We start from the raw sequence: 137,206 nt of genomic DNA, 5'->3' as shown, positions 1-137,206 counted from the left end.
CTTCTTATTTTTATCAACAAAAACTAATATCTATATTAATACTTTTTTTTTTTTTTTACAAGTCATATACATTCACGGGCTTATAAACCCATGTCCTTTTTTATTCGAAATACATGCGATTTTTATTTTTATTTTTTTTGTATGTCAAGGTAGGCGTTACTCAGCAACATCGCTGTTCAAGTCAGACTGTTTTTAATGTCTCCAAAAGAGACGTGAGTCCACCGACCGGTTCTTAATCTAATGTATGGTACAATTTTTTTTTTTTTTTTTTTTTTTGTATTATTATTATTTCCTTATAATACTATACTTATATCTAGCTAAATCTTACATTATTTACATGCGTAATAATAGTTTTCTTAAAAATATATATTTTTTTAATATTGTCTATATTACTACCAACGAGGAGTACTCCCAAGCAAAGCAACCTATTCCAATTTTATTTTGACATCTCGAGAATACTCTCAACGACGGCGGTGTCTCTATTATGAATCGCCATCTTGAGACTATGCTCGAGGATGTCTTTTTCCGTAGCCTCCGCCGCCCTCCCGACGAAACGACAGATCGCGTCATCTCTGTAGTCGGTGTAGTAGACACAGGCCTTGGTGTGTCTAGTCACCGCGACTATCGCGTGCGAAACGCTGTCATGTATACCCCATATCTATATTAATACTAGCTGACCCGGCAAACGTTGTCTTGCCGCTAAACGCTATTTAAAAATAGGGGTTGATGGTAGAGGGTTGAAAATTTAGGGTTGTATGTATTTTTTAATGTTGTATCATAAAAAAATAGAAATTAAAAATTTTGTCTAAAAAATAAAAACAAAATTTAGGGGTGGACTACCCCTAACATTTAGGGGGATGAAAAATAGATGTTGGCCGATTATCATAGATACCAGATAAGCACAAAAAATTTCATCAAAATCGGTCAAGCCGTTTCGGAGGAGTATGGCAACGAAAACTGTGACACGAGAATTTTATATATTAGATTATACGAGTACAGCTAAATAGTTTCTTTGACTGTTTGTTTAAACGCACAAAGCTCAGAAACTACTGTTTCAAATTGATAACTTTTTATCGTGTTAAATAGCCCATTTACCGAAGAAAGCTATTGACTATTTTTTCCTCACATTAAGACGTGTGGAACCGCGGGGCACGACTAGGGTAAGATATTTCTTTTGAATTGAAACAAAAAAGTTGTAATTGCATTGACTAAAACTTTTTCTCAAAAACATGTTCTAATGTCTGTTTTATAACCTACCGATAAATCATATCAGTAACTTATATGCTAGATACACGTTTTTTGTCTGAATACCTATCGCTTATCCGCCAAACCGCCACTAAGCCCACTACGGGATGTTACAAGCTGACTCGTAACCGTGATCGAAATATATCGTGTGTGTAGTTTTTAGATATTTAAGACTTTCATTCTCAATACACTATTTATACACTATTCAAATACAGATAATTGATTGAGAGATTTGTCTTCAATATTATTTTAGTTATTTTAGTTGGCTTACAAAAAAGTCAAACAATTTAAAAGTTAATTAAATATCGAGTAAAATTTGAATCGTATAAAAATATTATTAGTACTAAATTAGACGAAAAACACATTAAAATTATACTTTTAAACTCAAGCATTTTAAGTATCAGACATATTCCCACTGAAATATAATAACTAATATAAGTAATCTAATAAAAAATCTTAAACAAACGGAAATCCATTAAAAACGTTAACATTTTTAGCTACCTCATCGTAGCTACCTCGTTATTTATTAATAGCGAGGGATGCGGGTATTGAACGTAATCCGTGCCCGCGGGACTCTACCTAAATAAGCCTAAGAACAATAACGCACTTAATATCATGAATTATTGACAAGTTAAACGTCTCAAGTTAAAATGGCTACGCTATTATGGACACCGGGTAACTCATATTACATAACTTTGTTTAAAACTAGTTGTTTCTCCCGGTTTCATTGGAATTTGTCTTCATTTTTAAAATTAGAATATGTGAGTATAGTTTATTTGAATCATTGATTTTGTTGATTTTAAGACATTTATTTATATTCTGCTGATTTCATGATATGGCGATTTAGTGTTATATGGTGCAATTTATTTTCTTTTTTTTTCTTTTGTTTATATGTATGTATGTTTGTGTTTTCATCGTCATCTTAATTTTTATCTTTAATTTACGTTCATGCTTACATACTTTATTAGTTTGTGATAGAATATATCATCATCATCATCATCACTTCAGCCTATCGCAGTCCACTACTGGACATAGGCCTTCACAGGTTTGATAGAATATATATTATATTTTTATTCTTTTTTTTATTTATTATTATCTATAAGTATTAGAATGTAGACATTTGTATGTAAGTTCATATACAATCTACACCACCTACCCAATTTAGATAATAAGTTTCCTTTTTATGATTGAGTTGTCTGGGTGAAATAGCTAATTAGCCATAAGTCCGCCCCATTCTACTTCACTGTCTTTAACTACCTTTATGCTTTGTTTGTAATATATTTGTGGTGTACAATAAAATATAAAATGAAAATGAAATAAATATATTTCGATCTGTGTTGAGTTGTTTTTAATAATTATTTCTAGCGATAAATTATACTTTATACTATATCACGGTAACACTATTAGGTACAGGGTAACTAATCGCATATATGTAGTATTTGGGTACAAGGTTTTAAATTAAATTACTGTTTCTAATTTTACTAATGCTTTGTACTTTGAAATGGTATGCTTTGTGTGTGTTTTAATTTGATATATCTCGATTATATCCAGCGTTCATTATACACAATTAAACTAACTATATTATAATATACGTGTGCCAATCCGCTGTGGAGCAGCGTTATGGATCCGATCCTTATCTTACACAGAGAAAGACGCCTATGCCCAGCAGTGGGATGTTACGGACTGAATCGTCGTGTGTCAAAATCTGACAATTACTAAAACTTACTGTCAATAAAAGCATAGTCTCTCTCTCTCCCTTTGGATTTGTATTTTTACACGAAAATTGGTCTCCTTTATTTTTTATTTGCATCAATTAATGTTTCTTATTAAACCAGACCCAACTTATCACATGAGTTCACGCTATTTTTGGCGTAAACTTTTGGAGGCCTATGTCCAGCAGTGGACTGTGATAGGCTGTAATGATGATGATGATGATGATGATGAACTTATCATATATTAATACGCTTAGGTTGCTATTCTTGATTTTTACCTTCCTATTTGGGAAAAACCTCGCAATCACTCCACATAAATTACATATCATTTTATAGATAATCACTTGCTCTATCGGCATCCACAACTACAAAAAATATTATTGCTTTTGTTTTTGTAAACTAATTAATTATTAAAATTAAGTATATGATGGCTTTAATTTAGAAACAACGTCAATATGATTGAGAGTAGGTAATTTTTTTACTTATTTTTAGTGCGAATAATTCGCTATTGCTGATTTTTGTATAAACCACACCACGCAGATGTTTTTCATTGTGTGATTGTGATTTTATTTTACAGTTTCTGTAGTATAGACCCAAAACTTTAAGGGGTCAGAGACTGAAATTATTCAACAACAAACAGGCACGTGTACACACACATAACCGTACATGCTTTACGCTTCAAACTCTACTAGAAAATATAAAATTTTATTTTAAGTCTCACAAGTACCTAAAGAAAGTTATCTCAGACAAAATGAAATAACTGCAGACATATAGCTGAAGAAGCTAAAAACCTAAGCCATTGAATGTAAAATTCTCAAGACGTTATTCAAATCTAAGAAAAAGAACCGCATTGAAAGATACAGAAAGGTCTAAAACTCTAAAGAATCCACAACCGCATTACAGAGACCATACAAATATATACAAAATACACACAAATACATACAAAATAAAATTGCAAAAGGTTTAAAAAACAAAAAATTACTTCGCCAATATAAAATTTACATTAAGGGAATAGTTGTAATTTAACCGTCGGTGGCTGATTCGAATTTTGATACGAATCGAAATAATATCGACGGTCGAGCCTTTCATCTGGCATGTCCGATTGCCACTTTTGGTATTTTAAACATGTTTGAACACGACCGTTTCGATTAAATTGTCGATACGAAATTTATCGTCGATTTAAAATGTTGATCGCCGTTCGCAGTTTAATGTTTACGTCTGAGATTCAGTTTAATTATCGCTTAAATTAATTATCATTAATTACTTTACAATACACACGTGATTATCTGATTATGTGATAACATTGTTTATAGCGTCTGTGCAGTCCTTACGGGTCTCCCCACCATGCCTCGGAGAGCACGTTAAGCTGTCGGTCACAATTGTTATCATATATAATAATAATAATAATAATATTAAGGAGTATTCGGTTGAGCTGGGTGGCGTTTGGCAGATTCCGTCGAATCTTCGCTTCGAAGATTCCGCAATGCTTGAAGACAAAAGTTTTCGAACAATGCGTCCTGCCTGTGTTAACATACGGAGCCGAGACATGGACACTGACGAAGGAACTGGTCCACAAGCTTAAAGTCGCTCAACGTGCAATGGAACGGGCTATGCTTGGGGTCTCTCTCAAAGAGAGGATTAGAAATGAGACTATCCGCGAGAGAACGAAAGTAACCGACATAGCCCACAGAATTAGCAAGTTGAAGTGGCAGTGGGCTGGTCATCTGTATCGCAGAACTGATGGCCGTTGGAGTAGACGGATCCTAGAGTGGAGACCGCGTCTTGGCAAACGCAGTGTGGGACGTCCTCCGGCCCGTTGGACCGACGATCTACGTAAGATTGCCGGTGTAGGCTGGATGAGGATTGCGGAAGACCGGGATGTCTGGAACAAACTTGGGGAGGCCTATGTCCAGCAGTGGACTGCGATAGGCTGAAGTGTGTATCGCGTTTGTCATTTTAAAACTACGGATATTTCGGCAACGTTGCAGAGCCAAAGGTCACGTGCGACCCGTTACCAAGTCAGTTGCATACACCCCAACGTTCGTACGTAGTAACAGTACTTACAGTATATAAAAACATATTCTTTCACAAATGGTTTTAAATGTCAGATATTTTTAATGTCACGCAATAACTGCTGGACTTACTGTAAAGAAACTTGGTACGTAGATAGATGGAGATCTGTAATTACTTCCTGAAAAACCTTCTCCCACATGGAAAAAGAGGCCTCTGCCCAGCTGTGGGCTATTACTAGCTGAATCGTAATCGTTTCAAATTTTGTCCAACAGTAAACTCTGAGCTACAGATTATAAATAAAGATATGTTTATATCAGTAATAAGATACCTTCAGACACCCAGCTGTAAATTCGTTGGAGTGTAATGTAACCGATACTTTATCCAAGCGATTTTCGAACGATTAAATATTTAAAAAAAAAAACTTTTTTAATTTTTAATTAGGGATGTTTGTGGCTTTTTGTGTCAGTGTCAAAATATTTGAAGAGCTATTATAGATAGAAATTGGTTATTTGATACTTTTGCACTTTTGAGACTGAGATCGATTGCAATCTGATTAGATCTGAAATCTTTTTTATATTTTTTATTTATTTATTAACCAGCTGTGCCTGTGACATCGTCCGCGTGGAATTTAACAAATACAAGTTTTTGTTCAGTTCGCAGAGTTATAATATAAAATAAACGAAATTCTAAACTAAAAGTAGCCCAAGTGACTTCTTATTACACCAGCTATCTGCCAGTGAAAGTCACATGAAAATCGGTTCAGCCATTTCAGAGATTAGCTGGAACAAACAGACAGACAGACAATGTATAATTGTTAATAATATAATGGTAATTGTAAAAAATGTTATTTTGGTACGTGAACCGTGTATACATCCATATACATTCAGTAAAAAGCGGTTACTTTAATATTACAAACAGACACTCCAATTTTATTTATTTGTATAGATAAGTTTGATTTTAAAACATTTTGCCTACTTTAAATAAATATGAAGTGTAATGTTTTATTTAAATATACTATTATATTATAAGTGCTTTTATATACTACACAATAAAAATAATTACACTTATTTTAGATTAAGTAGCCAAATAAAACTATATTTATACTTAACATAGTAACAACTATTTCAAAAATTTAATATCTATCAAAAAATATGTTTATTGAAGATAGATTTAATTGGTAAAAAAAATAGTTATAATAATAATAATAGTAATATCTTTAACACACACACAGTCGTCGTTCCTAAGACATATATACATTTTTTTAACAAATAATACATAATTATATCAATAAATACATATTTTCCGTCCTGAGTATGAATGTAGGTACTTATAAAAAAATCAGAAAATACCCGAAATACAGCAAATTCCGCTAACGGGCTAGTCAAATAAGAAATCTATAACTTGGTCAAAATCGCACATAAAACCCCCGGAGAAAAAAAACCCGTTCACGAATTCAGCCAAGTGAAATTGCGGGGTACAGCTAGTCTTACAAAAAATAAGTATAGGCGATTATTTATATTATTTTTTACTGCTGACAGAGCTTCATCTATGAATCATGAAAATATACATTTATACAACGTGTCTCAATTTCAATCTTATTCGGAGCATTTTATTAAAACCACAGATATTTTCTAATATTCGTTATTTTGTTACACTTTGGTGTAACGTGCGGTCGTGACAGTTCGATTAGCAAAGGGCGAGAGCGTCCTAAAGTTATGGCTTTGATGCTATCGGGAAGTGGCCAACTGTCATGGCGTAATCTTGCTCGGTTTTAGGGTTATATGTATATTAATTAGCTTGTCTTTATGTCCGTCACAGCTATTATATATATACCGCTATTATAGGTTCTTGACCAGTTTATAGTGACCCTGTTTTTTTGTTGGGGGGTTATGGGTCCGATTCCCGCCCGAGTATGGGTGTAATATTTGTATATATTTATATATGTTTCAACTTACTCTCAAATACGCATAAGCTACTTGATGCATTTTTTTACACAAACTAATAAATGACAATGTCGATAATTCAGAAACCCTGAGCGCACTAAAAGTCTCCTCTCGCATACCACGGGTATCTCATAGCACTATTTACTTAATTAAAACTCAGAGATCAAACCAAAAAATATAAAAAATAAAAAAAAACCTCAGTTATTATTCCTTAATACCTACACTGAGTAGGCCCTACACAAGATTTACAGTCAGTCATCAGACATATTTGCCGATAACCACGCTAAATTATAAGAAAAACTGCAAAATTCGATTGATTCCTTGATTAAAGCTGTTAAGTACTTATATGAATTTCTACTAGTAATAATGATTTATATTTTTTATAAATTTGTTTTCGAGTCAGACGTCCTAGTCCGACTTACTAGTCCAAAGTGCATGCTGTAACTGCCTTAATTCTGTTTGTAGTCCTTATATTATTATAAATAAAATAAAATAAAAACATTCGTCTGTTACTTGATAGCATAAACATTAAATTGCTTACCGTAGGAACAGACAACCGTGTGTGTATTACAGATAACGCAAAAATTAAAAAAAGAATAATGTTTATTTAAACACGTGACATAACAGTAGTCGAAATCCATTATCAAAACAGGCGAAGCGTTAATAAAACTATAATAATAGCGCTAACGGTGTAAGCGTCAATCGCGCATCTTAACATCGTAAAGGGTTAAATTTGAATTTATTATAGTTTACGATTTCACAGGAAACTGTTAAAAGTACATTTAGTTATTAACCGCGTTGTTACAATGAAGTGAAGTTTCATTGCCTGTTATCATTTGTTCCGATCTATATAGCTCTGATGTTAATATTATTTACTAATTAACTGCAATTTTAATTTTTATTGCTTGCCGTGTGTTCTTTTTAAAACCCGTAATAACACTTATTTTTACATGCGTAAAAATTAATATTATTTTATAGTGGATTCGTGGATTTAGTGTGGAGTTAGTGTAACTAATGTGGCAGTATTGGGTAGTATCCGGTGGCCCAACACTATGCAAGCCTGTCATTTGTGTACCAATTTCGACTAACAAACTATGATATAACCTGTTCTGTCATATATACATACTCCATTTCTAAATATTTTATGTTCATTTATCTCACTAAATAACATTAGGCTGTAAAATTGTTTGTCTTATACTAACCCATATATGTTTACATATATTTGTTTGTGTCTTGTTTTAGGTGGATCAACAGATTTTAAATTCTTCTCTTTCTTTGACATAAATTTGGAATCTCACAAAACCAGCACATTAAGTAGAGTCAATTTCAAAATAACAGAACAAATTCAGTTACTCGGATATTGGCAAATCCTAGAGGAAGTAAGAATTTAAAAGAAGAAGAACTATGATATAAAAAATTGTTTTCTAGATACACCTTGTATATATTCGATAATTTCTTCTAATAATGCTTTTGCAATTATCTACTTATTTATCTTCTTTATATTGTTCTTTAAACATACTATATTAATATGAATAACTGCTGAGTTTCTTGCCGATTCCTATCTGCAGAATCTACATTCCGAATCGGTGGTAGCTTTACTTCTACAAATATAATAATTTATTTTTAAAGTTTTAATTTGTAAAATGACGATTCAAAAGTGCTCTTGGAGCCTATTTGAATAAAGCTGTTTTTGATTTTGATTTTGATAAACAATTTTATATAAGTATACATAATTACAAATTATATTAAGGCTCTATTTATTTTAAATTAATATGTTATTATATATATAGGTATATAACAAAATACGCGACGCCGCGTTGGCGCAACGGTTATAGCCATGGATTGTACCTGTTGCGCTGGCGGTTGCGGGTTCGATCCTCACACATGACAAACATTTGTATTGACCATACAGGTGTTTGCCATGGTCTGGGTGTTGGTGCAGTCCTTGTGGGTCTCCCCACCGTGCCTCGGAGAGCACGTTAAGCCATCGGTCCCGGTTGTTATCGTGTACACCTGATAGCGATCGTTACTCATAGTAAGGAATATATCCGCCAACCCGCATTGGAGCTCTGTTCCTTCTTCTACATGGGGAAAGAGGCCTATGCCCAGCAGTGGGATGTTACAGGCTGAAGCGTATGTATATAAGTATACCAAAACATAAATCTATTTACATACAAAAATAAATATCTACAACATACACACACACGGTTGCCTATTCCTAAGAAAGCAACTAATGCTTGTGTTGTTGCTAACAGTCAACTGAATATTAACAAGAAATACATATTGATAATACACATTGATGACGCGTTGGTGCAACGGTTACAACACTGGCTTATGTTGTGCTGGTGGTCACGGGTTTCTATCCCCGCACATGCCATACATTTGTATTGTCCATACAGATGTTTGCCGTGGTCTCGGCGTTCGTGCTTGTGTATTGTATGTTTACGGACCCCCGACACGGGTGTGAGTCCTAGTGGGGGTTGATTGTGAGGCGTTTGTTTATTTATTATTTGTATATATAAAAATTATATTTATATTACACTCAGACTGATAGTTAAAATCGAATACACAGCCTCCAGAGCAGAAAGTATGGCACTGAAAAATGCGACAACGAGCTAATTATTAATTAGCTTAGTAATTGATACAAATTACTGTCAATATATGATAAAATACTACAAAATAATGTATTTATTTACTATGTCCTGTGGGCCTAGCCGGTGAGGTCGAGAGGGTGGCGCAGAGCTTAGGCAACTCTGCGTTTTCCTGAAGAGTTACCTAGGCGACACAGTGTCTGTCTGACACTGTCTAAATCGTCTGCAATAAACGGACTAAGGCCAATGATTATTATGAGAACACTACTAAAAATTTTACAAAAATGAATACAGGTTTTGCTGAGTGTTGTTTTATTTAATAATAGTTGCCACGCATGGCAAAGAACAGTTTTATCTGAGAAATCTTAATCTACTTAATCGAAGTTACTTTTATCAAACTATTAAAAATTATATAAATTTACTAACTGACCCCGCAAACGTTGTTTTGCCATATATGTTATTAACCACCCTTAACCTCCCCTTCTTTCACAACTTAGGGATATGTAAAATAGATTTTGGCCAAATCTCAGACCTACCCGATAAACACACAAAATTTCATAAAAATCGGTCTAGCCGTTTCAGATGAGTATTGTAACTAACATTGTGAAACGAGAATTTTATATATACTCGTAAGATTAACAAAAATCAAAACTCCTATTAACATATTTTTCAACGTATTACAAATAGAAAAACAATTATTTCAATTTTTTTCCAAACATCTATAATAAATCTATAATTAAAAATTATATTTAATTATTTATCGTTGTGTCCATTTGTTATAAGTATTCTTTTTAAATGACATAATTTTATAAGAAATGACTAATTTTTAAATCTTAACAATTGAAATGATTAATAATGAAAAATAATATATAACATTGAAGAAAAATACATGTGGGTAGAAATAATATAAATTAAAAGAACCAAAATAGGAAGAAAGAAATTATAAATTTAATGAACATATGTAAAGATGCAGTTCAATAGTCAAGTTCGGAGAATTTGATGCCTTGAAATTGTAAAAACCAAAAACTTAATAACTTAAAATTGTGCATATTGTTACCTATCAAATTCAAATGTTGTTAGTTTAAATTTTCAAAATTCATAGATTGTATAATGTATTTGGATTTAGAATCTTACATAATGAAAGAACTTTGACAAGGAGATGTCTATTGACTACTATATGTAAAGATGCCTGATGATGGTCCAATAAAGGATCGAAACGTCGCATGAATTTGCAATTGGTGGTTTGATTGGCACCCTATGTCCACTTTCCTGCTAATCGTCAAAGAATTTTATTTAATAACCAAAACTATAGATATGAACAATAATCGTAAATTAATATCTAGCTATAAAATAAAACGACATTCATTAACGGAAGTGTATTACGAATTAGTTAATTACACGTAAAAAAACATGTCACATAACAAATTATGTTAAATGAACGTTTGGAAGCCTAAGGGACGGAACTTAATGATTCATATTACAAAAATTACTATCATTTAAGGGAAATGTATAATTTTAATTGTTATATCTTTAAAAATTATCGAAAACATTAAGAATATTATTGGCTAGTTGGTTTAATTATTGAGTTTCTAGCCAATTTCTTTCAGGAGAATGTATATTCCGAATTAGTAGTAGTTTTCTATATAACTGCTAACGAAAAAAAGTGTATATTTATTTATTTATTTAATATTTGGGAAAGAAACAGCTATACATAATAAAAAATATTAACACAAATTAATTTTACAAAATCTAGAAAATTTTCCACCATATTATTATTTCATAAAAGCACTCCAAAGTAATAGATAAGCTATAATAAATTAATCGACATCAAAAACTCAAAAAAAAAGCAGCAAGTAAGATTCGAAAGTTTGTAGAGAAGCCCACTTGACTATTAAACTTAATATAAAGATAATTAGTTCCAATCAATTTATTATTGATCGACAAAAGCATAAATAAATCTTCTAAGAACACATTTTTATTTAATAAACGTTCGTGTAATAAAGCATCGCGATACCATTCGGAAACCAATAACTATAGCAAATCTCGATAACGCCAATGAAACTAAGCGAGTAGTCAGTATCAAGTATATTCTAAATTTCGTTAAATAAACTCGACCAAATACTAAGATGGTCCACTGAACCCGTTCTTTTTTTACTTGATTTGGGAGTAAGCTGGTGAATGCGTGACGAGATCGTTACGAAAAGTGTGATCGGGCGAGGCGAACGGAGCAAGAGAGAGAGGTGCGAGCACGCATTTTCTTTTTCTTTCTCTCATAGCCAGTTACGTTTCATATATCTAAGTCACAGTGTAGGTCTATTCTACTGAAGTTTTACTTCAGTCGTGTGGTCAAAAACACACTGTTTTTTTTTCTGTTAAGAACTTTAATAACTAACCGAACAGGCTAATTAAAAAAATTTAATAGTCCTTTTAAGATTAACAAAAATAAAACTCAAAATAAAATGATTTTTAGATATTTATATTATTTGTATAACAGATATTCGATATTAAAGATACCATGAAATCTATCCCCGCTAGATGAAATCCAAATTTATTTATTTTTTATACAACTAAGTCGGCAAACCAGCGTACGGCTCCCTTGATGGTACGCGATTACCGTAGCTTATAGATGCCTGCAACACCAGAAGCATCTCAAGCGTGTTGCCGACCCTACCCCCAATGCCCCACGAGCTCTGGTCACCTTACTCACCAACATGACCACAACACTGCTTGAAAACAGTATTATTTAGCTGTGATACAGAAGAGTATGTACTAGACCTAGACGTACCAGTCTTTATATATTCCAGCCTTAGGCAACTCTTCTTATATTTAAATGACATAATGCTCATTTTAACACATACAATACGTTATGTTATAAGACATTAAATTCCATGTTTAAAAATAAAAAAATTATGTTCCAATAACATCATAACTCAAAAAAAAACGTACATACCTCAACTGAAATCAGCCATCCCTTCTCATAACCACATAGAACAAAATCACAACACACCTACTAAAAGTTTAGTAATAAATCACAAACAGTTCATTAAATGCCCGAGTCTATCCGTAACGTAAAGTAAATTAAGTAACATGCACCGTCGCCAGTAACACGCTTGTGACTGCCAGCTACCCTCTTGTATTTGGGGCGGCACAATACTAGCTACACCCATTCGAATAACCAGCCATCCCCTATCTCCATCCCTCTCTGGTGGAGCATCCCTTCACGGTAAACCGACCCTTATAATAAGTACGTAAGGGTGTTAGGGGTGCAAAGTGAAATTGTCGAGAAGTAATCGATCGAAATGTAAGTACCGTTATACTCAATGTCTAACACAATTAAGGGTTGGTACTGATATTGTAGAACTTAAGGTATGCTGTATTGATGTCTCTGCGCGTTTTTAACGTATTTTTTTTAAATAATATTTTAAAATAAGAATTGCTTTAGAACCTTTTTCTGTATGCCTTAAACAGTTATTATATTAACTTATATCGTTTTCTGAATTGAAATAAACTTGTTGTAAATATCCTACGGCTGGGTAAAGACATGGTCATGTAAGAGAAATGTTGAATCTTATTCACCACACTCTCAGTGGCTTGACGGATAATTTTCTGTCTGTGAATAACGACGGCTATCAGTTGTTTTTGATGATAAATAGAACCGACACTTTTGCGTTCTTGCTCAAAATCGGGAACAGTCAGAGTGGAGAAGTACCTCGACCTTACAGAAGATCATAGCTAAATAAAACTGCTTTCAAGCGGTGATGTGCTCCTGTGGTGCGTAAGGTGACCAGAACTCCTGGGGAAGGTCGGGGGTAGAGTCGGCAACGCGCTTCCGATGCTTCTGGTATTGGTCTATAAGCTACGATAATCGCTTACCATCAGACAAGCCGTACGCTTGTTTGCTGACCTAGTTATATAAAAAAAAAAATTTAAAGAATTCGAAATTTAAAAGTATTTTTTTTATTGTTATTATACATTTGTTTTCTACGCACAATAATATTGTTAAAAAATATTAATGTGATATTATTTTTTTATTTCGAAAACGAATTATGTACACGTAACAGTAGATCTACATAGTCGTAATGCAATTATAATAAAGAGCTCGACGTAATTGCCTTTACATAATGCGTAACAAGTACTTCACTACAAAGTTTGTGATTACTTGACAATAACGAATAACCGCTTTGGTGTGGTGTAAACATCCGCGGTTTCTGGATTCAATTTCCACTCGCTTATTTTGTATTTTTCAAATATTAATTCCGGTTTGGATGTCTGCCACTGTGGGTCTCATTGTCGTGTTTCGGAAAGCACGTTAAGCTATCGGTCCGGCTGTTATTATATACATCTGATAGTGGTCGTTACTCATAATAGGAGCTCTGCTCCAGATGTATGTATATAACCGCTAAACCGCAGTGGAGCAGCGTGGTGGATTTAATTTTACTTTATTTATTTTATTAGGATAGCTTACGGCTTATTATAACTTAATTAATCCCTACTAATATTATAAATATGAATGTAAGTTTGTTTGTTACGCTTTCACGCGAAAACTACTTAACCTATCATCATGAATCTTTGTACATATATTCTTGGAGGTATTAAAAGTAACATAGGATACTTTTCGCTAAAAATAATTCAGTGCGAGCGAAGCCGCGGGTAAAGGCTAGTACAAAATAAAAATTAAAAAAACTAATAACAAGCTACCGCATACAGAATTAAGCCAATTCTTCTCCTACATGGAGAATGAGGCCGATGCCCAGCAGTGGGATGTTACTGGCTGAATTATCATCAAAATCAACGAATAAACATGTATAAACCGACCCTACCCCCAGTAGCTCTGGTCACCTTGCTCACCGCAGGAAAACAAAACAGATAAAAACTGTTTCAGCCACGACATGCGATTGAAATTTACTTTTGAAGAACAATTATCGAGATATTAAAAAATTAAAACGTTTTATTACATTAATCAATTAAAAAAGTATAAAATTGAAATCAAAACGTGAATTGACGCTCTCTATTGTAACACTTCCTATTAGCCTACTCAAATAGTCGCTCTGTAATCGAACTACAGATGGCCGTATAAGATTTAAAATAATTATTATAGTTTTTTGAAGTTACACTTCTTTTGGCGCGATAGGGAAAAATGGTGAGAGTAAATTTTTACGATGCGCGCGCACACCATCACAAAAAACCGACACCCTGAAGTTAGCTAGTCAACGAAGAAGTTAGCAACGTGAAGTTAGCTAGTCAATGAAGTATAATTTCTTACGTGCGTACATAAGTACACAGTTCCACTACAGCCATGGAACTTAAAAAGCCGACCGATGGCGGGATAACCATCTAACTGCTGGGTTTGAAATACACAGGCTGAAGACGGGCAGCGGCGTCTTCGGTGCGATAAAACCAGCCCTGCGGTCACCAACCCGCCTGCCCAGCGTGGTGACTATGGGCAAAACACATGAGTTCCCTCCATTTTTGGCGCGGACTTGTGGAGGCCTATGTCCGGCAGTGGACTATATTAGGCTGAAGTAAGTGAGTGAGTGAGTGAGTAAATAAGTACACACTCACTTTTTATTTATTTATTTTATAATAATTACCGATAGTTAAAATGAACTCCCCAATCTTCTGATTTTGTTTGACTTTAGATACGTTTCAAAATGTGAACACTATTCAATCTAGGCTTCAAAAGAACTCTTGAACCGTTATTTTACAAATTAAATTTACGTTTGTTTTTAATTAATTAATTATCATTAAAAGTAAAGCTACCACCGATTCGGAATGTAGATTCTGCAGAGAAGAATCGGCAAGAAGCTCCGCAGTTACTCTTTAAAAACCCCGTAATTTAATATAAAAATACATAAAAGAAGGGCTGGAACATACACGTAGTCCACCATATTGCTCTACAGAAAGTTGACTGCTTATTTCCTCAAAAGTCGAGATCACATCAGCTTAACATCCAAAAGCGAAGTGGAGTTCAGTGGGAATTTAAGGGAAAGTATCCATACCAGAAAAATATTTTGTTTTTTTTTTTTTGAATGTCCTATAACATACACACACAGCCATCTGTTCCTTAATATAAAATAAAATAAACAACTTAATGCTTGTGTTACAGATAACAGCCAACTGTTAAATCTATTTTTTTTTATATAAATATACATGGAAATAATACGTATATAAATACACTTATTACACCCAGGCTCAGACGGGAATCGAGCCTGCGACCCACGAAACCACAACCTGCACCAACGGGCTAGTCAAAGTGCTATTATAAATATCATCCCTGATCGGGAATAAAACCCGCAACTGTTTACGGTAATAAAACTACCGTCACCAGAAACAATTTAACATTTTTCTAAACATATTATTTCACTTTGTCTTTTTTATACAACTGGTACGGCAAATATGCACACTTATTATGATAAGCGATTACCGTAGCATTAAGACACCTGGAACACCAGAAGCATCGCAAGCGAGTTGCCGACTCTTACCCCAGTCAGTCAGCCAGCTCTGGTCACCTTACTCACCGCAGGAACACAACACCACTTGAAAGCAGTACTATTTAGCTGTGACCTAATCCAAAAAAAATCAACATCATCATCAGCTCCTAGGGGGATTGGGGATTGGGTCGGCAACGCGCTTGCGATGCTTCTGGTGTTGCAGGCGTCCATAAGCTACATTAATCGCTTACTATCAGGTGAGCCGTACGCTTGTGTGCCGAATTAGTGACATAAAAAAAAAACAAATATCTATTTATGCACAAAAAGGATATATTAAATGATGATTACAATCATATTGTACTGATTATATTTTGCTCCTCCTTACAATACAGGTGCGGCATCATGTTACCAGCCCACTCTCCCGCATTGAGTAGAAAAGAAAAGAAAGAAATCATTTTCTCCTGCAAAAAAGCTGACTTCAATTGACATCTAGTATCAAGTATACTTACTTACTATAGACATTAACTCAAAAACAGCTCATTGCACCACACTCAAATTTAAACCACCATAAGCAAGCTTTCGCAGTAACAGAAATGTATCATACAAAATCCATCAAATAAAACCTATATAAAAATAATGCAGTCTTATTGAGGACCTGTACCTTTTTATCGAAGTAGGTTAAAAAGAATCATCATCATCATCATTACAGCCTATACAGTCCACTGCTGGAAATAGGCCTCCACAAGTTTACGCCAAAAATAACGTGAACTCATGTGTTTTGCCCATAGTCACCACGCTGGGCAGGCGGGTTGGTGACCGCAGTACTGGCCTTGTCGCACCGAAGACGCTGCTGCCCGTCTTTGGCCTGTGTATTTCAAAGCCAGCAGTTGGATGGTTATCCCGCCATCGGTCGGCTTCTTAAGTTCTAAGGTGGTAGTGGAATTGTTTTATCCCTTAGTCGCCTCTTACGACACCCACGGGAAGAGAGGGGGTGGCTAAATTCTTTAGTGCCGTAGCCACACAGCACAAAGTTAAAAAGAAGTGAAGTAGAAAAGATATATACGGTTTAAACGGTGAGTTAGACTAAGTAACTAAAACCTTTTTTCGTCCTGCTTTATTTTTTTTTTAAATAAATGTCTACACAATACCCACAGTCGTCTGTTCCTAAAGTAAGCAACTTAATGCTTGTGTTATAGGTAACGGCCGACTGGTATAGCTACATATAGGTATATTATTATATTTCCTGATCTGATTTTATAATCTTTTTTAATCGCCAACGCGTCTGTGGTTGTAATGTTAAGGTTAAGATGGTTGAAATTATAAGGGTAACAATAGGTAACAGGCTATGACAGTTCGTTTATGGCATTTTACATGTAAAAAAATAAAAAGTTAGAGAATAACATCACATATATATACTAAATAAATGGAGAGCCGGTGTTTTTGTTCGGTTATACTGCGAAAACTACTGAACCGATCGGAATAATACTTATACCATAAAATACAGCGTGTTTTGGAGAAGGTTTGAGTATATGATATGTTGATGATTACTTATTCCTATAAAAAATATGGACGATGGAGTTCGCTAGTGACATATAAAAGCAAAATTATTCATTTATTAAGCGTACCTAACTTCATCCTTAATAATAATAAATTAAATTTATAAATTAGCTCAAACTTCACAAATAACGTTCGCACAAACAAACGGATATACGGAAATGTGTCTTCACGGGGCCCCTTAACCATTCACTAATACCCTTTAGCCCTTAGGCAAAATGAAATCTCACCCTCACTGAAAAGCAAGAACAAACGGGAATAATTACTAGCACGATATTCATTGCACGTTTATTATACAACTTCACAATGATTATTTAAGATAAGCAGCGATGGATATTATTGTAAAGGAATTTTTTGAATGGTTTAGCAATTAAGTATATTTTATGGTGTGGTAGCCCGAAGCTTTTCCGAGTGCCGGTGCGTACTCGCCCTAATGACTAATTTACTCCTATAATTGCCCTGGTAGGAATCTTTAGGGTCGTTTTATATCTTCATTGGTTAAGTAGGGACTTCCATAAAAGTTTGGTACTTTTTTGCAACCACGCATTATAGGTATGATTGTTAGCTTTTTAATTTTCTGAACCCTAAAATGTAATTGGCGTTTTCGAAGTTGTTTATTTTCGTTTGTCGTCTTTCGATGTATTTTATTTCCTTTTTTTGTATCAATAGGCTGGCAGCGAGGGTCCGTCTGATGAGCTGTTAAGGAAACCTGCAACATCAGGACTGCCACAAGCGCTTTCCGATCCTATATATAGGTTGAGAATTGAGATACTTTTCTAGTCAATCTGCTAATGTTTTTAAGCATTTCCTGCTGTGCCTTACCTCATAAATCCTTTAAATCGTTTTATATTTTGACTATATGTAACTCAAATATCTATATGTAGCCTGTTATTTTTTTTATTCTAAAAATTAGCAACTTCTGTCTAGAAAAAGGATTGTTTTAAATCTTCGAAAAATATAAAGTAGATTATTATTACATATCTAATTTAGAATAGACCGCCATCTTCCAGCAAAAAGGGTAACTAAAATTATTTAAAAAGCGAAAATTCAAAAAGACTGGTAGTTTATTTCGTATAAAAATTTGAGTAAGTATCAATAATTAATTTGATATTTAATACAAATTAATATTATTTCCTTGCGTAAATAACAGCTACAAAATATTTCCAGCTCTATCTATCATTGGATAGTGATTACTTACAAAGGTATACTTAATGCTAGTTCTAGTAAAGTTCACTAGATGGCATTGATAAACCAAATTTTACTTGAACGTTTTATGTTTAAATCTATTTAAATAAAAATGCATGTTGCTAAACGCATAACTCGACAATGGCTCATCCAATCGAGCAAATTTATTTTTTTGTATGTTCCTTAAGGTCCACGGAAGGGTTTACTACTAAAAAAAATAAAAAAATATTTTACTATTAACAGAATGAAGTTTGTCCGGTCAGCTAGTTATTAATAGAATTTTAAATGGGTACATTTAAGAAAATAAACATTAAATTTATTCTGCTATAATATACAATATGATATAATATAAATTTAAAACTATAAAACAGACCACGTTACCGACGAGGCTAACTCCTTTTCCCCATTAAAATTTTTTTATTACAATTTAATATAATTATGTACTTATCTATCTATATTAATAAGTAGCTGTTCTCTATTGTGTGGTGATACTGATGAAGAAAGAGGCCTGTGCCCAGCTGTGGGATGTTACAGGCTGAATCGAAATCATAGAATGTTATTTTTTATTTAATTTTTTTATCACTTTTTTTACAAATTGTATGTATTTACTAGCGACCCGCCCCGGCTTCGCACGGGTGCAATGCCGATACTAAATATACTACAGAATGTCTTTATTTATAGTATGAAGCTGGCTTATAGCATGGTTATTAACATAATAACAACATTCAAATATACGTCGTTAGATTACACGTTGTTACAGAATGCGTTGAAGAAATAAAGGTTCACTGCTCGTTCCCCGTAGGTGATAGCGTGATAATTTGTAGCCTATATGTTGACCCGACTTCCAAATAATATTCGTGCCAAATTTGAAGTAAATCCATGCAGTACTTTTTGAGTTTATCCCGGACATACATACAGACAAACAGACAAAAATTCTTAAAACTATATTTTTGGCTTCGGTATCAATTGTAGATCACAACCCAAGTATTCTTTAAAAAAAATATTCAATGTAAAGTTTTGACTTTCCTACCATTTCATTATATGTATTTATTTATTTATTGTATAGGCAAGTTATGTATAGATAAGTTATACTATCAATATATAGTGAATCAGTTTTCTCGTAATAAAAGAGAATTTTATTTTTAAAAATACTTTATTTTCAACAACATTACGTATAAAACATTCTCCCTGAGTCCGTTTAATGACACTTACTAAAAGACAATGATTAATTTTCAAATTGAACTTTTTATACACTTCTCGTAAAGCAATTCCTACTTTATTTCAAGAACAATAAAATACAATTTTTAATATATGTTAGTATTTACATAATTCGTACTCAATTCCTGTTAGAATACAACAATCAATTTTTTTATAGAATTTGTAAAAAAAGTTTTTGTGCTAAAACTTTTTCTTTATCAATAATTTTTCCATATTTTTTTACAAATTCGACGTAAAACAGGCTATTTATCCTTAAAACTAAGTTTAATACCAAATAAATCTATACCAATCAGAAATATAATTCATCCTATACTGACCGCGGAAAACTAAAATGTTTTACATTGTAACTTCCCGCGTTTATATACAATTCTGTTGTCATGAGTTTTTTTTTTTTTTCGAAAATAAAAAATGTAATCAATTCCATCGATCGAAACATTAAATTTAAAAAAAGAAGTTTTTACAAGATTTTTTTTCTTAAGTAATGAGTATTTAAGGTGAGTTATACAATGTTTAATCTGTATACTTTTTTGATACATTTAACCCTTTAAAAAAATAACTAAAACCTTTACAGTTAAAAATTGCTTAATTTTTTCGAATGTTTACATGTATATATAAAGCCACCAAATCCTCGTGCGTTAAAAAAAATTACATTGTCAGAATAGAAAATACAAAACCTTACACTTAAGGGGAAAATCTATAAAACGATCATAAGACCTGTCGTAATGTATGGATCAGAATGTTGGTCAACAAAAGTGACGGATGAAAGAAGAGTGTACGCAGCCGAGATGAGAATGCTAAGATAGATGTGTGGAGAGACGAGGATAGATCGGATTAGAAATGAGTATATAAGGAGAAGTTTGAAAGTAGCACCCGTGACAGAGAAAATGAGGAATATAGGTTAGCGTAGTATGGGCACGTAATGAAGAGGGATGAACGCTATTTGGTAAAAGAATGGTAGGGATGAATGTCGAAGGACGAAGAGCGATCGGCAGACGAAAAAAGCGATGGATGGATTGTGTGAATGAGGATATGAGAAAGAAAAGGAGTAAGCGCTGAAGTGACGAATAATAGAGAAGAATGGAAGAGTAAAACGTGTTGTGCCGACCCCACATAAGTGGGATAAGGGCAGGAAGATGATGAGAATAGAAAATACAAAGATTTTCTGTAAACTAGATTTGAATGGAAGTTAGTGGTTATGCTTTAAATATATAATTTTTAAGATTTAAAAGATAATCCGTTTTAAATGTTGTGTTTCAGTTAAGTTAAGCTTAAAACTTAATAAAACATATTTATATTATTTAAATAAATATAATCACAACAAAGAAACACAATTTACTTAAATTGACTAGGTTTTGTTTAAGCAAATTAATTTTACAACAGATGATTTTTTTTCTGACTATTGGTATAGTTCATTTTGAAAAGACAGTTATTAAATCAAAAGAAGAATGTCATTTATACTTCTATCAATTTTTCTACATCTAATCAATGTTACAAGAATTTTTTTATTTTTCTCGATTTTTGTCATAATTTTTATATTTTTTTCCATTTTAAAGAATACTTAAAAACTGGGGGTAACCTAATAAACTTAATAATCTCTAATGAACAAAAAAAATGTATTAAGCTATTCGAATCTAAACAGTCTATTTCAGCAGTCTTAGCAGCGGTAGTTATGCTATCTGGAAACCATGGGTTAGGAGAAAACGCACTAATATTGTTTTGCCTACGTCAGTTTAATTTTTATTAAAATTTTATGAAACTTTGAGAGTAAAATAAGACATCTGAAACTTACGGGGAGTTATTATGTATATATATTTATATAAAATCTTTTTGTTATAAAATGCTATTTTGAATTGGATAATATATACAGAATAAAAAGCACAGTCTGACGTTAGTGATTAAATTTATTGTGTATAATATATATATCATTGCAAAAAATACTTTATATATAATATATATATGAAATTTATAAAAGCTGCCTACATTCACCCCCTGGTAAATTTTATAATTAAGAAAAATAGGAACGGAAAAATTTTGGCACTAAGCATAACTTGGAAGCGTTTTGTTCATTTATAGACTAAAGCTACCGTTGTATTTCTCTCGAAAGAGGATTTATTATAAATCTGTTTTTTACATAATTAAACAATTCTAGTTCTGATTTTCCACATAACTAATTAAATCTATGAGTTTTACACTTATATGTAATATTTACATAAAATTCGCTATACAGTAACATTAATTTTTTAAAAGCAATTAAAACCATTGTTATTTATCGTAGGTAACATAATAGTTTTAAAAATAAAAAAAGCTTAAACAAACTTATTAGCCTCAAATGATTTTTTTTTTTTTTTAGAAATGAACAAACTGATTTAAAAAAAAAAAGTATCATAATTTTGGCTTATATTTAAAATTGAACGAACAAAATTTTAAATTTCAAAGCCAATACAAAATACACAATACACAATACAAAAATTTTACAATATTTACATAAAGAGGTAGTGTTAAACTGTACAAAACTGTACTTTAATAATCTACTATTTACAAAACTAAATCGCTAAAGAAATACACGCTAAAACAATTTCACTAAAGAGGTACGAGCGAAGAAAGAAAACAAACTAAAATGTCTTTTTCATTGCACACTGAACGCGTCCGTCATTTTGACATTGACAGTGACAGCTGTCAGTTGACGCGTGATAATTGACATCCGAACGTCACGACGAGCACAAATAACGTATACGACACTACGTTTTTTATTAAAATATACCAAAGATTGAGTAAACGTCAAGCGGACATATCGTCGCTTTTCTTATCACCTTTCATTTTGTTCAATGTCTTTTTCATATCGAGAAGCATCTGATCAAACGACATATTATCGTTGTTTCGGTGTATGGGCAGCACTGCTTGACCGTGGAACGCACTTTCGGTGTATTTGGCCTCTAGGCCATCTGTGAAAAGAAAATATATTATGATTTGCTCTCAACTAACACAATATTCAAGCCAATATTTAATTTGTAAGAGAATTTATATTATTAAGTTGCATAATATGTAGTAATAATGAATATAGCAAAAAAAATAATAGCTCAGAGCTATTTTTAGTGACCCTACTTTCTTCTCTAGGGGTTGTAAGTTCGATTCCCTGAGTTTAGGTGTAATAAATATATATATATATTACTTTAAAAAAATACATTAATATAAATTGGGTGTTACCTACAATATAAGCATTAAAAGCTTATCTCAGGAACATACTGTGTATATGCTATATGAGTATGCTAAAGATATTTATTTTATTTTGTTATCATTAATTTGCAAGCATGTATTAATCTTATCTTATCAATTATTTAATTTGTATGATTCACTTCAAAGCTAGGTACATTAGGTCATTCAGATAAAATTTATGACTATAATGAAAGTCTTAAATATATGAGATAATTATTAGGAGCAAACTTTAAGTAGGCTATTGACTGTCTGTGGCCGTCTGTTAGATACACATATAGTATTTGAAATCTATCACACTATACAAGACCAAATTTGAACCAAATGGGTATCGAGAACAGAATAAAAGCGATACCCGCAATTTTATCGAAAACCTCAATGCAACCAAGCTTGTCTAACAATAAATGATATTAAAATGGAGCACAGCAGGAAATATCTTTCTGGAAAATTGGTTCAAACTGACTGGGGCTTATTTACCCCCACTATTAACTGGGAGTAAATAATACCTGCTTGCTACTATGCTTACAACCGATACTATGTTCCTGTGTAAGGTAAAGAGCTCCAGGGTGGTTCAGGGGTAGACTCAATGACTTGGAAAAAAGGTAATGCAAATGTCTTTAATCTACAGTATCCGCTTACCATCAGGAGGACTTTATTCTTGTTTGTGTCTCTTGTGTTATCAAAAAAAAATAATTTGAGCAATTGGCAAGAGGAACTTACCAAGATCTGCATAGCTCTGTCTACAAAATGCTCTACGGCCCCCGAAGCCCACATCATACTGCGGGAACGTTTTCCCTGCCTCCACAGCCGACCAAGCGTCCATAGGACGCTGGAACGTCAAGAAACCGTAGCGTGACCTAGAAATAAAAATAAAAAAAATTTAAAACACAGTCGACTATTCCTAAATAAATAAAGGACATTTTTAATTGCACATAAAAAAAATTATCCCTCAGCGATATATTATGTCCATCAATAAAAGTACATAATTGCCAAACATATCAGACACTTTTTTTGTGTTCGTGTTTGCATATTGATGACTAATTTATTTATTTTTTGAAGTAAAATCTTTTTACGCACGCTTGACTTAGGAGTAAGCTGTTGAATGCCTGATAAGAGCGTTACGAAAAGTGTGATCGCGACGAACGGATGTTGAGAGGGAGATATAAGTTAGTGAAGATAGAAAGTTTTACTTCAGTCAGATTTATTTAAGGTAATGTTAATTTTTAACTTACCCATCCTCTTTAGAATGCAAGCGAACTTCGGTAATAGGTCCAAACTTGACAAATTGGGACTTCAATCCTAATTTCGTTATATCTTTATCGAGCCTTCCTACAAATACTATACGTCTCTCCTCAACCGGCGTTGCGCTGTCCCTGTAAAAAATCATAACATATATATGAGTATAATAATAATAATAACTTTGTTTGATTTTACTGCTGTGATTATTGTAGTATAAACTAATAATATATATAGTAATAGTAACTCTATATACTTTTTAGAACAAGTATGATGAAAGAAAAAAATACTAAATTTACGAGTACAGTCATGTATTTCAGAAATATTTGTACAATCATTATAAAAATGAACTATTGAAGTTAAAAAAAAAAACTTTTAACAAAATTAAGTTTAATATATTTCATCAAAATTAAGGTAAAAATTAAATAATAATAATTTGTTTAATAATAAAATAATTTGTTTTCTCACCTATCTTCTGAACTATAGGAGCTTCGGTAGCTTTTAGCCCTGTAAACTTCTTCCTTTCTGTTAGGACTGCATGAGGCCTTTGATTTAGACGAAGCCGATAGTCCGCTCGAAGATGGCGAGCTATCAATAAATATGAAATAATTATCCATATTCTCTCAGAGATGTCATGCCATTACTGAAAACATTTTATTGAATATTTTATCCACATTAAATAATTTCCTACAAACCTGGACGACGATGATGAACCGGAAGATGATGACGAACAAGACGATGATTCTGAACTGGCAGATATAGTCGGCTTCCTCATCGGAGGCGTTAGGGATATCGGTGTAAGCTTTTCAATGTTATTCACGATATATTGGGGACTAGGTCGTTTTTTAGCGATCGGGCTGCGTGATTTAACTCGATCGGTGATTTTAGATGTTGACCGCGAATGATTTGATCTGTAATGTCTTCTAACAGATGGAGAACGCCTCGAAGAACGATAAGGTGACCTAGTCCTTGATCGTCTTTTCCTTCTATAAGGTGAGTCGGATCGTCTGTAACGTCTGTAATGACCACGTGATCGCGACCGATTACGACTAGGAGAGCGTTTTCTTCGATGATTTCGAGATTGTGATCTCGATCTTCTATATTTGACATCGTATCTAGTTGATCGTGATCGCGACCTTTTTTCGTGATACTGAGATACCTCTGTTGGATGTCTAGTTTCTGTTCTAGACTTCACATTAACTCCTTCGTCCAATTTAGTAGACATAACATTCTGTACGTTTTTGGGAACAATTGGACTGCAGTCACTTGACATGGACATGTCACTGTCGTTTCTTTTTCTCGGAGAGACGGAGAATTGTTTTCTGGTAACCGTGTGACCTATTTTGGGTAAATCTACAAATTCAGCAGTCGCCTCTGTCTGAATACAAGTCGTAACGTATTCAGGTTTTTGTCTGTTCTTTTCCAAGTGAAGTATAACTTTGTCTTCACCGTGTGGAGCAGCATTATCATATTCTCTTACTATCGTTGGCTTTGTGTATTTAAATTCCTTCTCCTCAACTGGTGAATTAGACTTTGACGATTTACGGTCGTTACTTGAATTAGTAACTGTTGGAGCTTTTTTCTTGACAAGATCTTGAATGCTGGCGAATAGTGAATTGCTAGAGATTTTCTTATCGACATGCTTTTCAACGCTCTTAAGAGTTGCTGTTATGTCCTTATACCTTTCTTTATCTATTTTAATATCAGACCGATTCCTATCGTCGATTGGACTTTTTTGATTTTTAACAGTTTCGAAAACGTTTTGTTTCAATACAGAATCCATTTTTTTGATTTTAAAGTTAATCGTCGATTTGTTTTCTCTTTGTGGAGACTCTAATTTACGTTTTCTACTAAGAGTCTGTTTTTCAGTGGGTTTTAATAAACCTTCATCTGTATTGGTGCCTATACTAACTAAAATAATTTCGTCATAGTCTTTTGGTTGCTCTCGAGGTGTCGGAACATCTACTGGCACAGGCATAACATTTGGAGTCATGCCCACAATTTTTAACATTTCTTCATCACTAATAAGGGGTTGAAGTACAAGGTTTTCAACTTTTTGTATCAAAACACTCTCTTGGCGTTTTGATGCTTTAGCTTTTTGTTTTTGAATATTCATTAATACTTTTCTAGATGCTTCTAGAATAGGATCAAAAATAGCTTTCGGAGCATCCGTTTCTAAGTTTTCTTTTGGTGGTGAAACATTATTAGGAGTAACATTATTAGATATTTTAATTTTTTTATCAAGATTTATATTGCACGGTGTTTCCGGGAATATTGACTCCGGACTTACTTGTGGCGATCCATCGTTTGAGGATATACCTTTGCTAATCCTTAGTTTATACTCTTTCAAATTTAACTTCTTCTTTTTAACCGGCTGTTCTACTTCATTAATAATTGGTACATCTATCAAAGTAACTTTACAACCCTCATCTTTTCTTGTTACTTTCGAGGTTACATCAATAGCCTTAGGGACTCGTACGTCTTCCTTATTATTAAACAGAGCGGTATAAAAGTGTTCCTGTTTCGAGTTCTCCTCGTGCTTTACATTTAATGTTTCCTTTATTTCACGGTTTTCATTTTTATTTTTTACTCTATCTAATGGTTCAGATTCAACACTTTTAACTATGTTGTTGACGTTTGACGATTCTTTTTTTAAAGTATTACTTCTGCCTTTAGATTCGATACTTTTGTCAGCATTCTTAACATATTTTGATATATTTTTCGAAGTATTACTTCGGTCAAATGGTTCATTACTTTTGACAGAATTCTTGACATGTCGGGATAATTTTTTCGACGCACTACTTCTATCTGATGATTGAAACATTTTATCAGTAATCTTAGCATCTGTAGATACTTTATTGGAAGTACTAATTCTGTCTAACGATTCACCACTTTTGACAATATTCTTGACATGCGTTGATTCTTTATGTGAAGTATTACTTCCGTGTAAGGGATCAACATGTTTGACGGTATCGTTGACGTATGTTGAGACTTTATTCGAAGTATTACTCCTATCTAATGTTTCAACGCTTTGGGCAATATTCGTGCCATTTATTGATTGTTTATTCAAAGTACTTCTATCTAATGGATCAACACTTCTGTTGATATTTGTCAATACTTTATCCGAAATTCTTCTTCTATCCAATGGTTGAATACTTGTTAAAACATTGCTGACATCAGTCGACACTTTATTCGAACTACTACTATAAGCCTTACTAGATTTAGATTTTTCGCATGAAATGTCTTTGTTTAAATCACTAACATCACAGTTTTGAATTATAACTTTTGATTTATTTTTTATAACTAACTTAATACTACCGCAATTTGACTTTTGACTACTTGAATTATCACTTGTTGCTTTTGAAGCATTTTCTACAATCACAGAATCGTTGTTCTTGGTAAGACCACTAACGTTCACAACACTATGCACACGTGAATGTTTCTTACGATTAACACGAGGTTTAAGACTTGTTTTTAAACGAGATTTTTTATTAGTTATAATGTCATTGTCATCTATTTTAGGTTTCTTTTTATCTTTACTGTCTGCTTCATCATCACTACTGAGATGGTAAACCACTTTTTTGTTTTTACACGACCTATGTCTAGAGTTTAATATTCTATTGTTGCTGGACAAAACTTCAGGTTTGAGGAGACTCCGGCCTCCCTTTAAATCGGTAAGGCTGCGACGGTTTCTTGGTGAACAATAATCATGATCAGAGTGAATGGGACTGGGGGACCTTTTGATCAGAGTGTTCACTTTTGGTGCCATCTGAAAGAAAGAAAAAACCGGTCCTATCGTTAGATATGGCCCTTTGTATTTTAAAGTTAAAAAATATATAGATTTTATGCTTACCAGAATTTTCTTCATTTTCGTTTTATTAAGTTGTACCCCAGCGTCCTGCAACCGCATACCACTTGTCAAACTACATTTAGCTTCAGATAACTTTTCACTGACAATTGGCTTTACGTCTGTAGTGCTTAGGTTTTCGGTCGCTTCAAATTGTTCTAGGAGTGAATCTAAAGTACTAGCTTCCAAAACGGGTACGGCGGTTTCAGGGCAGGACTCCACGTCAACAAAATCCTCTTTTTCTAGTTTTATCTCTGGCTCTATTTTAACTTGTGTCTTTTTTACGCAATATTCCAAAATCGGTAAAGGTGTAGACGTTAATTTTCTATCAGGTAATTGGAAAGCAGAAACAGGACCGATGGTGTCAATTATTGCATCAACGGGACAATCCATGTCCATATCTTGAAGACTAAAGTCATCTTCATTTTTAACAGGTTGATTAGATTCCTTTTTATCAGTAATGAGAAAACTATTAACATCGTCATCCGTCAAAGTGCGAGGCATGTCATCATTTTTCGTGTTCAACTTTTCTCTATCATTTTCTAAACTTAAATCTAACAAATCAAGATTTAAGTCCTCAAAAGTTAAACACCCCTTTGCATCCGGATCCAAGTTCAAATTATGGATAGGAGAATGGGGCAGGGAGACTGAATGAGACTTTTGTGCAGTTTTAAATTTATTATAAGGCGGCTCTTCTAAGATAAAGCGTTTCAAATCTTCAATATTTGGTAATACGTCCATATCTGATTCCGTTACTCTATCTTCTGCAATGTTATCAACAGTTTCAATTACCTCGTGGTTCTGCTGTTGTTCGGTTGTATCTGTGTTATCGGGAGCGAAGATTTCAAGCGGTAAGGTCTTGGGCACTTCATCTTTAAAATAATCTACGACACTTGGATGCTTCAGTTTCTTAGTATCTTTAATAAAGTATTCATCCACATCCTTGACCACGTGTTCGTTTTTAACCTTCAATATGTTATTGACATTGGGTTTTACGAAATACTCGTCAATATTCGTTACTACAGGCGTATCGAAATTAATTCCTAAACTGTCTTGTGGCACATTTCGTGTACTTGTTTTTTCACTGTTTTCAGATATATTATGTGTAGGAGCCAATTCTTCGTGTTCGGAAATTGGATCTTCTCCATATTCCGAGTCATAGCCGTCTTCATTTAGGCAATTGGCTTCATTGTCGTCTTCATCTTCATCAGACGAGGCCTCGAGATCTAAGAACGGATTTACTTCGTATACTTGTACAATCTCATAGTCATCCCCTTCGACTAGCGAACTATTTTGTATTTGCACAGCAATGGATGCTTCATAATCATTTATTACGTTTATGTCAGCATTTTCTTCCTCTGTACTCGTGTCGGGATTTGTTTGAGTCATATTTACCTGAAAAAATAATAAAAAATAACATTTATAGTACACAATTTATATTAAAGAAAACAGAAACCACTCAACATTAACTATTTAAGATATGATTCTAGTATATAGAAGGAGGCTGGTGAATTAGTATCAATATTTAAGGAGGATACTCGTTACATGATTTTCATTCTAATTATGTAAAAAATGGGTACTTAATTTTTGACCAGATTCCCATAAACTTCAATTTAAATAAATGAAGTGTAGGTCCGGTCCGGGAACTGAGGGCCGAAACTTTTGCCACGAACTCATAGGGGTTTTTGCTCATAGTGCCCACTGGACAGGCGGGTTGGTGACCGCAAGGCTGACTTTGTCGCACCGAAGACGCTACTGCCCGTCCTCGGTCTGTGTATTTAAAAAGTAGGGTGGCTATCCCACCATCGGTCGGCTTCGCCTAGTTCCATGGTGGTATTGGAAATTTGCTATCCCTTAGTCGCTCAGATGCATATATGTAAACGATTTCCAATTCCATGGCAACAAACCCGTGCCACCCGCACTGCAGCCCCCGGGAACACCCCACTTGTGGACTAGCCTTCACTTGTTTGCGTAAACAACACTCGTTATTGCGTTGAAGATTTTAATATTTTAATATGTGAATAATTTAATGTGTGAATTGTTTATTTTATTGAGCCCCCGGACTGAATATCTTATGTCGGTAAAGATGAATAATTAAAACCAAAGTTTATTACTACCAAAAAATAAAAATTATTAGTACCTTTGTAAGTGCAAATAAACATTTCTATAAATTGTTACTTTGAAAAATAAACATTAAAACAAACCAAACGTGTATTAATTTTTTCCTTTAGATTCTTAGGTAATAAAACAAGGAGGAGGGGTCGGCCTATTCTTATTTTTTTTTTCTTATAATAGGAGGCGGGGATTGTATAGAAGGGGGTCGAAAACTACCAAAATTCGTCTTAAGTAATAAATGAATGGTCCCTAAACAGTTCATATTAATTTTTGTCCAAAGTTCACATCATTTACCCAGTCAACAAATTTTTTGCTTAAACTAGTTAAATATCTTGATATTTTGCCTGTCCTAAGCCAGGATTAAAGTATCAAGGGTGATTGGGTCATGCTTGTTTATCAAAGGCAGCCTGCTACCCTCATAACACGTGGCGGCATTTGGACGTACCTATACACCTGTTTTATGTCGACTGCGCAGCTAGGGCGTCCAGACGACGCGTAATTAATTTGATATCATTACAGCCTATACAGTCCACTGCTGGACATAGGACTCCACAAGTTTACGCAAAAAATAACGTGAACTCATGTGTGTTGGCCATAGTCACCACGCTGAGCAGGCGGGTTGGTGACCGCAGTACTGGCTTTGTCGCACCGAAGACGCTGCTGCCCGTCTACGGCCTGTGTATTTCAAAGCCAGCAGTTGGATGGTTATCCCGTCACCGGTCGGCTTTTTAAGTTCCAAGGTGGTAGCGAAACCGTGTTATCCCTTAGTCGTCTCTTACGACACCCACGGGAAGAGAGGGGGTGGCTAAATTCTTTAGTGCCGTAGCCACACAGCACAATCGTCAATTATCAGGTCCTCAAATATTGACGGTAATTCACCAGTCACCCTGTATATATAAAAAAAATTCATATTAGTCATACACTTACATTTTTATTACGGGTCCAGGCATTACTGTCGTTATGGCTGTCCCAAAACGTCTCTTCATTGGCCCCCTTAAACTGACTAGTTTTTTGTTTCATTGCGTATTCTGGGCTACTTTGATTACAACTACTTTCTGGTGATGAAGATTCAGTGGTTGATTGCGGAGTCGTATGTCCGATACCACGAAACCGGGCTTGATGGTACATATTAAGCATATGCGACTCCATCTCTGTAAAAAAAAAAGAAAAAAATCCAATGTTAATTTTATAAATTAAAATAAATATTCATTAACCTAATATTATAGCGCTTTTTAATGTTAAGAAATCGCAACAATATTAAATACAGAGCAGCAATTATGAGGGTTTCTGAAAAAAAATATTGGTGCGGTTACTTTATTTTGGCTGGAAATTACTATTTTTGAAGTAGATAGATGCAGTTTAATATTTCACGTATAGAAAGAGCAAAATGTGCCATTAAAAAATTAATAATATAAATAACTAGCTGACCCCGAAAACATTGTTTTGTTATATATGTTATTCACCCCTTAATCCCCCCCCCCCCTTACAACAGCTGTATGAAAAATAGATAGAAAAGATGTTGGCCGATTCTCAGACCTACTCTATATGCACACAAATTTTCATAAAAATCAGTCCAGAGCCATTCAGAAACCATTTCAGAGGAGTATTGTAACTAACATTGTGACACGAGGTTTTTTATATATGATTTGATGTCACTCCTGAATAGTGTAGCTTTCTGTTTGTGAAAGAATTTTCGTGATCAGTATTTGCGAAGATTACCCCCTACACACAAACAAAGTTAGAAACTTAACCCCTTTATAATATTAGTAAAGATAAAGAAATGAGAAAATAATTATGAGAATGGGAACAAAATATTAAGACGATTTTTCAGTAGTTCTATGGGAATCGATTATATTTTATTTCTCTGTATAAAACATTAAACTCAAAGAAATGTTAAAAATATTAAAACTAGAAACTTTTTCAAAAATTTCATAAGTCCTGACCATTAATAATTATAAAATATATATCTGACACAAAACAGCTGATGGCTTGACATCTATTGACAATGTAATAAAATACAAAAACAAAAATAAAGCAGACCTCCAAATCAATAAATAGTAGCAACGGGACTAATTAATTAAAGGTACAATATTTATATATCATTTATTTACTTTAGGAATATTTTGAGCACATAATCTAAACTCATAATATAATTTATTATTTAATAGAATAACTTGAAATCTTTACTTATTTATTAAATTCTTAATAAATGGCATTGAAAGTGAGTCACTCGCTTTAACTCCAAGCAGATGAAAACACTCAGAAGGACATGATATGCCACATAGGAATGGCATGGGAAGCCACAATTTAAAAAAAACCTAAACTCGTATTAAATATTTTATGTGTTTATACAATGTGTTTCGTAACAGGTGTCCTACGAATATATAAATAGAAATTATATATTTAAATAATTAAAATTTTTGAAATAGGGTGTTAAAGCCTATAATCATTATAAGATACAACTGAAATTAGGCTAAATATTTGTCACTCATATGTAGGGGCCTCTTCATATGTAGAGGGATTAGGTTAACATGTAATCCGACATTATTAAATGTACATACATGCATTATGTCATACATAATTTGCTTATGTATTGTAAAATGAAATTGAATGAATGGGTAACTTCACTAATAATAATATTTTGATGGTTAATTTATAATTAGCTTTCCAATTGTTATTTAATTTAGTTTTCGTATATCATTTCCGGTGTTCTGTTTTCTCCTATTGAAATAAAGCCTATGTTGCAGAAACATTGTATTACACTAATTTGACTAGCCTGTTGGCACAGTTTGTAGTGGCCGTGCGACTACCACCTGTGACTGGGTGTTATATTTATATATATATGTATTATTTATAGGTTTATTATATATTTATCAAAAATATATATATATATTTAGCTACAAGAGTCAGCTGTTACCCGTAACACAAGCATTAAGTTGCATACTATAGGAACAGATAAGCATGTGTGTATGTTATAAGGAAAAAAGTTTGTGGTAAAAGAATTTTAAAAATCGGACCAGTAGTTTATCCTTAACAAACATACAAAAATACAAAAAAAAAACTGGAAACTAAACATATGAATAGTTTAGACACATTTTTATATATATATTATCTTATATATGTTTCTTAAATTATGAAGTACTTTAGAAAAGTTATTATGAATTTTACTAAAAAAAATTGATCTATAAATTTGATAGTGAAACCTCATTTTAAGACACATAAGTTGCAATATATGATCTTGTTCAGCTAATTTATGACATTGTTTAAATAAATGTAACATAATAAACTAACAAGAAAATGAACAACTAATGAATATTTAAAAGTGATACTTACTCTTTGTGTAAAACAAAGTCTTTATATATTTAGGTTCATAATACCAAAACAAATGAAACTTAATCTTATTTTAATTATTTACAAATATAGATAATTTATCCAATTGATAAGAATATTATTTCAAATAGTTTATTAATGTAGGTCAGAATTTAATTTGTGTTTCCTTGTTCATGTTTTTATAGATTTAGTTTAACCAAGACCTTTGTTACAATTTAAAGTAACCCTGCATTGTAATCTCAGAGGTTATTAGATTTGTTAGGTGTTAGCATGTTAGGTATATTTATTTATTTTTGTGTGCTAAGAAATTTATGATTGAATAAAAATGGCTTATCATTGTAGCATTAACTGTAGAACTCAAGCAAGGCATGAAGCACAAAATTTTAAATAAATAAAAACCACAATAGTTTGAAATTTCGAGTCACAGAAAGTTTAGTATATAGATATCTTTTAAAGGTGTTTTAACAATATGTATTTGCATAACTCCAATCCATTAATGGAACAAGGAAACTATCAAATATTCACACGAATCAATTTGAAACAGACATAAAAAATTATAAATTATTTAAAATGAACTAATGAGTCATTTATTATATTTACATTCAGTTCATTATAATAAATAAAATTAAAAAGTAAAATGAAAGTTTCAAAAATGAGTTCATTTTTCACACTCTTCTGACTCGGAAATAATGATAAATCAAAAATAATTTTGAATGAAAATTTCAAAATGAAATGTGAGTTTTGTGATGATATTTAACGTTTGTTCATATTTTATTTTCCTCGAAAATAATTTAATTTTCAATGTGTCGTGTGTCAAAGTTATAACAAAATAATAATTAAAAATATAGAATTTTATAGAGTATTTACAGAATAGTTGAATATAGAATTTTAATTTTTTATTTTAATTTAAAATTTCTGTACCCATATTAATGATTAAAAATTAAGGTTATTACCGAAATCTTAAGGTTAATTACATCAAAATAATATAAATACCTAATTGTTTACTTTTGAATCCATTTTACTGATAATTACAATGTAATAATATGAATTAAATGTGATTACATCACGTATTGGCAAGTGATTTTAGGTTTGAATCAAAACATGTGGTTAGTTAACCACATGTGGTTTATGACATAAATACGAAATTTAACTAAATTTATTTACATAATTTTGTTTATAGCCTTTACATTAGGAAAGATTAAATGTTTTAAAGGAATAATAATAGAAAATATTCAATTGGTATATATAAATAAATATAAAATAATATTAACATAGTACCCATATGTTATGGTATCTATTTTACGAAGCTCAATAGAAGTAATTGTATGCATGACAAATTAAATTTTAACTTTTCTTATGTATAGTTATAGTAAGGATCCTGGTGTAATGCAATCTTAGCAGATGACTCCTTAGGGATCGTTGCTTTAATGAATATTCACTTCATTTAAATAGAAAAGGTTATTAGTTAAATTGCATGGCCAATATCATTAGCACTGACAGATCATGTAGAATTTAATCATGTTTATTTTCTTATATGTATAAAAAAATATGTATCACCTGTTACATCCAAGAAGACATTTTTAGAGTAAACATGAAAAAAATGGTAAAAAAATAGTCCAGTTTAATAGCAATTATAACACTGTGACCTAATATTAGCTAATAATTAAGTAGTAAACATTTCTTTCGGTATTATCGCCAATAAACGCGCGTGAAATTGATCATTTCTCTGTTATCAGTGTAGAGCCGATAAGTGATAGTGTAAAGTAAGACGCGTTTAAAATTACACTGATCTGTCAAACTTAGTGGAAATCCTTCAGGTCATGTGACACAAACAAAATTCTTGCCAAAAAAAACGCAATCGATATGCCACAAACCGTTCAAGACATACACCCGCACTTCACACTGCCTAATAGTTATCTTAATACGACGAAAATCACGAAAAAAATACCGAGACATTTAGGTTAAGTCCGAAGAAATAGTAACTTATAATGCAACGATTTAATTCACGAAAAAATTGTATTGTTTCGAATTATTTTTTTTTCCAATTTAAAAGACGAAATTATGCATTTGCAACAATTATGTAAACCAAAATAAACATCATCGGAATGACATAAAACGCGCGCACTCGATCCTAACCTTGATAACGAAATAGGCTTTACAAGTTTCTAGTTCAAGGTCCTATGAAAAAACTGAAAAGTCACATGAAGGCGTTACACAAACAAATCTGAAATATCATTGCAACCCGCACTGAAATCTATTTTAAGACAAACAACAGACGAAAAAAGCACTAACCTTAACAACCTCAAGTGACGGCTTTATCCATGTATAAATATTTTGGTCCAACAACACTATATACACTATTCACAAGTTGTGTAGCACTAACTACTATATATTCATAACACTTTCAGGTACAAAACATTCCAATATATCAATAGTTTTTCGTAAAAAATTAACACTTCATGATACATCACATGCCACAAACTTCAGGCACGACAGCAAATTTTTATATACGATGTTGCCATAAAATCGCTTTAATTTATGTTTTGACAGTTCGAACAACACATGGCTGTGACAAAAGAAAAATAATTTTGTAAAAGTACAAAAACAAGAAGGGAAGTCTAATACGTTTAATAAGTTTTCTCTTTTCATGTGTATAGTGTATACTACTGAGTTTATAAAAAATATATAAAAAAATATGTATAAACATAGAAAAGATATTGAATTTAATAACGTTATTATAAAAGCAAATTAAAAACGAAAAAGTTTACGAATTAATAACTATGTAATTAATTATGAGATAAAGTATAAGAACTAATTGTTATATTTATAAAAAATTGAAAATAATGATCTATATATGCATACCGTCTAAAGAAGTGCATTGACCTAAATTTTTTGCGTTAACTTAAGATAGCAACAACGGTGAGTTGATGACGGTATGAGTATTTGGAGTTAATTACGGTATGTGTGAAAAGTAGGTTATTTAACCTGAAGAAAGCACATTGTATGTTATAGCTATCGTCGATAAAGCGTCTGATGTACATTCTTGCAAAATTTAAATATCTTACGCTGAAACTTTTAATTCAGTAGAAACGGTATTTACGCGTAAGTCTCATTGGTTTTCATGTTGAATTCCGAACTAAATGCATGTGCAATCAAAATATTTTTTCCCAAGAGTTGTAATTTTACTGGCGTTAATTTACTTTACTTTACTTAATATAATATATTATGATATTTTGAAAATAATTTTAATTTATTAATTCAAACAAGCTTTAAAAGGCCAGCTTAATAAACTATATTTTCGTTTTGGTTTGTGATAAAAAAAACATCTTAATCATATAATGTTACTAGTTACATAGATATTTCAAAATTAATTTAATGAATCATTAAATAACAAATGTGCTTTCAAATTCATGTAATTTTTTTAGAACGTTGAAATTCCCTATGGTAATCTGGAATTCTTAATTTAAGATAATATTCATAACACAGATTTTTTTGATGATAGCAATTTTAACGTTTTATGTTTTTGCTATAATATTTAGTAAGGACTCAACGACTGAGAATTGTTAAAAAACAAAAGTAATATTTTGTTCCTTAATAATTACAAAGTATAATACGACTTAGCACCCAAAAAATTTTGTTAAAATGTATGTCATATTCCTAAATGATCGCAACAAGTCAGAAGCTACCACTAATTCTGCCAGTTTTTATAATCCAGTCTTTAATTTATTGTTTTTTGTAACTTCACCTAGATGTCACGTCTATCAAGCCACGATCGTACAGTAACAATTTTAGATAGCGCAGAAGTTCTAGAAGTGATCCAAGATCATGCTTCCGTAACGCCATCATCAATGACCATCAACGCTTCTTCAACCGAACAAAGAACCGAAGGCGATGACGGAAACAGAATCATTATTTGTCCTTGTAAAGGTGGGTATTAATTTCTTGGGAAATCTTTCACCTTCTTTGCTGTTATAAAGATTTATTATATTGAAGATTTTTTACAATTTGTAGGTCGCATAATTATATTTTGCAATAAACTACTGCCTAGCTCGCACCAACTTTCAAGAATACTTATTAATATTTTTTTACAATTTTTAAGCTACAATAGACGCAGAACGCGAAAAGAAAAACACGGATGAAATAAATAAGTTACTAAAAGAGAAAGAAATCGAAATGGAGGAAATTTTTGAAGAAAGAATAAAACAAGAGATGGAACATTTGAAAGAGAGATTCGAATTTATATTGCAGTAAGAGTCATAATATAATAGACCAACTTGACTCAGTCTAGACAATAAAATCTTTTATGGAATCCGGAAATAATTACTGTACAAATGCACTCACCAACACAAACTCTATGATCAACACAAATGCCCCGACCAATACAAACGCCCTGCTTGATACAAACATTTGTAAAGTTATAAAAAAAAAATATTAGCTAAAGCGGCGACGGAATCCTCCTCCGTTAGAACGGTATAACGTTGTTATTGTTTTTTTTTTTTTTTTCTTTAAATTACTTTAAACTTTCTCTCCACCTAATGACAAATATCGAGAATTAATCTTTGTTTATAACAAAAGATCTACAATTAAGTACGATTTCTAAATAGTTTTTTCTTACGTTTTTATAAGGATTAAAAAATTTACGATAAGATCAACAATAGCGGGCTAATAATGGCTATTGCTAATAATATTATCAACAAAACTGATAGTTAATAAAACTTAACTTCAGTATGGCCGCATAGGACGTCTATTTACTATATTAAACGTAAATAGATAACTACATAGTTATGTGTATATCACGCAAAATTCGTCATTATATTGATAGATTAGATTTATCTCGAAGACGTCAAAATTCCGTCTAATATTATTCTTTTTCTTAAAAGTCATGAACAAATACGAACATCATACATGCTAAGAGAAGCCTACAGAGAGAGAAAGGAGAAGATATCAGCTCTTCAAACTCAGCTCGAGTGTAAGAACATGGCGGGTCTGATGTATGTACTGTGCACAGAGAGACACAAGAGCAAGCTCGAAGTGATGAGATTGACTGAAGGTATGCAAAGGCTATTATGATTAGGCTATCAATAAAAACTTGTACCAGATATTTTATTTAAGAAATAAGCTGTACCCGAGACTTCATTTAATAAAAAATTTAATATCATATCAAAAATCGACCGTTTCAGCGGGGATCGAACCTGCATCTCCGACTGACCGTGTCGGTGCTCTAGCCAATTAAGCTATGGAACGATTTACCTTAGATCAAAATTATTATGAAATATATATGATGATTTTTATATTCAGTTCTGAGCAACTTGGTTTCGGGTTCGACGTTTAGGTTCGATCACCGCTGGGACCGTCGATTTTTGATATGATATTAAAAATATTAAGGTGCAGGTAATACAAAAATAAATAGTACTTCGTTTAATATTACAAATATGGATTTTCATTCTTTAGCCTACCTAAACTGAATTTTAGAATAATATATACCTATAATATATGCCTATATTCTCTGATTTTTAAATCACATTTATGCTAATGTTCATGTTGATCTTTTGACCTGTTGGTAAACTAATCTATCCCACGGGATAAGTCCATTTACTGACAGAAAAAGGCATTGTGCTATTCTAGACACTACAATATCTGTCGTTATTTTTTTTTTATGATCCGTTAAGGCGCTAATTTTAGTAGTAAGATAAAATAGTGTCTGCATTTTTACCAGAATACACAAATTACATAAAAGCCCTACATAACATATTGACTGAGAGCCAGTCTCTAATCATGCGTCTCTCACGCGGATACAAGACAGCGGCGAGAGTTGATTACGAATGGAGACAGAAAATGAAGAAAGTCATTAAACATGTATGTACCCTTAAAACATTCAAAATTTACTTAATTTTATATTCTATTAGCATATATTAAACATATAAACCTTCCTCTGGAATCACTCTATTTACTAAAGAAAACCTCATCAAAATCCGTTGCACAGTTTTAAAGATCCAAGCATACAGACAGCGGGGAGCGACTTTGTTTTATACTATGTCATGATTCTACTTTGAGTACAATTGAGTTTACTTAAAAAGTATTTTCAAATGAAAGAAGGTTCTGCATAGCAGAGGAGAGTAGGAACTGTATTCCTCAATGTCTGGTCCAATAATAACGATTAGTATTAAATCTGGAATCGAAGACACACAAAATATAACACCCAAATGATTGTTAAGTATCTACATATTAAAATTAAAAATTTTGTTGAGTCTAAATTTATATGTACTAAGTCAGACATCAAAACAAAAAATCACTGGCAGCGGTGGGATTCGAACCCACGCCTCCGAAGAGACTGGTGCCTTAAACCAGCGCCTTAGACCGCTCGGCCACGCTACCTGTGACGTTGTTTTAAAAATAATGAAACAAGTTGTAGACCGTTCCGTAATCTATTTATAGTTAATCTATAATTATTACAATACCAACGCATAAATTCAGTATATTGTACCAAAATAACTAACAAAGACCCAGTGTTGTTGTATTATGTAGGTATATTATTTACTGCTTTGTATACATAACTAGCTGAACCGACAAACACTATCTTTTCTTGCGAACAAGTGGGTATACGCGTAAAATTGAAATGATATCGTTACCATATCTGAAATTTTCCAATTATTATCTGCATACAAAGCCGTTCTCGAGTTTTACGTTGCAAAACATTTAGTTATTTCTGATGTAATACTTCTATTGCCTCGTTAGGTAGTAAAAATGATATAATGGTGAGTTTAACTAATGAAATAAGGAGACCTAGTATAAATTTTAAAACAATTGTAAGTACGTGCCGTTTATATAGACAATCAGCGGCGTACGCGCTCTCATGCTAATTATTCGACAAAATTATATGTAATTAATATTTACCAATAACGAAGATCTCGTAAGAAGAAAATTGCCTTTGCTCATCTTCATATTCTATTAGGAAATTCAAATTATGAGCAAAGTAATCTACTGAAGCCAAAAGCGTCAGAACCGGATGTTATTTGTCAAGTGAACACGAAAGACGCGTAATGGCAAATTGTTTTTAAAATATGCGTAACATTTTATTACATTTTAATTTTATTTGAACTAAATTAACTATGATTAGTTAAAGACATATAAGGGCAGTTATGCTAGTCTACTACTACTATTTTTTATTTTCATTTTAAAGGCAAACGAAACCTACAGGATTTTATGTTGTTTTAAAAATATTGTTTCATATTACAAAAGCATAGGCTTAGGAGCCTAAATTAGTTAGTTTTGTTAGACAAATTTAATTACATATTTGAATTGCAAAAAAAGTTGGACACTTAAATATAAAGTGCGACTAATGTCAATTTGCCATGCAACTTTTTATCATATAAACATATCTCTGCGAACATTTTGAATGTAAATACAATGACATAAGATCGAGTATTGTTTGCAAAATACGTAAACAAAGTTGACAAAAAAAAATACTGACAATCAATTATAAACTCTATTGCAATTTCAGTTTCAATATTTCGTACACAATTTTATTGGAGGAACGCCAGAAGCACTACAATATCTATTCGACATACCAGCCCTGCTGAAAATCGAAGCACCTATAGAAGATGACCCTCATGAAGACCCATTTGAAGATGAGGAAATACCGACTAAAAAAGGTAGGTTTATTGATAGAGGTAGGTAACAAGGAGTAGAATAAACTAATAATTCTTCTGACTTTAATAATAATTTGAGTATTAGTTAACCGAATCCGGTTTTGTAAAGAACAAATTAATATAATTGTTATTGTTAAGGCAGGACTTCAATCTACTTTGCATGCCTCATCTTTCTACTTATAAATACTCCTCTAGTCCATTAATATAAGGTTGCAAATAATCGTCTACTGAAAGAGTCCTCCCTGGCGACTGCATTCCATTGCTTAATCATTGGCAAAATATCTTCGTCGTGGGGTACATTGTAGTATTATACCTAAGATATATATTAAAATTCTATTTACGACTTTTATTTACGATTTTTTCCAAAACAAAAGTTCTAATTAGATTTGATGTATATTTGGTTACGCTGTTTTTAAAAGAAGTTCCTTGTTGTTATGAGTTTTTTTTTACAAAATTAAAATTTCCTTTCCTTACTCAAGTAGCCATTATGATATAACAATTATTATAGTAAAACTAAAATTGCTACTAATTCCAACCGAAATAACTAAGGCAACATTTACGAATTTCAAAAATGGCTTATTGTTGCTGTCTATTGTTTGCTAAGTGCAACAGAGTACATATTATTGCTGTCGCAGCTTTGCACGCACGCTATGCTATGTACCGATGTAAGCACGTGCTTATTTTACATGTTTCATAAACCAATTTAGAGCTCATAATACAGTTTTTAATTTTATAAGTATTCAGACAGCATCAGACATTTTTAATTTGATTACGTTAATATTTAAAGCCCCAAATCTTTCTTATGATATAAGAAAACTACATACCTATACATACAATTCAAAATTACATTTTGACATAAGCAAATATATATATTAATACGTGAAGCAAAAATTTTATACGCCTTTTTACGAAAATTATGCGAACGGAGGAGTATAAAATTTCGCACATTAGTAGTTTATGTAGAGAAGGAGTGCATAATGCTAATATTTTTTTTTTAAATCATGCATAAAAATACATTTAAACAGTTTAAAAAAAAACATCACACACACAATCATGTTTTTGACACACACACGCATACCTATATACTGTTTTATTTATTATTATAGAATTATAGTCTTTGACAACAGAAACCTAATAATTTTCAAATTTATAATTGAAATTAAAAAAAAATTAAATTATATTTGAGTTTCGAACACTGGATGACCACTAGTATTTATAGTTGTGCGCTTTGCTAGAAATACCCCAACTGAAATTTTGTTATTTACTGACTAAGCTTTCCAAAGAATAGTAACGATATAAGTACCAAGAAAAGCTCGCATTTAAAGAATAATATTAAAAAAATTAACACGCTGGTATCGTTGCAAAATGTGTTATTATATCGAATCACGTTTATAAAAAAAAAAAATTAAAAAAAAAACTTACCAGCCCAACATTTCCGTAAAGTGGCGAAAACTAACTGAAAACGCTCAGCATTGAGTCCATCAGTCCGAACCAAAACGATCTATCTTAACACTAAAACTTAAAAAGACTAACACGATATCACTCATACAAATCAAAGTTTATATTTCACAAGACGCGTAAAATATGATGTTCCTCTACCACAGTTGACGATTGACTGATCGAAAGTGGACATAGCAAATGTTGGCTGTTACTGATAATTAAACGCCTTTTTTACCTGAGCTATCCCTTTTTCTTCTAAAGACCAATGGGCAACAATTTCACAATACGCATTTTGTGAATGTTGCCGATAAAAAGTACATCGAACAATGTACAGTGAAACAAAGCGTCATTTTATATCTCTCTTTTTTTTAAACATTTGGACCATTCGGGTTTTGAAATATTTAATAACCGTCTTACAAAAGATAGGCGACGAATTTATTACAAATTTAACGGAAATTAGCTTCAGTAATAATAAATAAATTGGAAAAGGACAATGGGATCAACTTAACTAGCGCATTGGGTTCCCTGTAATGTCAGATATAAATTTTTTATACATTAAATAAATAAGTAATAAAAAAATGGAAAATTCTGACAAATACAAAAGATAGGCGACGAATTTCAGTTTTTACAAATTTGACGGAAATTAGCTTCAGTATATACTAATAAGTAAATTGGAAAAGAACAATTGGAATCAACTTAACTAGCGCATTGGGTTCCCTGTAATGTTAGATATAAATTTTTATACATTAAATAAATAAGTAAGAAAAGAAATGGAAAATTTTGTCGTGAACTATCTGCGTTATTATTTGCCTTTTTAACATACCCGATATTGAAGTTTTATGCTAGCAAGAATGGCATGGCGTATCAATGTAGCAGATTTTCAGCAAAAAATTAATTATCTTTTTATAACCAAACGTAGTAAAGAAGGTATGATAATTATTATTAATAAACGCTTTACACTCAACGGCCCCCAGTAGGATTTTCTCCTGTGTTGGGGGTCCGGAAACACACACAATACACAGTTAATGATAAACAACTATATGGTCGATATAAATGTCTGTCGTGAGCGGAAATCGTACCCGTGACCGCCAGCGCAACAGCCAGTGATCTATTACCGCTGCGCCAACGCGTCGTCATGTTTGCAAATATAACAGTAATTGCCATTTTTGACTACCCCGTTGGCGCAGTTTGTAGTGCTTTCTGCTCTGGGGGTTATGGGTTCGATTCCCACACCGAGTCTGGGTGTTATATATATATATATATATATATATATATGTGTGCATCATTTATATATATGTTAATCGAAAAAAAAATTAGGTAACCAAGCTGTTACCTATAACACAAGCATTAAGTTGCTTACTTTAGGAACAGATGAGTATGTGTGTGTTGTATTTATTTATTTATTTTGTATTTGGCCGTATTTTATTTCAACTTTGGATGCAGAAGCCGATGCATAGTCAACTTTCGCTTTGTAATTGTCCGATCATTTATGATCTTTCGAATTTAGTAATTGTGCACAGCAGTGTCCCAGGTAACAATGACTCGCAATAAATTTTTTCCATAACAACACCAATCTTATCAGTTCTAAGTATTATGTTTTGAATACTATCTCAAAGCTATTGTTTTTTTTTTTTCCTTAACTAAAAAGACTTTAACTGACGAACCCGACACGTTAATTTGTACATAAGAACGGCAACAGCGCATACCTGCGAACCTGTAGTATAGTAACGTCGCGCGTGAGCGGTGCTCAAGATTAGGCTAATTTCTCATATGAAATCTATTATTTCATGCCTCAGTCTGTATTTTTCGGACTCATTGAATACAGCGCTAGGGATCGTACTAGACTTCGTTCCATAGGAACGCAATCACTAGCGCTCCACTCATTACAACTTAATGCCAAATACGTATTATAATAGACTATTGTATAGGTATAGTAGAATAGAAAGAATGTAATGTAAGGATAGTATGTAATAAAAATAACTATAGATTTAAGATTACCAATGTAATTTTAGTGCACCAGTGCTCTTTAGGACGAGCCGCTTGTGACTCTGAGTCAAGTTGAATTGAGTAAGATCTTAATTATTACGATCTTCAGTTACAGATAATATGACCAACTATTACTTAAAAGTGTTTAGATATTTTGAACGCTGAAACAGTGTTAAATGTATAATTTAACTGAGACCTTACAGAAGACCACAGTTAAATAATACTGTTTTCAAGCAGTATCGTGTTCCTGTTGGTGAGTAAGGTGACCAGAGCTCCTGGGGGGATTGAGGATTGGGTCGGTAACGCGCTTGCGATGCTTCTGGTGTTGCAGGCGTCTATAAGCTACGGTAATCGCTTACCATCAGGTGAGCCGTACGCTTGTTTGCCGACCTAATGACATAAAACAAAAAAAAAATTAAACCAATGACCATTACTACCTCTGTCCTTATGCAAACGAAGACTCTTTTCTTACAACACCCACAGCAAAAGCAAAGAGGCGCAGGTCTTAAGTTATCCTACCTATCCGACGGCTATTAACACATCAATTTAAAAGTTTACATTGTGCTTATTAAACATTTAATTACTTAACACTTGCTTGATTACCTTTACTAAGAATTGAGCGATAATTAGATGATGCGTCGTTAATCGAATCCGTACCGTTTACGTTCAAATATAAATACTGTAGTGAGATAAGACAATGATCATTAACCAACGTGTAAAGTCAGACCAGAGGCTGAGCAAGATAATGTCAGTTGCTTTGAAAGCACAGTGCTTGAAGATCTGAAGTAACATTTTGCACAGTAAAGAGATATAATAATATAGTTGTGTTTGTGTATGTATATGTTTATGTATATATGTATTTATGTATATATATGTTTATGTATGTATGTATGTATGTACGCATGTATGTGTTTATGTGTGTATGTATGTATTTAAATAAGTAAATATATTCAAACGCTTATGTCTCAATTTGTACACCTACACTGACACAATACCATCTCCTCTGCCCCTAGGTTGCCTGGAAGAGATCGCTTTTTAGCGATAAGGCCGCCCTTTGTGCCTCATGATACTCTGTTTAAGTCCATAATATGTATTATTTCTGTTTTGGTGTACAATAAAGTGTATTGTTATGTTATGTTGTGTTATAGTAAAGAGATATAAGATATACAGATTGTTTGTGGATTAAAAAGAGAAAAATATCAAACTCAAACGTTGATTAGATGAATACCAAGAATTTGTTTTCGATAAACGATACTATTGCTTTGATTTGAATTAATGAGTGAACATTAACAAATGGATCTGATGTTTGTAATTAATTTTACACATTACTTACATTATTAAGTTTACTCTATCAATAATTTCATACATCTCTATACTCGTGTTATAAACAAAAAAAAGGAGGAAATAAGATAATAATAATGTTTACATTAGTACGAGATGTATGCATGTAGCGCATAGCTTATGATTCTTAGAGATTCTTCAATTGACTGAAGATTATAATTAATAAATTTTAAGTAATTTTGATAATCAGGTGATAATCATGATTATAAGGACAATAATTAGTCTTTACTTATAATACTGTATAGACGTAAAGTTTGAGTACCTACCTAATTTGTAAGTTTGTAGGAGGCAATTTATTTTATTAATATTTTAAAGATTTATTTTAAATTTACTCCATCAAATTTCATTTAAGAAAATTACCTACTATGTTCTTATAGGCAATATTTTTAAAACTATATTTTGACAACGACTAATTTCTGCATCAATACTTTCCGAATAATATAAAAGTACCTGGGTGACCGAGCTTAGCTCGGTATTTTTAGTAAATCGTCTTTTTGAAAAATCATATTTAATTACGAATTACATATTTATTAAATATGAATAGTAAGTTTTTTACCGACAATATAAAAAAATCTAAAAGAAAAAATAATAAAAAAATAATAATTATAAAATATGAATAATATTTTTCGATTTTACCGGCATAATAATAATAAATAAGAACTGGCTATTTAAATGAAATATAACGAGTGCAATTAGAAAAAAAGCTTCAAAATGAGTTATAAACTTGGCGAAATTATTTATATACCTATTATGTCACAAAATAATTTTGTCATTTCATAATAAGTACCTGGGTAACCGAGCTTAACTCGGTATTTTTAATAAATCGTGTTTTTTGGAAATTATATTTAAATACGAATTACATATTTATAAAATAGGGGAGACTGGGTACGGTTGTGACAATTGAGGTTTGACCGCCAATAATTTTGTTAATTTACTAGTTAGTTGAGACAAAAATTACTTAAATCGTAGCTTGTATATATGTCCACATAAAAATACTGACATTTTGTCTCAAAGTACGTTGTATTAGTTATAGCATCAAATTTGAAAAAAAAAGAAAAGTGTCACAACCGACCACACCCCAAGGACGGTTGTGACAGTGGTTGGGGTCAGTAGTGACAGACATAAATATTCACAGAATTGGTTTATAATGGCTTTTATTCTTAGAAATGTTTAACATAACACAAAATACTTTTCTTCTATATAAAGTTTTACAGTTATAAATCAAATTAAATTAAGTCTACTCTTATAATTAATAAGGCACTGCAACATCTGATGTTATTATCACCATCTTCTTCAAAATCATAAAATCAGTCAAAATGTTAACTAAATTTAAATTACCGGTAACTATAAAACTATTAAACTATTTAACGGTATTATAATAACAGCCATCTCATTCTCATCCCAAGTAGCAGGTCGGTTTATGTTGTATTTATTTGTCAGTTCAAAGGCCAGTTTTCGTACCTCTTTTTTAATAAGGCCAAATAATATTTATTTACGCGCAACGTGTGATATATATTGATAATAGCTCTTCTTACTCCTTAGAAAATACTTTATTATGAGCTGCATATCCCATGCTGATGCTGTTTACATCGTGATTCGCACCGACTTCATCACGTTAACGAATGTATCGAAACAACGACATGCGATTAATATTATGCATTTCTGCAGCTCTCCGTATAGAATTCCCACGTTTTACTTCATCATAAGCATCCTACAAATATCAAACCGTGCTCTTTTGGTCTTTAGCAAGCGTTTTCTGGGCATCTAAAAGCAAAAACATAAAAAAATATATGTCACAACCGTACCCACTACATTTGTCACAACCGTACCCAACGCATACTTCTGAATACAATAAAACACCATAAGTAACCTAAATTATCTACGTAAAAACTAATCATTTGTAATTAACTACTAATATTCAATTGATAACAAAAAAATATTTGCTATAGTATATATGTATACCAATAAAAGTAAATAATAAAAGAATCTGAACAAAAAAACTTACTTTTGGCTGCTGAAAAGCAATGTGGCCTCCTGCTTTTTTTTACGTTGGGCACTAGCTAACGCAATACTGGGCAACATGTGTAGAGATGCATCGCGCTTCTTTTTTGTCTTACACTCTTCCCCGTATTCCGTATAGTTTCGCGGTTATAACGACTGTCACTACCGTACCCTGGCACAACCGTACCCAGTCTACCCTACTAGCTGACCCGGCGTACTTCGTATCGCCTAACAGTCGATTCTTTAATTTCATTTTTTTTTTTTTTTAGAATTGTTCTCTCCGTAAGAACCATCCTCGTACTTCAAGGAATATTTAAAAAAAAGAATTAGCGAAATCGGTCCAACCGTTCTCGGGTTTGCGCTTAGCAACACATTCAGCGATTCATTTTTATATTATAGATGAATAGTATTTTTTTACCGACAATAATAAAAAAATATAAAAAAATCAAAAAGAAAAAATAATAAAAAAAAATAATAATGATAAAATATGAATAATATTTTTCGATTTTAGCGGCATAATAATAATAAATAAGAACTGGCTATTTAAATGAAAAATAACGAGTGTAATTAGAAAAAATAGAATAAATAATTATTGATCTGGAAATTTGAGGGTTTGAACCGTGGTCTTTTCGGTCGATTGCGACCGGCCGATTTCCCACCCGAACTATTATTATTATTCTTTAACGAGACTTTAGAAAAAGCGTTATTTTCTGTAATAATAGTTATAAAGTATTACATAAGTAGAACTTAAAAATATAAGATTATAATAAAAATCAATATAAAAACGGTAATTTCTTAAATCGAAAACAGATGTATATTTTGTAGATAGGTATAGGGTTATTAGTAACATCGTTAAGCTTGATTTTAGATGATTAAATCTTGATTATAACGATCATTAGTTAATTTTAAAATGATAAATTAATGGTCAAATGTGTTTTTAAGATTTTGACGCTGCAATAGCTTTACACGTGTAAACCAATGCATATTAATTCCTCGGTTATCTCGACGTGATAAGTGCATAGTTTGATGCTGGTAAAGCACAGTAATGGTAGTAGTCGGTGTGCGAGGGTTAGAACGAAATATCTAAAGTAAGAACTACTTTGATGATAGAACATTAAGGAAACGAGTATCACACTTTCTGAATAGTCTGCCAAAAGATATCTTTCAGGATACTAATAAAAGTATATATATTCTTTATTACACTTGAAAGAAACATACAAAAATATTAGTAGGCAGTTGGCAAGGGCGAACTTATATCGTATAAGTGCGAAAACAGAGAGACAAAACAAAAGAACCAAAGACAAAAATAAGATATCTTTTTAATAATATATACACTGTTAATATAATATATACAATTTAAATAAGTACATACATACATACTGCATAAATACAAACAGCCATACATACATACACCCATTACATGAGGACTGACATCAGACGCATCGCATCATTAGATCGCATTAACTGTTGTGTGTAAATACGTAGATATTAATAGTAAGTGTTAGAATTGAGCCTATTATATAAGTTTTAATAAATTCAATTTCAAATTTTAATGTTGTAATTAATTCTTTGTTTACCTAGGTAAAAAAACGTATACCAACCTTAACTACTTTAAAACTATAATCTTAATTAAGTCCATCAAACGGCTGCCAGAATACAAAAGTTGTTTGAATTGAAGTTCTTAAAAAATATTTAATTAATGACGGTGCTTATTACGTGTTACCTTTACTTGGTGTTTTCCAAAATTAGAAGTAAGAGTCCAGCTCTGATGTGTACAATTTGTACATTACATTTAAATATTATAATAAGTGTACATGTTGAACGCTTTATAGCGCACAAAGGAAAACCAAAGGTACTCTAATGATATAAGCTAGAGATGAAACAGATAGCAATTTAGCCGGATATAAGATACCGGATATTCGGCCAACCTTGTATCTGGATAGCCGGGTATTCGGCCGCCGAATATCCGACAGAGAAGGAGATACAGAAGGAGAGGCGAAAAGACAGAGTTAGCTCAGACAGGGACAGATTCAACGTGAAGGAAGAGACGCGATTTCACGTGAGCTTGATTTTTATCTCCAGTCAATGAAAATTGATCGCAACTTCGACCCTTATCCTTAGTGGGTATCTAATGCTAAACAATACCCGAATTTATGAAAGTATGCCAAAGTCTAGCTTTCAGCGCCTTGCAGCAGTGTGTACAGCGTTAGACTTTATTTTGAAATGAAATCGCTTGCTAGCTGCTTAATGTACAAAAGTTAGTTTCATTCATCGTAATTTGCCCTTAGTATGAGTATTAGGTAATTTGTTTTCTAAATTGTACAATTATATTGTGATTACTTATTGTATTTCGTAAGGGATGAATAAAGTAATTAATCACAATACAATACAAATACCCTTTATTGTACACTATCAGAGAAAAAATTTTCACCGTAAAAGAAAATATAGACATGTACAAAAGGCGGTCTTATCGCTAAAAGAGCGATCTCTTCCAGACAACCTCTAGCATGAAAAGAATAATCACCTAAAATAAATATTTTTTAAATCCAGTATTCGGCACCGGAGTCGGCACCAGTACCGGATAGTTACCGGATATAAGTTTCATCTCTAATCTAAACGACTACCAGGTGCTGTACAATTGTACTAACAATAAAAACCGAAATGACAATTTGTACACGAGTGTGATTACAGAACGAATGTAACATCTATTCAACAAAAATGTAGAGTATCTTTTATTAAAAAGTATCAAAAGTCTCAAATTACGTCTCAAACTGGAAGCTAAGGGGCCGCCACTTCCTGAAATTGCACAAACTCAAAAATGTTGTATGAAAACTAAATCTTTTACGCGTATTTTTAAGTCTGAACAATATTTCAAACCACATCAGGTTGTGTGGATGTGAAGAAAGCGATAAATTATTTTGTTATCTGTGTCTGGTGTTTGTAGCTGGCGTCGTCAGTGGAGAGATTCACATCTACATGGACGGAATGAATTTTCTATGCAAATAAAATAAATGGTAAACTGCTAAATAAAATAATGGTAATAGTAGTTTTTCGTTTTTGAATCTGAAAAATATTTCAAAACTCATCAGGTTGTCTGAGTGTAAGATAGTTACAGTAGTTTGACGGATACAAGTTAGAAGCCATAACATTGAATATACTTACCTCTTATTTTGCGGCAACTAAGCTTAAAAGCTTTTGTTCTTGACGCGTGTTAAAAGAAACAATATAAGAACAAAACAGTCACAAAACTAATTTTGAAGAGAAAGCGAAGTACCTTCTTTATGTGTATTAAAAAAACTTTTAGCTTAGTTTCCGCAAAATAATAGGTACAATAAATGTTCTCACTTGTATCCGTCAGCCTATTGTAACTATGTTTATTTGTTTTGATTTATTGTTCAGATTTAAAAACACGTGTAAAAGATGTAGTATTCATACTAGATTGTTTTTTTTTAGATTTTCTAGAATTTGAGACTTTTCACACTTGTTAATAAAAGATAACCTGTTCCATTTATAACTCAAAATGTCGCGTACAAAATATTTTTGATTTTTTATTACTTATTTAACAGAAAATCTGCGAAATTGCCGACGAAGCCGACACGTTTGTTCATAGACCTACGAACGGCAACAGCGCGTAGATAGGTTATCCCACGGAGCGAGTCGCGCGTGAGGTTCTGATTAGGCTAATTTCTTATACGAAATATTTTGTTTCACGCTTCGGCCTGAGTCGATGTTTATCTTTCGCACTTATGGGTTTTTTATACATCAATGCACTTATGACATAAATACAGTTTCACAGGCGCGCAAACGCTGGCGCTCCACTTTCGTTACAACTTGACGCCAAACGTCATAGCTATAGGTAATATAATAGACTATTGTATAGGTATAGTAGAATAGAAAGAATGTAATGTAAGGATAGTGTGTATTATAAAGAAATATAGATTTAAGTTTACCTATGTAATTTTCGTGGTAGTGCACTGCACCAGCGCTCTTTAGGATGAGCCGCCTCTGGTTAGATTATACACACATTTTCTGAATAATACTTAAAAATTTATAGATTTTAGTACTAACAAATACTGCCATATGAGTAAAGGTGTCCTAAAGTACACTAACAAAACTCTTTTTTCAACGTAAATGCAATAAATAAAAATCGATCACTGTTAAAGCCGGTATGAATGTACATTTTACATGCCCATAACTTTCAAACAAATGCACTAAATTGAAAATTTCTACTTTTTTTGTGTCCGTTATTGTCAGGAAAAGGTTTAAATAAAAAGTCAATATAAAACAAATGTAAAAAGCTATGCGAAAATCGCCGTGTCGGTCAGTTTAAAATAATGATTTTATTGTTTGACACACATTGAACCACGTTTTATTGTGATATCTAAGAAAAGTCAGTACGTTTATAAAAAAAAGTGTTCTGTTATTTCTGTCCGCTGCTGCAGGTACAAAATTTCATACGAAAACAAAATGATTACAAACACATGACGAATATTACTTCGAGACAATTGCTTCTTAACAAAGTCGTTAAGAGCCTGTGTCACTGATTGTAGATAACATTTATCCAGCACATAAGCTACGCTTAGACCTTAACAGCAGGAGGTATAATAGGTCATTAGGACCTGTTTCTCCTCAATTAATAAACTACAAATTATAGATCCATATTTACGAACAGAAATACCTCTTTAATGTAGCTCTTTTTAAGTAAACGAATAGGGAAGGCATCATGAATTACATATACCAAATAAGCATTATTAATATTGAATTATTACGTGATATTAAAAAAGCAAATCTTTCAACGAGGTTTTGTTAAGAATTTTTAGTCAGGGCCACACAAGCTGGGAGAATTATCACTAAATACAGTAACGTAGGTATCTCACAAACCTGTACGTGTATTAATGTACGATTTAGCCTGTGACATCCCTAGCTGCACATAGGCCACTAAGTCCGTTTAGGAAAATAGTTGGAGCCTTATCCACTAGCCTGCTCCACTGCAGGTTGGCGGATATATTCCCTTCTATGGGAAACCACACGACATGCATAATTACGCAAGAGTGGTCGTTAGTTAAATCTATGTAAATATGAATATGCTGTGTGCTTACGACATCAAAGAATATAGCCACCTCCTCTCTTCCCGTGGGTGTCGTAAGAGACGACTAAGGGATAACACAGTTCTACTACTACCTTGGAACTTAAAAAGCCGACCGATGTTGGGATAACCATCCAACTACTGGCTTTGAAATACACAGGCCGAAGACGGGCAGCAGCGTCTTCGGTGCAACAAAGCCAGCCCTGCGGTCGCCAACCCGCCTGCCCAGCGTGGTGGCTATGGGCAAAACATATGAGTTTACGCCATTTTTGGCCTATGCCCAGTAGTGAACTGCGAAAGGCTGCTGTGATGATGATGTGATGAAATATGAATAAAATTAATGATTTATTTAATCTCAACTTCAAATACCTGTCTCCAGAAATGCGTGGACCCATATCTCAAAAACGATTGAACTGATTTTTATAAAACATCAGCAATAGACAAATATACATACACTTACGACTACTTAATAATGCTCAACTATTATCCAACAATATCGCATACCTACAGTGTCAACTTCACAGCCGCTTTTTTAAGTCGGTTATAAATAAACACCAAATATGATATTATATATATTCTTATAATATCGACGCTTGTAAGGCAATCCTTACTAACCGACATAAATCCGTAAAATGAGTTATGTATACCATTCGAATCGTCATATTTTTCTGCGTCTTTTGGTCTATATCTCATAGCTCTACGATGAGTTTTGTTGTCGCTTAGATATCGCGTGATTTCGGTCAGATCTACATTTTGTGCTTACTAAACAACCAAATAAAAGCTATTTTAAGAATATCCAGCAGTTTACGATATTCTTAACCTTAGGAATATGAACTTAGTGTGGTTTTCATGTATTTAATTTTTCATTTATTTGTATTTACGTATTTTCACTTGTTAACCGACTTCCAAAAAAGGAGGAGGTTCTCAATTCGACTGTATTTTTTTTTAATGTATGTTACATCAGAACTTTTGACCGGGTAGACCGATTTCGACAAATTCTGTTTTAATCGAAAGGTGGTGTGTGCCAATTGGTCCCATTTAAATTTATTTGAGATCTAACAACTACTTTTCGAGTTATATCTAATAATGCGTTTTTACTTGACGCTTTTTTCGTCGACCTACGTTGTATTATACCGCATAACTTTCTACTGAATATACCGATTTTGATAATTCTTTTTTGTTGGAAAGGGGATATCCCTAGTTTGGTACCGTGATAAGGAAACCAGGACCTGATGATGGGATCCTAGAGAAATCGAGGGAAACTCTCGAAAATCCGTAATAACTTTTTACTGGGTGTACCGATTTTAATAATTTTTAATTTAGTCGAAAGCTGATGTTTATCATGTGGTCACATATAAATTTTATCGAGATCTGATAACTACTTTTTGAGTAATCTTTGATAACGCGTAGTTGCTTGACTATTTTTTCGTCGATCTACGTTGTATTACTTGTCGATGTAATTGAAGTCGGTTTTTTTTTCGTTTGCGAGCAAACACAATTATTATGAAATACACTTAGTACATTTTACCTACAGAACTCAGTTGTAATTTATGTGGTTTATATATTTTAACTTGTTAATATATTTTGTGACAGTGTCATTTATACAAGTTAACTTGAAATAAAGTGGAAATAGAGCTTAGATATTTTACTTGTACAACATATTTCTTTTTTATCCTCAGTTCCTTGTTATTATAGTAATTAAGAACAGCAATTTTAATAACTATGTCAAAAAAATTTACACTTATCATCATACCAACTATATTTGCTGTTCTTTTACAAGAATTTTATTTATTTAGTTTACTATTTTTAATAGTTTATTAAAAATTCATAACTACATTTACCAAAATATTTGAGTTATATTTTTTTTAATTAAGCGATTAAGATGATAGTGTAATTTATAATTGCGACTGTGATAATAATTTTCCAATAAAAAAAAAAGATCTCAGACTGAATACTATTGCATGATTAGTTTCATTAATTATTTTGTATGGTCGGCACTACGGCGCATATTTGTTTAATTTTCAATAAAGACGATTATTCAATAACAATTTATTTAATTTATTTTCGTGCATGATAAAATTACCTAGATATAGCTCTTAGTTAGGTTAGTCAGTTACGAAGTTACTTTTGGTGTAATTTTAATAACTAAGATAGAATTTCCATAATCAAAAAAATCATTAATAAATGCTCAGATAACTTTACTTGATTTATTTTAAACTATCAGATCTTTTTAGATCAATCTTTCCGTATCAAAATTCTAAACTAAGTAAGTTTACCTATTTTTGCATGTTACTGCACATATTACAGTAATTATTTAGATAAATTTACCTGTTTATCAAATCAGGTAAATTTTATCTAACCGACACAAACCGGTGTTTATAAAAGTGTCAGGTATCTTATTTTAACAATGTGGATAGCTATAAAAAATGACTTCTACGAGTGTAAACATCATTTTAATCAAACATTTAGGTAAATTTTTATGATTTTTTTTTAAATTTATATTTGTATTTTAAATCGCTCTCCTGTAAAGTTTACTGAATGTCGCTTAGTAAGGGTTGCCTTTCAAGCGTCGATATTAATACTAGTATAACTTTTTAGTTATTTAAAACTCTTAAGATTATTCATTGCATCAGCAATTAATTTTTTTTTCAAGTTAGTAACCCATGACGTGCCTAAAGAAATCAAAATCAAAAATTACTTTATATGATGTCTTTAAAAACACTTTTAAATCGTCATTTAACAGATTGAAATTATGCTAGTGGTTACCCAGTTGCCAAAATTTGACTATTAAAGTTCACGATTCGATTATTAAGCTTCTGTTGTCAATGACTATACCTACTTCTATAATAATAAACAAAAGATTATATATGCGTGTTTGTGTCAAATACCTACGTGGTCGTGTGTGTAAATTTTTTAATTTAATTTATTTTTATGCCAAATTAAAAAAAAATTAGCATTCTGTACTCCTTCTCTACATAAAATACAAGAGTGCGAAGTTTCAAACTCCTCCGCCCGCGCAGTTTTCGTATAAAGAAGTACAAAGTTTTTGCTTACATAGATTTTATTTCTCTCACTATTTGTAGATAAACGTGAAGCACCAAGTTGGTATGTTACCGCAGTTACGAAAATTCTTAAAAAAAGATTTGTAAAATGTCTTATAGGTATATAATTATATACCTTACCTTCGACAATGTGTAATCTTTTTTATAAAAGACCCTTTTTATATTATAGTCCTTTTTATATTTTATAGCTGTAGTATAGTATCTGATTGTATTTAAGTTTAACAAAAGTGCGTTGCAATAAATATTCCAATGAAACGCGTTTAGAAATTTTCTTCGTCTCTGATGATTGTGAGAAACTTGAAACATACTCAATCGCATTTTTTTAACATTGACGAAATCATTTCATAGCAAAAAAAAAGAAAAAAACATTGTTTATTATTTTATGTTATTATATCATTTGAATAGAAAAAAATATTTTACTAAATGTTATTTTTGGAACGAAGTTCCTTATGGGGCGTTGCGGAGGGGTACCCTTACTGGTATAAAACGTCCGTAAAGTAAAAAAACTTAAGATTTTTATGTATAGTCTGTGTATGATAGCTATACAGTGTCTAATGTATAGTCTACGTGATGACTGTTATTATTATTGCAGTTTGCTATTATTATTATTTTTATAAATAAAAGTAAATAATATAAAGTTTTTAAGATAATTTTGTAGGGTAGTTTATTTTGATTTTTATCGATACAAAAATCATATTAAATAAAATAATAAAAAATAAAACAAAAACCCGCCTGCGTGAAGAACAACTAATATAAAATCAACTGAAAAGGCTGTAACAAGATAAAAATTAAATAATTACACAAAGCTAGCGAAATAAATCGAAACAATATCAAACATTATGTACTGTACACTTAAAAATATCAATACGGTAGGCCTTCGAAATTTTATGCATCATCGTACATAACATGCAGTCGGAGACATGCTCAAAGAGAGAATGATTTGAAATATCCTTCAATTTCATGCCAATCTGTCCGTCTATTTTTTTTATACTTACGATAAGTAATCACCAACATATCATATACTCAAACCTTCTTCGAAACACGCTGCATCTTATGATATAAGTATTATTCCAATCGGTTCAGTAGTTTTCGCAGTACAACCGAACAAAAAAATCGGCTCTCCATTTATTTGTGTAGATTAGTTAATACGCAGAAGCAGTGATGACTGGATAATAATATTAAACGACATCAAAAATAGGAGGAGGGTCTCAATACAGCTGTATTTTATGTGATACCTCATACATTTTTACTCGATATACCGATTTTGATGATGCCTTTTTTGTTCGAAAGCTGGCGCTTGTCGTCTATTTAAATTTGATCGAGGTGTGACGAGTACCTACCTACTTTTTGAGTTATCGCTAACAATGCGTGTTAAATGTTGTATTACTTGTCGACGTAAACTGAAGTTAGATTATTCCTTTGCGAGCAAACACAATTATTGCATACCATCGCTCTATATATTCTCTCCAGTAATGGTTTCATATATTTTTTCTAGAACCCCAAACTGAGAAGCAGTGGTGGGAGACAATGGAAGGTGACAGCCGACCGTTCATAATGTTCGGCGATATGGCGGATTTCAAGCCACCTCAACGAAGAGAAGTGCTAAAAGCTGTTAAAGCTGCTAAAACAGCGCCGAGGAAGTGGAAAGAATACGGTATGATGATTTGAAAATTAATATTAATGAACCTTTAATTAGCATTTCAAAGTTATCATGTAACTCTTATTGATTGTCTATTACTGGAATCATTATCATCAGCGACTAGCGAGTCATACGATGGACTCGCTACAGACCAGCGCCGCAGCTAATAAGCTGAGGTAACATGCTGAGTGAGACCCATTTTTGAGCGCTATAGAAATCGAATTCATATATTCATTGTTTTGCTCACTTTTAACGTTATTTTAGTTTTATGACGAGTATGCTATTTTATGTCTACTGTCTAACGCCGAGTTGCACGAAAAGAAATTAAAATTTAAGTAGTGATTAAACTAATTTAATCGCAAGAATTGTATGAATTAGTAATTGTTTCGTGCAACTCGGCGTAAGTGAAAGAAATAATATGACTAAATTGAACGATACAATATCACATTCTCTCAGAAATCTGTAGTAAGTACTACAACTGTAAAGTTAGTAAGATAAGTCAGAGTCGTCCCTCTTACCCTCTTTTAGTTTCCTCATTCTTTAAGTATAGTGAGTATTAGCACACATAATCAATTTAATCATAAATCGCTTGATCAAAGTAGCATTTAAAGGCATCGTGATTTTATAAATTATAAATTAATCCCAGAAAAATTTAATATAATTAATGTTAAGCTTAATTCTACAGAGAATGATCGGCAGTAACCCCAGCACTTACTCTTTTCTAAAATCAGTCAATCATTAAAGTCAATGATTACTTTTCTAGAAATACAGTGATACTAAACGACATACATAACATTGTAAAGTACGGGGAGAGTTACACGCTTAAAAAGTAATTCTAATATGTCTTCTTTTCAACAGTTTTTAACGACATGCACCTGAAATCCCACTGTCCCCACGCTGACGTGATAAAACACGAATACTTGAAACAAATGCCGGCTCCCGCTAAATGGGAGTGCACACAGACTGATCGACAGACGTTTTCGAGAGCGGTGAGTAATTAGTTTATTTATTATTTTAGTCACCTGTAGTCATATTATGTACATTACGTAACTTATGTAAGCAAAAGAGTTTAAAATACGAAATGACAATTTGCAACATGAGCGCAATTTTCTATCAACGATGAGTTTTGAAAAATCGTTCCCTGCATGACGTGATAAAACTACTTCGTTCATTTCATATCTAAATAAATCGATATGAGGGGAAACGCTTTCATTAAGACATCTGTAAATTTGCCGTATAATCTCGAACGAACTAATATAACTAATTCGTGTAATCTCTTATGTGACTTTTGGCCTCTGCTCTTTTGATTATCTATTCTCTTTTGGCATCAAAAGAATGAATATAATTGGTTTAGTTCTATATATAATGTGGTAATCTATACATAACATGGTAATTTATTATCAGTCTGACACTAGTCGACGCATGACTACCGCCTCCGTCGACATCAGGAATATGGGATCCATCTTAAAGATGATGTTAGTATTAAAAATTATTATAACTATTTTAAACTGCAACTTTTTGTTTGTGAAACGTTTTTTTAGATCAATGACATTTTATTACTTACCCATTTCAAATTTTAATTTGAAGATTTTCGACTTGCGAACGTCTCAGTGTATCATTACAGCCTATACAGTCCACTGCTGGACATAGTTCACAAGTTTACGCCAAAAATAACGTGAACTCATGTGTTTTGCCCATAGTCACCACGCTGGGCAGGCGGGTTGGTGACCGCAGGGCTGGCTTTGTCGCACCGAAGACGCTGCTGCCCGTCTTCGGCCTGTGTATTTCAAAGCCGGTAGTTGGATGGTTATCCCGCCACCGGTCGGCTTTTTAAGTTCCAAGGTGGTAGTGGAACTGTGTTATCCCTTAGTCGCCTCTTACGACACCCACGGGAAAAGAGGAGGTGGCTATATTCTTTACTACCGTAGCCACACAGTGTATAGATACAGTCAAACACGTAGTAGTTAGTGAGGCAGCGTAGCAGATTATGCTGAAATTCGTCTTTATTGAGTAAATGCATTGACCCCTTAGCGGTATTTTCTGTTTTGATTAATAAATATCAAATTATGAGCCAAATATCGTATTCAAGACCTAGTGAAAGAGCGCTAGTCATCTTTCACTGAGGTAGGCCACAGCAGGAATTTCCTGCTCAAAATATAGAGCAGCCCGACTGGGGCCTACCTACCTAGTACCTAGACCTTACAGAAGATCACAGCTAAATAATACTGTTTTCAAGCAGTATTGTGTTCCTGTTGGTGAGTAAGGTGACCAGAGCTCCTGGGGGGGGGGGGATTGGGGATTGGGTCGGCAACGCGCTTGCGATGCTTCTGGTGTTGCATGCGTCTATAAGCTACGGTAATCGCTTAACAACAGGTGAGCCGTACGCTTGTTTGCCGACCTAGTGACATAAAAAAAAATCTTGTTATCCAGCATACGCGATTAGGTATATAATGATTATATTTATATTACCGTTAGTAGTTCGAACGGACCATCACATACTCCAAAGGCCACATTGCTCGGGGCGAGAGATTCCATGGAAATAGCGTCTACTACGAAATTGGTATATCTAAATTTGTTTTTTAATACTTTTAAAAGCTAACTACATTGTCGTATATAAGTTTTCTTATATACTACTTGGGTGGTAATCAAGCGTATGGTACCTGATGGTAAGCGGTTACTATAGCATATGAAAGCCTACGAAACAAGGAGGATGAAAAGCGTCTTGTCGAGCCAAATAATATACTTATATTTTATATCGAAATATCTTATTTGACAATTTTGAAACCGATTGGTAAAACAAAGTGCATAATAAATGTGTCTGTCATGTCCTATGGCGGTGCTTTACGTATTAACAAACACCAGTAACAATTATTATATTGTAACTTTCTTGTTTATTTACAAACATTTACTACACATATTTAATATCACGTGTAAGCCATTAAATTATTATGACATGACACAATTATTTTGTGTCATAATAGTATTTTATTAATAACGACAAGCTTATAACTTATTTTGAAGCTATTAATATATCACTGATGTATTTTGCGTTACTTTAGATATATTTTGTATGTGATTTACAATAATTACTGATAAGTACGATAAAAAACATTATAAATTTGTACAAACGTGAACACGGACAGATCGCAGGTTCGATCTCCGCTCTTGAGGAACTTAAATACAGGCTATATAAATATATTTGTGTTTTAAGCAGTTTTAAGATAATGTATTGTTTTGACACAGAATATACTTCAGTTTTTTCCCTTTAGTTACTGGATGTAATGAGATAAAAAGGCTTTTAAATTAATATATTAATAACATTAGTTTTGAACTTAAGGTTTAATTATTCCGTACAGCGAGAAAAGCACAGACAGACGATCGAGCACGGCAAGGTCGTGCTGAACATCGGAAACAAAGTTGTAAGTTTAAAACTATATTTTTATTAATAACACATAATACTAATATTATAAATCTGAAGAGTTTGTTTTTTTTTTTTTTTTTTTTTCCGCGCGCTAATCTTTGGATGTTTCGAATTTAAAAATTAATTTTATTTTTGATAGTTCATTTACTGAGGAAAGGTTATAGGGCTACAACTCTCTTATATACATAATCTTTATATATATAAATTAAGTGTCACGTTGTTTGTCCGCGGCGGACTCCTAAACTACTTACTTAACCGATTTTAATCAAATTTGCTCACCGTGTGCATTTTGATCCAACTTGAAAGATAGGCTATATTTTATTATATTCAAAAAAAAATAAGGCGGTACGAAGTTCGCCAGGTCGGCTAGTAGGCTATATAAATAATATTTTGGTACGTTTTTTCTCAAATTAACGCGGGTGAATCTGCAGGGCATAGCAATTTAAACGCATAATAGCTAATAATCTATAATATAAAAATGAGTCGCTGAATGTGTTGCTAAGCGCAAAACTCGAGAACGATTGGACCGATTTCACTAATTCTTTTTTTAAATTATTCCTTGAAGTACGAGGATGGTTCTTACGGAGAGAAAAATTCTAAAAAAAAAAAATAATAAAATTAAAGAATCGACTGTTAGGCGATACGAAGTTCGCCGGGTCAGCTAGTCTATAATATAAAAATGAGTCGCTGAATGTGTTGCTAAGCGCAAAACTCGAGAACGGTTGGACCGATTTCGCTAATTCTTTTTTTAAAATATTCCTTGAAGTACGAGGATGGTTCTTACAGAGAGAAAAATTCTAAAAAAAAAAATTTAAAATTTCCTGAAAAAGTCTAAAAACAACACTTTTCTATACTCCCATACAAAAGATTTGTGATAATACTTAAAAGTCAATTTGAACTTTAATACCATACAATATAGTTTGTGTTAGGTGATACGAAGTTCGCCGGGTCAGCTAGTTCTTAATATATCAATCTTTTTTTATTCGTAATCATATACAAATCTTTGTGATTTTTTTAGTTATTTATTTATATATATTATAAACAAAGTGCGTTCTTATTTGTATTTCTGTTGTACTGTAATTAACGTTTTTATTTTTTTGTTTATTTTGTATATATATTTAAAATTATTTTTTCCAATATTACTCCAACGACTTGGATGAAATACGTAATGTAATTTATGTAGTCTAGATCTGTCGCCTAGGTCTAGGTCTCTTACCTAAACACCGACAGTTTACGGGTTCGATTACCGGTCGGGATAGATATTTGTATTTGTAAGATTACATAGATAAACGAGACATAGATAATAAGATTACATAGATGATAAAGATGTGTGGAATTAGTGATACTCTGAGGCCTGGGGATTTTTAAGTACATAGTAAAGCAGCGACAGTATTCTAGTATTCTAGTATTCCTGCGAAAACGGATTAGCAACCATTTGAGGTTTTTACGAAAATCGGATATGTGATCGTATTTTCGCAAAGAAAATACGAATCTAATAGCTAATTGGAGCCTCTCAAGTTTTGTTAGTTGTTGCTCAGTAAGATCAGCCGGCCTAGCATGCATACAACGAGATATCTCTTGACGAGAGAGAGAGATAATGTCTACATCGAGTATTTTCTCGATTACCCTAACATGCGCACTACGAGAGACAAAATTCTCTTCCGAAGACTTCGCCTTGTCGAGTAGAGAAACATTATCAACCATAATCCCAACTGAATATCATTCTTATATCTTATGTCGTAAAGTTGAATTTACAAGGTTATTGACCAATTTCAAACGAGTGACACATGTTTTATTTAACAATGTTCTCGGCCTTTTGGCTAAGATAAAAAGTGTATATCTAATTTAAAAAATCTAAAGGAAAATAAAACGGCGTAAGTAAATGAATTTAATTATATATGTAAAACAATATGCTCGTGTTGTGCTTTATATCTTGTCGCACATTAGATAATTGTAATTCTATCACGCATTGTTTTTTTTTTTTTTAATTTTTAAAATTTTTTGAATTTTTGAATTTTTTTTTTTTTGATAATTGATTTTACTTTTATTCTATTTAATTTTATTTTTACTTATTGATTTTTTTAATATAATTTTGTTTTGTTTTTTATTCTGAATGTTGTCTTGTCTTGTTGTACTAACCCAATATGGACTTATACTTTGGTCTGAAATAAAGTATTATTATTATTATTATTATTTAGAATAAGAAGCAACAGGGCGCAAATACGTTTTTTGTGTCATTATATGGCACACTTCACTCGACTTTTCGCATTTCCCGCTCTTCGTATACCGAAATTATATAATTATAATAGGGAAACGCCATGGTATACAAAAAATAGGCACCCGGTTTTATTTATTTTTTATTTATCGTCTTTCTCGTCGATAATATTGAAGACGAGAAGTTTCTCTTCCTAAAACGACAAAATTCGACAAAATTACGATGTCATGTTAGCTTCCGTAGAGATAAATATCACAGATCACTAAAATTTAATGATTATCTCTTCTTGACGTAACGAGAAGAGTATCGCGTGCACGCATGTTAGCTACTGTAGACATAGAGAGATAATACGAGAAAAGGGGTAGACAAAATTTTGTCGTGGCGCGCATGCTAGGCCTGCAGGATAGCATGCGTCTGCATAGTCGAAATAAGAAAGGAAAAGAGATTCCGCGAGTGCAATTTTGGCAGAAGTAGGTAGTAGGTATGTATTGTAAGCGTCTTAACAAATGCTGAGTTGAAAACGTTTTTTTACTTACTTCTTTAATCTGCGTTGTCCAGGTCATATTCTCGTCCACATGCATATTATTGTAAACGTTTGCCTTCAAGTTTTTAACGCACAATAACATCAACAAATAGATAAAAAAAGCTGTAAGCCTTTGTCTCAAGTAGTTTACATTCATAAGACAAATACTTCGGACTTTGTTTACATAAAGAGATCAAAGCGTTGTGATTTATGAGTTCCAGTGAAAGTTTTAAAACAATGTGCACTGCTAATTTTTTTATACATTTAGCAATATACAGGTAAAAAATGTATTGTCCTCTTGGTGGTAAGTGGTAACGCCACCTAGGTATACTCGCTCCACTTAAGCTGCGTTACCACGTAAATTAAAAAATCCACAAAAATAAAAATAATAAAAAGCACAAAAAAAGCTGACAAAAATATAGATCATAATCAATCACTGTCCTGTATAGATTTATCAATGAAGTAATTAAATTAACAAATCACCAGTCCACCACTATACTTGTATAAAAAATGTAAGTTTGCTGTCGATAAATTTTAAATATTTGTAGATTCATATATTTCTTAAATAATCTCATAACAGAACACACAAAAGATGTAAAGTAACTCAGAGACCTGTGATTCTGTTCCAAGTAACTTTAATTCAAACATAATAACTTTTTATTTTAGGACGTATGACGTATTATGAAACTTTCAATTTCTTTGTCTAACACTTGATGGTTTAATAGCAACAGTTACACGGGACATTCTCAGAAATATTGTGGCGTACGAGTATCTACGACAAAAATCATGAATAAACTTTAAGGAGAGATTAATTTTAAGCAACTCTTTGTTGCAGTCGTGAGTTAGTGTGAAGACAAGAATTTCTAATTATCATTGAATGTTTTTTTTTTAAATATAAACAATAAAAGTTGAAAGCATCAATAGAGAGACAAACAAACAAACAAAGGCTGAGTCATCCGTAAGAAAACTATTATTACGTACTTACTAAGAATTTTGCTTGATTACTGAGTATTGTGTTTAAAGCATTTACAAGAACATAATATAATGAAATGTTTAAACATTATTTAATATTTCAGAGATATTTCCATAATAAATCTTCGATTTTTATAAATATTTATAATTATGTAACAACAGTATGTAACAACAGCCTCGTAGCTACTACACATGAGGAAAACGTATGATTGTGTGCAACTCATATATCATCTTATACCTTTATAAAGTTCTATTATTTCCAAGGAGTTTTACGTCGGTAAAAATATTATACGGTGGCTTATTTTTTTTGACGTTTTCTTGTCTGGCATTTTTCAATTTTTGTAACGGATTTAAAAAAATGGGGGAGGTTTCCAATTCGAGTCATAACTTTTTACAAGTGATTCTTTTTGCATGTGGTAAAAATATTATAGGTATATATCTGACATTTTTAAATTTTTGTAATGGAGTTAAAATAGGAGACTTTTAATCCGACTTTCATAAATATTACTGAGTGATTCTTTCCGAGTGTTTTGATAATTCTTTTATTTCATTATAGGACTCTCTATTCAATGAAGTGTATTCAGAAGTAGAAGCAAATCGAGAAGAGATAGAAGAAGCTGAACCAGGCCCGAAGTAGAGTATCTCACTCTAAGTATCTGCATAAAGATACACGTTTTCTTTTATACAGCTAGGTCCACAAACAAGCGTACGGCTCACCTGATGGTAAGCGATTACCGTAGCTTATAGACGCCTGTAACACCAGAAGCAATACAAGCGCGTTGCCGACCTTACCCCCGTTTCCCCCCAGCAGCTCTGGTCACCTTACTCACCACAGCAACACAACAAAACAATACGATACAATACAAATATGCTTTATTGTACAACCAAAAACAATACATGTAACATAAAAGAAAAAGAAACAAGCACGAAATAATAATAATAATATCTAATAACAAAAAAAGAAATGTACAAAAGGCAGGCTTATCGCTGAAGAGCAATCTCTTCCAGACAAACCTTTAGAAAAAGGACATGAATAAGAATAAAGCGGCATAGAGGTGTACTTTAAAATAATATTTGTAAACACATATAACTATACATACACTTAAATAGATATAACACTGCTTGAGAACAGTACTATTCAGCTGTGGTTTTCTATTCTATCTAAGTATCTGCTGAAAGATACATTGGAGTTGTTTTAAATAGGATTTCACAAACGTCATTATAAATTAATTACAATTCTTATTTTGTAATTAAATTTACATTTTGATAAAAATGTTGAACAAAGTTTTATAATGCTACAAGAGTTTTCCGTCTTATCGTGCATTAAAGGTTTTGGTTGGGCCTAAAAGTACATTTTTGTAAACGAATTATATCTTTAAATCAAGACTTTGATTGTTATATTAACGAATTTAAAATATATATATATATAAAATATATATTTAAAAAAATATATATATATATTTAAAATATACATATATATATATATATATGTTCAACATTACTTGAAAGCAGCATTGTTTGTCAATAATATTCGTAAGGTTAAGCAACTTTACCAATAACTCAAGATGTTAAGCTTATTTCAAGCTTTATCCTTTAGTGGCCTATCTATAAGGTATTAATTTTCGTTTTTGTACAGAGAAACCAAGTCTAGAATGGAAGATGAAGAAGTCGGCGACGAATCGTTTTCAGCTCTAGGGTTAAGTATTAAACGATTATTTTATTGATCTCATAGAAATGTCGGTTTCAAAAGTAGCCTGTATATAATTTTGTCCAGCTTTTATGTGCCAATTTGCATCCGCATTAACTTTCTTATATACAGGAAAAGTCGACCTAGATCCGTTAAGGGCGTGTAGTACACACCATTTCTGAATGATTTCACTGTGGAACCCCCCATCCTCAACTTAACCGTTTTCGAGATATTCGAGGTTTAATTTTTTTTATGAAAATGCCCAATTTTTCGGCTATTGAATTGAATATTTTGAATTTTTTGACTTTTATGATTATTTTTTTGGTTTTTTACATGAAGAATGAGATGCTTAATGACCTCAATGACTAAAATTGCACGTAAGTTAACTAAATACGTCGTTATAGACGATCGAAACTTAAGAAAATAAGTACAAATTATAAAAAAATATTTTTCTTTTCTAGATATCTCAAAAAATTATTACGGCACTTGCTCTGCAGGTGTGCCTAAAAATATCTGCATTTTATCAGCTATCCAACGAGGTATAACAACCTAGGGTTGTATTTAAACTCATAGAATAAAACATAGTTGAAAAGTTTCAGGTAGTAGGTCTAACGGGTCCCTCGCCTATTGTCCTTCAAGTTAATCCGGTGCGTGTGAGCGAGACAACTTAAGATTTATGCAGGTGAGAGTGAGAAAAATAATGTGCAAAAACAAGATCTGAATGGTGAAACTTATGAAAATTTCTTAAGAGGTGGCTTAGGTGACCTACTAGATGATCTCCCATTACAATTACTGCGGGACATGTGGTTCCAACATGATGGCTGCCCTGCTCATTTCAGAAGAAGCGTTAGGGAATGGTTGAACACTAACTATCCTAACAAATGGATTGGACGAGGTGGGCCTTTACCCTGGCCAGCCAGATGTCCCGACCTGACCCCCATGGATTTTTATGTATGGGGGCACATGAAGAGCCTCGTTTACAGTGAGCCCAACACCATATTGTCAGTGGAAGTTCTCAAAGAAAGGATAATTAATGCTGTTAACGACATAAGAAGAACATTAACCACTGGTGTAGTGAAAAGTGGACTACGTGAAAGAATGAGAAAATGTGTGCGAAATAGAGGTGGACACGTAGAACATGAACTTCAAAAACATTAGGTGAATAAATGTTATTTTGAACTGATTTATTGTTTTATTTAGCTTACTACAATCACCGACGATCTGTAATGATGATGATGCTGAACTTAAGTCAAATTAATTAGATTAAATAAGCGCTATTTATTCTGACTGCCATGTAGCCTTAGAAACTAAGTTTCACCTTTGAGGTTAATAAATACCCTAGAGTGTTATACCTCGTTGGATAGCTGATAAAATGTAGATATTCTTAAGCACTTCTGCAGAGCAAGTGCCATAATAATTTTTTGAGATATCTAGAAAAGAAAAATATTTTTTTATAATTTGTACTTATTTTCTTAAGTTTCGATCGCCTACAACGACCTATTTAGTTAACTTACGTACAATTTTAGTCATTGAGGTCATTAAGCATCTCATTCTTCATGTAAAAAACCAAAAAAATAATCATAAGAGTCAAAAAAATTCAAAATATTCAATTCAAAAGCCGAAAAATTGGGCATTTGCATAAAAAAAATTAAAACTCGAATATCTCGAAAACGGTTAAGTTGAGGATGGGGGGTTCCACAGTGAAATCATTCAGAAATGGTGTGTACTACACGCCCTTAACGGATCTAGGTCGACTTTTCCTGTAACCCTGTATAATAGTAGTGGGGTCTTACAACTTTACGATAACATATAAAATTTTAAATTATTATATTATTACGCTTCAGCTTGTAATATCCCACTACTGGGCATAGGCCTCTTTCCCCATGTAGGAGAAGGATCAGAGCTTAATCCACCACGCTGCTCCAATGCGGGTTGGTGGATATATTATTATTATTATATTTATATTGTTATTTTCATTGCTAAAATTATTTAAAACGGGAAATTTAACATGTTTTTTTTTCGGAGCGCGATATTTCGTCATTATCTACGAATGTCTTGTTCACAAGACTGTCTCGTTTTAAATAATTTTAGTAACATATAAATACTTCAAATATCTCAGGTTATTGAAAGATATTAAATTATTAGCGAAACTGGTGAAACTGGTACGTAGCGACAATTTTTTTTTCCGCGAAATCATCGATTTTTCTCATTTCGTTTTGTACACTTGTCCTAACAATAAAAAAACAAATGGAATTATCCGAATTGGCGCATTCGTTCAGTAGTCACGTGATTTCAATTCATTTTTATTGACATAGATTATTGTAGCCTTTTTTTCTCAAAAACAGAAGCACACACAACGACAGCTTGCAAATAATTCCGTCGCACATTCCGGATCAAGATCACAAGATTAATTACGAAAAGGTAATAAATTTTCCTTGAGTATCTTGAAATAATTAATCGATAAATTCAATCATATCGCGTCCCACCGCTGGACAAAGACCTCCTTCTCCATATAGTTGAAGGCTCGGAGCTTAATCCACTACGCTGCTGCACTGCGGGTTGGCGGTTATAAGAGTATGAGTAGCGATCGCTATCATGTGTTTATGATAACAACCGGGACCAACGGCTTAACGTGCTCTACGAGGCATAGTTGGGAGATACACCCAGGCCAGACAAGAAAACCTGCCTTGAGAGGGAATCGAACCCACGACCGCTGGTGTTTTGTTGACTACTCATACCAGTGTACAAGAACGGTTGTTAAAACATATTGTATGTTAATTATTACTAGAATAACAATCATCGACAAGTTTATTAAACACTAGATTTTACCCGCGGCTTCGCTCGCATTGGTTTTTTTCAAATAAAAAGTAGCCTATGTTACTTCTAATAGCTCCAAGAATATGTGTACAAAGTTTTATGAAGCGTGAAAGAGTAACAAACAAACTTACATTACATTTATAATATTATAGTAGGGATCTATTGCCACGAGTACTGATCCGACAGACTTTAAATAAACTTTGAATAATCGTTTTTTTTTTTCTGGAATTTTCCGATCGTTGATCTAGTTTTGTTGACTACCTATTGCATAAGAACTTTCTATAAAGTATCAAACAACCTAAAAATACTGTCCTAGAACTGGTCCAGCCATCCTCGAGTTTTGAGAGTTGGTCAGGGTTTTCTTTGTAAGAAACTACTTATTTAAGGTCCTTAAAATAAAAAAAGAGTGTGCTTTAGACCACACGGCTGAAGTAAATCTTACGAAACGTAACTCTCTCTATCTCTTTCTATCTTTACTAACGTATAACTTCCGTTCGCCTCACCCGATCACACTTTTCGTAACGCTCTCGTCACGCTTCCACCAGCTTACTCCACAAGTCAAGCGTGCGTACATAAGCTTTACTCCAAACACTGGAGAATGATATCGTGTGAAACAGTAACGCCAGACCTGCCCTGGGAGTGACGTTTTATCGCGCGACGTCACGAGAAAGAGATGAACATATTTTTTAATATAACGGTAATCGTTCTGAAGGAGTAAACTCCAGACGCGTGTCGAAGTTAACTCACACACTTTATTTATATAGATATGTCCAATGGAGAAGTGTCAGAGGCTACAAGTGGACTCGTTCATACGCAGTCTGCCTGCGTACATGCGAGCCAGTCCGTTCACACACGTCGAACAGACGTACGAAGATTATGAAGCCTGTTCACCAGGTTACATGCACATGTATATTATTATAAAATATAGTCACGATTCAGCCTGTTACATCTCACTGCTAGGCATAGGCCTCTTTCCCTATGTAGGAGAAGGATCAGAGCTTAATCCACGGCGCTGCTCCAATGCGGGTTGGCGGATATATTCCCTACTATGAGTAACGATCGCTATCAGATGAACATGATAACAACCGGGACTGACGGCTTAACGTGCTCTCCGAGGCACGGTGGGGAGATCCACAAGGACTGCACAAACACCAAGACCACGGCAAACACCTGTATGGCCAATACAAATGTTTGTCAGGTGCGGGGATCGAACTCTATCTTTTAAGTTCAACTAATAGATAACTGTAATATTTTATCAAAATCAGTTCAGCTTTAAGAGTTCAGTAGTTATACGATTTTAATAGATATAAACCTTTCCTCTTGAATCACTCTAACTATTAAGAAAAACCGCATTAAAATCCGTTGCGAAGTTTTAAAGATCTAAGCATACACATGGACCGACAGACAGCGGGAAGCGACTTTGTTTTATAATATGTAGTGATTATGATATTTGATCGAAATCAGTTGTTTTAGGAGTTTAGTCATCATCATCATCATCATTTCAGCCTATCACAGTCCACTGCTGGACATAAGCCTCCACAAGTTCGTGCCAAAAATGGCGTAAACTCATGTGTTTTGTCCATAGTCACCACGCTGGGCAGGCGGGTTGATGACCGCAGGGCTGGTTTTGTCGCACCGAAGACGCTGCTACCCGTCTTCGGCCTGTGTATTTCAAAACCAGCAGTTGGATGGTTATCCCGCCACCGGTTGGTTTTTTAAGTTCCAAGGTGGTAGCGGAACTGTGTTATCCCTTAGTCGCCTCTTACGACACCCACGGGAAGAGAGGGGGTGGCTATATTCTTTACTAACGTAGCCACACAGTAGGAGTTTAGTAGTTACACGATTTTTATATTTATAGATACGTATACATCAATTTAGAAAGTATATTATTTTTTACAATTCACACACAACGGCTCACAGTAGAATTTTCTCCTGTGCCGGGGGTCTGGAACCACACAATACACAAGCACGTATGCACAGACCACGACAAACACCTGCACGTACAATACTTATGTTTGCCGTAAGCGGAGATCGAACCCCCGACCACCAACTTAGCAGCCAGTGCCACTGTTAAAACACAAGAAATACAGAAATATAGTTATTAAACTTATAAGACGATTCGTAGAACAACTCGAAATCCTAAAACAAAGAATAGAAGAGAAGAAAAAGAAGGAAAAACTAGATTTCGACGTGACAGAAGAAAATCCTCTTCTATCCTGGACTCCCAGTCTAGAAGGAGTAGCTGTCCAGACGTCTGATATGTCAATGTCATTACCGCCCTGCACCTGTCGAGATCCAAGTCCGTCACCTGCATCTAGTACCCAGAAAATTTATACTGGTAAGTGTTGTAAATAAAATCTAATAAATATCTACACAATTCACACACGGTCGTCTGTTCCTACAGTAAGCAACTAAATGCTTTTATTATAGGTAACAGTGGACTGGTATAGCTACATACTTTTTTTTCGATAAACGTGCTTATAAATAATACATATATATAAATATACAAATAAATATTTATATTACAACCAGATTCGGGGTGGTAATCGAACCCACAACCTTCGGAGCAGAAAGCAGGGTCACTACAAACTGCGCCAACGGGATACTCAATTATTTACAGGAATACAATAATGATAAGCCAAGTTGCTAAAGATTCAGTACCGCGGTGTGTGTGTGTGTGTTTTAAATTATTATTTTTGTCTATAGATGAGGTTTCAATTAAGTTTTTTTAAATTTTTAATTGAGGTAGGGCACAGCGGGATACATCCTGCTCAAAATAACCAATATTATTAACCATAATTACTAATTATACAACCATAATTATTAATTAAATGTATAATTTGCGTCTATATATGTGTATATTTAAGTGTGTATGTATGTATGTATAAGCATATATATATATATATATATATATATATATATATAAGCAACGAGCAAGGGCTCACAACGTACAAAATTACTAAATTTAATTTAAATTGAATTGAAATCAATTTTGTGTTCAAGTCTTATAATATATGTACAAATATTCATGTTTATTTATATGTATTTATTTCTATATAAGGTTAAAGATCATTTATTTCTCACACGAATACACTTACATGAGAAATTACAAACACTAAAATGAAACAAAAATATATATGTTGGGCACATCGCAATACAATATATAAACAATTCATAGTTGAGACAAGAATAATTATTTATTACGTATTAAAATATATATACACAAGTTAACAGAAATATGGGCAGCTGGAAGTGTTATTGTTAAGTAGTTATTTTATGTGTCACTAGCGACCCTCCGCGGCTTCGCACGGGTGCAATGCTGATACTAAATAAACTACAGAATGTGTTTATTTATAGTGTGAAGCTAGCTTATAGCATGGTTATTAACATAATAACAACATTCAAATATGCGTCGTTAGATTACACGTTGTTACAGAGTGCGTTGAAGAAATAAAGGTTCAGCACTCGTTCCCCGTAGGTAATAGCGTGATAATATGTAGCCTATATGTTGACCCAAATTCTTAATAATATTCGTGCCAAATTTGAAGTAAATCCATGCAGCACTTTTTGAGTTTATCCCGGACATACATACAGACAAACAGACAAAAATTCTAAAAACCATATTTTTGGCTTCGGTATCGATTGTAAATCACACCCTAAGCATTCTTTTAAAAAAATATTCAATGTACAGTTTTTACTTTCCTACCATTTTATTATATGTATAGATAAGAACTGCTTTCCGCCTATTTCCTTACAAGTGACGCTGAAAATCGGCGTTGGAGAGTCTTGATTCTCCAACAAATGCCAAGCGTCATTCATTGCAATGCTCCCATCAGTGCATCGCTATGCAGATTGTCGCTTTCTTTCTTTCTTTTTTAATATACATTTTGCTTATTTTTTTATTTTTTAAATTATTATTTTTGTTTTTATGTGGGTGGGTACCTATTATTATTATTTTTAATTTTACTTTATTTTATTTTGGTTGTATATTATGTTCATTGTTTCCAATGTAATTATTTGTCATAATATCTATTATATACAGCTATATTTTAATAGAAATGTTATGTTGTGATTTTTATTTTTTGTCTAGTCTTTGTCTGTATAAGGATGTGTGTGTGTGTGAGTGTGAATACATAATGATTATTACTATTATTATTAAAATCTGGAGCAGCCCGACTGGGGAAGCAGATGACTGAAGTTCTAATTTTAATAGTTGAATTTTTTATTTTAACAGTAGCCGATTTGATTCCCATCAAACAAAATTTGGACGAAATTAATGCCGAATGTTTCTTCAATGATAATATCGAGTTCAATCGTTTTAAAGTTATCGGACAAAAGGAAAACCGAAAGGATCCGTAAGTATGGTATAATTGTGTAGTTAATGAAGGAACAACGAACACCAAAACAGAACAAGGCATAAAAGTTGAAAATGCAAGGTCATAAGTCAAACAGAAATGTTTTATTGCATTTAATTCGAATTACATTAGTCACCCATTAATATAGACACCAAATTTTAAAATATTTCGTCTAATATTGTCTTCGAGCTTAACTTAATTTTGAAAATCAAAAAGATCTTATAGAGAAAGGATTTTTCATTCCAATCACAAGTATTTAAAACATTTCTTTAGACAAAAAGGCAACGATATGACAACACTATATATTTGCAATTTGCTACCTGAATATTTTACTCTTTCTTTTAGAACTGAAAAAATCAAGGACCTCACTAAAAGAAGACTGCAAGATATAAAAGAGACGTTGGAAAAGCATCCAAGTCTCTGCGAAATATTTCAAGCAAACGTACGTTGCTAGCAAACAAATGAAACTAATAAACTGTTAATTTATAAAATTATGTATATTTTTGATTTCTAAATTATACAACTAAATCATAACAAAATATTGACAAACATATGTTAAAACCTAAATCAAGTAAAATCTCTACTCTAGAAAATATTCATGATTATATCAAAGTATTCCGATTCACAAAAATATTTTAAAATCTAAGCCGCGTAGATCAAATCATGTAAACAGTCATCCTGACATTTCTCTTACTTCCTTCTGCATAGTGCTTTCGATATTAACAAATGCTTCAGTCTCGTGGTCAAAATCTTGGGTATCTTGAAAACCGTCCGAATTTTTTTCATCTGTTATTTCAATTTCCTTAAAAATATCTGACTTAACTTTTTCAACATTAGCCATTTGATCATCAGCATAGTCTTTTGTCGTGACTTCTGTAATGCTAGGTTTAGTCATGGACTTTATTTCAGTTATAGGAATTGGTATTCTAGATTCTTCTTTACATAATTTTCCAGTAGACTCAACTGACTTTAATGATAATGGTCTACTCGGTACATTTACAAGGTCATTTATATTAGGAGAAGGTGGCTCAGGTTCGAAGGGAATCGACAGACTATTCTGAAGAGCCTCAACTTCTTTACGTCTGGTTTGTTTTCTTTCCAATTGCTTTTGTAATTCTTCTATTCTCTCTTCTTTTAATTTGAGTAAGTTATCTAAATGTTCAACCTGAAATTTGATTTCAAATTATTAAGGATTTTAATTTAAGTACATGGGTGGCCGAACTTAGCTCGGTATTTATAGTAAATCGTGTTTTTTTGGAAATCACATTTTACGAATTACATATTTATAAAATACTAGCTGACCCGGCGAACTTCGTATCGCCTAACACAAACTTTATCGTATGGTATTAAAGTTCAAATTGACTTTTAAGTATTATCACAAATCTTTTGTATGTGTAAGTGTTGTTTTTAGACTTTTTCAGGAAATTTAATTTTTTTTTTTGAATTTTTCTCTCCGTAAGAACCATCCTCGTACTTCAAGGAATATTTTAAAAAAAGAATTAGCGAAATCGGTCCAACCGTTCTCGAGTTTTGCGCTTAGCAACACATCCAGCGACTCATTTTTAACCGACTTCCAAAAAATTTTTTTTTTTTTTTTTTTTTTTTAATGTATGTTACATCAGAACTTTTGACCAGGTAAACCGATTTCGACAAATTTTGTTTTAATCGAAAGGTGGTGTGTGCCAATTGGTCCCATTTAAATTTATTTGAGATCTAACAACTACTTTTCGAGTTATATCTAATAATGCGTTTGTACTTGACGCTTTTTTCGTCGACCTACGTTGTATTATACCACATAACTTTCTACTGGGTGTACCGATTTTGATAATTCTTTTTTTGTTGGAAAGAGGATATCCCTAGTTTAGTACCATGATAAGGAAACCAGGATCTGATGATGGGATCCCAGAGAAATCGAGGGAAACTCTTGAAAATCCGCAATAACTTTTTACTGGGTTTATCGATTTTGATAATTTTTACTTTAATCGAAAGCTGATGTTTATCATGTGGTCACACATAAATTTTATCGAGATTTGATAACTACTTTTTGAGTAATCTCTGATAACGCGTAGTTACTTGACTATTTTTTCGTCGATCTACATTGTATTACTCTTCGATGTAATTGAAGTCGGTTTTTTTTTCGTTTGCGAGCAAACACAATTATTATATTATAGATAGATAAATAATATTTTTTTTACCGACAATAATAAAAAATATAAACAAATATAAAAAATGGCTTAAAAAATGAGAAAGAGGCGTGATTAAATGTATGTATAAAAAATCAAAAATACAATAAATTAAAAAATAATAATGATAAAATATGAATATTTTTCGATTTTACCGACAAACAAACAACCGACTGACAGTAAGAAATAAGAACTGGCTATTTAAATAGTAAATAACGAGTGCATTTAGAAAAAAAAAGAAAAAATGATTTGAACTTTTCGGTCGATCGAGACCGGCTGTTTTCCCACCTAAGCTGTTACAACTTTATTGACAATTGCGAAATTTACCTTCGTATTCTAACGATATTGTAGCCATTTTTTCATTGTCTACAAACTGGGATAAAACGACATTTTCTAAAAATGAATCCTAGCTTTATTTATCTCCCCCGAAATTCCCTGCATACTAAATTTCATGAAAATTGTTGGAGCTGCTTCCGAGATTCAGATTCTATATATATAGGTATATACAAGAATTGCTTGTTTAATAGTATAAGATTTATTTGTAGTAGTGTTAAACAAAATTGAAATAATATTTGCAACTTTGAAGCAAAGCTATAAACTTAAATACTAAATACCTTTTGTTTTAAAACGTCAGAGGAATCTTTAGCGTCTTTTAATTCTTCTTTGAGTGCGAGGTAAGAATCGTAGCTGACTACTTTCTTCTGAATACTTTCTAGCACACCGTTAACTCTTGTTTTAACAGGAACGACTAGTATGTTTTCTGTAATTAAATATAAATTATAAATAAATACATATGGACCATGCAGTTTTTTTTAAATGAACTCTATTTACTGAACATTAGATAAATTTTAAAGGCGATTTCAGCATTGGACGACGCGTTAGCGCACTGGTTATGTCGCAGGTTCAATCCTCCTCATGACAAACATTTGTATTGGCCATATAAATGTACACGAGTTTCCGTATCCCCGATGCAAGAGGAAATCCTACTACCGTTAGGTGTGAAGTGTATATTTATTATCATGTAATAAAAGTCAGCGTTGTTGTCAGTGTCGCCCTGGACTATTAAAAATATTTGGCCGCAAGCTTTTTTTAAAATTAATGAAGCAATAGCAAAAGAAATGTATGACAATTTAAGATAAACATTTAAATCACTGTTACACGCATATTATAATATGAGCCTAAAAATCTCCAATCAAAGTTCACAATTTTTTTTTTTTTTTTTTTAAATTTACATCCACGGGCTCAAAATACTCATGCCTTTTGTTAAACATGCATTATAATTATATTAATACCAGACGATTTATCATACAAACTACAGATCGGCAGTCCTGTGACTGCCTAGTAAAACTAGGTCGTGATACGACGCTGACGGTTTTTTTTTCCTTACAAATACTCTTTGATCACTCATTATTCATTCAATTATAATTTCTGAACATGTTATTCGCTAGTTATCATATATGTATATGTCACAAAATGTTTACTATTATTGATCGTAACAAAATAAAATCCTGTAACCAAAGGTTATCAAGAAGAAATCGCTCTTTACATCTTGTATTGTATCTTTCTTTATATGTGTCTGTATTTCGGTGTACATTAAGAATAAATAAATAAATGCTATGACAAGATGAATACACATATAAAGTGACCTATTAATAGTAGAATCACTTTTGACTGGAAGGTAGATTAAAAAAAGAAAAAGAAAATATCAAACAGATAACGTTTAACCTTTTGACCGCCACGCCTCAAAACCATTCCCGTGCCCTGTACGCCAAGGCATAAAATAAACAAAAATACCTACGAAAAAAATAGTGCTGCCAAGAGTCGTTATCGAGTACCACACAGTGACTTGTTTTTGTTGGTTTTTATGCAATAAATGACTACTTATATAATCTAGGAAGGTTTATTTTTTAATATTTTTCTTGTGTTATCTTGCACTCGTTATATATACTTACAACAACATAAATAAAAAACAAACATTACAAAAATAATCGTAGTAAAGCACAACACTCTTTTCTATCGCCATGACGTCATTGTCACGACTGGACGACTACGGCGCAGCTGACCTACGGTTATGAAACTTTCTTTAGAGACGTGCTGTGTCGCTGTGTGGCTATATATCGATTTCGAATCGAATCGATATATACATGAAAAGTAATTTAGAAAAAAATTAACCTAATTCAAATTTGTAATTTTTTACCCGACTTCAAAAAAGGAGGAGGTTACTCAATTCGACCGATTCGATATATATTTTATATTTTTTTTTATTTATGTTCGGGGATAACTTTGTCGTTTATGAAACGATTTTGATAATTCTTTTTTTGTTGCAAAGGAGATAACCCCGGTATAGTACCATGCTACGGAAACCAGGATTTTATAATGAGATCTCGAAAATCTGCATAACTTTTACTGGGTGCACCGATTTTGATGATTTTTAATTTAATCGAAAGCCGATGTTTATCATGTAGTCACATTTAAATTTCATCCAAACCCGATTACAACTTTTTGATTGATCTTTGATAATGCGTATTTACTTGACTATTTTTTCGTCTACCTACGTTGTATTACTTGTCGATATAATTGAAGTTAGTTTTTTTCGTTTGCCTGCAAACACAATTATTATCTTATTAGATAATAGTTTATTATTTAAGGTTCATTAGAACAGTATTGCACTGTGCCCCGTTCCATAGTGCCCCATAAGGCCAACGTTTTAAACGAGTTTTATAAAAACTTAGGTTATTTTTTGAACTTTCCACACAATTGTCTCAAATGATTAAAATTAATGAAAAAAAAATATCACTTACCTATTCTTTAAACTTTTTTACTAAAAAGAAAAGAAATCTCAATGAATTGAACAAGAATAATTGTGTTTGCTCGAATACAACGTAGATCGACGAAAAAATAGTCAAGTACGCGTAGTCAAAACGCGTTATCAAAGATTACTCAAAAAGTAGATATCAGATCTCAATGAAATTTATATGTGACCACATGATAAACATTAGCTTTCGATAAAATTAAAAATTATCAAAATCGGTACAACCAGTAAAAAGTTATTACGGATTTTCAAGAGTCCCTACGCGCTGTAATTGGTCGAAGCGTTACCACACGGATTAGTTTAGAATTCAAATTTTTATCGAAACTGTTCCATAGTGCCCCGTGTTCCACTGTTCTCCAACTCAGTAGTTGATCCGATGAAGCAAATTAATATAATCGGTGCGGTCGATGCCAGCCTTAGTTTAAAAGAAATATTTACATGCGTTAAATATTTTTTTGCTTAGGTAGCAAATAGTACTAAAACAGTACTGAGTAAGTAGCAATATTTCAAATCAAATATTTCACGACACACGACACGACATGGGTCTTAGAAAAAAAGCTTTTATGAGAGTGGGGGTTAGAGATGATATTGATGCTGCCAGATGATTTTGAGAATGAGAAAGAAAATCGTAATTTCGATCTTAACCTTAAATAAACAAAATGAAAAAAATATTTTTTTTTATTTTATTGTATATTATTAAAATCATCGACGCCTTCCAAAATGCGACGATGTTCTAAGGTATCGCTCGTCTTGCACTTCACTATTTTTCTCGCTATTCGCTTATGACGTCATCAGCGTGTCGTCTATACTTGACAACGGCGTGTAGAGAACGGATTAATGACTACGCGCTAGAGATGCGCCAGATTTGAGATATCAGATTTATTATGGCGATTTGATTGATTTTAGTTGATTTGATTTTTTATTCATTTGCTATTTATGTGTTAGCTGATGATAGTTTTATGTTTTTTACCTTTTGTTTTATTCAAATATTAAATTATTTATAGAAAATATAACACGTTTGAGTTGAATTTTGAATAGCTAATTGCAAAAATGACTTGTAATTATGATTTTTTAAAAGTGCAATAAAGAATATATAACACAAGCATTAAGTTGCTTACTTTAGGAACAGATGACCGTGTGTGTATGTTGTAAATATTTATTTATTTATTATTTATTTATACCTCTTGCGTCACATCCCTAGCGGTCAACTATAGACGACTTCGGCGTTCTGGACATATCATTTAAGTGGAATAAAAATGCATGTTTTTATTTCAATGTTTCTCAGTACGTGTAGCTCTAAAAGACTTGTTTTTTATACTCAAATGTTGCGGGGATATTCTATTTTCATAAATGTTGAATTAAAATACTAGAAATATTTTTTTAATAATTTTATTTAATATTTTTGTGGTCCGGGTTTTTTGTCACCTATAGACGTCGCTGGCGCACAGGACTCGCGAGCCCTTGTCAAGTATAGGTGACTACGGCGGTCAAAAGGTTAATGGTCCTTAGCGAGTATTTTTGATTTAAAACGCTTTTTGAACGCTAACTCAAATAAAATCAAACATTTGACTTAATGTTATTAAATACTAGCTGTGCCCGCGACTTCGTCCGCGTGAAATTTAACAAAAAAAGTTATCTTCAGTTCGCAGAGTTATAAAATAAATAAATTTCTAAAATTAAAGTAGCCTAAGTTACTCCTTATTACATCAGCTATCTTCCAGTAAAAGTCCTGTCCAAATCGATCGAGCCGTTTCAGAGATTAGCCGGAATAAACAAACAGACAGACAGACACAAAAATTGTAAAAAATGTCATTTTGGTATATGTACCGTGTATAAATAAATCCATATGCATTTAGTAAAAAGCGGTTATTTTAATGTTACAAACAGACCCTCCAATTTTATTTATTTGTATAGATAGAAAAGAATATGTTATTATTACCGTCATCTCCACAAGCTTCGTAATAACTACCGCCGCTGGACATGTTTTGTTCAGCTTCCTTAAGGCTTTTATTTACATCTTCATCCCTTCTAATTTTTTCTCGAACTGTTAATAATTAAAAAATATGATGAGGAAAAATTATCAATATATCATTTAATTATCTATATAAATAAAAATGATTGTTGCTAAGCGCATAACTCGAGAATGACTCGAACAATTCGGCTGATTTATTTTTTTGTATGTTCATTAAGGCCCACGGAAGGTTTCCATTAAAAAAAAAAAAATTGCTATTAACTTTTGTCAGAACGAAGTCTATCCAGGCAGCTAGTTTTTTATATAAAAAATAATCGCAAAATTTGTTTCCGAGCGTAAATCTCGAACACCGATCTGACTTACTAAAAATCAACGAAACTCACTAAACAAAAACCAAGCTTAAGCCTTCTAATACTTTGTCTTACTAAATGAAAATTTAGAACGTTTTAATGAAAACTAAAAATCACATTCATGACAATTTACGATTTTAATTTTCTTTTATACAAATCCTTGACCTAACACTAACTAAAAGAAAACAATATATATTAAATTTGGTGCAGTTGGAAGCTATGAGCGTATATACAATTCAGCGATTAATTTTTACTAATGTATATATTGTTAGTTAGGAACTTATGAGTATTGAGCGCGTTAAGCTGTCGGTCCCGGTTGTTATCATAGATATCTAGCAAATCCGTAGTAGAGCAGCTTGTTGGATTAAGATCCTTTTCTCCCACATGGCGAAAGAGGCCCATGCCCAACAGTTGGATGTAACAGGCTAAAGCGGAATAGTTATAAAATCGCTTACCCATAACGAGGACCCGTTCGATGAGCCCCGGCGCGCTATTAGCCAGCTGATCCATCGTACTACTGCACAGATTCAGCTTGAGCTTCTTCAGAACTTTTCTGTTTAGCGTCATCCAATTATTCAGCTTCAAGGAGTGACTGTTCCTCGGTGGGTAGTTGTGCATCTCCACTAACTTCGGATAGTGCACGCTTAGGATTTCGGCTAGAAGGACTGTCAATGAAAATAAATTTTATGATTGTATTAAAAATATATTAATAGCTAAAAGCTACAAAATAATATAAAGCTTTTATTTAGAGTAACCGCGGAATTTCTTGATGATTCTTGTCTGTAGAATCTACATTCCGAATCGGTGGTAGCTTCTCTTTCAAACATAATTAAAATTTTAAAGTGTAAAATGACGATTTTTAGTTGTTTTTCAATAAAGTTTATTTATGATTTTCATTTTGAACTAAAATTAAAAATCTTATTTTTCATATAGGCTTTAAAAACACTTCATCATTCCAGCGTATTACAGTCCACTGCTGGACATAGGCCTCCACAAGTTTACGCCAAAAATAACGTGAACTCGTGTGTTTTGCCCATAGTCACCACGCTGGGCAGGCGGGTTGGTGACCGCAGTACTGATGTTAGCTACCCAATGAAGTATAACTTTTTACGTGCGTACATAAGTACACACACTTTTTTATTTAAATTCAATTTCCACAGGCTCTAAAATGCCCGTGCCTTTTGTTTAACATCATGCAGTATAAATGCTTATCCTACAGGTAATTTATTTGTTAAAGACTACATATCGACAGTCCTGTGAAAAATATGTTACGACAGATAACTTACCTAAAAAAACAGCCAATTATCACTACTGACAACATTTAAATTCTTTTATAAACGCCCAAACAAACGAAAAAGAATTAAAAAAAAAAACAATACAAACGTAATCTTAGTTAAAAGAAAAGAGAATTATTTTTGTTTGTACTCTATTATAAAACAATAAAAAAATTTTTTTACCGAATTGTGGTACTAAATATCTTATCTATATTGTAATGTTTGAATAACTGATTTCTCTTCCATTGTTACTTTAACTAAAGCGTCTAAGAACTGGGTGCATCTCATGAACAATTTTAACTCTCAAAAAGCTCAATTGGTCATGACATTTTTTTATGTTCTTTTTTTATGTCACTAGGTCGGCAAACAAGCGTACGGCTCACCTGATGGTAAGCGATTACCGTAGCTTATAGACACCTGCAACACCAGAAGCATCGCAAGCGCGTTGCCAACTCAATCCCCAGGAGCTCTGGTCACCTTACTCACCAATAGGAACACAATACTGCTTGAAAACAGTATTATTTAGCTGCGATCTTCTGTAAGGTCGAGGTACTACCCCAGTCGGGCTGCTCCATATTTTGAGCAGGAAATTCCTGCTGTGCCCTACCTCAGTTCTATAGAGATACATAAATAATGTTGTAATTGACGGCGCGTTGGCGCAATGGTCACAGCACTAGTTTGTGGTCGTTGCGCTGGCGGTTTTGGGTTCGATTCCCGCACATAGCAAACATTTGTATTGGCCATACAGATGTTTGCCGTGGTCTAGGCGTTTGTGCTTATGTATTGTGTGATTCTAGACCCCCGACACTACAGATAATCCTACTTGGGACCGTTAAGTGTGAAGCATTTATTTATTTGTTTAGTATTTATAATGTAATAGTCTAACACACTTACCATTTATGAATCATACAAATTAAATCGGTGTAAATTAACCTAAAAATCTAATTACATCAATTACTATCTTAGTAAAGATCGTCAAAACGTACCAGCATCAGAAAAATCCCTGTTAATCTTCTTCGTAGGTCTGGACAATTTAAAAGTATCGACCCAAGCCAAAACTGATTCGATATCCGTTAGGGGCATCGGTAAATCAAGCAACGACATTTTTTTGACTTTTTATAAATTCCTTTTATTTTGTTTAATATTCACTTCGATTTGTTTGACAATGTAAATTTCGCATGTTTGTCGTGTTTTTGTGACATATGAGTTTTATTTTGTTTATGTAATATTTAAGACCAGTTGTTTTACAAGATTACATGTATTTATTATCTGTAAAAATTGTTAAACACGTGCTATAAGCAAACGACTAACTTAGTTTTTGTTATTATTTGGAATCGCTTATATTCTACTTATTAAGTTATAAGTTTCCTCAAGGACGCTATCACATTTTTCCACATATATCAGCGTTTTTCACGTACCATTTTAATTAATTAGGAGTCACCCTGAGAGGATATTTTGGTTTCAAATGAAAGATAATATATTCATCTCCAAGTGAGACCATAAAAATTCTATAGCCCCATACAAACTTTTCACACAAATACAGTTTAACCATCACAGAAATCGCAAAAAATTAAAAAAAGACGGGTCTGAATATGAACCATTATATCTAAATACACTGCACTAAGAAAAATAACTACACTAAGAAATTGTTGCTTATTTAGTCCTCTATGCGTAGCGCTAGATATTTTATATAAAAATAAATAATATTTCCATTTATGAGAAAAATAAGAAACGCTCTCAAATTTCTTCATACATTTTTTACAAGTGAACCATCGTCGTTCGTCATTCCGCGCCGAAATGCGCTCATGGAAGCATGGCTGTATCGCTTCAGCGCAAGTAATAATTACGTAAAAAATGAGTTCCTTATGTGTAGTGTGCTTGGACGAAATTGATACTTCACAATCGATTGTCTTTGCTATGCATCTGGTTTATATATAATAATCAATAGTAATAAGTAATCTTCGCAATTTGTCTTCTTTTCAACCGACTTTAAAAAAGGAGGAGGTTACTCAATTCGATCGTATATATATATATTTTTTTTTTTTTAATGTATGTTCGGAGATAACTTTTTCGTTTATGAACCGATTTTGATAATTCTTTTTTTGTTGGAAAGGAAATATCCCTAGTTTGGTACTATGATAAGGAAACTAGGATCTGATGATGGGATCCTAGAGAAATCGAGGAAAACTTTCAAAAATCGTACGGGTGACTAGTAAATTTGATCATGTTTTCATTAAGTACTATAAAGCACTACTATTTAATAAAGGTCTGGAGTCAATCTGATGACGGAGAAGAAAGATAGTCGAGGGAACTCTTCAACAATTTATAGCAATTACCTGGTGTTTGAACTTAATTCGTTTCTATCGATGAGAACTTTGCACCTATATGAGTTACAAGTGCCATTACAGTCTGATGATGGAGACGAAAGATAATAAAGGGAACTTTTCAACGATTTATAGCAATTACCTGCTGTGTGGTCATCTGTGTCGCAGGACCAGGTTTGATGATGGAGTCCATAAACACTCGAGGGAATTTCTCAACAATTTACAGCAGTTACCTTTTGCTGTTTAACGACCGCTTTGATATAATGGTGCATGTGCCGTGTCGGCGGCGCCTAAACACCGACGGTCGCGGGTTCAATTCCCGCTCGGAGTAGATATTTATGTTTATACTAATATTTATTTTTGGTCTAGTTGTTAATCCTTGTGGTTCACCCAACCAACCTAGCCTCCGAGAACACGCTAGGCTGTCAGTCCCGGTTGTTATTACGTACACCTGATAGCGAACTTTACTCATAGTATGTCGACGCGTTAGCGCAGCGGTCACAGCACTGGCTGTTGCGCTGGCGTTAGTGGGTTCAATCTCCGCGCAGGACAGACATTTGTATTGGCCATATAAGATGTTTGTCATGATCTGGGTGTTTGTGCTTGTGTATTGTAATATTTTATAATATTGAAGTCGGTGCCAAGTAAATACTACAACAACCTGACTACAATAACAAATACAAACAACACACACAAAAAACAAGTACAAAAAATATTATTAAATATATCAAAACAATAACAGAATAATTACAGTATTCAAACTAATTTATAGTCAATGAAACAAATTATGAAAGAAAACTGAATACAACTTGCGAGTAGATACTAGAGTAGTTATTTCTTTACTTGGCACCGACTTCAAAATTATAAAATATTTATTAAATCATTTCTGATTAACTAAATCAAAATACGAATTACTTTGTACTAAGTAAATTTATTTTTCACTTTTAAGTTTCCTGTTTGAAGTCGTTTTTTTTTAAATTATTTTATTTTAAATTTACATTCATCATCATCATCATTGTTCCGTTTGCAGAGTTATAAAATAAATAAATTTCTAAAATAAAAGTAGCCTACGTTACTCCTTATTGCATATAAGGAGACGGTTTTATTTTAGTCTAGTCTATGCATATGTTTATAATTCCCACGACTGTATCTATTTTATTATTTTTTGGTTTTTAGTACATTTATCTTAAACATTGCAATGTATTTTTAACATAAAACCGTTTAACTTAAAAAGTTTTTTTTACCTATTTTTTTATATTGAGTTTATTATTTAATAATTTTCAGACATTAAATAAATAATTTTATATATAATAAATAAATTTTATTTCTAATAATTTTGACTAGTTCGTTGGCGCAATTTGTGGTGACTCTGCTTTCGCTCTGCAGATTTCGGGTTCGATTCCCGCCTGAGTCTGAGTGTAATATTTGTATTTATTTATAACTGTATTATTTCTATGTATATTTATCAAAAAAAAATATTTAGCTATACCTGCCAGCTGTTACCTACAACACAAGCCTTAAATTGGTTACCATAGAAAAAACGATCGTGTGTGCATGTTACAAATATGATATTTATTTATTATTTATTTTGTGTTGTTAACACATGTTTAATTTATACAAATGTATAATGTTATATGCGCTGTATAAAATACTAGCTTTTTAACCGACCGACGGAGGTTACTCAATTCAACCGTATTGTATATATGTATATATTTTTTTTATGTATGTTCGGGGATAACTTTGTCGTTTATGAACCGATTTTTATTTTCTTGTTGGAAAGGAGATATCCCAGGTACCATGATAAAAAAAAACAGCACCTGATGATGGGATCCCAGAGAAATCGAAGGAGATCCTCGGAAAACGTAGAGACGACTAGTGCGTTAGTTAATTTTGTTCGTCTACCAACGTTGTATTACTTGTCGATGTAATTGAAGTCGGTTGTTTTCGTTTGCGAGCAAACACAATTATTTATTAGAAAATATACAAATTACCTTTTGCAACTAATACAACTTTATTATTTTTGTTTACGTAATTAAACTTTTGTTACTTTTTGTGTGGGTGTGCAAAAAAGTGTAAATAAATAAATAAATAAAATAATAAATTACCTAAATTACACAGTTTTTTTTTTTTTGTTTGTGACAGTCGCAAACTGCTCATCGCTCGCTATGTAACAACTTAAATGTATTTTTTTATTTTATTTAGATTGGCCCTTTTTTGTTTTAATTTTTCTATATCATAAAATAACTGAGAGTACGGAATGGATAAATGGTTATATAGGTTAGTATAAATAAATGATTGTTGTGTTTCTGTGGTGAATAAGGTGACCAGAGCTCCTGGGAGAGGTTCGGGGTAAGGTCGGCAACACGCTTGCAATGCTTCTGGTAATCGTTTACCATCAGGTGAGCCGTACTCTTGTTTGGCGACCTAGTTGTATAAAAAAAAATATTGTAAATATTTCGACTGTCCCTACGTATAATATCGAAATTGAAAAAAGGCACTTTACATTTTTTACGCTGAATGATTTGTTAAGTATCGATATTGAGTAATAAGCTCATGAAAAATGTGATTTTATGTGTATGTATTTTATAGCATTTTCTCTTTTTTCTTTGAAAATATACATAAAAAGTAGTTTTTTTATGCAATCAAAAAAAAATACTGTACGTATGGACAGTCGATTTATTATGTCTTATTTTTATCATAACAGGACTGTATCAAACAGATAAAAGTTTTTGTCAAATTATTATTATTTTTCTGTCGAATTCCACGATATTTATGAGAACATTTCTATTCGCAATGTGAATTTAAAAGTTGTAGTTTATTAATTGAAGAGGAGCAGGTCCTTCTTTTATTTAAGGAGCTTTAGTCCATACTGACTACGCCAGAGGAACCTAATGTCCTATAATGCCCTGTTCTACCTCTTGCTGCTAAAGTCTATTCGTAACTTATTTACAGGATCAAGTCTATCCACATCTGGTAAAACTGACTGGTAAGACTGACCCTAACCACTGGTATTGATTTATTAAAGTAAATTTTAAATTATTTTTATTTCTACGTATGTCAACAGCGATTTCTATAAATAGTTTATAAGTACAAAGTCCATGAGAAGTGCAAGTCGGACCGTCAGAAAAAAAATGTCCGGTGTCCCGTTGTGTATCTCTGTTACAATGCGAACAAAGATTGATATAAAAAACGTAGCACTCTTTTCTTGTGTGGAATATCCTTTATTTGTAGCTTTCACTTCGTTGTTTTATTTATTTTTTATTTTATTACTGGACTTTCGTTTGGACAAATTCTCTGTGTGGTTACGGCAATAAAATGTGTTGTAAGAGGCGACTAAGGTATGGAAGGGAGGAACTTGTGGAGGCCTATGTCCAGTTGTGGACTGCGAAAGGCTGTTGTGATGATGATGATGTGGTGACCTCTAACAAAAATATTCAATATATTATCATATTTTGAACAAACAATACAACAATATTTGAACAACAAACAATATTTGAATATAAAATGAATTTTACTCTCATCTATGGCCTATTAGTATTTTTTAATTTTTTATTTTATTTTATTTAAAAAAAAAATAAAAAAAATATTAGTATTGTTCATTCATTTGCTCTTTGTGTCACTTTACTATTAGACTATTTAATTATCTGTTGTCGGACTTCCGTACTTACGCCATATTTGTTTACCATTTAGGAGACTTCAAAAAAATGGACGTAACAATAGACACTACACACCAACGATAGCTATTTTAATTCATTATTTTACCAAAAAACGCCAAACATTTATAGCGTTAATGTTAAATGAGTTCGGTTTTACAAACGTCATATTATACAGTCGTGTGACTGATATTACGTCACTGCCGTTATATTATAAAAAAAATATCAAAATCGGTTCATAAACGACGAAGTTATCCCCGAACATATATTAACATATACCGTATATAGATCGTATTATATATATATATATATATATATATATATATATATATACCTCCTCCTTTTTTGAGCTTACCATTTATTTTATTTATATAGAAAATTAATTCCGTCCATGCCGATGTGAATCTCTCCACAGCCACCGACAGCTACAAACACCAGACACAGAAAACAAAATAATTTACTGCTTTCTTCACATCCACACAACCTGATGTGGTTTGAAATATTGTTCAGATTCAAAACCACGCGTAGAAAAATTTAGTTTTCTTACTTCATTTTTGAGTTAGTGCAATTTCAGGACGTGGCGGCCCCTTAGCTTTCAATTGGAGACGGAATGTGAGACTTTTCACACTTTTTAATAAAATATACTATACATTTTTGTTGAATAGATGATACATACGTTCTGTAATCACACTCCTGTACAAATTGTCAGTTCGCTTTTTATTGTTACTGCAATTTTACAGCACCTGAAAGTCGTTTAGATTAGAAATGAAACTGATATCCGGTAACTATCCGGTATCCGGCCTATCCGGCGGCCTGAATACTATCTGGCCGAATACCGAATGTATTTTAGGCTTATCAATTGCTATGTTCATCACTTATGAAATACAATCAGTAATTACAATATAATTCTACAACTAAGAAAACGAATTACATAGTACTTATCACCATCATCATCATCATTACAGCCTATACAGTCCACTGCTGGACATAGGCCTCCACAAGTTTACGCCAAAAATAACGTGAACTCATCTGTTTTGCTCATAGTCACTACGCTGGGCAGGCGGGTTAGTGACCACAGTACTGGCTTCATCACATTGAAAACGCTGCTGCCCGTCTTCGGTCTGTGTATTTCAAAGCCAGCAGGTAGTACTTATACTAAGGCAAATTATGATGAATGATACTATTTTTTCTGCATTAAGAGCTAGCAAGTGGTTTAGGTTGTCTTCGTAAATAAAACCAGCTTCAAAATAAAGTCTATCGCTTTGCACACTGCCGCAAGGCGCTGAAAGCTTTGGCATACTTTCTTAAATTGGGGTATTGCTTAGCATTAGCTGCCCACCAAGAATAAGGGTCGAAGTTGCGATTAATTCGCATCCACTGAAGATAAATATCAAACTCACGTGTAATCGCGTTTCTTTCACCACGTCGAACATGTCCCTGTCTGAGCTGACTCTGTCTCTTCTCCTCTACTGTTCTCGTTCTACTGTAGCCAAGTACTCGGCTATCCTTATAGCTGGATAGCCGGTTGCCGAATATCCGGTATCTGGTATCCGGCTAAACTGCTATCTGTTTCATCTCTAGCTTATATCATTAGAGTACCTTTGGTTTTCCTTTGTGCGCTATAAAGCGTTCAACATGCACACTTATTATAATATTTAAATGTAATGTACAAATTGTACACATCAGAGCTGGACTCTTACTTCTAATTTTGGAAAACACCAAGTAAAGGTAACACGTAATAAGCACCGTCATTAATTAAATATTTTTTAAGAATTTCAATTCAGACAACTTTCGTATCCTGGCAGCCGTTTGATGGACTCAATTAAGACCACTGGACCTATTTATTGTCATTTTTGTTAGAAAAATAGTTTAAAGATAGTTAAGCATAGCAAGATTTTTAAATTATTTAAAAGATATTACGTTCTACTACTACAAATTTAGTCGCGATCATAATGAATTGCTTAGCGCAGTTGATACAGGCATCCAAATAAATGCTATCTACGTGGACTTTGCTAAAGCATTCGATAAAGTTTCTCACAAAATCTTGCTAGCAAAGTTAGAATTTTATGGTATATGCGGTACTCTATTAAAATGGTTCCAATCTTATTTATCAGGTAGAACGCAATATGTAGTGGTTAAGGGCTATCAATCTAAGACATAACATTCAGTCATATCTGGAGTTCCACAGGGTTCACATTTATGTCCCTGGCTGTTTAACTTATTTATCAATGACTTAACTTCTTGTGTTAAATATAGCAGTGCGTACCTCTTTGCGGACGATTTAAAACTATGCAAGACTATAACATGTACGTCGGATAACGATATGTTCCAAGTGGACCTCGATTCTATAGGAAGTTGGTGCATAGCTAACAAAATGTCATTAAACACTGGTAAGTGCTACAATATCTCTTTTACGCGAAACCATAATATAATAAAAAATCAATACCACATTGACGGAACTTTATTGCAACAAAGGTCGGAGATCCGGGATTTAGGGGTCATTTTTGATTCAAAATTGTCGTTTTTACCTCACATAAATAACATAATTGGTAGAGCTTCTAAAATTTAAGGCTTTATAGTAAACTATTTCGCAAGCCAACCACAAAAATTGATATCTATAACACTTATGTACGGAGTCACATGGAATACTGTTCTGTAGTTTAGTCACCGCATTATAATGTACACCAACTCAAAAAAGAGCGCATTCAGAAACGCTTTCTAAAGCACGTTGCTTTTTCGTGTGGATTACATAAATGGCTTCAGTCAATGTCGATAGATTAAAACATTTCAAAATGGACGCCCTATCGACGCGCAGAAAGCTGCACGACATAATATTTCTTTACAAAATACTAAGAAATAAACTTAATTGTCCTGCCCTCTTAAGTTCGTTTGAATTACATGTTCCACGTCATCTGCCTCGACGCGGGCTTATAAATTCGGGTTTGTTGCATCAGCCATTTGCCAGAACTAACCTAAAAAAATTCTTTGCCATATCCCGTATATCGAAGATATATAATAGTATGTGTGAGAAAGTGGATGTTTTTAATGATAAATTACCTGCCTTCAAAAAAGTTGTTTTGGGATTGAATGAAATGATTTTTGTGTTTGTTGTTTATGTTTGTTTTTAATTTACTACATCTATTTTTTAATAAAACTCATCTGTATTTCAATTTGTATATATAATATTTTATAATATTAATGTTACATCTCTTTTTGTGCATGTTGTGACAACTTAAAATGTTGCGCATTTAAGCTTAATTGTACCTATAGTTTTTATGTGAAAATTGTAATGTAGCAACTACTATTGGTCCCAATAAAATAAAATAAAGATATCTTATTTTTGTCTTTTAGTTTTTTTTTTTTTTTTTTGTTCTCTCGCACTTCTGTACCCCGCGATAACATCATCATTCACTTCCATGGCTAAACTGGTAGAGATCTCTTTTAGAGATAAGTTCGCCCCTGCCAACTGACATTACACTAATATTTTTGTATGTATCTTTTAAGCGCAATAAAGAATACTGTCTTATTATTGTATCGTCTTATTATCATATAGTATTACTTACAATTAGTAATATCTTGTAAGTGCAATAAAGAAGACTGTTCAGAAAATGTGATACTCGTTTCCTTAACGTTCTATCATCAAAGTAGTTCTTACTTTAGATATTTCGTTCTTACCCTCGCACACCGACAACTACCATTGCTGTGCTTTACTGGCATCAAACTATGCACTTATCACGTCGAGATGATTGGTTCACACGTGTAAAGCTACTGCAGCGTCAAAATCTTAAAAACACATTTGACCATTAGTTTATCATTTTAAAGTTAACTAATGATCGTTATAATCAAGATTTAATCATCTAAAATCAAGCTTAACGATGTTACTAATAACCCTAAATCCATAAAATATACATCTGTTTTCGAATAAAAAAACGTGTGGCATTCGGGGATTGCCGCGGTAAAGCTATTGCGTAGCATTTTTTTATCAACTTATGCAAATAAAAAATAAATAAATAATTATAATTATTTATTTATTTTTTATTTATGCAGTATTTTTTTTTCTTTGCAAAACTGCTTGTAAGCAGTATTATTTAACTGTCTGGCGGAATCTTCTGTAATACTGAGGTACTTCCACAGACGGGTTGTTACAAGTTTTGAACCTGGATATTTTCTCAAAGAATCATTGTAGTTATATTTGGAATTGAACGGAATACTGGTTGTGTTACATCACACTGGCAATGTTTGTTTATAAAAATTAGACTATTCAATTTTTGTTGAAAATCTGCTGAAAAGGATACGTAAGAGGCAACTAAGGGATAGCTCAGTTCCACTACCACCTTGGAACTTATAAAGCCGACCAATGAGTGGATAACCATCTGACTGCTGGCTTCCAAACACACAGGCTGAAGACGGGCAGCAGAGTCTACGGTGTGACAAAGCCAGCCCTGCGGTTACTAGTCCGCCTGCCCAGCGAGGTGACTATGGGTAAAACACATGAGTGCACGCCATAATGTTTGGGGAGGCCTATGTCAAGCAGTGGACTGCGATAGGCTGAAGTGATGATAGACATGCCATTCGCTATGTAAAACGCCATTCTTTAAAAAATTTCTCATTCTTTAAAAGTGTTGATAATGGTTCGTTCATGACAATAACATTCCAGGTTTTACTTTTTATATTATTTTATGACTAAATATTCCGTTGTGTTATATAAAAAAAATAAAAAAAAACTTATCTTATACCTTGCTTTATGAAATTTATAATACAATTTGAAAGGTTTATTTGAAAATTTACAAAAAAAGTGCACACAATGGGCGACTTTTATTACTTTTCCATTGTTTTTTGTTCATTAGTGAAATTTGTCAAAAATTCATAGAATAATATTGTCTCCCGTCGGTCATTATAAAATAACGATTAACATCTCAGGTAAAAATGGTGTTTAATTGTTAGTACGAGTTTATATATTCAACGACAAGGTTGGATTCGTTTAGTCGATTGTCTACTGTGGTACTTGTGTAATTCTCGGGTTTAAAAATTAAAAAGTGTATCGATCGAGCTTTTCACCGTTCCGCAGCGAAGAGCAGTATGTATTTAAGTGTTTCTATTATTATTTATCTTATTTTTGTTTTTTAACTAAGTCTGTATCTTTCGCACTCGGGTGCACTCGGCGGTCCCAAATTCACCCGATCGAGCCTACGAAAAAATGTGTGTACGGTGCGCAAAAAGAAGTTTTCACTTTAAATAAAAAAACTATCAAATGTTTAAAAAAAATTCTGCCTTGTTCGGTGAAGGTCTAATTAGGTTAATACTTTTTTGTACCATTACAGAACATTTCTCATTTAAATTAAAAGTAAAAAAACCTTTTAAAAAAACAAGCTTTTATTTTAATGCGCTAAACGAAAGAAATCATTATTACTTTAAAACTTTTACTATATACTTATAAAGTCATTACATAATTTATATGATACCAAAAGCTTGTCGCGAGATTTACTTGTCTAGGTAAACAAGTAAATTAAATATCTTGATGTGATTGATTTTAACTATAAAAATTTTCAAACTAAAAAAATACGAGTACTCAAATCTCGCGATGTTTCCTATTTTTTTTTTTTTTTCGTTTTAGCGCATTAAAATAAAAGCTCGTTTCTTAAAAAGGTTTTTAATTTTAATTTATTTCTTTTGTCTTCATTGTAAAAGTATCATAGTAAGTAGGTATACTACACTTAGTACATGTCGAATAACATAGCTTTTTATTTTGCAATTTGCATTAGACAACATGTCAGACGAAGTGGAAGCTGCGTTGGCGCTTTTGCGCCTGAAGGGTGGGGTGGAATGGAAACCGCCCACGCCCGCCCCGCCCGCCCCGCCCCCAACTCCAATAGAAGCGCTGTCGCTACGTAAGAGATATATTTATTTACATTTTATCTCCTTTCTTATTTAATTTGTATCTTTATTGCATATTTATTAAACACTTTATATGGTTTCAGGGGAGATCATCGCAGTCAAAGCGCTGCTGGATCTGCGGGGTCAATCCCCAACTAAAATCATAAAAGCAAAAAGGTACGTAAATTGATTTACATTTCAGTTAAATTATTTCATGTAGGTCAATGATAAACAATATTAAGATCAATATTTTAACAAAATCACGTCTCGTGCAATAGATTCACGTATTCATTACGGTAACTTTTATAATAAATATATATTATATATTCTTTTAACAACTGAGTTCTTTTTCCATTGGCTCGAAGCCAGAAAAAAAAAGTTAGAAAAAAATATCCACGAGGAGCAGATATTTCACTTAATGACATTTTTTTATTAATTACTTATTATAAGAAATAACGCCTGAATGTATCAAACAAATATCTGATCTGCTCAATTTTATTGATAAAATGAATTCAATTTTACAATTGACTTATTTCCTTATAAAATTTAAAACTTCATAGTATAGTGTACTAATAAAATTTTCTGGTATTTCACAGATCTCCGACGACTTAACGTGCTCTCCGAGGCACGGTAGGCAAACCCACAAGGTCTGCACAAACACCCAGACCACGGCAAACATCTGTATAGCCAACACAAATGTTTGTCATGTGCGGGGATCGAACCCGCAACCGCCAGCGCAACATGCACAATCTATGAGTGTAACCGTTGCGCCAACGCGGCGTAACGCAATGTGTCCTGCAGTTCATACTATGACGCGCAGAACCTTTTGACCGCCATAGTCACCTATGCTTGACAAGGGCTCGCGAGTCCTGTGCGCCAGCGACGTCTATAGGTGACAAAAAACCCGGACCATAAAAATATTAAATAAACTCATTAAATAAATATTTCTGGTATTTTAATTCAACATTTCTGAAAATAGAATATCCCTGCAACATTCGAGTATAAAAAACAAGTCTTTTAGAGCTACACGTACTGAGAAACATTGAAATAAAAACATGCATTCTTATTCCACCTAAATGAAATGTCCAGAACGCCGAAGTCGTCTATAGTTGACCGCTAGGGATGACGCAAGGTATAAATAAATAATAAATAAATATTTACAACATACACACACGGTCATCTGTTCCTAAAGTAAGCAACTTAATGCTTGTGTTATAGGTAACAGCTGACTGGTATAACTATATATTTTTTTGATAAGCATACATATAAATAATACACATATAAATAAATATATATTATACCCTGACTCGGGGTGGGAACCAAACCCATAACCTCCGGAGCAGAAAGCACCTGCTGACCTGTAGTCACTACAAACTGCGCCAACGGGCTAGTCAAAATGTTATAGATGATTTATATATTCTTTATTGCACTTTAAAAAAAAATCATAATTACAAGTCATTTTTGCAATTTGCTATTCAAAATTCAACTCAAACGTGTTATATTTTCTATAAATAATTTGATATTTGACTAAAACAAAAGGTAAAAAACATAAAACTATCATCAGCTAACACATAAATAGCAAATGAATAAAAAATAAAAACAACTAAAATCAATCAAATCGCCATAATAAATCTGATATCTCAAATCTGGCGCATCTCTAGCGCGTAGTCATTAATCCGTTCTCTACACGCCGTTGTCAAGTATAGACGACACGCTGATGACGTCATAAGCGAATAGCGAGAAAACTAGTGAAGTGCAAGACGAGCGATAGCTTAGAACATCGTCGCATTTTGGAAGGCGTCGATGATTTTAATAATATACAATTACCAATATATTTTTTTTTTTCATTTTTTTTATCTAAGTTTAAGAGCGAAATTACGATTTTCTTTCTCATTCTCAAAATCATCTGGTAGCATCAATATCATCTCTAACCCCCACTCTCATAAAAGCTTTTTTTCTGAGACCCATGTCATGTCGTGTGTCGTGAAATATTTGATTTGAAATATTGCTACTTACTCAGTACTGTTTTAGTACTATTTGCTACCTAAGCAAAAAATATTTAACGCATGTAAATATTTCTTTTAAATAAGGCTGGCATCGACCGCACCGATTATATTAATTTGCTTCATCGGATCAACTACTGAGTTGGGGAACAATGGAACACGGGGCACTATGGACCAGTGTCGATAAAAATTTGATTTCTAAACTAATTCGTGTGGTAACGCTTCGACCAATTACAGCGCGTCCTGCGTCAAACGAGGACGTAGTGAAATATGGCGGCGTGATAACGATGGAACTGTGAATAGAAAATATTCCATTTTTAACCGACTTCCTAAAAAGGAGGAGGTTCTCAATTCGACTGTATTTTTTTAATGTATGTACTTCAGAACTTTTGACTGGGTGGACCGATTTCGACAATTTTTTTTTTAATCGAAAGGCGGTGTGTGTCATTTGGTCCCATTTAAATTTATTTGAGATCTAACAACTACTTTTTGAGTTATATCTAATAATGCGTTTGTACTTGACGCTTTTTTCGTCGACCTACGTTTTATTATACCGCATAACTTTCTACTGGATGTACTGATTTTGATAATTCTTTTTTTGTTGGAAAGAAGATATCCCTAGTTTGGTACCAATCAGGAAACCAGGATCTGATGATGGGATCCAAGAGAAATCGAGGGACTCTTGAAAATCCGTAATAACTTTTTACTGGGTGTACCGATTTTGATAATTTTTAATTTTATCGAAAGCTGATGTTTATAATGTGGTCACATATAAATTTCATTGAGATCTAATATCTACTTTTTGAGTAATCTTTGATAACGCGTAGTTACTTGACTATTTTTTCGTCGATCTACGTTGTATTACTCGTCGATGTAATTGAAGTCGGTTTTTTTTTTTTGTTTGCGAGCAAACACAATTATTCTTGTTCAAAAGTTGAGATTTCTTTTCAAAGTACTTTCTTTTTAGTAAATAAGCTTAAAGAATAGGTAAATGATATTTTTTTTTTCATTAATCTTAATCATTTTGTCTATTTGAGACAATTGTGTAGAAAGTTCAAAAAATAACCTAACTTTTTATAAAACTCGTTTGAAACGAAACCTGAGATAATAAACTATTATCTAATAAGATAATAATTGTGTTTGCAGGCAAACGAAAAAAACTAACTTCAATTATATCGACAAGTAATACAACGTAGACAGACGAAAAAATTGTCAAGTAAATGCGCATTATCAAAGATCAATCAAAAAGTTGTAATCGGGTTTGGATGAAATTGAAATGTGACTACATGATAAACGTCGTCATCATCATCATTACAGCCTATACAGTCCACTGCTGGACATAGGCCTCCACAAGTTTACGCCAAAAATAACGTGAACTCATGTGTTTTGCCCATAGTCACCACGCTGGGCAGGCGGGTTGGTGACCGCAGTACTGGCTTTGTCGTACCGAAGACGCTGCTGCCCGTCTTCGGCCTGTGTATTTCAAAGCCAGCAGTTGGATGGTTATCCCGCCATCGGTCGGCTTCTTAAGTTCCAAGATGGTTGTGGAACCTTGTTATCCCTTAGTCGCCTCTTACGACACCCACGAGAAGAGAGGGGGTGGCTAAATTCTTTAGTGCCGTAGCCACACAGCACAGATAAACGTCGGCTTTCGATTAAATTAAAAATCATCAAAATCGGTGCACTCAGTAAAAGTTATGCAGATTTTCGAGATCTCATTATCAAATCCTAGTTTCCTTAGCATGGTACTACGCCGGGGTTATCTCCTTTCTAACAAAAAAAGAATTATCAAAATCGGTTCATAAACGACAAAGTTATCCCCGAACATAAATAAAAAAAATATAAAATATATATCGAATCGGTCGAATTGAGTAACCTCCTCCTTTTTTGAAGTCGGTTAAAAAATTACAAATTTGAATTTGGTTAATTTTTTTCTAAATTACTTTGCATGTATATATCGATTCGATTTGAAATCGATATATAGCCTGCGGCTTCCTTGCGTGCGACACAGCACGTCTCTAAAGAGAGTTTCATATCCGTAGGTCAGCTGCGCCGTAGTCGTCCAGTCGTGACAATGACGTCATGGCGATAGAAAAGAGTGTTGTGCTTTACTACGACTATTTTTGTAATGTTTGTTTTTTATTTATGTTGTTGTAAGTATATATAACGAGTGCAAGATAACACTAGAAAAATATTAAAAAATAAACCTTCCTAGATTATATGTATAAGTAGTCATTTATTGCATAAAAACCAGCAAAAACAAGTCACTGTGTGGTACTCGATAACATCATAACATACATCAGATCCATTAGTTAATGTTCACTTGTTAATGAAAATTAAAGCAATAGTAACATGTATCGAAAACAAATTCTTGGTATTCATCTAATCAAAGTTTGAATTTGATATTTTTCTCTTATTTATCCACAAATAATCCTCTTTACTATAACTATATTATTATATCTCTTTACTCTAAAATGTTAGTTCAGATCTTCAAGTTCTGTACTTTCAAAGGAACTGACATTATCTTGCTCAGCTTCTGGTCTGACTTTAAACGATGGTTAGTGATCATCGTCTTATCTCACTAAAATATTTGTATTTGGCAATAGTTGGTCATATTATCTGGAACTAAATATCCTATTAATTGAGATCTTACACAATTCAACTTGACTCAGAGTCAGCGTGGATCGATATTAACTTTTGCATATGGTTTAACAAACCTATGTGAAAAAGCGTCTATTACAATAGGGGATCAGATAAATTTTCAAAAAGCGTTTTAAATTAATCTTTATGAATCCTTATTTCTATAAAAAAAAAATTTTTATTTATTTGTAGCCTTTTAGGTACTCAAAATAATGTTTTAATACTGTTTGTTTAAAAATTCCCGCTTATCACCACGACATGACATCTGAGAGCGCGTGGCGTCATTTGTGGTAATAACAATGGGCACGTTCCACCTAAGAGCCACAACGTTATCAATCATGACCGCTAATCTTGCCGTTCCACTAACGTAAAAAACGCCGCGAGCGTTGTGGGCGAATTTTATAAGTGGAACGTATATTTGGGCGCTGTTAAATGTCAGGCGTCAGCTGTGTGCTCGCAATAAGGCGGCATGGTGAAAACATAGTGTGGGCGTTGCGGACGCTTAGTGGAATGCAGCCAACGCTTGGTCTTCACAAATTACGTTACGTAGTCCAGACGCCTCCAAACTGCAACCACCGCACTAGGCGAGTGGTTCAGAAAGTGGAGAATCGAGGTCAACACTGAAAAAAGCTCAGCGGTGCACTTCACCAGAAACCTAAAATATATATTTTGGAGACAAGGGCAACCTGAGACAACCAAACTCTTCGGGATACCGATCCCATGGCAAAAAGAAACCAAATGCCTCACGAGTCACTCTAGACAGAAAATTCAATTTCAGATCCCACATTAACCGCATTCGTAACCGAGCCGCCTTCGTACTCAGTAGGTTATATATGATGCTATGCGGAAAGAGTAAAATGTCTCTTAGGAAAAAGACGACATTGTACAAACTCTGTGTTCTTCCTATCACGGCCTATGCGAGTTCAGGCTTCGCCCATTGTCACCCCGCCTACATGCAACGTCTGCAAGCATTGAGGAATCGCTTCTTGCGTACGGCTACGGCCTCGCCGTGGTACATTCGTAACATTGATCTCCATAAAGACTTCAGCATCGATTCAATCACCAAGCATCTCAAAACACTTTCTACAAAGTATTTTGAGAAAGCAATTCGACACCCTAACCCTCTTGTAGCAGAGGCCTGCACCTACGTAGATAGAGGAAACATACAGACAAGACTTAGACCTACGTCCTAAACACGTCTTCCACAGATCCCGAAGATAGGTTAACCATAGCCAACGCCCTTTTCTCAGGGAATACACCCTGACACAGAACGCACACTCACCGCCTTCGCCGGCGAAGACGAGTCCCTCGCGTTAGGACGGTTCGGATACGCTTAGGCGCATCGACCGTCGACAACTCGCCACAGCGCTCCACATAGCGCATCCTCCATTCCGACGATGTTCTAAGGCGAGGTACAATCTCGCTAGGATACACCCTTAGAACGAACGTTACCCTCGGCCCTCCAAAAGGGCCCACATCTTCCTTTACGGCCGGTTTCCATAGTGCCCGGCCCCTCTCACCGGTGACGCTGTAAAGGCCAGTAGGCCCAACAGTAATAGTCATTTCGAAAGAAAAAAGAAAACAACCTGTAGTTGGTGTTTCAGTACAGATTAAAAATATCGTTAATGACAACTTTTTATTTCTGCATTTAAAAATATTTAAATGAATTATATTAAATTATTATTCGATAAATAATCGCAAAACAGTATATTTATTTTATCTAAGTACATTATAGATTTTAATCTGATTCCTGTCCGATCCCCTATTGAGAACGGAATCTACCTTCAAATTTTATTTCAAATTTCCTAAAACCTTGTCAATGCTACTCATTTATTATCTATGTCTTTCAACAAGCTAAATGCATTAGTATCTTCTAACAATAAATCCTGACTTCACCCGATCGAGCTTTTCACCGTTCAATAGCGAAGAGCAGTCTGTATTTAAGTGCTTAAATTATTATTTATCTTATTTTTGTTTTGTATCTAAGTCTATCTCTTTCTCGCTCGGCTACACTCGGCGGTCCCGAGTTAAAATAATTCAAATCCTACATTAAAATTAATTAAAAAAAAAAAACAATTTTATTACAACTTATTTTTTTATAAAAATAAATTGCAACAATAATTCATCAAGCGGCATTTGTATGCTCGCGCGATGCTACGTTTGAGCGCTCAAAACAGTTCCTTTGTTTCGGTCACTATAAAACTGCAGTACCGATCGCCGCGCCTTTCATAATCATTTTTTCTCTCGTATTTGCTAAGTGAACGCACGTCACATTTTAAAACTTTCGCCTCATACGGTCAAGATAAATTTAATTATTCTACACAATAATTGATCAACTAATTTATACAATTTTTTCGTGATCGTCGCTAAGCGTCCCTCTAAATAATACACATTAGAGAAGTGAGTGTTGATCGCTGCCAAATTGGGTAAGAGGTATTTTAATATCGCAGGCAATTTAAGTAGTTTTTTAGTACAAGTACTCGAGGCTGTTATAAAACCTAATGTTTGTATTCAGTAGTTTAGAATAAATTTAAATTTTTTTTCCTTAGATTTCATCATCTTCCAATTCTACCCTCATTTTTAATATATTTTTTTAAATAATTGTAAATCTTATTATAAAAACCTACTTTTCAAAAATGTTAATCTCCGCTTCTGATTTTATGATTCCACGGCACTACTACTACAATCTAGGTGCTTTCTTTTATAACGCAGTGTCGTGGGTATTCGCAAAGAGTGCTGGACCGCTTATTATTATATTTTGATGGCGCGTTCCAGGATTCAACGCTCGGGTTACGGATTCATCTGCTTACCCACTCCTGCTGCCACCGGTCGCCAGCGGTTTCCAGTACGCGACTTCCAGGAACACTACCTACAGGACGTGGCGCAGGAGAGTACCTTAACCGACTTAGCCGAGGAACTCATGTGGATTAAATGCTCAACCCTGCCGGTAATTAAAAGTTATTACCACCGGGTTAATATTTCAAATAAATCGAGCTGTTTGCATGGAACCCTGTCTTCTTATTTTCATCCTTAGTGGACAGGGGAAACCGTGACAATTTATTAAAAGCTGTATATGGTTTCAGGGGAGATCATCGCAGGTAAAGCGCTGTTAAAGCTACGGGGTCAATCCCCACCCAAAAATAGGTACGTAAGTTGAAGTAAATTTCCATTAAATTATTTCGTGTAGGTAAATGATAAAGAATATTATGATCTATATTTTGACAAAATCACGCTATCATGCAATAGATTCACGTATTAATTACGGTGACTTTTATAATAAATAAGAATTCTTTTAACAACTGAGTTTTTTTTTCATTAGCTCCAAACCAGAAAAAAAACAAGTTAGAAAAAAAAAACACCCACGAGGATCGGCTATTTCACTGGGTGAAATATTTTTTTATTAATTACTTATTTTAAGAAATAACTCCTTAAACAAATATCTGATGTCAATTTTATTGTTAAAATGAATTCAATTTTACGATTGACTTATTTCCTTATAAAATTTAAAACTTCATAGTATAGTGTACTAATAAAATTTTCTGGTATTTCACAGATGTCCACGTTTACCTAGGCGTCGCATGCTGTCACGGATGCATTTCTTACTGATCCCGTGGCGTTCCACAACGACGATGGGGCTCACCTGTCAATTATCTGTCTTTCAACAATATCTTCTACCCGTATAGCAAGCAATATCGCAATAAATCCCAACTTCACCCGATCGAGCTTTTCACCGATCAGCAGCGAAGAGCAGTCTATTTAAGTGTTTATATTATTATTTATCTTATTTTTGTTTCTATCTAAGTCTATATATAACGACCAGGTTGGATTCGTTTAGTCGATTGTCTACTGTGGTGTGTAATTCTCGCGTTTAAAAATTAAAAAGTGTATTGTGTGTATTAGCAAGCATATCTCAAGTAAAAATGGTGTTTAATTGTTAGTACGATTTTATATATTCAACGACCAGGTTGGATTCGTTTAGTCGATTGTCTACTGTGGTGTGTAATTCTCGCGTTTAAAAATTAAAAAGTGTATTGTGTGTATTAGCAAGCATATCTCAAGTAAAAATGGTGTTTAATTGTTAGTACAATTTTATATATTCAACGACCAGGTTGGATTCGTTTAGTCGATTGTCTACTGTGGTGTGTAATTCTTGCGTTTAAAAATTAAAAAGTGTTTGCTTGTGTCCTTCAACAACCTAAACACATTAGTATCTTTTACCAACTATATTGCTTGCTATATGAGCAAGCAATATAGTTAATTATAGTTATTATAGCAAATTAACAAATGTTATTTTGTAAGAGTGATACCGTGTATATTTTTCAAAGTTTTTGTTCTAAGACTTAAGTGTTAGTTCTAAAAGTTAAAAATTAAAAAGTGTATTGTGTGTATTAGCAAGCATATCGATCGAGCTTTTCACCGTTCCGCAGCGAAGAGCAGTATGTATTTAAGTGTTTCTATTATTATTTATCTTATTTTTGTTTTTTAACTAAGTCTGTAACTTTCTCACTCGGGTGCACTCGGCGGTCCCGAATTCACCCGATCGAGCCTACGAAAAAATGTGTGTACGGTGCGCAAAAAGAAGTTTTCATTTTAAATAAAAAAGCACCAAATGTAAAAAAAATACTTCTTGTTCAAATTAGGTATTACTTTTGTGCCGTTTAAGAACATTTCTCAATAAATTAAAAGTAGTAAACCTTTAAAAAAAACAAGCTTTTATTATAATGCGCTAAAACAAAAAATAATAATTTTTATTTTAAAACTTTTACTATCTAAGGTAACGACACCAGTCATGGACAGTATAAGCGGTATTTTTTTATTTTTGCTTTGTAATTTCTTCATTTTTCAATATACATTATTTGGGATTTGGAGGTATACGAAAAGCTCTTTTCTCAATCGGTATTCAATATTTAATTTCAGTTTAGTATTCAGTACAATAAAATATTATAGATAAAAAACACTCTTACTTAGACACCATCAATGGACTGTAATAATCCAGTGTAGGACCCCCAATTATGGACATTATCTAATTATGAACAACCATCAATGGACAATAATAATCCAGTGTCTTCTTCTTAGTCGCACACTCTTGTCAGAGTGGTCGTGGCTGCGCTGACGAGGTACATAGTGGGGTGTTTGGTGGGTTGATAATATTTTCGAGGGTAGCTCTCCTGGCGATGTGCTTCCATTTCCCTCTGTTGGAGGCGTCGCGAGTACACTGGACCATGGTGGACTCAGTAGCTCTTATGATGACGTCTGTCCAGCAGGTTGGCGTCCGACCGCGTGCTCTCTTGCCTTCCACCTGGCCCTGCACCACTAGTTTCTCCATCGAGTTTTCATTTCTAGAGATGTGCCCAAAGAACTTCAGTATTCGTAGTTGTACAGTTGATGATAGTCTGTCTTTGATACGAAGTTCTCTGAGGATGGATACGTTGGTGCGAAACGCCGTCCACGGGATCTTTAGGAGGCGCCTCCAGCACCACATCTCTAATGCATCGATTTTACGGCGATCCTGCAGTTTCAGAGACCAAGTTTCGGCTCCATAGAGAAAGATTGGAAACACAAGGCATTTCATCAACCTGACTTTAGTCTTCTTGGTGATCCTTCTGTCTCTCCAAATCTTTCCCAGTCGTTCCACAGCAGACCTGGTCATGGCGCACCTTCGCCTTATTTCGTCGCCACATCCTCCAGTACTTGATATAGTGGAGCCGAGGTAAATATAGTTCTGTACCACTTCGCAATTAGCTATTTTGTGTACATTGCTTCCACTTTGTTCAGCCCGGTCCACTATCATCATCTTCGTCTTGTCTCGGTTGATAGCAAGTCCGAATTGGAGGCTGATATTTTCCAGACGGGTCAAAAGATTTTCAATGTCTTCTCTAGTCTGTGCGAGAAGGGCAGTGTCGTCAGCGTATCTAAGGTTATTTATCACGTGTCCCCCAACCGATATTCCTTTGTTCCAATCTTCCAGGACAATACGCATAATGTACTCTGTGTAGGTGTTAAAGAGTAATGGCGATAAGATGCATCCTTGTCGTACACCGGCCTCAGTCTTAAAATTACTTGAAAGGGTATCATCCACTTTTACCGCTGCAGTACCATCTTCATACAGCCTCCTCAACAGAACTATTAAATGATGCGGTACACCCATTTTTGCAAGTATTGTCCAGAGGTGTGTCCATATGACCGTATCAAATGCTTTGCGAAAGTCCACAAAGCAGATGTAAAGGGTTGTATTGAATTCTCTGGCCTTCTCAATAATCTGACGCAATATAAGAATTTGTTCGCGAGTGCCTCTTCCTTTAACAAATCCGGCTTGCTCGGGTGCGATTTGACTTGAAAGGTAGGCCAACAGCCGTCTATTTATTATGTGGAGCATCACTTTACTTGCATGCGATATCAAGGATATGAGTCGGTAGTCGTTGCATTTCTTGGTGGACCCTTTTTTGTGCAGTGGAATAAAAATGGATTTCGACCAGTCGTCGGGCCATATTCCGGTCTCCCATATTTTACTGCAGATGGTGTATAAGACATCTACTCCGGATTCTCCCATTACTTTGAGGACCTCGACTGGGATTTCGTCACAACCTATGGCTTTATTGCATTTTAGGTGTTTAATTGCTGCTCGTACTTCATCGCGCATTATGTCGGGTTCACGGTCACGTATATCGTAGGAAAAGCACGTGAAGCTTGATGCCGAGTTGTTGGAAAATAGTGATTGGCAATACTCCTTCCACACATTCACTATATCCTTTATCTCTGTAACCGTCATCCCAGCGGAATCCTCAATAGCCCACGTCTTAGGCTTAAATTGGCGTGTTATGTATCGCACCTTATCGTACAGATCTTTGGTCTGATATTTGTTAGAGTGCTGTTCCAGTTCATCACATATCCTACCCAGATGGTTATTGCGGTCACGTCGACAAGCAGCTTGTATGATAGCTGACTTAGCATTCAACTCAGTAATACTAGCACCACTGGCTTTAAGTTTTCGGCGCTCTTCAACCATATGCCAGGTGTCTTCCGTCATCCAATGCTGTCGTTTTAGTATGACGGTTTTCGGCTGTGACTCCGCAATCGCTTCCATAATATACGTCCTTGCCGAGGTCCATAAGAAATTAGAGTCATTATTTCCGATGCCTGTTCTCCATGCGGTATGTCTGCTCTGTATTGAGGTTGCGAGTAACTTTGGATCTTTCACCTCTATTCTTTTAGCCATTTTTATTTGTCTTGCTCTCTGCAATTTCAGTCGTATATTTCCAATGAGCAGTTGGTGGTCGGAATGACAATCAGCACCCGGCAAGGTATGCGCATTGGTTATTGAGCTTCTCCATCTGGTTCTCACCAATATGTAATCTATCTGATTGCGGTGCTTGCCGTCGGGGGATGTCCAGGTATATAGGCGTCTAGGATGGTGTTTGAACATCGTGTTTGTTATGGTCATGTTGTTGTCGGCAGCGAACTCTATGAGTCGCTCTCCCCTTGGGTTACGGACACCATGGCCATAGTTCCCAACAATATGTCGTATGCCTGTATCCATTGTGGTGTTTCCTACCTTGGCGTTAAAGTCACCAATGATGAGTAAAAGCTCTCTTTTAGGAATTTTAGCTATAGAAGACTCAAGTTGACAATAGAAGTCTTCTACTTCTTCATCTCTGGCAGAACTTGTAGGAGCATAGACTTGAATAATGTTGAGTGGGTTTGGTGATGCGCTAAGTTTAATGGACATAATTCTATCATTAATAGGGTGGTAGCCAAGCACCGAGTTTTTCCACGATTTAGGGATCGCAATAGCCACACCCGAAAAGCTACTTTTGTCGTTGCCGGAGAAGTAGATAGTGTGTTTCTCTGAGTCAAAGTGGCCGCTATCTTTCCAGTGTGTCTCGCTGATTCCTGCGATAGTGAGTTTGCATCGCTCAAGTTCTTGTTCCAGAATGTGAAGCTTCCCATCTTCAAGAAGCCCCCGAACATTCCATGTACCTATGCGAAGATTTTTTCTTAAGTTGACATTTATTCTTCTTCCAGTAGCATTTTTTCCATAAGATGCCTGGTTGCCCGCATCCTGATGGCCGGTATCCCATTTCACACCCTCAGCCCCGGAAAACTCAGGGCGCCGGTCGCTACGCGGGTTGCCAGGCGGTCTCACAGTGTCTTTACGCATACTCATCATTGCAACTCTCATGGGATAAATAATGTAGTAGGTTCCCGTTACTTTCTACATCGCGGTACTATAACCTCAGTGGCTATAGTAATCCAAGAGTGAATCGGATCAGAACATATGGTTCATTCGCTTCACTTCGGTACTGATGGTAACCGCTGCCCTCCATCAGGATTCAGGTACTACGCCCCTGTGGCTTGCCTCCTCCGCTGGTTAGTCCGTACCAACAACTGTTGTCTCCGCATTTACCACCGTTGAGGTCTTCACCCGTAACCCTGGGTAGGGGTTCTGCGTTATACCCCGCAGTACTGGGTCCCTGCTGAACTTCGCCATCTACACACTCCGGCTTACTGAAGTGTAAGATGCCCACCCCCGCGACGTGGACGCGCCAGACAGGACCTACCCAAGTGAAAAGTAGAGAAGGTGACTCTACTTTCCCAGGGGCCGGGTTAATGGACGTGTATAATCCACGCCCAAAAGCAGTAGTCCAGTGTAGGACCCCCAATTATGAACGGTTAATTATGAAAATATGAATAATCAAGTAAAGGACAAAGTATTCGTTATTAACTGTGCTATGTTATTTGAATAATAACAATCGAACATTATTATCAATATCAGCTTAATATCCAGACAATACTCGAAAACCGCTCAGTGATAATTGCGGAAATAGTCTGAGGAAAATTTTCATCCAAATAGTGTTTAGTTTTAGCCAAAATTGTATATAACGACAGATCTTCATTAGAAAACAGGTCCTCGACGTTAGCTCCGTATATAGTACAGCCTGGTGAATAATAGTGTTACTTATAAAGTCATTACATAATCTATATGATACAAAAACTTGTCGCTAGATTAACTTGTCTAGATAAAAAAGTATATTAAAAAATAACTTGATGTGTTTGATTTTAACTAAAAAAATTAAAACTACCGAAAAACGAGTTCTCAAATCTCGCGATATTTCCTAAATACTAAATATGTTTTTTTTCGTTTTAGCGCATTAAAATGAAAGATCGTTTTTTAAAAAGGTTTTCTACTTTCGATTTATTTATTTTGTCTTCATTGTAGAAGTATCATAGTAAGTATACTAACCTCACTACACTTAGTATATGTCGAATAATATAGCTTTTTATTTAGCAATTTGCATCAGACAACATGTCAGACGAAGCGGACGCAGCGTTGACTCTCTTGCACCTGAAGGGTGTGATTAAATAGATACCGCCCCCAACTTCAAGAGAAGCCATTTCGACCCGTAAGAGATATATTTATATACATTTTATTACCTATCTTATTTAACTTGTATCTTTATTGCATATTTATTAAACACTTTATATGGTTTCAGGGGAGATCATCGCAGTCAACGCGCTGCTGGATCTGCGGGGTCATTCTAAAATCATAGAATCAAAAAGGTACGTAAATTGATTTACATTTCAGTTAAATTATTTCATGTAGGTAAATGATAAACAATATTAAGATCAATATTTTAACAAAATCACGTCTCGTGCAATAGATTCACGTATTAATTACGGTAACTTTTATAATAAATAAGAATTCTTTTAACAACTGAGTTCTTTTTTCATTGGCTCCAAATCAGAATCAATTTCAATTTTCTTATTAAAATGAATCAAGTCAAAGAAGTAAGAAGAATAAAGAAGAAAGAAAGAAGAATGAAGCAAGAAAGAAGTCGATTCATTGTTAAAATGAATACAATTTTATAATTGACTTATTTCCTTATAAAATTTTAAACTTAATAGTATAGTGGTACTGATAAAATTTTCTGGTATTTCACAGATGTCCACGTTTACCTAGGCGTCGCATGCTGTCCCGGATGCGTTTGTTGCTGATCCTGTGGCGTTCCCCAACGACGATGAGGCTTCAAAATAGTCTGTCAATTCCCTTCGAAACTGAGCCACCTTCTCCTGATATAAATGACCTTGTAAACGTACCGAGTAGACCATTGTCACTGAAATCCATTTGACAGCATTACAGAAGTCACGACAAAAGACTTTACTGATGATCAAATAGTGTTGAAAAAGTTAAATCAAATGTCTTTAAGGAAGTTGAAATAACGATGAAAAAAATTTGGACGGTATTCAAGATACCCAAGATTTCGACAATGAGACTGAAGCACTTGTTAATATCGAAAGCACTATGCAGAAGGAAGAAAGAGAAAAGCCAGGATGACTGTGTACATGAATTGACCTTGGTGGCTTAGAGTTTAAAATATTTTTGTGAATCAGAATACTTTGATGAATGATGAATGTTTTCTAGAGTAGAGATTTTACTTGATGTAGGTTTTAACATACGTTTGTCAATATTTTGTTATAATTTAGAAATCAAAAATATACAAAATTTTATAAATTAACAGTTTATTACTTTCATTTGTTTGTTAGCAACGTACGTTTGCTTGAAAGATTTCGCAGAGACTTGGATGCTTTTCCAACGTCTCTTTTATATCTTGCAGTCTTCTTTTAGTGAGATCCTTGATTTTTTCCAGTTCTAAAAGAAAGAGTTAAATATTCAGGTATCAAATTGCAAATATATAGTGTTGCCATATCGTTACTTTTTTGTCTAAAGAAATGTTTTAAATACTTGTGATTGTCTAAGATCCTTTCTCTAAGATCTTATTAGGCGGAGACAATATTAGGCGAAATATTTAAAATTTTGGTATCTATGTGATTAACGTAATTAGAATTATATGAAATAAAATATTTCTGTTTAACTTGTGACCTTGGTCTCCATCATCAGACTGTAATGGCACTTATAACTCATACAGGTGCAAAGTTCTCATCAATAGAAACGAATTAAGTTCAAAAACCAGGTAATTGCTATAAATTGTTGAAGAGTTCACTCGACTATCTTTCTTCTCCATCATCAGATCGACTCCAGACCTTTATTAAATAGTAGTGCTTTATAGTACTTAATGAAAACATGATTAAATTTACTAGTCACCCTTACGATTTTTGAAAGTTTCCCTCGATTTCTCTGGGATCCCATCATCAGATCCTGGTTTCCTTATCATGGTACCAAACTATGGATATCTCCTTTCCAACAAAAAAAGAATTATCAAAATCGGTTCATAAACGAAGAAGTTATCTCCGAACATACATAAATATATATATATACGGTCGAATTGAGTAACCTCCTCCTTTTTTTTGAAGTCGGTTAAAAATAAAAATAGCCCCAATCGGTAACACCGTTCCCGAGTTTTGCGCTTAGGAACAAATTTAGCGATTCATTTTTCAAATTTTATGTATTGTTCTTATCCCTTCGGTTTTCCTTTTGTCCGACAACTTTAAAACGATTGAACTTGATATTATCAATGAAGAAGCATTCGACATTGATTTCGTCCAAATTCTGTTTGAGGGGAATCAAATCGGCTCGTGCTAAAATTTAAAGTTCAACTGTTAAAATTAGAACTTCAGTCGTCTGCTTAAAGGATGCAAATTATTTTATATTTACTTTAATAAATAAGGAAAAAGGTGCGAAGGGGATGATGAAAAATCACTGGTACTATTTATTTTATTTATTTATACTTTCGCACACCAATAATGATATATATAGACTATATTGGATGTTTTAAAAAAATGGACCTATGAGCTTAAAGAATAAATGAAATATCTACCAATAGTACGAAGCCAGTTGAAAATGCATACGTTGGGTTATCTATTGGCATAACTACTGGGTGGCAGATATAAACAGGTATATCAATATATATTGATACTAGTTACTTTCACCAAAAAAAAATAACAATAGTTTATTAAACATTATACATATTTACAATTCACAACTTAAGAACTAAATATTTACAGATAATTTTGGTATAAATCATGTCCACGTGGAATCGTGCCAAGAATGCTGGCAGCATTTCCCCGTTGAATCGCTATGCCAATTCTCTGGGAAAAAAATGCACCAGCCCTCCTGTCACCAGTGGAGGCAATAAGGCGAGGAGTTATCTCATTTAACAAAATTTTAGCACTACTACTCCAAGTGTTTCGACTGTAAACGGCACAAAGATGTAATTTGGAATTAGTGACGAATATTTGTGCCGTTTCTGTGCTGGGCTGTTTCCCTGACATGAGACGGAGCAAATGGTGGCAAGAGCTCTTTTTCTCTCTTTCACCCACATCTTATCTATATAAATAAAAATGAATATTGCTAAGCGCATAACTCGAGAATCGGTCGATAAATTCGGCTAATTTATTTTTTTGTTTGTTCCTTAAGGCCCACAGAAGATTTAAATACAAAAAAATAATTATTTATTTATATTACTATTTACTACATACTTTTGACAGGACGAAGTCTGTCCGGGCAGCTAGTGTTTAATAAGCAAATCTTACATCAAAATGAGCGCTGTTTCAAAATGAATACGATGACAGGGTTGCCTGCTAAAAGTCTGGTTTGAATGGCGGTTATCGAATATAATATAGTCTAGCCAGGAATTTTCCAGCCAACTCTTTCGCGATTTACCTTTCACATACTAAAATAGAGGTTATATACTTTTTATCCATCAAGCAGATGGGCGAAGTTCATGTCTAGTTCGGACCTTGAACAATTAGTATCTATATTTGACTTTCTAGCTCTGATGAGGAAAATAGAAGAAGTAAAAGGTCACTTTTAAATATGTTCAATGTTCTTCATATTCATAGATCAATGAAATAATATATTTCACTATTTCGACGGTCAACCACAGGAAGACAACGCTGCTTGAAAGCAGTATTATTTAGCTGTGATCTTCTGTAAGGTCGAGGTACTTCCCCAGTTGGGCTGCCCCAGATTTTGAGCAGGATATATCCCGTTGTGCCCTACCTTGTCGGGCGCAAAAAAAATAAGATTTATATCTTGAAGTATTCTTTAAATGAGCTGCATATAAACGAAATTGAACTTTATCAAAAATAACTGCCAACTTACCTAAGTTTTCCGCGTAACAGTCACGAGGAGTTAAAATTATATTATCTACATCATCGGAGTCCAGATAATGCGAACCACACGACACTAACTCCCTGCCATAAACTAAAAAGAACGGGGTGAAACCCGTGGTTTCATTCACCGCACTGTTAATTGCAAATTGAATTTGCGATAAGTACAAATCCCACGATCTATGATTCTCTTCCACAAAGAATGCAATACATGTCAAAATAGTACGATCAAAAAAGGCCTCAAGGGCTTTGGGGTTTGTTATTAGATCTTGCAAAAACTTTAGAACACTTAAGCCTATAAAAATTCTATACTGCTCATACGTACGTAGTATACTTGAGTATTGTTCTGAAATCTGGAACCCAACATATAGTACGTATGTAAATAGAATCGAATGTATCCAGAAACGGTTTTTAAGATACTTGCAGTATAAATGTGGTGATAATTTAGTTGACTATGAAAGCAGATGTAAAAAATACCATTTTCTTCCCCTGAGATTACGTCGAAATGTTTCTGATTTAGTATCTTCTATAATATAAAAATGAGTCGCTGAATGTGTTGCTAAGCGCAAAACTCGAGAACGGTTGGACCTATTTCGCTAATTCTTTTTTTTAAAATATTCCTTGAAGTACGAGGATGGTTCTTACGGAGAGAAAAATTCTAAAAAAAAATTTAAATTTCATGAAAAAGTCTAAAAACAACACTTTTCTATACTCCCATACAAAAGATTTGTGATAATACTTAAAAGTCAATTTGAACTTTAATACCATACGATAAAGTTTGTGTTAGGCGATACGAAGTTCGCCGGGTCAGCTAGTATCTAAATAAAATTATCAACAATATTATAGATAACACAGACTTACACAACATAATGAAATTTAATATACCCAGTAGGTTCCTTCGTAATTTTGCCCCATTTTATGTCCCACCTTGTCATAGTAATTATCGTCGAAATTCCTTTATTTGCAGATCTACTACGCGATTTAATGACTTTTTGCGCGACTATCGTGACGTTGATGTTTTTCTCATTAAACCTTACTCTATTAGACGATTGGTGACCACAGAATATTTCTCTTCCGATAGTTAATAATGTCTAAGCAGTTTAATGATCCAGCTAAGTTCTCAAACCATCCTAAGTTTAATTTTTGTTTTACTCAAGCTCTTAATTAGTACAGCGCTCTTTAGTTGTTAATTTTAAAAACATAAATGGCTTTTAGTTTTTTAATTGTATTTTTATTTGTTATGTATAGCTGTAAGTTTTTCTGAATAAATAAAATAAATAAAATATCTCTAAACCGGACTAACTTGAGAAGTATAACGCGGAGTTAAAAAAACATCAGGGATATTATAACTTTTAAAAAAAATTAAACATTCGTTATTAATGAATTGCGGACCATTATCCAAAATTACCGTCTGTGGGATACCGTGAATCAAAAAAACATTATCCTCGATTAGTTTAATTATTAATTTGGAAACTGCACGTTTCATAGGGAAAATTAAACAAAATTTTGAAAAACAACATGTTATCACCAATGTAAAATTATTTAGTTTCCTACTTGTTGATAATGGAGCCATAATATCATCCGAAATAACCTGCCAAGGTCGGACGCAGTTCTTAGGTCGACCCATGTCACCTAATGTTAAATGTTTTTGAGCTTTATATTCTAGACACTTAGGACAATTATTGACATAACTTAACATACTTACAGGAACCGAACGACTTAATGCGTCAGGAACGACATTATCTCAAACCTTACGATGTTTAATCTCAAAGTTAAATTCTGATAAGCTAGTACTCCATCGAGCCAAACGTCCCGACGTGTTGGACAACAATAAGAACCGCTTAAGAGCACCATTAAAAATTATTGTTAATGAGCTAATAAATAAATTGGTTTTAAAAAAGACTTATTTTGCTCTCACCACATAACAAATTTGGCGCAGTCGGTAGGACTCATTCGTGAAGAAGACGAACATAAACGTGTATATCAAGAATATAATATGGTAGCTGAACGCTTTTAAAAATGTTCGCCGGACCTGCAACGATCCTGATGTCCAAATCTATCAAACTCGAACCTTTTTCAAACCCTCACACATTAAAAACTAACACAATGACTCTTGAATTAAACACCCAACTAAAACTTATTCCAACATTCGACACGACACACCCAGAGCAAGTATAAAGGTCCATTCGAACTTGCGATGCCGCGTTTAGCTTAGCAAGTGAAGACGACCAGACGATATTGTTAGTTCTAGGTTGGGTTCAAAACAACATTACGGGCACAGGCGCTTTCGATGTGCATAGTAGACAACATGGTTGTTGCGAGGACCTCAAATCATATTTAATCAAAAAGTTTTCTAACGTGAAAACTATCGCGCATCTTAATTTAGAGCTTCAGTCGATGTTTCAAAAACCTAGTGAAAGTTTAACTGACTATTTCCACAGGGTAGATCTTTATCGTAGAAAATCGTTGAAATATCAGACGACACAGAAGAAACCGCCTTAAGCGTCTTCGTAAACGGTGTTAATACCGAAATAGGGACAGTGCTTGGGACAAAAGGATTCTCCTGCCGGTCCGAAGCAGGGCGATTCGCGAAGCAGAAGGATAAAATTAGAATGACTAACGCAGCTAGGCAAATGTTATTAAAAAACCCGAATAACAACAAAATAAAAACGATTTCGCAAAGTAATTTTCCACAACATTTATCCAATTTTCGTCACAATGTTTCCGCGTCTAATAGTAAAGTATGCAAGTAGTTATTGCAAAAATGTAGGACATCTGATTTCTGAGTGTCGTAAAAGGGCATACAATAATAGTATACATTCTAATCCTAGTCATACAACGCGCCCACCGTTATAACGTGCCTTACCAGCTCCTACACCAGCATCACATGTTAATAATTTAAACTCCGACGCGAAATCCGATGAGGTAAGCAGCTCCTTGGGAAACACTACAGCCTCCTGCTCAACCACCCAACTACCAGTATCAATCACGAACCTCCAAATCGACTAATAAATCCACACCAATCATTTTCCACATCCACAACACAGTCAAATCGTAGATAAAGCTCGTCGAATCCAGTCAATCGGGTACAAAGAAAAGCTGCTAGCTACGAGATTAGATCGACACCAGTCTATCGGAGACAATACAAAGACGCATCTACTCAGATTGTACTACCAATCCCGTCACTGTCGGTATCTAACGAACAGAGTAACCAGCCCCAAAATCTCAATACCGACAACGCAATCTCAAACTTCTAATTCTACTAAATCTACTAATTCTACTAATTCTACTAGTTCTAAAAGTTCAACTGATTCTACTATTTCAAACGACACCGTTCTAATTACTAAATCCACTGTTTTAACTAACCCTACTATAACTACAAAATCTACGAGCACTACTAAACCTATTATCTCTACTAAATCTCTAAAATATAACAAACGAAAACATTACAAATTAAAAACTCAAACTACTACTAAAAATCCTAAAAATATTCCTTCCAAATCAAAATCTGAAATCCAAAATTAGGCTATTTCCTCTTTGAATGAAAACTGTAATGTCTACATATTTTTCTAACAAATTGTACTTTAATGTTAGTCAAAGATAAACAATATTTAAACTAATTGTAATTTAATATCAAGGATAAACAACATTTGGAAATCAGAGTCCAGAGTTAGTTGTTTGCTTTTCTCATAGTATTGTTTACAATGTTTTGATTTATAATGATCCTCCACCCCAATATAAGACCAGTCCGTAACAAGCTTCCATAACAAGCAGTCCTTCGCAACGGTCCATTACTACAGAACGTAGCTAATAATAGTAATAAACAAACTTCGATACAAGACGTCACGCTGCACGCTGCTGGTTGTCATTTCAAAACCAGTGTCAGAAGTGGGATTGATAAAAGGCTATTGAAATATTATAGTACTTGTATTTCCTGGCAAACATTTGACACTGAAGAAGGAAGTTGAAAACAACAAGGCTCGAGGCATAATATCGACAGTCATCGACAGCGGCGAGTCACACGAAGCAGTCACGAGCACATCAAGACACTGAGCGAGCGTGGTTCTTCACTGGGACAAACCAGTACCACAGCAATGAGTCAGTAAATCTTCGGTGGCGTTCGCGCTACTACGTGCATCGCGACGATACGACGCGACTCTGCAAGGCACAACGGACTCCGCAGTATACAACTACGTCTTCCAAGTGAGTCGTATAATTGTTGGTATATTGTGTATTATAGGAAATATTAAGATTTTATAGAGAGTTTATAGGGAATTTATAATTAAATTCAACCTAAAACAGCATTTAGTGTTCCGTTAGGACATTATGAATATACACGGATACCGTTCGGATTAAAAAACACACCGGCGACTTTTCAGAGACTAATGAATAACGTGTTAGTCGGGTTACAGGGAGTGAAATGTTTTGTATATCTCGGTGATATTGTCGTTTATAGCAATTCACTACAAGATCACAATAATAAATTAAAAGAAATTTTTGAAAGATTATCTAAACATAACTTAAAACTTCAACCAGATAAGTGCGAATTTTTGAAAACGGAAGTTATGTATTTAGGTCACTTAATTACTCAGGAAGGTGTCAAACCAGAAAATAGAAGCAGTAAAAGATTATCCTGTTCCGAAGAATCCAAACGATATCAAAAGCTTTTTAGGATTAGCTGGTTATTATCGAAGATTTATTCAACATTTTAGTAAACTCAGTCATCGCAAAACTCTTAAAGAAAGATGAGCCTTTTAATTGGACAAGCTTTCAACAACATTGTTTCGAAACATTAAAAGCAAAGTTATGTGAGAAACCAATTTTACAATATCCAGATTTTATTCAAACTTTCAATTTAACGACAGACGCTAGCAATTACGCAATAGGTAGTATATTATCACAGGGATCAGGATCTGATGATCTTCCAATAGCATACGCGAGTAGAATATTAAATAAAAGTGAAATAAACTATTCGACAACTGAAAAGGAACTATTGGCAATCGTATGGTCCATCAAACACTTTAGACCTTATCTATATGGTCGAAAGTTCAAAATCGTAACTGATCACAAACCCTTAACGTGGTTAATGAATGTTAAAGACCCGCGATCCAGATTGGTCAGATGGAGACTTTTGTTAGAAGAATATGAGTATGAAATAGTTTATAAGCAGGGTAAATTAAATCAAAATGCTGATGCATTAAGTCGAATCAAACCAGAAAATATAATTAATGAAGAGGTTAAGAAAATAAATAGTATAACTCGAAATAGAGAGAGTTATTCATCATTTTTGAAAGAAATGGAAAGGAAGCCTATTTTATTTAATAAACTCGATAACGATAAGCTTCCAAATAATGTTAATGTGATAGTTTTTACATCAATAGACTTAGACGTCGAGAACGATAAGGTACTGTTAGAATACGAACCTTATCTAGAAGAATTAAAATCTAAGAAACCAATTCAATATGATGTACTGAGTATATCAGATAATAGTAGGAAAATTTATTTTTCTTTTCCAAAAAATAATTATTGGGTCAATGTAACGTACGAAGATATATTTAAGAATGCTTCAAGAATTTAAAACATAAATTACTACAAGAAAATATTAAGGAAATTAATTTCACAAGTTTTTGTAACCTTCGTCTCAAATGGTATAAAGTAAGAACAATAATTAGATACATATTTAAGGATACAGATACGACAGTCAACGTCTATCACGGGAAAGTTAAAACGCCAAAAAGGGAGGATATATCGTATATATTAGAAGAAAATCACTCTAATATATCAGGTCACATAGGTTTTCATAAAACGTATAAAAAAATTAAAGCCAATTATAAATGGGACAGCATGAAAAAGGATATAAAAGAATTTATAAAAAAATGTGAATCATGCCAAAAGAATAAAATCAATAGAATAAAAAAAAAAGCCAATGGAAATTACTTCAACATCAACAGAAGCATTTCAAAAAATTGCTCTTGATATTGTAGGTCCACTACCTTTATCAGAAAATGGAAATAAGTAGATTTTAACTTTACAGGATGATTTAACAAAATATTCTCAGGCTTATCCTTTACCTAAGCATGACGCCGAAACAATTTCAGATTGTTTTGTACGTAATTTTATTTGTAAATTTGGAATTCCTGAAATTCTCTTAACAGACCAAGAAGCTGATTTTACTTCAAACTTAATTAAAGAAATGTCGAAACTATTTAAAATTAAAAAAATAAATACAAGTGCTTATCACCCACAGTCTAATGGAGCGTTAGAAAGAAGTCATTCAACGTTAGCAGATTATCTTAAACATTATGTAAATGAAGATCAAACTAATTGGGACAAATGGATCGATTTTGCTATGTTTTCCTATAACACAAGTGTTCATACTTCAACTCAATTTACACCATTTGAATTAATATTTGGTTTTCAAGCAAATTTACCTAGTTCTATAATTAAAGAACCTGAATTTAAATATTTTTATGATAATTATTGAGACGACCTTACTTTAAAATTGCGTAAGTCAAGAGAAATTGTTAGAAATAAACTTATTGAATCCAAAGAGTATAATAAACAAATATACGATAAAAAATGTAAGGATATACAATTCAAAGTAGGAGATTTAGTGTATTTAAGTAACGAAGCAATAAAACCCGGAAAATCACGTAAGCTATCTATCACCTTACTGGTTAGGACCTTACAAAATTATTTAAATAAATTCTTCAAGTAATGTAACAAATAAGATAAAAAATAAAAAAATTAAAGTACATACAAATAGACTGAAACATGCGTTTGTTTCAGAATGAACCTGGTTCGTGTTTTGATATTCCTGACATGGATACAGTATGTTATAAATAGCGATAAGTTATATAATATTAGTGTAATAGATAAAGGAGGCATTTACTTTGAAAACTTAGGAAAAGTTAATCATTTTGATAGCGAATGGAATCTAATAACATATTTAGATATAGCGGATATTCATAGAAAAATAAGCTTAATTCACGATACATATATTAAAACTAAAGATCTTTTCCATCACGAAACTTTCACGAAATTTTCCTTATGTCAAACATCGCTTGTAATTTTAGAACAAATAATTCCTTAATTAACGATTCAGGAAAATATTCTTAAGGAATTAACTGGTTTTCATAATTATAGAGTGAGACGATCATATATAGATGGAGTAGGGAGTATTTTTAAAGTATTATTTGGAACTTTAGATGCGGAAGATGCGAAAATGTATAACGATGCAATTCAAAATTTAGATAAAAATGAACATGAAGTATTGAATTTACTGAAAGCTCAATCGAATATAGTTAAGTCGACAATTTCTAATTTTAATAGTACAATTACCGATCTAAATCTTAATGAAAAAATATTTAACGAAAATTTGAAGTTATTATCAAATTATACAAAAGATATAGATGAAAAAATATTTAGTACTGAAGTTAATAATGAAATTTCAACAATTATTAATGCAATTTTATTCGCGAAAAATAATGCTATTCATCCGGTTATCATAACCCCGGAACAATACGGAATAGAATTAAGAAAAACCTTATCATATTTACCTCCACAAACAAAGTATCCACTAGAGCTTATTGAAAAAGATATTCCTGAATTATTATCGTTAGCAAATTTTGTATCATATGTAGAAAATGAGAAACTTGTTTTTATAATAAAGACTCCTTTGATCACTCAAGCTAATTATGATTTATATCATGTTTTACCAGTTCCAATTAAAACTAGTGATAATACTTTTATATTTGTTATACCTAATTTTAAATACTTTTTAATTTCAAGTAATAAGATACACTATACTAGTTTAGAAAATTTAAATCTGTGTAAAGTCTTACAGAATAATGTGAGATACATATGTAAGTTGGAAACAGCCTTATATTCTGTACATACAAGCAGGATATGTGAAACTGAATTGATGTACAGTAATACAAAGTTACCTAGTGAATGTGACACAAGAGTAGGTTATATACCAACAGAACAATGGTTTAAATTACATCATAATAATCATTGGTTATTTGTAACCCCTAGAAAAGTAACAGGTACCTTGAATTGTAAAAATAAGGAACCTATTGATATAGAATTATTAAATAGTGGAATTATAAAGATTTCAGATAATTGCAAATTATATACGAGTAATGTAATGTTACAAACTCAAACATCAGGGTTAGAAAGTAATTTTAATTCAGTTTTACCACCAATAGATATTATATCAGACGATTGCTGTAAAAAGTTGAAAAATAAGAATATAACTAAAATAAATTTTATACCTTTAAAAATTCATGAGAAGTTGGATTTAGAAAGTTTGAAATTAGCAAGTCACAAAATAGATAAAATTAATGATATTATTGATCAAATGGAAAACGAAACAATTTTTGATAAAGTTGTTAACAATGTTTATTTCGCTTATATATTTTTCTCTATTTTAAAGATGTTTTCGATTTATATACTATATCGTTTAGCTAAATATTTATGGAGAAGACATTTTTTTTGTAGTACTAGGTCTTGTTGCTCAAGAATTACAAATTGTATAACTTTAAAAGTAAATAATGATAATAAAGATATTGAATTAGAGGAAATGCCGTCTACGTCAGATACTTCAGATACACCTCTAAGGCGGAGTGCAAGAATTGCACAGTTAAAGGTGAATTGATTATGTATAAGTAATTTAAGATTTATATACTTTAAGATTTTGGTTATAGTTATTGTTTGAATTTAGATAAAGTATGATTTTATTGTTAAGAAATTTATGCCTTCAATGATTTGATTTTATTGTGTTTAATGTATTATTTTATCATGTTTTATGTGTATTATTGTATGATTTATGAATTGTTTTATTGGTCGATTTTTGATATTAAGTTTTAAAATAAACTATGTTTATTTTCATAAAGGGGGAGGATTGTAATGTCTACATATTTTTCTAACAAATTTTACTTTAATGTTAGTCAAAGATAAACAATATTTAAACTAATTGTAATTTAATATCAAGGATAAACAACATATGGAAATTACCACAGAGTTAGCTGTTTGCTTTTCTCATAGTATTCAGTCCGTAACAAGCTTCCATAACAAGCAGTCCTTCGCAACGGTCCCTTACTACAGAACGAAGCTAATAGTAGTAATAAACAAACTTCGATACAAGACGTCACGCTGCTGGTTGTCATTTCAAAACCCCTTCCGACCACCCGAACATTACAAAACCTACCCTCCTAAAAACCTACTCCATTGTACGATCCAAATCGAAAATCATCATGTGACGCTCCTCATTGATACCGGTGCAGGAATTCCTATTATTAAACGCGATAAAATAGGTTTAGCGCAAATTAATACGTCCGATATAGTTTCTATAATAGGTGTTTCGAGCTCTCAAACGTCAGAAAATAGTTTCGGTTCCACGGAAATATCATTAGATAATTTTCCTACATTTAAATTTTATGTAGCTAACTTCAACATAAAAGCAGACGGTATTCTAGGTAATGATTTTATGACGAACTTCAACGTAAATATATATATCAATCGAAAACAATGCGTATTTGTAACAAATCCTACAAGCTCCATTACCTAAACGAATCAATTACTAATATTAACAATGACAATCCCGATAAACAGATTCTAGCGAATCGGTCTGAAACAATAATTAAATGTACGACAAATAGACTTATCGAAGGCACAGCATTAGTCGACAAATAATTATTAGATTACGATGTTATAATTCCCAGCGCATTAGTTAATATCTCAAATAACTCGTTCATTATCACTTGTATTCATCCAAAACAGATAAATTATTACTACTCCTATTATTCACGTAGACCCTTATAATATAAATAACTCAATTGAAACAAACAACAAATGCAACTAATCGATTCCTATTAATAATTTAACCTCAGAAGACAAGCAAATCAAAGTTTTGGAGCTGATCATAAAAGATCACTTAAATTCACAAGCAACCGAATCTTTATTCAAAATCATTTCCGAATACTCCGACATTTTCTTTATCGAAGGTGACTCTTTGACGTTTAGTAATCATACCAACCACCACATTTCTACAATATCAGATTCTCCCATCCATACGAAAACATACAGATTCCCACAAATCCCCGAAGGCGAAGTACAGACACAAGTTAAAAAAAATGTTGGATCAAGACATCACCCAACCCAATAACGTCTAACAAAAAAGGAAGGATAGATATTGGACGAAGATCAGAAAAGGTGATGGAATTAGATTTCTTGGGTAAAGGAATAATTTGAACGTCTTTCCAGCAGGTAGGAAAGGTATTGATACACAAGGATTCGTTTAAGATATGAGTTATAACAGGCAGGAGGGAATCTAAGATAGGGATGATCATATTACGGCTAATAGAATCAGATCCTACGGCATCTGAATTAACGGCTAATATGCTCTTCTTGACATCACATACAGACAATTGAGAGAAAGTAAAAGATGATGACAGCAAAGGAGTCCTAATAGCAGAAAGTTGATTAAGAGTGTTAGATTTAGTCCTAGACTCTATATTGACAGAGGATGTGAAATATTTATTAAGTTGGTTAAGGTTAAATGAGTTTGAAGCTATATTTTGTTTGATTATGCCAACTCCTAGTGATTTGAGGAATTTCCAAATTTTCGCAGAGTCTGTTTCCTCTACAACAGAAGTATGGATATGGCGTCGTTGTGTGCATCCCTACGTACCTTGTTGCAGCGATTACGAGATATTCTATAGTTCTCCTTGTTCGACGGGCTCGGGTCAGCCTTATATCTGACTTTTAGTTTGTTCTTTAGAAGCTGTAATGACTTAATTTCCGTTGTAAGCCAGGGAGCAGGCAGATGTCTAATACGCACGGGCTGAACAGGAGCATGCACATCGTATAGTTAGATTAGGCGGGAGTTAAATATATCAATCTTTTCATCCACTACACGTAGGCGGTTCAACTCCATACCCCCAAAACTGCGCTGCAGAAGAATTCTCGACTTTGCCTTTGGTGGTCTGATTTTATATGAAAGGAAAATGAGATCGTGGTAAGAGAATGCATCGGCCGAACACTGTCTATGCTTAATAACAAAGTCTGGAGAGGAGACAAATATCAAATCAAGGAGAGATGGAGAGCATGTGGGAAGTAATGTAGTATTACTATTTGCGAAAATAGGATAAAATACCCAACTGCTGAAGAAATTCCCGAAATACTAAAATTATTTCATGATGATCCCTTAGCAGGACATTGGGGAATAATGGAGACAACACGTAAAATAAGATGCGAATACTTTTGGGAAGGTATGACAGATACTATTAAAAACTAAGAGTATATTGAAAATTGTAAAACTTGTCAACACAACAAAACACAGTGTATATTTTTTAAAGCACCCATGGTCATTACTACCTCCTCTTCCGAAACATTTGAACGAGTAACTATCGATCTAGTATCTTACTCTGACATAACAGGTGACTCTAACACATACATACTGACACTACAAGACGATTTAACTAGATTTGTTCAAGCTTATCCTGTCCCTGATAAACAAGCTATTTCTATTGTAAAATCACTCCTCATCTTTTGCCAACATTATGGTATTCTTGAGCGCTTCCATTCAGATCAAAGCAGCAAATTTGTAAATAATATATTAAAACTACTAGTCAAACTCTTAGGTTCTCAACACACATTCAGTACAGCTTATCACCCACAAACTAATGGATCGCTAGAATGATTCCATGCCGTACTTAGAGATCATATTCGTATGTATTCCACGAAAACTTCTCACGACTGGGACCGCATCGTACCCCTAGCTATAATGTGTCATAATACCTCACTTAATTAATCCACAGGCTTCACACCTCATGAATTCCTATTCGGTTTCAAACCTCGTTTGCTTTAAAAATACACGTAAATACACTACAAATGACTATCTCAATTACCTTAACAAACCCCTTAGGATCTCTCGCGCATAGCTCAAAGAAACCTTAACGACATGAAAGATAAAGCAAAAACACGCTATCCCTTTACAACCGATGAAAATAATTTACTCAGATTTTTTTGAAATTCACATGACTATTTCATGGGCGTCTAAGTATTATGAAAAAAATATTAAAAAAAAACCTGAAGTCTCTGGTTTCCTGAAAACTTACCCTCACGAGCGTGGGGCTTAGGAGATAGCTCGAGATGTGAGTTTTCTCTAGTTTGTGAATATATTTTAATATTATCTAAATGAAAATTAAATTAATTAAAAATTCTTCTTGACCATTTATTGACGATATTAATAATGAGTATTTTTACACATTTGGTATAATATGTTTTTGACAAAACAATCAACAATCTTATTAGAAAACTAAAATATTTCTTCTTTACTTAGGTTATTAATATTTTTTTTGGTATAAAACTTATAAAAACTGGTTGTTAAAACAAAGTTTTTCAAGAATACTGGCCTTGGTTTATTTTTTACTACTTGGCGAAGTTTGCAACGACCAGTAAACTTTTGGTCATTATTTGAGTAGTAGCTGGGAGTTCTCTCCAATCGGTTACACATTTCGTTGATTTTTTCAGCTTTTGTTGGCCTGTCGCTGTCGGCAACGTGAAGTGCATTACGTAGAGTTAGAAACCTGTCTCTGGTCATGGTGTCGCTGACCACAATGCCAGTTTCATTCCAGTTTTTTAGTACATAGATAGTTTTGAATAGGGAATACAGCCCATGATTAGTTGAAGAGCAAAGAGTTTCGCTATTTCCAGTCTGGTAGTTTTGAATTCAATGCAGGATTTGCGCAAATGGTATAGATTCGTGCACCTAGCAACTTCTTCCAGAAATGAATCATCAAAATAGTCACGGAAATAATCAATCGGAGAGCGAACTTGATTTATCATAAGCGGAGTATAATCATGAGCTTTATCTGTATAGGCAGTTTCTACCCAGACTCTCTCACCTGTCTCTCTTCTTCCTTTATCCTGCCTCTTCCTCTAGCCTGTCCTCTTCCTCTAGCCTGTCCTCTTCCTCTAGCCTGTACTCTTCCTCTAGCCTGTCCTCTTCCTCTAGCCTGTCTTCTTCCCGTAACCTGCCCTCTATCTCTTGCGCTAGCCAGTCCTCTATATATTTTTCTACCTGATTTGCCTCTAGAGGATCCCCTGCTTCTGGATATTGTTGGTATAAGTGGTGGTGCCTCATTCACTTAAAGAGTATTCATCGCCAGAAACAGATCCACTCTCTTCTAGGTGGTCTTAGATTCTCGCCAATCTTCGTCATCATCGGCAAATTCCTCAATTTCCGAATCATTTCCTTCTGCTAATATTTGCGCTACTTGGTCATCCCTTAGGGGTATTCCCAAAAATTAAGATAAAACCCTTGTCAAACGATCATAAATACAGGAAAATCCTGTTAAGGTACAAAAAAATTATTAATTCCATTTAGTACATAACACCTAACCTACACGATCGTGCGTCTTTGATTTTGAGTCACAATATATGTCTAAGTAAGCGTGCTAGGTACAAATTAGATATATATAGGTAGAAAACAACACTTATTTAAGTAAATTACACAAACAAAACTATAATAATTGGAATAATTTGATTGTAAATAAATTACTTACCTGGGCGAGTTCGCGCGCCAAAAAAGGCAGCCATCTAGCACTGTGATTACGGGCAACTAACAGGTTCAAATATGATCTATATGATGAGTTTTTTCTAAGAAAAGGATAGTCTCACGATCTATCTAGACCGGTTGCGTCTCGAAAAATCAACTTGCGTACGCGCCAGAATTTTTGAAAATCAAGTCTTACTATCATATCAAGTCGGGTGTAAAGGGCTATGACAGTAACGTAAAAAACATATCTCATTTTCAATTAGGTGATAAAGTCATGCTCCGCGTCAAAAATCCTAATAATCTTGTTAGTAAATGGAAAGGACCTTATGAAATTGCAAGAAAAGATTTTAACGAACATTACATCATAAGGAAATCAGGTAGAAACCAATTAGTACACGTAAATCGTTTAAGAGCCTTACGAGATTGTAATAATCAACTCGACACGTAATTTGAATAATATTAAATAGTTCCAGATTTATAAGTATTTAGTTTTAAGCAATTTATACAACATTTAAAAACTATACAGTTCAACTAAATCTTTCTAATACAAGTCAACTTTTATAATTTACGTCTATAATTTAAGTACAACTACGATTTCTAATTAAGCTAAACTAAAATTACTTCCAAGACATGTAAAATAACAATATCTTTCAGGTTACAGCACCACTCGGTGATGGCCAACCCTACTCTACAAAATCACACATCTTATGATCCACAACTTTTAAACGATAGATTCACTGAAATCATGAATCACCCTTATTTTAGTTTTATCATTTTATCTATACTAAAATTTATACTATACATACTTCTATACAAATTATACAAATTCTTTAAAAGTCTATATCAATAATTAAGTAAGAGCACATAAGTACTAAGTCGAATTTCTTATCCCGTTCCAGGTTCTCCACCATAATAAATTTTGGTGGAAGTACACTTATGACTGTCGACGAACTACCACTTAAGTCATGGGTAGTCATAGGCATATTCTACCAACCCCTATGAAATATCCTCATCTCAGAAAGCTCCTGGAAACTAGTTATATTTAGCAATCTAGAACCACTGTTTCTCTCACGTGATTCTTAAAAACGATTGATTGCTAATTATGAAACTGTCATAAACTCTAGTAAAAATATTACTCCTAGCATTTATACGACGAAATCCTTCATCAAAGTTAGTTTAGATAAAATAGATACTAAATTGAATGAACTTAGCTACTATACAAATAACTACAACCGTGTCAAGCGCGAATTAATAGACGGTCTTAGTACGGTTTTAAAATGGTTAATAGGCACTCCTGACGCGAAAGACGCACAATACTACAATCAATGCATCGAATTGCTGGAAAAACAACAATTAGACCATAGGTAAGTATTAATTCAACAACTACAGATCATTTCCTCCACCATTTCTAATTTCAATGACACCCTTTCACGGATTTCCTGCGACGAATACTCTATGAATGATAATCTGAACAAGATTGGCTTTTATCTGAATAGAACAAATAAAATAATTTTCGATTTAAAGGTTTCCGAAGAAATATCGAATGTTTCAATTCAAATTTTTGAATCGGTTGTTTCTTTAGAGAGAGAATTAGAGGAAATTATAACATACATTCTTAACGAAACGACGATACCAAGACGCTGTCCCTAAGAAACGTTTCAAACCTTTAACGTTGGTTGGAGTAGGAAAATTAACAATTGCAGAAACCTTATCCGGTTCCATACGCAAACCATGTTTATCGATTACGTAACCTAAATACTTCAACTGATCCCTAAAAAAACGACATTTATCAAAATTAATAGTAAGATTACATTCTTTTAAAATTTCCAATATTTGCAATAATATAGAAACATGTTCGTTAAAATAGACAATCCGGACGTTTAACGCTAGGCTCGCCGCATCCAAAACAAAACACAATATTCCTACACCTATGACAATCGAAATAAGAGTGAGAAAACGATTTACAACGTTGACAATAAACAATACCATGAATAATCAGACATGCGTTCACCGACTGAATGAATGCTGGGTTGAATTTCACTATTAAAATTATTATTTGGCACGAAATGTTTACGTTGAGACGGTAATGATGATAAAGATGGTGAAAGATCAGACGAGCACTGCGAATTATTTTAAAACGAGCTTTGAAGAGACGAAAACTGACGCGAGCATTTACGCGAAGAAGGAACAAAACGATCATTGTTATTATTTTTATTAAGATACCCACGCCTATTAAAATTATTGCAATAATTAAATTTATTAATAATTCAGCAGATTCTGACACCAGGCTTAGTTCATTTGACATCCATTTTCTCAATGGCATACATGCTCTCAAGAGTGCTTTGGTGACTTCGTGCAACGCCGTGATGTCCGCATCAATGAACCTGATGAATCGGCTCTAATTTGGTCCAAAATACCAACAAATGAAGGACTAATGTTGGCTAAATTACAACATGTATTTTTAGAAAATAATGTAACATGCTTGTTACTGATAGTACCAGAGACTATCCAACCTAATTTGGTTTCAAACAGCACAGGTTTTCCTTCACCTAATTTTAATTAGTGTGACCCTAATAAGTCCCAGAATAGGTCAGCGCCCATTAGGATGTCTACATCAGAGGGCTTATAAAACGTAGGGTCAGCTAAACATATCTCAGAGGGAATATTTAAATTAGTTAAGTTTAATTGAGAACTTGGCACTTGAGTAGTAATTGATGGTAAAACAAAACAATAAACATCAGTAGAAAAAATGTTATCTAATGATGTCACGGAAACACGACATGTTTTACCTACGTGAGAGCTCATGTTATCACGCGAGCGGTATGCGCTCTATTATTCAGATTTATCAGAGCGGTTGATAACAGAACTTCGAACTGCTTAAGATCACCGCAGGATGTGACGTGAGCTGACAAGGCAACATTATTTGTGTGGCTCATAGTACATGGTGATGGTGATGATGACGGTCTATCTGTCACGCTACTAAAATTATTATCGTTGCGAATATTGAACATATTCTTAGATTGCGAAACATGAATGAGCGTATTATGCTTACGTTTACATAACTTACGACCCGACTTTTTACAGCGGTTAGCAAAATGACCCTTATGAAAACAGTTATGACACAACTTATAATCTGGCAATAATTTTAAACGATCATTGTTACTCAACGAAAGAAACTGTGGGAAAGTATTTAGATTATGGTCACCATTTGACACTTAGGGCAAGTTCTCGTAACAAAATCTGTGCCAGAATTGACTGGATTTTGAGCTACCATAGACTTCAACTTAGGACCCGTTTCAAATGAATTAGATACATTGTTTCGCGACAGTTCTATTGTTTCAATTAAATCAGCGCCGTTACGCATAAACCTAATGAAATCCTTAATTTTTATAGAATAGTCTTTATCTAGGACGTGTCCTTTGAATTCCTGCCATTCACGAAATGTTTTTTGATCTAACTTGCGTGTGACAATGTAAATTAAAAGTGTGTCCCAGTGCTTCTCCGGTTCACCAAGCGATTCTAACGCTCGCAAGCTTTTATTTAATTGATCCTTGATTGATTCCTTTACAATCGATTCAACATTAAACAAAGCGAAGATATCATTTTGAATTAACAACCGGTCATTGTCAAACCTATCGCACAATAACTGCCAAGCCACCGAGTAGATACTCGCTGAGAATTCGATGGATTGAATTACCACAGCAGCAGTTCCCTCCAGGGAAGCGCGTAAATAATGAAATTTATTAACTTCATCTATTTCATCGTTAGAATGAATGCGGGTAGTGAAGGTATCTTGAAACTCTAACCAAGTTTCATAAGAACCGTTAAATTTTGGCAATTGTATAGTGGGTAGTTTAACAAACTTATGATTAATAGCACGAGTACTTCTATTACTACTAATCGAATTATTCTGTTTATTAAACTTAGTTAACAGATTCAGAGCCTTTGCTAAATATTTATAATATTGAGACTCAAACTCGGATCGCTCAGAGAACTGTGTACTGTGTACTGTGTGTGACGCAAGCTATACCAACCTAACTGAAGATCAACTTAATAAACTTGAGAGGCTTCAAAATGTTGCAATCCGATTCATATTTGGATTGCGCAAATTCGATCACATTTCTGACTTTCGCTCTAAGCTTAAGTGGCTTCCTATCCGTCTTCGCCGAAATTTACACATTCTCTCACTTCTGTATTGTGTACTATTTAAACCAACTAGTCCTTTATACTTGAAGAACAAATTTGAATTCGTTGGAGATCACAGTAAAGTACTTCGTTCGTCTGGAAATCTTACGCTTAGAATGCCTGTACATAAGACCAAATATTATCGAGGTTCATTTGCTGTTCAGGCTATTATTTTGTGGAATACTTTACCCTTACATATTCGCAAAGCTCAAAGCATTGGTTCATTTAAAAAACTCGTAAAAGACCATTATCTGTCTCTTAATAGGACTTAATTATATATATATGTATAAATGTTTGTATGTATGTATATATGTATGTGTGTATTATTTAGCGTGTACTTATATTTTATTGTTATGTACGTGTATATTTATACCTATAGGAATATTGAATAGTTTATCATATATATTTTATTTGTATTAGTTGTATCTTATTTTGTTTGATGTACGTTTATTATACACCACCTACTTATTTCTTTTTTTTTTCCTCTAATCCTAACCCTAAGGTTGCCTGGAAGAAATCGCTATCGAGCGATAAGGCCGCCTCATTGTGCATTATACTTTTTTTTTTCTTTACGATTCTGTATGAAATTACTCTGTGTGGTGTACAATAAAGAATAAATAAATAAAAATAAATAAAAATGATTAAATTAGATTTCTGTTAATCATCTATCCGAATTTAAAGTAGTAGAACCTGTAACCGTGACTAGTATAAATTATAATTACGTAGGTACAAAATCTACGCTAAAATAATGAAAATTACGCAAGTAAACTTAATACAAATTTATATTCGACATAAAATGTAATAAATACCCACTTTCACTAATCTACAATTTAATATGAAATTTAAAAAAAATAATAATAAAGCCTTATCTGTACTCATTCTAAAAATTTACTAACAATAAGCAACAAGTATATCTATAAAGGGCATACAATTTTAACAATACTAATCAATTAATTCAATAACATAACGTAGTACCAATCAATTAATTCAATAACTTAATGTGTGGGTAACCGAATAATTTTACTAGCAGTACCCAACGTGAAGTATATAATTATTATAATATGTTACAAACACCTGTGCATAAATATTTAATTATTTAATAATAATTAATATAGTTTTATTAATCAAGCTAAGCTAAAATAATGTAAGCACTAAACTTACTGTACCTTAAAACTACGCACGTTAACTTTAAATAGAAAATGTTGTTATACAATATTTATAATAGTTAAAATAATGTATGCGCTAATTCTTACTGTACCTAATAAATATATAAAAATAATTGGTATGTTTTAACCTTATTGCTAACACTTCTTCATAGTGCTACAGGTTTACAATAAATAATATAATTAACACTATATTCTAATAATAATTATAATAACTCACCTTATAAAATAAGCTTATGCTAATTATGTTACCTGAGTGTTGGGTTAAGATATTATGACTAGTAAATTTGAATTAAGTTCAATATTTAACACCATTGAATAAATCTTCTTAACCCACATTCCACGATTGCAAATAAATCCCTCTTCTTTTAAAATATAAATCCTCAAATATAATAGCTGATTCTTCTTTGAATAATATCCGGTTCGAAGTTCGACCACATGAAGGATTAGTAGAAGAGAGAGTTAAAATAATTTGCTGCCGGTATGGATGAAGTCTTTTTTAATAATGAACCGTCTCGAACGACGTGTAACAAAGCAATATAAAATAAAAAATGACGGTGAATATAAAATTTACAAGTGCATACAAAATTACAAGATTGAGTATTGCTTCTCAAAACTGATAGGCGCCCCTACACAGCTGTAACGCTAATGATAAAACTTTGTCATCCGTAATACAATGAATAGTACAATGTTCAGTAACGCGCCGTATAAAGGAGCGAACGCAAGATTTACCATCGTATTTAATTTTACTTAAATCCCCTAAACTGTTATGATCACATCTATAACATTGATCAATATTATGATCAATGTTATATTCATGGGGTTGGAAGTTAATAAAGAAGAAAATGTATGGAATGGATACTTATTAGACAACTTTAATTTATTAACTACCCCACAATAATTATTAAATTGATCCAAACACGAATCATAGATGTCCCTATTCTCCTTAACTTCTGCCTCATCCAATCTACCTATCCTGTGATATAAATGGGCCAACAAATTCTCCGCTTTCAATAAACTATTAAAATTCGGATTAGAATTTATGATTGATTTAATTTTTATTAAAGGTTCACTAATACCGCCTAAATCGGTTACTATATCCAATGAACTGACCAAAATCTCTCCTGACGGTAAAGTTTTCCATAATTACACTATTTGCTTACGCAGAGCTAAAACCGTGGCAGCTGGTTCCTCATTCCTAACAACCACCTCATATTCCAATTCAGCCTCAGGCAAGGATACTAATTTAATGATGTGAGTTATTGTATAATAAACGAAACAAAAAGAGAAAAAAAAAATCGATTAAAATTAATGTTATAATATAACAAAGAATTATAAGTACTCAAAAATATTTGATATGAGGGTACACAAAAAAAACACCTTACGGCTCAACTCGTTCAGCTGGGGTGACCAGGAGAGACAGTTATCAAAAATCACACCGAGATTTTTTACTTTGTCACAGAAGTTTATAGCAGTTTTGTCAAAGATGACAGGTGGAACAAGTGACCAATCCTATTTAAAACAACTTCAGTGGTATCTTTTTTTATCTTTTTTCTTTTTATCTTTTTTTATCTTTTATCTTTTACTTAGATAGAGTAGAAGATCATAGCTGAATGATGATGGGTAGGGTCGGCAACGCACTTGTGATGCTTCTGGTGTTGCAGGGGTCTATAAACTACGGTACTCGCTTACTATCGGGTGAGCCGTACGCTTGTTTGTAGATCTAGCTGTGTAAAAGAAAACGCGCATCTATAAGCAGATACTTAGAATGACATACTCTACTTCGGGCCTGGTTCGGCTTCTTCTATCTCTTCTCGATTTGCTTCTATTTCTGAATACACTTCATTTTAGAGAGAGTCATTTGATGAAATAAAAGAATCATTCACGACATGCAAAAAGAATCACTCGTAAAAAGTTATGAGTCGAATTGAAAACCTCCCTCATTTTTTTAAGTCCGTTACAAAAATTGAAAAATGCCAGACAAGAAAATGTCAAAAAAAAATTAAGCCACCGTTTAATATTTTACCGACGTAAAAGCCAATGGCAATGATAGAACTTTATAAAGGTATAAGATGATATAAAAGTTATACATAATTATGATTGTTCTATTCAAAGGTACTGGATAGAAACAATGACGGGCCAACTAAAATGATTATTTTTTTATTATTAACATCTTACTAACAATAACTAACATAGATTATAAGTAAATATTGTTACTAACACACTAATACACTATGGATGTTCACGTCTGAAATAAACGCTTATTATTATTATTATTATTATACGTTTTCTAATGTATAGTAGCTACGAGGCTGTTGTTTTATACTAAACTATTAAATAATACATATTATCAAGCGAAATTTTTAGTAAGTACGTCATAATAGTTTTCTTATGAATGACTCAGTCTTTGTTTGTCTCTCTATTGATGCTTCCAACTTTTATTGTTTATATTTTAAAATGTATAAAAAAATTAGCAGTTCAAATTGTTTTAAAACTTTCACTGGAACTTATAAATAACAACGCTTTGATCTCTTTACGTAAACAAAGTCCGAAGTATTTGTCTTATGAATGTAAACTACTTGAGACAAAGGCTTACAGCTTTTTTTAACTATTTATTGTTGTTATTGTGCGTTATACACTTGAAAGCAAACCTTTACAATAATATGCATGTGGGCGAGAATATGACCTGGACAACGCAGACTAAAGAAGTAAGTAAAAAATGTTTTTAACTTAGCATTCGTTGAGACGCTTACAATACACACCTACTACCTACTGCTGCCGAAATTGCACTCGCGGAATCTCTTTTCCTTTCTTATCTCGACTACGCCGATGCGTGCTATCCTGATCTTTCTGAGCAACAGCTAACAAAACTTGAATGGCTCCAATTAGTTATTAAATTCGTACTTTCTTTGCGAAAATGCGATCACATATCCAATTTTCGTAAAAAGCTCAAGTGGCCAATCCGTTATTTTTTATTTTATTTTATTTTATTTTATTTGGATAACTTACAGCTTATTATAACTATAACTCACACAGAATATGAATAAAAAAAAAGGTAATAACAAGCTATCACATATAGAAACTAAAAAATCTATATAATGCTAAATAAGAATAGTTAGTTACCAGTGTGCACAGATTCCATCATAGATATAACAATCGCCATTATTATGGTACTGATACTCCCATGGAATAAGTCGATATCAACATTAATATTATTACATGCCCGACAAGCTCTAATAAGTACACTATTCTGTCGGTAGTTTGTACCTGAGGATGGAATAATAAACGGCTTATAAGTATTGTTACGAGATGCACGTGACGGTATCCTGAACAACACTCTATGCAGCAGATCAGGGCAGTCGATTACAGCTCTTACTATTTTGAGAAGGAAAGTAATATCTAAAACACTGCGTCTTAAGAAGAGAGGCAACAGGTGAAATTTCGAACAACGCTCGTTATATGTCATATTGGGAATGCGGAATTTGAAATTTAAAAATCGCGTAAACCTTTTCTGAATTTGTTCAATTGAATTAATATATATGTCATATCTAGGATTCCAAATGACACTTGCGTACTCAAGATGACTCCGGACATAAGCACAATAAATAACTTTTACTGTTTTCATTCTCTTGAAGGACTTAGACATACGAATTACAAAGCCCAGAGCTCTAGATGCTTTGTTTACAATATTGGTTATATGTTTGTCGAAAACCAGTTTACTATCAATGACTACGCCTAAATCACTTGTATTATAATTCAAGGTTAGCTTTTGATTACCAATAAAATAATTAGATCTAAAAGGCTGGATTTTACGAGTAAAGCTAATGAAAAGCATTTAGATACATTAAGGTGAAGTTTATTAATAAAATAGTAACTATCTAAATTCAACAAATCATCTTGAAGTTTTTTAGCATCATTCTCATTATTAACTACTCGAAAAAATTTCATATTTTCTGCGAAAAGCAGGGCGTGAGAATGAGAAAAGCATTGTTCAATATCGTTGATAAATATCGTGAATAATAGTGGGCCCAACAAAGATCCCTGAGGTACTCCCGAGAGGATTTTGATCCAAGAAGACATGTAACCCTTTAACACTACCGCTTGGGATCTATTTTGAATGTATAAAGTGAACCATCGAAACAGATCACCCCTGATACCAATTTTCTGGAGCTTCATCAAAAGCATTTTATGATCTAGGCGGTCAAAGGCTTTTGCGTAGTCAGTGTAAATGACATCAACTTGATTACCCTGGTCCATCTGATGTGAAATAAAATCAGTAAAAACAGCTAGATTAGTCGCTGTCGATCTATTCCTTAAAAACCCATGTTGATGAGGTGTAAAATAAGATTTTAAACTGCTAGAAACCTGGTTATGAACTATGCGCTCCAATACTTTTGCTAAGTGACAAAGCTTAGAGATCGGTCTATAGTTTTCAATGCAATTTTTAGGACCTTTCTTGTGTATCGGGGTTACATATGCGAGCTTCCATTTAGATGGCATAACACCTTCACGAAGAGATCTTCTAAAAAGGATAGAAACAGGAACACAAAGTTCATTAGCACAGTTAACTATAAAAATTGCAGGCAGATCATCAAGTCCTGCAGTTTTATTGAGATCAAGGCCTTTGAGGAATTTGAGAATTTCAAGTTCATTGACGTCTAAAGAGGCTATATCACTAGGAGTGTCAAGAGTATAATCGATAATGTCATCCTCGATGGAAAGATTAGAACAGGAATTACGAGTTAAAAAGGTTGAGCTAAAATAATCAGATAAAAGATTGCTGATTCCTTGTCCATCGCAACAGGACCTACCTTGATAGGACATATTAGAGGGTATAGAAGAACTGGTCCGCATGCTTTTATTGAAAGTCCAAAATGCTTTAGGATTAGATGCAATGGAGTTTTCAATATGAGATAGATAATTGCGATGAGACTCCACTTCCACTTTTTTCGCTCGATCACGAAGTAGTTTGTAAGTTTGTTCATCAGATTTGTTGCCATAGGTTTTAAACTTACGATGAAATTTCGATTTTTCTTTGAGAAAGTTATTGCCGGAATACTAGAATACTGTCGCTGCTTTACTATGTACTTAAAAATCCCCAGGCCTCAGAGTATCACTAAGTCCACACATCTTTATTATCTATGTAATCCTGCACCGAATAAGGTTACAAATACAATATATCCATCCCGAGCGGGAATCGAACCCGTAAACTGGCGCAACTGTCGGTTGTCGGTGTTCAGGCGCCTACAGGCAACACTCATCAGAGCGGTTATTGTCGACAGACCTAGGCTACATAAATTATATCGAAATTACATTACGTATTTCATCAAAGTCGTTGGAGTTTTGTTCAAAAAAAATATTTTAAATATATATACAAAATAAAGAAAAAAAAATCGTTAATTACAGTACAACAGAAATACAAATAAGAACGCGCTTAGTTTATATTATATTGTATGAACAATTAAAAGGAAAAAAAAACAAAGATTTGTATATGATTACGAATAAAAAAGATAGCTATATTAAGAATTATTAGCTATTATGCGTTTAAATTGCTATGCCCTGCGGATTCACCCGCGTCAACTTGAGAAAAAACGTACCAAAATATTATATAGCCTACTAGCTGACCTGACGAACTTCGTACAGCCTTATTTTTTTTTAACCGACTTCCAAAAAAGGAGGAGGTTCTCAATTCGACTGTATTTTTTTTTTTTTTTTTTTATGTATGTTACATCAGAACTTTTCACCGGGTAGACCGATTTCGCCAAATTTTGTTTTAATCGAAAGGTGGTGTGTGCCAATTGGTCCCATTTAAATTTATCTGAGATCTAACAACTACTTTTCGAGTTATATCCAATAATGCGTTTTTACTTGACGCTTTTTTCGTCGACCTACGTTGTATTATACCGCATAACTTTCTACTGGATTTACCGATCTTGATAATTCCTTTTTTGTTGGAAAGGAGATATCCCTAGTTTGGTACCATGACAAGAAAACCAGGATCTGATGATGGGATCCCAGAGAAATCGAGGGAAACTCTCAAAAATCCGCAATAACTTTTTACTGAGTGTACCGATTTTGATAATTTTTAATTTAATCGAAAGCTGATGTTTATCATGTGGTCACATATAAATTTTATCGAGATCTGATAACTACTTTTTGAGTAATCTTTGATAACGCGTAGTAACTTGACTATTTTTTCGTCGATCTACATTGTATTACTCGTCGATGTAATTGAAGTCGGTTTTTTTTTTCGTTTGCGAGCAAACACAATTATCCTGAATATAATAATCATATATATCGAAATAAAATATATCTTT

General features: G+C 33.3%; 3 protein-coding genes and 1 non-coding gene across 4 annotated transcripts; 1 reads left to right on the top strand and 3 right to left on the bottom strand.

Annotated features, from left to right (window-relative positions):
- Positions 1 to 22,302: 22,302 nt before the first annotated feature.
- Positions 22,303 to 36,138, bottom strand: LOC123664936. Its single transcript, XM_045599303.1, has 8 exons — positions 35,923 to 36,138; positions 31,228 to 31,451; positions 28,192 to 29,580; positions 25,040 to 28,107; positions 24,807 to 24,911; positions 24,335 to 24,475; positions 23,823 to 23,959; positions 22,303 to 22,834 (listed from the first exon to the last, which is right to left on the bottom strand). The coding sequence occupies exons 2-8, from the start codon at positions 31,447 to 31,449 to the stop codon at positions 22,671 to 22,673; spliced, it is 5,226 nt and encodes a 1,741-aa protein (XP_045455259.1). The 5' UTR covers positions 31,450 to 31,451; positions 35,923 to 36,138; the 3' UTR covers positions 22,303 to 22,670.
- A 1,340-nt stretch (positions 36,139 to 37,478) lies between these two features.
- Positions 37,479 to 74,278, top strand: LOC123664935. Its single transcript, XM_045599302.1, has 17 exons — positions 37,479 to 37,557; positions 37,730 to 37,877; positions 38,511 to 38,680; positions 39,347 to 39,486; positions 41,132 to 41,282; positions 57,691 to 57,849; positions 58,693 to 58,823; positions 59,239 to 59,309; positions 60,310 to 60,394; positions 61,191 to 61,253; positions 65,522 to 65,598; positions 66,602 to 66,661; positions 68,998 to 69,073; positions 70,234 to 70,363; positions 71,595 to 71,807; positions 73,704 to 73,824; positions 74,170 to 74,278. The coding sequence occupies exons 1-17, from the start codon at positions 37,479 to 37,481 to the stop codon at positions 74,276 to 74,278; spliced, it is 1,983 nt and encodes a 660-aa protein (XP_045455258.1).
- Trnal-aag lies at positions 39,924 to 40,005 on the bottom strand. Its single transcript has one exon. It is a non-coding gene; the product is annotated as a tRNA-Leu (tRNA).
- A 219-nt stretch (positions 74,279 to 74,497) lies between the features above and the next one.
- On the bottom strand, positions 74,498 to 83,519 carry LOC123664933 (sperm flagellar protein 1-like). The gene is made up of 5 exons (XM_045599301.1): positions 83,402 to 83,519; positions 81,597 to 81,806; positions 80,759 to 80,863; positions 76,622 to 76,767; positions 74,498 to 74,989 (listed from the first exon to the last, which is right to left on the bottom strand). The coding sequence occupies exons 1-5, from the start codon at positions 83,517 to 83,519 to the stop codon at positions 74,498 to 74,500; spliced, it is 1,071 nt and encodes a 356-aa protein (XP_045455257.1).
- Between the last annotated feature and the right edge of the window lie 53,687 nt (positions 83,520 to 137,206).

Source organism: Melitaea cinxia, chromosome 23 (assembly GCF_905220565.1).
Source record: "Melitaea cinxia chromosome 23, ilMelCinx1.1, whole genome shotgun sequence".
In the NCBI taxonomy this organism is placed as follows: Eukaryota; Metazoa; Arthropoda; class Insecta; order Lepidoptera; family Nymphalidae; genus Melitaea; species Melitaea cinxia.
This window is presented reverse-complemented; position numbering and strand designations above follow the sequence as displayed.

Coding starts and splice junctions, on each gene's coding strand:
- LOC123664935 (XM_045599302.1), top strand. CDS start 37,479: ATGACCATCAACGCTTCTTCAACCGAACAAAGAACCGAAGGCGATGAC. Junction 59,310..60,309: donor GGATCCATCTTAAAGATGAT/GTTAGTATTAAA, acceptor TATTACCGTTAG/TAGTTCGAACGGACCATCAC. Junction 69,074..70,233: donor ACAAGATTAATTACGAAAAG/GTAATAAATTTT, acceptor TTATTTATATAG/ATATGTCCAATGGAGAAGTG.
- LOC123664933 (XM_045599301.1), bottom strand. CDS start 83,519: ATGTCGTTGCTTGATTTACCGATGCCCCTAACGGATATCGAATCAGTT. Junction 81,807..83,401: donor CAGGGATTTTTCTGATGCTG/GTACGTTTTGAC, acceptor TTTCATTGACAG/TCCTTCTAGCCGAAATCCTA. Junction 74,990..76,621: donor CTGACGTTTTAAAACAAAAG/GTATTTAGTATT, acceptor ATCAAATTTCAG/GTTGAACATTTAGATAACTT.
- LOC123664936 (XM_045599303.1), bottom strand. CDS start 31,449: ATGGAGTCGCATATGCTTAATATGTACCATCAAGCCCGGTTTCGTGGT. Junction 24,476..24,806: donor TCCTATAGTTCAGAAGATAG/GTGAGAAAACAA, acceptor GATTTTTTACAG/GGACAGCGCAACGCCGGTTG. Junction 23,960..24,334: donor TTGCATTCTAAAGAGGATGG/GTAAGTTAAAAA, acceptor TTTTATTTCTAG/GTCACGCTACGGTTTCTTGA.